We start from the raw sequence: 121,896 nt of genomic DNA, 5'->3' as shown, positions 1-121,896 counted from the left end.
TCTTGGAGAACGTTATCCGTGATGCCGTCACCTACACCGAACACGCCAAGAGGAAGACCGTCACCGCCATGGACGTTGTGTACGCACTGAAGAGGCAAGGCCGCACCCTGTACGGCTTCGGCGGGTAAAAAACTAGTACAGCTTGTACTTTTTCAGCAATCGGTCCTTTTCAGGACCACCATTTAAATTTCCAAAGGAGACACATTTTCCAATAATGCTTTGATTCGAAAGATGATGCTTCATAAATAATATATGTTTATTGAACCAAAATGAAATTTATGAAAGTAGTTCAGGTAGATACACATCTATTTTGTACAGGCTGTGCCGCAGATACAGCATTGACGGAAATTCGCCATTTTGCGATGAACCTCTTAGAATACTTCAGATCTTATTTCTGGCCGACTGCTTAGGACCAACGCTTATACAAAATCGACATCTGTTTCCCACACGTCCTTATACTTATTTTTTTAATAATATGGTATTAGTATTGAAAATTCTTCAATTCTTTGGTAACACCTTGGTCGTCCTGAAAAGGACGGTTGGGTTTGTTTTTTATGTACAAGTACGCAATTAGCTCCGCATCTCAAACGTTTAAGCCTTCTTCTCGGTCTTTTTGGGCAACAGAACAGCCTGTATGTTGGACAACTCTCCACCCTGGGCAATGGTGACGCCGGAGAGCAGCTTGTTCAACTCCTCGTCGTTGCGGATGGCCAGCTGCAGATGACGCGGGATAATCCTAGTCTTCTTGTTGTCACGAGCAGCATTGCCAGCCAACTCGAGAACCTCAGCGGCCAGATATTCCATCACAGCAGCCAGGTAAACTGGAGCGCCGGCACCAACTCGCTCGGCATAGTTGCCCTTGCGGAGCAGACGGTGAATACGGCCCACTGGGAATTGAAGACCGGCACGGTTGGAGCGGGACTTTGCCTTTCCGGAGCAGGACTTTATACTTTTCCGTCTGCCTGCGCGTTTAGTTAGGGTTAGGTGCCCCAGACCTGAAAACATGGCTCGAGAAAAAGTATAAAGTTAAACGCGCTTGGACACCATTATGATCAGTGAGTTGTGTTTGTGAAATCATAAGTGAAGTGAATAATGCCGCCGAAAACTAGTGGAAAGGAAGCCAAGAAGGCTGGCAAAGCCCAGAAGAACATCACCAAGAGCGACAAGAAGAAGAAGCGCAAGAGGAAGGAGAGCTACGCCATCTACATTTACAAGGTCCTGAAGCAGGTCCACCCCGACACGGGCATTTCGTCGAAGGCGATGAGCATCATGAACAGCTTTGTGAATGATATCTTCGAACGCATTGCTGCCGAGGCATCTCGTCTGGCTCACTACAACAAGCGCTCGACTATCACCAGTCGGGAGATCCAAACGGCTGTTCGCCTACTTCTGCCCGGAGAGTTGGCGAAGCACGCCGTCAGTGAGGGAACCAAGGCTGTCACCAAGTACACCAGCTCCAAGTAATTTTCTCCTGCTGCGTATGGGGAGGAAGATCCAAAAAGGCCCTTTTCAGGGCCACAACATATTTAACCAATGAAACTAAATTTTCAGCTTGCCGTTTGCCAATAAAATGCGTGATAAATGTTCAATTTGTGTTTTTTTCTGAAGAACTTACTTTGGAGCCATATATACTTTCCATTTAGATACTCTGGTGAAGCAGCTAAAATTAATGCGGCTACAAGGGTACACTTATAATTATTTGTATTAAGACACAAGTTATGACATATTCTTATTACATATTTCTTTTTTAATCATAAACTAATCGAGTCCAATTAAATGTGGAAAAATGCGAATGGCCATAAAATAATCGGATAAGTGAATTGAAAGTTTCTTTCTCCTGTAAACGAACGTTGTAGCCCTGAAAAGGGCTTGTTTAAATTTCAGATTTCAAAATCTAAAATTACGATTGCGAGCATGTACCAGGTACTGTACTTTTTCACAATTTACTTCTTGGCAGCCGTAGTCTTGGCTTTCGGTTTCTTAGCGGTAGCAGGCGCCGCTGCTTTCTTCACCGCCTTTTTGGGCTTAGCAGAGGCCGCTAGCTTGGCCTTTGCTGCTTTTGCTGCCTTCGGCTTCACTGCGGTCGACTTGGCCTTCGCTGCTGCTGGCTTCGCCTTCACGGTTCCAGTTTTATTTGCATACTTGGCCTTCGCCTTCTCTGTTTTCTTCTTCTCTGCGGTCTTTTTGGTGGCCACAGCCTTCTTAGCCTTGTGCTTCTTGTCGGCAGCTGCGGCGGCAACTTTCTTGACGGTGGCTCCGGTCTTTTTGACGGCTACCTTCTTGCTTTTCACCTTCTTCTCAGCAGACGGTGGCTCCGGTCTTTTTGACGGCTGCCTTCTTGCTTTTCACCTTCTTCTCAGCAGACGCAGGCTTCGGCTTCGGATCCTTCTTGGCGGAGGCCGACAGTTTGAATGAACCAGACGCGCCTTTTCCCTTTGTTTGGATCAACTTTCCATTGACCACGGCAGATTTCAAGTATTTCTTTATGAATGGAGCCAGCTTCTGGGCATCGCATTTGTAGGTGGCGGTAATGTATTTCTTGATTGCCAGAAGGGATGAGCCACCTCGTTCCTTCAAATTCATGATAGAAGCGTCCACCATTTGTTGAGTTGGCGGATGCGATGGCGGGGCAGCGGCCTTCTTTGCTTTTAGGGCAGCGGAACCAGATGCCTTTTTGGTGGCCAGCTTCTTCTCAATTGGCGCTGGGGGAGCAGCCACTGGGGAAGCGGACGTTGCAACTGCAGAATCAGACATTTTTTTTCACTAAACTACACTTTTTTGTATAGAAAACGGAGCGCGCGCTTGTGACCAACCTCCTTCGTTCGAATGAGAATCGAGGAGGAGAGCACTTCAACTGTGAGTCTGGCATCAGTCATTTGCTCTGCTAATTTTTGCTTGAAGTGCAAACTTATTTTCTTATTTTCAGGGCTTAAGATACTAAAACTAAATAATTTTTTTATCGTTTTACATTCAAAAACGATAAATTAAGAAGGTAATGTGCTAGAAATGTTATGTTCTTGTTTTTGTAACCTTTTATAGCCGTATCAACTTCAAGATTGACATTCGTAACATGAATAATTATTTTAAAAAAACATTTTAAAATAAGATTTCTAGAAATATTTTGTAACTTGCTAAGGAAAAATGAAGTTTGAACATTTTACTTTAAGTAATACTACAAGCCTTTATACTTATTATTACTTTAGGTATTTTTTTATTTGTTTCAAGTTGTCCCTTGGCTACATGCAAAATTGGCTGTGAGAACACACTCGGCAATAGTTTTCTGATTGTTAAAAATATAATTAACTTAAAATGTGGTATTTGTTCGATGTTTTCTTATATTTATTATGTCTTTGCTTAGCGCAGTCCAGCTTTTGGGGCATTGTTATTAATAGTTTTCACTACATTTTGCTAATATCCGTCCCATATATAAATTCCATTGAGGCCTGAGACCACACTTAAGTTAATATTAAAGAAAAAATATAAAAAGTACATGTTTTAATATTTTTCTTGTTTTTTATAAGACGTTATGCATTCCTTAGCAGCTATGTCTAATTTATAAATAGCGCTTAAAAGTTTTTATATTTTTTGTTGATGTTTGAATGTCTTATGTTGATCGTGGTTGTTCCATATAACGCTACCCTTTCTCAATACATGCCGACATTCAAAACGAAATTTGTTAAAAAACATTTGATAAAAAAAAAAAATAAAATATATTGTAAAAAACTAATATTATATATTAGCTTTATCTAATATTTCCATATACTATAAACAATTTTCAGAAATAGATACATATAGCTACAAACTGTTTATTTTGCGTCCCTATTAAAAAATATCTTGGAGGTTGCACTGCAGTTAAAATTATAAAGAAAATATATGAAATTTTGTTTATTAAACAACCAACAGATTCATTAGCCCAGTTAATATTTTTTTGTGCTGCATTTAGTATTTTTTTTTATTTTTTCTGTTTGAAAGTCTTGACCATCGGTGCCGCATAGCAGCTGTCACATAAAAAACCCCGGCAACTCAAATCAAAAGACAATTTCCGACTACTATTAAATTTTATCAAGGCAGTACAAATTGCAAAAATGAATTAACAATTATTCAATTCGCTTAAAAAAACGGGTCGGAAAATAATTTTCTTTATTTTTATGTTAAAGCCTCCAGATAAAATTAGTATCCCATTGAATGTAATTTGTGGTCCTGAAAAGGACCGATTTTTACAAATTATGTTAGCGCACTGGCAGCCAGTTGAAGCCGTCTCGACTTAAGCACGCTCGCCGCGAATGCGACGGGCCAACTGGATGTCCTTGGGCATGATGGTGACACGCTTGGCATGAATGGCACACAAGTTGGTATCTGCAAAGAGGCCTACTAGATAGGCCTCGCTAGCTTCCTGAAGAGCCTTCACCGCCGAGCTCTGGAATCGCAGGTCAGTCTTGAAGTCCTGAGCGATTTCACGCACCAGACGCTGGAAAGGCAGCTTGCGGATCAGCAGCTCGGTACTCTTCTGGTATCGACGGATCTCACGCAGGGCAACAGTTCCAGGGCGGTACCGATGAGGCTTCTTCACGCCTCCGGTGGCGGGGGCGCTCTTGCGAGCGGCCTTAGTAGCCAGTTGCTTGCGTGGCGCCTTGCCACCAGTCGATTTGCGAGCGGTTTGCTTGGTACGGGCCATTTTCGAAATCACTGCTGTTCACGTTCACTTCACGTTTCAAAACACAATAAACGATAGCCGCATTTGCTACCTCCTTATATAGCAAAACGGGGAGGGTTGAAAAGAGAGGGAAGCAGAGCCCATCTCAGTTGTCGAGCGGAGAGCGAGACGAACATATCGTTCGGACTCGCTCGTGTTTCTGGGGGTTAGGTATAAATATGAGCTCGTCGAAAATTTGGAAATAGTTCTTCAGTGACTTTCGTTTCGTGCAGTGTGTTAAGTAGAGAAGAGAAGTGAAATATGACTGGTCGTGGTAAAGGAGGCAAAGGCTTGGGAAAAGGAGGCGCCAAGCGTCACCGCAAAGTGCTGCGTGACAACATCCAGGGTATCACGAAGCCGTATCACTATCCGCCGTTTGGCTCGTCGTGGCGGTGTAAAACGCATCTCCGGACTTATATACGAGGAAACACGAGGCGTTCTGAAGGTGTTCTTGGAGAACGTTATCCGTGATGCCGTCACCTACACCGAACACGCCAAGAGGAAGACCGCCATGGACGTTGTGTACGCACTGAAGAGGCAAGGCCGCACCCTGTACGGCTTCGGCGGTTAAAAAACTAGTACAGCTTGTACTTTTTCAGCAATCGGTCCTTTTCAGGACCACCATTTAAATTTCCAAAGGAGACACATTTTCCAATAATGCTTTGATTCGAAAGATGATGCTTCATAAATAATATATGTTTATTGAACCAAAATGAAATTTATGAAAGTAGTTCAGGTAGATACACATCTATTTTGTACAGGCTGTGCCGCAGATACAGCATTGACGGAAATTCGCCATTTTGCGATGAACCTCTTAGAATACTTCAGATTTTATTTCTGGCCGACTGCTTAGGACCAACGCTTATACAAAATCGACATCTGTTTCCCACACGTCCTTATACTTATTTTTTTAATAATATGGTATTAGTATTGAAAATTCTTCAATTCTTTGGTAACACCTTGGTCGTCCTGAAAAGGACGGTTGGGTTTGTTTTTTATGTACAAGTACGCAATTAGCTCCGCATCTCAAACGTTTAAGCCTTCTTCTCGGTCTTTTTGGGCAACAGAACAGCCTGTATGTTGGGCAACACTTCACCCTGGGCAATGGTGACGCCGGAGAGCAGCTTGTTCAACTCCTCGTCGTTGCGGATGGCCAGCTGCAGATGACGCGGGATAATCCTAGTCTTCTTGTTGTCACGAGCAGCATTGCCAGCCAACTCAAGAACCTCAGCGGCCAGATATTCCATCACAGCAGCCAGGTAAACTGGAGCGCCGGCACCAACTCGTCGGCATAGTTGCCCTTGCGGAGCAGACGGTGAATACGGCCCACTGGGAACTGAAGACCGGCACGGTTGGAGCGGGACTTCGCCTTTCCCTTCACTTTGCCACCTTTTCCACGACCAGACATTTTGCTTTACGAGTATTTCACTTAGTTCACTTTACACACTGAAAACGAATGCTCGACGAGCCCCGGGTAGCCACTATTTATACTTTTCCGTCTGCCTGCGCGTTCAGTTAGGGGTGGGTGCCCCAGACCTGAAAACATGGCTCGAGAAAAAGTATAAACTTGAACGCGCTTGGGCACCATTATGATCAGTGAGTTGTGTTTGTGAAATCATAAGTGAAGTGAAAAATGCCGGCGAAAACTAGTGGAAGGCTGCCTTTCCAGAGAAGGCTGGCAAAGCCCAGAAGAACATCACCAAGAGCGACAAGAAGAGGAAGGAGAGCTACGCCATCTACATTTACAAGGTCCTGAAGCAGGTCCACCCCGACACGGGCATTTCGTCGAAGGCGATGAGCATCATGAACAGCTTTGTGAATGATATCTTCGAACGCATTGCTGCCGAGGCTTCTCGTCTGGCTCACTACAACAAGCGCTCGACTATCACCAGTCGGGAGATCCAAACGGCTGTTCGCCTACTTCTGCCCGGAGAGTTGGCGAAGCACGCCGTCAGTGAGGGAACCAAGGCTGTCACCAAGTACACTAGCTCCAAGTAATTTTCTCCTGCTGCGTATGGGGAGGAAGATCCAAAAAGGCCTTTTTCAGGGCCACAACATATTTAACCAAAGAAACTAAATTTTCAGCTTGCCGTTTGCCAATAAAATGCGTGATAAAAGTTCAATTTGTGTTTTTTTCTGAAGAACTTTGGAGCCATATATACTTTCCATTTAGATACTCTGGTGAAGCAGCTAAAATTAATGCGGCTACAAGGGTACACTTATAATTATTTGTATTAAGACACAAGTTATGACATATTCTTATTACATATTTCTTTTTTAATCATAAACTAATCGAGTCCAATTAAATGTGGAAAAATGCGAATGGCCATAAAATTGTATTTCTTGATTGCCAGAAGAGATGAGCCACCTCGTTCCTTCAAATTCTTGATAGAAGCGTCCACCATTTGTTGAGTTGGCGGATGCGATGGCGGGGCAACTGGCGCTGGGGGAGCAGCCACTGGGGAAGCGGACGTTGCAACTGCAGAATCAGACATTTTTTTTCACTAAACTACACTTTTTTGTATAGAAAACGGAGCGCGCGCTTGTGACCAACCTCCTTCGTTCGAATGAGAATCGAGGAGGAGAGCACTTCAACTGTGAGTCTGGCATCAGTCATTTGCTCTGCTAATTTTTGCTTGAAGTGCAAACTTATTTTCTTATTTTCAGGGCTTAAGATACTAAAACTAAATAATTTTTTTATCGTTTTACATTCAAAAACGATAAATTAAGAAGGTAATGTGCTAGAAATGTTATGTTCTTGTTTTTGTAACCTTTTATAGCCGTATCAACTTCAAGATTGACATTCGTAACATGAATAATTATTTTAAAAAAACATTTTAAAATAAGATTTCTAGAAATATTTTGTAACTTGCTAAGGAAAAATGAAGTTTGAACATTTTACTTTAAGTAATACTACAAGTCTTTATACTTATTATTACTTTAGGTATTTTTTTATTTGTTTCAAGTTATCCCTTGGCTACATGCAAAATTGGCTGTGAGAACACACTCGGCAATAGTTTTCTGATTGTTAAAAATATAATTAACTTAACATGTGGTATTTGTTGGATGTTTTCTTATATTTATTATGTCTTTGCTTAGCGCAGTCCAGCTTTTGGGGCATTGTTATTAATAGTTTTCACTACATTTTGCTAATATCCGTCCCATATATAAATTCCATTGAGGCCTGAGACCACACTTAAGTTAATATTAAAGAAAAAATATAAAAAGTACATGTTTTAATATTTTTCTTGTTTTTTATAAGACGTTATGCATTCCTTAGCAGCTATGTCTAATTTATAAATAGCGCTTAAAAGTTTTTATATTTTTTGTTGATGTTTGAATGTCTTATGTTGATCGTGGTTGTTCCATATAACGCTACCCTTTCTCAATACATGCCGACATTCAAAACGAAATTTGTTAAAAAACATTTGATAAAAAAAAAAAATAAAATATATTGTAAAAAACTAATATTATATATTAGCTTTATCTAATATTTCAATATACTATAAACAATTTTCAGAAATATTTACATATAGCTACAAACTGTTTATTTTGCGTCCCTATTAAAAAATATCTTGGAGGTTGCACTGCAGTTAAAATTATAAAGAAAATATATGAAATTTTGTTTATTAAGCAACCAACTGATTCATTAGCCCAGTTAATATTTTTTTATGCTGCATTTAGTATTTTTTTTTATTTTTTCTGTTTGAAAGTCTTGACCATCGGTACCGCACAGCAGCTGTCACATAAAAAACCCCGGGAACTCAAATCAAAAGACAATTTCCGACTACTATTAAATTTTATCAAGGCAGTACAAATTGGAAAAATGAATTAACAATTATTCAATTCGCTTAAAAAAACGGGACGGAAAATAATTTTCTTTAATTTTATGTTAAAGCCTCCAGATAAAATTAGTATCCCATTGAATGTAATTTGTGGTCCTGATAGATAGGCCTCGCTAGCTTCCTGCAGAGCCATCACCGCCGAGCTCTGGAATCGCAGGTCAGTCTTGAAGTCCTGAGCGATTTCACGCACCAGGCGCTGGAAAGGCAGCTTGCGGATCAGCAGCTCGGTACTCTTCTGGTATCGACGGATCTCACGCAGGGCAACAGTTCCAGGGCGGTACCGATGAGGCTTCTTCACGCCTCCGGTGGCGGGAGCGCTCTTGCGAGCGGCCTTAGTAGCCAGTTGCTTACGTGGCGCCTTGCCACCAGTCGATTTGCGAGCGGTTTGCTTGGTACGGGCCATTTTCGAATTCACTGCTGTTCACGTTCACTTCACGTTTCAAAACACAATAAACGATAGCCGCATTTGCTACCTCCTTATATAGCAAAACGGGGAGGGTTGAAAAGAGAGGGAAGCAGAGTCCATCTCAGTTGTCGAGCGGAGAGCGAGACGAACATATCGTTCGGACTCGCTCGTGTTTCTGGGGGTTTAGGTATAAATATGAGCTCGTCGAAAATTTGGAAATAGTTCTTCAGTGACTTTCGTACCGTGCAGTGTGTTAACAGTAGAGAAGAGAAGTGAAATATGACTGGTCGTGGTAAAGGAGGCAAAGGCTTGGGAAAAGGAGGCGCCAAGCGTCACCGCAAAGTGCTGCGTGACAACATCCAGGGTATCACGAAGCTGTATCACTATCCGCCGTTTGGCTCGTCGTGGCGGTGTAAAACGCATCTCCGGACTTATATACGAGGAAACACGAGGCGTTCTGAAGGTGTTCTTGGAGAACGTTATCCGTGATGCCGTCACCTACACCGAACACGCCAAGAGGAAGACCGCCATGGACGTTGTGTACGCACTGAAAAGGCAAGGCCGCACCCTGTACGGCTTCGGCGGTTAAAAAACTAGTACAGCTTGTACTTTTTCAGCAATCGGTCCTTTTCAGGACCACCATTTAAATTTCCAAAGGAGACACATTTTCCAATAATGCTTTGATTCGAAAGATGATGCTTCATAAAAAATATATGTTTATTGAACCAAAATGAAATTTATGAAAGTAGTTCAGGTAGATACACATCTATTTTGTACAGGCTGTGCCGCAGATACAGCATTGACGGAAATTCGCCATTTTGCGATGAACCTCTTAGGTCTTATTTCTGGCCGACTGCTATAGGACCAACGCTTATACAAAATCGACATCTGTTTCCCACACGTCCTTATACTTATTGTTTTAATAATATGGTATTAGTATTGAAAATTCTTCAATTCTTTGGTAACACCTTGGTCGTCCTGAAAAGGACGGTTGGGTTTGTTTATGTTTGTTTATGTACAAGTATGTATCAAACGTTTAAGCCTTCTTCTCGGTCTTTTTGGGCAACAGAACAGCCTGTATGTTGGGCAACACTCCACCCTGGGCAATGGTGACGCCGGAGAGCAGCTTGTTCAACTCCTCGTCGTTGCGGATGGCCAGCTGCAGATGACGCGGGATAATCCTAGTCTTCTTGTTGTCACGAGCAGCATTTCCAGCCAACTCGAGAACCTCAGCGGCCAGATATTCCATCACAGCAGCCAGGTAAACTGGAGCGCCGGCACCAACTCGCTCGGCATAGTTGCCCTTGCGGAGCAGACGGTGAATACGGCCTACTGGGAACTGAAGACCGGCACGGTTGGAGCGGGACTTCGCCTTTCCCTTCACTTTGCCACCTTTTCCACGACCAGACATTTTGCTTTACGAGTATTTCACTTAGTTCACTTTACACACTAAAAACGAATGCTCGACGAGCCCCGGGTAGCCACATATTTATACTTTTCCGTCTGCCTGCGCGTTCAGTTAGGGGTGGGTGCCCCAGACCTGAAAACATGGCTCGAGAAAAAGTATAAAGTTAAACGCGCTTGGGCACCATTATGATCAGTGAGTTGTGTTTGTGAAATCATAAGTGAAGTGAATAATGCCGCCGAAAACTAGTGGAAGGCTGCCTTTCCAGAGAAGGCTGGCAAAGCCCAGAAGAACATCACCAAGAGCGACAAGAAGAAGAAGCGCAAGAGGAAGGAGAGCTACGCCATCTACATTTACAAGGTCCTGAAGCAGGTCCACCCCGACACGGGCATTTCGTCGAAGGCGATGAGCATCATGAACAGCTTTGTGAATGATATCTTCGAACGCATTGCTGCCGAGGCTTCTCGTCTGGCTCACTACAACAAGCGCTCGACTATCACCAGTCGGGAGATCCAAACGGCTGTTCGCCTACTTCTGCCCGGAGAGTTGGCGAAGCACGCCGTCAGTGAGGGAACCAAGGCTGTCACCAAGTACACTAGCTCCAAGTAATTTTCTCCTGCTGCGTATGGGGAGGAAGATCCAAAAAGGCCTTTTTCAGGGCCACAACATATTTAACCAAAGAAACTAAATTTTCAGCTTGCCGTTTGCCAATAAAATGCGTGATAAAAGTTCAATTTGTGTTTTTTTCTGAAGAACTTTGGAGCCATATATACTTTCCATTTAGATACTCTGGTAAAGCAGCTAAAATTAATGCGGCTACAAGGGTACACTTATAATTATTTGTATTAAGACACAATTTATGACATATTCTTATTATATATTTCTTTTTTAATCATAAACTAATCGAGTCCAATCAAATGTGGAAAAATGCGAATGGCCATAAAATAATCGGATAAGTGAATTGAAAGTTTCTTTCTCCTGTAAACGAACGTTGTAGCCCTGAAAAGGGCTTGTTTAAATTTCAGATTTAAAAATCTAAAATTACGATTGCGAGCATGTACCAGGTACTGTACTTTTTCACAATTTACTTCTTGGCAGCCGTAGTCTTGGCTTTCGGTTTCTTAGCGGTAGCAGGCGCCGCTGCTTTCTTCACCGCCTTTTTGGGCTTAGCAGAGGCCGCTAGCTTGGCCTTTGCTGCTTTTGCTGCCTTCGGCTTCACTGCGGTCGACTTGGCCTTCGCTACTGCTGGCTTCGCCTTCACGGTTCCAGTTTTCTTTGCATCTTTGGCCTTCGCCTTCTCTGTTTTCTTCTTCTCTGCGGTCTTTTTGGTGGCCACAGCCTTCTTAGCCTTGTGCTTCTTGTCGGCAGCTGCGGCGGCAACTTTTTTGGCGGTGGCTCCGGTCTTTTTAACGGCTACCTTCTTGCTTTTCACCTTCTTCTCAGCAGACGCAGGCTTCGGCTTCGGATCCTTCTTGGCGGAGGCCGACAGTTTGAATGAACCAGACGCGCCTTTTCCCTTTGTTTGGATCAACTTTCCATTGACCACGGCAGATTTCAAGTATTTCTTTATGAATGGAGCCAGCTTCTGGGCATCGCATTTGTAGGTGGCGGTGATGTATTTCTTGATTGCCAGAAGAGATGAGCCACCTCGTTCCTTCAAATTCTTGATAGAAGCGTCCACCATTTGTTGAGTTGGCGGATGCGATGGCGGGGCAACTGGCGCTGGGGGAGCAGCCACTGGGGAAGCGGACGTTGCAACTGCAGAATCAGACATTTTTTTTCACTAAACTACACTTTTTTGTATAGAAAACGGAGCGCGCGCTTGTGACCAACCTCCTTCGTTCGAATGAGAATCGAGGAGGAGAGCACTTCAATTGTGAGTCTGGCATCAGTCATTTGCTCTGCTAATTTTTGCTTGAAGTGCAAACTTTTTTTCTTATTTTCAGGGCTTAAGATACTAAAACTAAATAATTTTTTTATCGTTTTACATTCAAAAACGATAAATTAAGAAGGTAATGTGCTAGAAATGTTATGTTCTTGTTTTTGTAACCTTTTATAGCCGTATCAACTTCAAGATTGACATTCGTAACATGAATAATTATTTTAAAAAAACATTTTAAAATAAGATTTCTAGAAATATTTTGTAACTTGCTAAGGAAAAATGAAGTTTGAACATTTTACTTTAAGTAATACTACAAGTCTTTATACTTATTATTACTTTAGGTATTTTTTTATTTGTTTCAAGTTATCCCTTGGCTACATGCAAAATTGGCTGTGAGAACACACTCGGCAATAGTTTTCTGATTGTTAAAAATATAATTAACTTAACATGTGGTATTTGTTGGATGTTTTCTTATATTTATTATGTCTTTGCTTAGCGCAGTCCAGCTTTTGGGGCATTGTTATTAATAGTTTTCACTACATTTTGCTCATATCCGTCCCATATATAAATTCCATTGAGGCCTGAGACCACACTTAAGTTAATATTAAAGAAAAAATATAAAAAGTACATGTTTTAATATTTTTCTTGTTTTTTATAAGACGTTATGCATTCCTTAGCAGCTATGTCTAATTTATAAATAGCGTTTAAAAGTTTTTATATTTTTTGTTGATGTTTGAATGTCTTATGTTGATCGTGGTTGTTCCATATAACGCTACCCTTTCTCAATACATGCCGACATTCAAAACGAAATTTGTTAAAAAACATTTGATAAAAAAAAAATAAAATATATTGTAAAAAACTAATATTATATATTAGCTTTATCTAATATTTCAAAATACTCTAAACAATTTTCAGAAATATATACATATAGCTACAAACTGTTTATTTTGCGTCCCTATTAAAAAATATCTTGGAGGTTGCACTGCAGTTAAAATTATAAAGAAAATATATGAAATTTTGTTTATTAAACAACCAACAGATTCATTAGCCCAGTTAATATTTTTTTATGCTGCATTTAGTATTTTTTTTTATTTTTTCTGTTTGAAAGTCTTGACCATCGGTACCGCACAGCAGCTGTCACATAAAAAACCCCGGGAACTCAAATCAAAAGACAATTTCCGACTACTATTAAATTTTATCAAGGCAGTACAAATTGGAAAAATGAATTAACAATTATTCAATTCGCTTAAAAAAACGGGACGGAAAATAATTTTCTTTAATTTTATGTTAAAGCCTCCAGATAAAATTAGTATCCCATTGAATGTAATTTGTGGTCCTGAAAAGGACCGATTTGTACAAATTATGTAAGCGCACTGGCAGCCAGTTGAAGCCGTCTCGACTTAAGCACGCTCGCCGCGAATGCGACGGGCCAACTGGATGTCCTTGGGCATGATGGTGACACGCTTGGCATGAATGGCACACAAGTTGGTATCTTCAAAGAGGCCTACTAGATAGGCCTCGCTAGCTTCCTGCAGAGCCATCACCGCCGAGCTCTGGAATCGCAGGTCAGTCTTGAAGTCCTGAGCGATTTCACGCACCAGACGCTGGAAAGGCAGCTTGCGGATCAGCAGCTCGGTACTCTTCTGGTATCGACGGATCTCACGCAGGGCAACAGTTCCAGGGCGGTACCGATGAGGCTTCTTCACGCCTCCGGTGGCGGGGGCGCTCTTGCGAGCGGCCTTTGTAGCCAGTTGCTTGCGTGGCGCCTTGCCACCAGTCGATTTGCGAGCGGTTTGCTTGGTACGGGCCATTTTCGAATTCACTGCTGTTCACGTTCACTTCACGTTTCAAAACACAATAAACGATAGCCGCATTTGCTACCTCCTTATATAGCAAAACGGGGAGGGTTGAAAAGAGAGGGAAGCAGAGTCCATCTCAGTTGTCGAGCGGAGAGCGAGACGAACATATCTTTCGGACTCGCTCGTGTTTCTGGGGGTTTAGGTATAAATATGAGCTCGTCGAAAATTTGGAAATAGTTCTTCAGTGACTTTCGTACCGTGCAGTGTGTTAACAGTAGAGAAGAGAAGTGAAATATGACTGGTCGTGGTAAAGGAGGCAAAGGCTTGGGAAAAGGAGGCGCCAAGCGTCATCGCAAAGTGCTGCGTGACAACATCCAGGGTATCACGAAGCCAGCTATCCGCCGTTTGGCTCGTCGTGGCGGTGTAAAACGCATCTCCGGACTTATATACGAGGAAACACGAGGCGTTCTGAAGGTGTTCTTGGAGAACGTTATCCGTGATGCCGTCACCTACACCGAACACGCCAAGAGGAAGACCGTCACCGCCATGGACGTTGTGTACGCACTGAAGAGGCAAGGCCGCACCCTGTACGGCTTCGGCGGTTAAAAAACTAGTACAGCTTGTACTTTTTCAGCAATCGGTCCTTTTCAGGACCACCATTTAAATTTCCAAAGGAGACACATTTTCCAAAAATGCTTTGATTCGAAAGTTGATGCTTCATAAATAATATATGTTTATTGAACCAAAATGAAATTTGAAATGAAAGTAGTTCAGGTAGATACACATCTATTTTGTACAGGCTGTGCCGCAGATACAGCATTGACGGAAATTCGCCATTTTGCGATGAACCTCTTAGAATACTTCAGATCTTATTTCTGGCCGTTCTATAGGACCAACGCTTATACAAAATATACATCTGTTTCCCACACGTCCTTATACTTATTGTTTTAATAATATGGTATTAGTGTTGAAAATTCTTCAATTCTTTGGTAACACCTTGGTCGTCCTGAAAAGGACGGTTGGGTTTGTTTTTTAAGTATAAGTATGCAATTGGCTCCGCATCTCAAACGTTTAAGCCTTCTTCTCGGTCTTTTTGGGCAACAGAACAGCCTGTATGTTGGGCAACACTCCACCCTGGGCAATGGTGACGCCGGAGAGCAGCTTGTTCAACTCCTCGTCGTTGCGGATGGCCAGCTGCAGATGACGCGGGATAATCCTAGTCTTCTTGTTGTCACGAGCAGCATTTCCAGCCAACTCGAGAACCTCAGCGGCCAGATATTCCATCACAGCAGCCAGGTAAACTGGAGCGCCGGCACCAACTCGCTCGGCATAGTTGCCCTTGCGGAGCAGACGGTGAATACGGCCCACTGGGAATTGAAGACCGGCACGGTTGGAGCGGGACTTTGCCTTTCCGGAGCAGGACTTTATACTTTTCCGTCTGCCTGCGCGTTTAGTTAGGGTTAGGTGCCCCAGACCTGAAAACATGGCTCGAGAAAAAGTATAAAGTTAAACGCGCTTGGACACCATTATGATCAGTGAGTTGTGTTTGTGAAATCATAAGTGAAGTGAATAATGCCGCCGAAAACTAGTGGAAAGGAAGCCAAGAAGGCTGGCAAAGCCCAGAAGAACATCACCAAGAGCGACAAGAAGAAGAAGCGCAAGAGGAAGGAGAGCTACGCCATCTACATTTACAAGGTCCTGAAGCAGGTCCACCCCGACACGGGCATTTCGTCGAAGGCGATGAGCATCATGAACAGCTTTGTGAATGATATCTTCGAACGCATTGGTGCCGAGGCTTCTCGTCTGGCTCACTACAACAAGCGCTCGACTATCACCAGTCGGGAGATCCAAACGGCTGTTCGCCTACTTCTGCCCGGAGAGTTGGCGAAGCACGCCGTCAGTGAGGGAACCAAGGCTGTCACCAAGTACACTAGCTCCAAGTAATTTTCTCCTGCTGCGTATGGGGAGGAAGATCCAAAAAGGCCTTTTTCAGGGCCACAACATATTTAACCAAAGAAACTAAATTTTCAGCTTGCCGTTTGCCAATAAAATGCGTGATAAAAGTTCAATTTGTGTTTTTTTCTGAAGAACTTTGGAGCCATATATACTTTCCATTTAGATACTCTGGTAAAGCAGCTAAAATTAATGCGGCTACAAGGGTACACTTATAATTATTTGTATTAAGACACAATTTATGACATATTCTTATTATATATTTCTTTTTTAATCATAAACTAATCGAGTCCAATTAAATGTGGAAAAATGCGAATGGCCATAAAATAATCGGATAAGTGAATTGAAAGTTTCTTTCTCCTGTAAACGAACGTTGTAGCCCTGAAAAGGGCTTGTTTAAATTTCAGATTTCAAAATCTAAAATTACGATTGCGAGCATGTACCAGGTACTGTACTTTTTCACAATTTACTTCTTGGCAGCCGTAGTCTTGGCTTTCGGTTTCTTAGCGGTAGCAGGCGCCGCTGCTTTCTTCACCGCCTTTTTGGGCTTAGCAGAGGCCGCTAGCTTGGCCTTTGCTGCTTTTGCTGCCTTCGGCTTCACTGCGGTCGACTTGGCCTTCGCTGCTGCTGGCTTCGCCTTCACGGTTCCAGTTTTCTTTGCATCCTTGGCCTTCGCCTTCTCTGTTTTCTTCTTCTCTGCGGTCTTTTTGGTGGCCACAGCCTTCTTAGCCTTGGGCTTCTTGTCGGCAGCTGCGGCGGCAACTTTCTTGGCGGTGGCTCCGGTCTTTTTGACGGCTACCTTCTTGCTTTTCACCTTCTTCTCAGCAGACGCAGGCTTCGGCTTCGGATCCTTCTTGGCGGAGGCCGACAGTTTGAATGAACCAGACGCGCCTTTTCCCTTTGTTTGGATCAACTTTCCATTGACCACGGCAGATTTCAAGTATTTCTTTATGAATGGAGCCAGCTTCTGGGCATCGCATTTGTAGGTGGCGGTAATGTATTTCTTGATTGCCAGAAGGGATGAGCCACCTCGTTCCTTCAAATTCATGATAGAAGCGTCCACCATTTGTTGAGTTGGCGGATGCGATGGCGGGGCAGCGGCCTTCTTTGCTTTTAAGGCAGCGGAACCAGATGCCTTTTTGGTGGCCAGCTTCTTCTCAACTGGCGCTGGGGGAGCAGCCACTGGGGAAGCGGACGTTGCAACTGCAGAATCAGACATTTTTTTTCACTAAACTACACTTTTTTGTATAGAAAACGGAGCGCGCGCTTGTGACCAACCTCCTTCGTTCGAATGAGAATCGAGGAGGAGAGCACTTCAACTGTGAGTCTGGCATCAGTCATTTGCTCTGCTAATTTTTGCTTGAAGTGCAAACATATTTTCTTATTTTCAGGGCTTAAGATACTAAAACTAAATAATTTTTTTATCGTTTTACATTCAAAAACGATAAATTAAGATGGTAATGTGCTAGAAATGTTATGTTCTTGTTTTTGTAACCTTTTATAGCCGTATCAACTTCAAGATTGACATTCGTAACATGAATAATTACTTTAAAAAAACATTTTAAAATAAGATTTCTAGAAATATTTTGTAACTTGCTAAGGAAAAATGAAATTTGAACATTTTACTTTAAGTAATACTACAAGTCTTTATACTTATTATTACTTTAGGTATTTTTTTATTTGTTTCAAGTTGTCCCTTGGCTACATGCAAAATTGGCTGTGAGAACACACTCGGCAATAGTTTTCTGATTGTTAAAAATATAGTTAACTTAAAATGTGGTATTTGTTCGATGTTTTCTTATATTTATTATGTCTTTGCTTAGCGCAGTCCAGCTTTTGGGGCATTATTATTAATAGTTTTCACTACATTTTGCTAATATCCGTCCCATATATAAATTCCATTGAGGCCTGAGACCACACTTAAGTTAATATTAAAGAAAAAATATAAAAAGTACATGTTTTAATATTTTTCTTGTTTTTTATAAGACGTTATGCATTCCTTAGCAGCTATGTCTAATTTATAAATAGCGCTTAAAAGTTTTTATATTTTTTGTTGATGTTTGAATGTCTTATGTTGATCGTGGTTGTTCCATATAACGCTACCCTTTCTCAATACATGCCGACATTCAAAACGAAATTTGTTAAAAAACATTTGATAAAAAAAAAAAAATAAAATATATTGTAAAAAACTAATATTATATATTAGCTTTATCTAATATTTCAATATACTATAAACAATTTTCAGAAATATTTACATATAGCTACAAACTGTTTATTTTGCGTCCCTATTAAAAAATATCTTGGAGGTTGCACTGCAGTTAAAATTATAAGGAAAATATATGAAATTTTGTTTATTAAGCAACCAACAGATTCATTAGCCCAGTTAATATTTTTTTATGCTGCATTTAGTATTTTTTTTTATTTTTTCTGTTTGAAAGTCTTGACCATCGGTACCGCACAGCAGCTGTCACATAAAAAACCCCGGGAACTCAAATCAAAAGACAATTTCCGACTACTATTAAATTTTATCAAGGCAGTACAAATTGGAAAAATGAATTAACAATTATTCAATTCGCTTAAAAAAACGGGACGGAAAATAATTTTCTTTAATTTTATGTTAAAGCCTCCAGATAAAATTAGTATCCCATTGAATGTAATTTGTGGTCCTGAAAAGGACCGATTTGTACAAATTATGTAAGCGCACTGGCAGCCAGTTGAAGCCGTCTCGACTTAAGCACGCTCGCCGCGAATGCGACGGGCCAACTGGATGTCCTTGGGCATGATGGTGACACGCTTGGCATGAATGGCACACAAGTTGGTATCTTCAAAGAGGCCTACTAGATAGGCCTCGCTAGCTTCCTGCAGAGCCATCACCGCCGAGCTCTGGAATCGCAGGTCAGTCTTGAAGTCCTGAGCGATTTCACGCACCAGACGCTGGAAAGGCAGCTTGCGGATCAGCAGCTCGGTACTCTTCTGGTATCGACGGATCTCACGCAGGGCAACAGTTCCAGGGCGGTACCGATGAGGCTTCTTCACGCCTCCGGTGGCGGGAGCGCTCTTGCGAGCGGCCTTAGTAGCCAGTTGCTTACGTGGCGCCTTGCCACCAGTCGATTTGCGAGCGGTTTGCTTGGTACGGGCCATTTTCGAATTCACTGCTGTTCACGTTCACTTCACGTTTCAAAACACAATAAACGATAGCCGTATTTGCTACCTCCTTATATAGCAAAACGGGGAGGGTTGAAAAGAGAGGGAAGCAGAGTCCATCTCAGTTGTCGAGCGGAGAGCGAGACGAACATATCGTTCGGACTCGCTCGTGTTTCTGGGGGTTTAGGTATAAATATGAGCTCGTCGAAAATTTGGAAATAGTTCTTCAGTGACTTTCGTACCGTGCAGTGTGTTAACAGTAGAGAAGAGAAGTGAAATATGACTGGTCGTGGTAAAGGAGGCAAAGGCTTGGGAAAAGGAGGCGCCAAGCGTCACCGCAAAGTGCTGCGTGACAACATCCAGGGTATCACGAAGCCAGCTATCCGCCGTTTGGCTCGTCGTGGCGGTGTAAAACGCATCTCCGGACTTATATACGAGGAAACACGAGGCGTTCTGAAGGTGTTCTTGGAGAACGTTATCCGTGATGCCGTCACCTACACCGAACACGCCAAGAGGAAGACCGTCACCGCCATGGACGTTGTGTACGCACTGAAGAGGCAAGGCCGCACCCTGTACGGCTTCGGCGGTTAAAAAACTAGTACAGCTTGTACTTTTTCAGCAATCGGTCCTTTTCAGGACCACCATTTAAATTTCCAAAGGAGACACATTTTCCAAAAATGCTTTGATTCGAAAGTTGATGCTTCATAAATAATATATGTTTATTGAACCAAAATGAAATTTGAAATGAAAGTGGTTCAGGTAGATACACATCTATTTTGTACAGGCTGTGCCGCAGATACAGCATTGACGGAAATTCGCCATTTTGCGATGAACCTCTTAGGTCTTATTTCTGGCCGACTGCTATAGGACCAACGCTTATACAAAATCGACATCTGTTTCCCACACGTCCTTATACTTATTGTTTTAATAATATGGTATTAGTATTGAAAATTCTTCAATTCTTTGGTAACACCTTGGTCGTCCTGAAAAGGACGGTTGGGTTTGTTTTTTATGTACAAGTATGTATCAAACGTTTAAGCCTTCTTCTCGGTCTTTTTGGGCAACAGAACAGCCTGTATGTTGGGCAACACTCCACCCTGGGCAATGGTGACGCCGGAGAGCAGCTTGTTCAACTCCTCGTCGTTGCGGATGGCCAGCTGCAGATGACGCGGGATAATCCTAGTCTTCTTGTTGTCACGAGCAGCATTGCCAGCCAACTCGAGAACCTCAGCGGCCAGATATTCCATCACAGCAGCCAGGTAAACTGGAGCGCCGGCACCAACTCGCTCGGCATAGTTGCCCTTGCGGAGCAGACGGTGAATACGGCCTACTGGGAACTGAAGACCGGCACGGTTGGAGCGGGACTTCGCCTTTCCCTTCACTTTGCCACCTTTTCCACGACCAGACATTTTGCTTTACGAGTATTTCACTTAGTTCACTTTACACACTAAAAACGAATGCTCGACGAGCCCCGGGTAGCCACATATTTATACTTTTCCGTCTGCCTGCGCGTTCAGTTAGGGGTGGGTGCCCCAGACCTGAAAACATGGCTCGAGAAAAAGTATAAAGTTGAACGCGCTTGGGCACCATTATGATCAGTGAGTTGTGTTTGTGAAATCATAAGTGAAGTGAATAATGCCGCCGAAAACTAGTGGAAAGGCAGTTAAGAAGGCTGGCAAAGCCCAGAAGAACATCACCAAGAGCGACAAGAAGAAGAAGCGCAAGAGGAAGGAGAGCTACGCCATCTACATTTACAAGGTCCTGAAGCAGGTCCACCCCGACACGGGCATTTCGTCGAAGGCAATGAGCATCATGAACAGCTTTGTGAATGATATCTTCGAACGCATTGCTGCCGAGGCTTCTCGTCTGGCTCACTACAACAAGCGCTCGACTATCACCAGTCGGGAGATCCAAACGGCTGTTCGCCTACTTCTGCCCGGAGAGTTGGCGAAGCACGCCGTCAGTGAGGGAACCAAGGCTGTCACCAAGTACACCAGCTCCAAGTAATTTTCTCCTGCTGCGTATGGGGAGGAAGATCCAAAAAGGCCCTTTTCAGGGCCACAACATATTTAACCAAAGAAACTAAATTTTCAGCTTGCCGTTTGCCAATAAAATGCGTGATAAAAATTCAATTTATGTTTTTTTCTGAAGAACTTTGGAGCCATATATACTTTCCATTTAGATACTCTGGTAAAGCAGCTAAAATTAATGCGGCTACAAGGGTACACTTATAATTATTTGTATTAAGACACAAGTTATGACATATTCTTATTACATATTTCTTTTTTAATCATAAACTAATCGAGTCCAATCAAATGTGGAAAAATGCGAATGGCCATAAAATAATCGGATAAGTGAATTGAAAGTTTCTTTCTCCTGTAAACGAACGTTGTAGCCCTGAAAAGGGCTTGTTTAAATTTCAGATTTCAAAATCTAAAATTACGATTGCGAGCATGTACCAGCTACTGTACTTTTTCACAATTTACTTCTTGGCAGCCGTAGTCTTGGCTTTCGGTTTCTTAGCGGTAGCAGGCGCCGCTGCTTTCTTCACCGCCTTTTTGGGCTTAGCAGAGGCCGCTGGCTTGGCCTTTGCTGCTTTTGCTGCCTTCGGCTTCACTGCGGTCGACTTGGCCTTCGCTGCTGCTGGCTTCGCCTTCACGGTTCCAGTTTTCTTTGCATCCTTGGCCTTCGCCTTCTCTGTTTTCTTCTTCTCTGCGGTCTTTTTGGTGGCCACAGCCTTCTTAGCCTTGGGCTTCTTGTCGGTAGCTGCGGCGGAAACTTTCTTGGCGGTGGCTCCGGTCTTTTTGACGGCTACCTTCTTGCTTTTCACCTTCTTCTCAGCAGACGCAGGCTTCGGCTTCGGATCCTTCTTGGCGGAGGCCGACAGTTTGAATGAACCAGACGCGCCTTTTCCCTTTGTTTGGATCAACTTTCCATTGACCACGGCAGATTTCAAGTATTTCTTTATGAATGGAGCCAGCTTCTGGGCATCGCATTTGTAGGTGGCGGTGATGTATTTCTTGATTGCCAGAAGAGATGAGCCACCTCGTTCCTTCAAATTCTTGATAGAAGCGTCCACCATTTGTTGAGTTGGCGGATGCGATGGCGGGGCAACTGGCGCTGGGGGAGCAGCCACTGGGGAAGCGGACGTTGCAACTGCAGAATCAGACATTTTTTTTCACTAAACTACACTTTTTTGTATAGAAAACGGAGCGCGCGCTTGTGACCAACCTCCTTCGTTCGAATGAGAATCGAGGAGGAGAGCACTTCAATTGTGAGTCTGGCATCAGTCATTTGCTCTGCTAATTTTTGCTTGAAGTGCAAACTTTTTTTCTTATTTTCAGGGCTTAAGATACTAAAACTAAATAATTTTTTTATCGTTTTACATTCAAAAACGATAAATTAAGAAGGTAATGTGCTAGAAATGTTATGTTCTTGTTTTTGTAACCTTTTATAGCCGTATCAACTTCAAGATTGACATTCGTAACATGAATAATTACTTTAAAAAAACATTTTAAAATAAGATTTCTAGAAATATTTTGTAACTTGCTAAGGAAAAATGAAGTTTGAACATTTTACTTTAAGTAATACTACAAGTCTTTATACTTATTATTACTTGAGGTATTTTTTTATTTGTTTCAAGTTGTCCCTTGGCTACATGCAAAATTGGCTGTGAGAACACACTCGGCAATAGTTTTCTGATTGTTAAAAATATAGTTAACTTAAAATGTGGTATTTGTTCGATGTTTTCTTATATTTATTATGTCTTTGCTTAGCGCAGTCCAGCTTTTGGGGCATTATTATTAATAGTTTTCACTACATTTTGCTAATATCCGTCCCATATATAAATTCCATAGAGGCCTGAGACCACACTTAAGTTAATATTAAAGAAAAATATAAAAAGTACATGTTTTAATATTTTTCTTGTTTTTTATAAGACGTTATGCATTCCTTAGTCTAATTTATAAATAGCGCTTAAAAGTTTTTATATTTTTTGTTGATGTTTGAATGTCTTATGTTGATCGTGGTTGTTCCATATAACGCTACCCTTTCTCAATACATGCCGACATTCAAAACGAAATTTGTTAAAAAACATTTGATAAAAAAAAAAATAAAATATATTGTAAAAAACTAATATTATATATTAGCTTTATCTAATATTTCAATATACTATAAACAATTTTCAGAAATATTTACATATAGCTACAAACTGTTTATTTTGCGTCCCTATTAAAAAATATCTTGGAGGTTGCACTGCAGTTAAAATTATAAAGAAAATATATGAAATTTTGTTTATTAAGCAACCAACAGATTCATTAGCCCAGTTAATATTTTTTTATGCTGCATTTAGTATTTTTTTTTATTTTTTCTGTTTGAAAGTCTTGACCATCGGTAACGCACAGCAGCTGTCACATAAAAAACCCCGGGAACTCAAATCAAAAGACAATTTCCGACTACTATTAAATTTTATCAAGGCAGTACAAATTGGAAAAATGAATTAACAATTATTCAATTCGCTTAAAAAAACGGGACGGAAAATAATTTTCTTTAATTTTATGTTAAAGCCTCCAGATAAAATTAGTATCCCATTGAATGTAATTTGTGGTCCTGAAAAGGACCGATTTGTACAAATTATGTAAGCGCACTGGCAGCCAGTTGAAGCCGTCTCGACTTAAGCACGCTCGCCGCGAATGCGACGGGCCAACTGGATGTCCTTGGGCATGATGGTGACACGCTTGGCATGAATGGCACACAAGTTGGTATCTTCAAAGAGGCCTACTAGATAGGCCTCGCTAGCTTCCTGCAGAGCCATCACCGCCGAGCTCTGGAATCGCAGGTCAGTCTTGAAGTCCTGAGCGATTTCACGCACCAGACGCTGGAAAGGCAGCTTGCGGATCAGCAGCTCGGTACTCTTCTGGTATCGACGGATCTCACGCAGGGCAACAGTTCCAGGGCGGTACCGATGAGGCTTCTTCACGCCTCCGGTGGCGGGAGCGCTCTTGCGAGCGGCCTTAGTAGCCAGTTGCTTACGTGGCGCCTTGCCACCAGTCGATTTGCGAGCGGTTTGCTTGGTACGGGCCATTTTCGAATTCACTGCTGTTCACGTTCACTTCACGTTTCAAAACACAATAAACGATAGCCGTATTTGCTACCTCCTTATATAGCAAAACGGGGAGGGTTGAAAAGAGAGGGAAGCAGAGTCCATCTCAGTTGTCGAGCGGAGAGCGAGACGAACATATCTTTCGGACTCGCTCGTGTTTCTGGGGGTTTAGGTATAAATATGAGCTCGTCGAAAATTTGGAAATAGTTCTTCAGTGACTTTCGTACCGTGCAGTGTGTTAACAGTAGAGAAGAGAAGTGAAATATGACTGGTCGTGGTAAAGGAGGCAAAGGCTTGGGAAAAGGAGGCGCCAAGCGTCACCGCAAAGTGCTGCGTGACAACATCCAGGGTATCACGAAGCCAGCTATCCGCCGTTTGGCTCGTCGTGGCGGTGTAAAACGCATCTCCGGACTTATATACGAGGAAACACGAGGCGTTCTGAAGGTGTTCTTGGAGAACGTTATCCGTGATGCCGTCACCTACACCGAACACGCCAAGAGGAAGACCGTCACCGCCATGGACGTTGTGTACGCACTGAAGAGGCAAGGCCGCACCCTGTACGGCTTCGGCGGTTAAAAAACTAGTACAGCTTGTACTTTTTCAGCAATCGGTCCTTTTCAGGACCACCATTTAAATTTCCAAAGAGACACATTTTCCAATAATGCTTTGATTCGAAAGTTGATGCTTCATAAATAATATATGTTTATTGAACCAAAATGAAATTTGAAATGAAAGTGGTTCAGGTAGATACACATCTATTTTGTACAGGCTGTGCCGCAGATACAGCATTGACGGAAATTCGCCATTTTGCGATGAACCTCTTAGGTCTTATTTCTGGCCGACTGCTATAGGACCAACGCTTATACAAAATCGACATCTGTTTCCCACACGTCCTTATACTTATTGTTTTAATAATATGGTATTAGTATTGAAAATTCTTCAATTCTTTGGTAACACCTTGGTCGTCCTGAAAAGGACGGTTGGGTTTGTTTTTTATGTACAAGTATGTATCAAACGTTTAAGCCTTCTTCTCGGTCTTTTTGGGCAACAGAACAGCCTGTATGTTGGGCAACACTCCACCCTGGGCAATGGTGACGCCGGAGAGCAGCTTGTTCAACTCCTCGTCGTTGCGGATGGCCAGCTGCAGATGACGCGGGATAATCCTAGTCTTCTTGTTGTCACGAGCAGCATTGCCAGCCAACTCGAGAACCTCAGCGGCCAGATATTCCATCACAGCAGCCAGGTAAACTGGAGCGCCGGCACCAACTCGCTCGGCATAGTTGCCCTTGCGGAGCAGACGGTGAATACGGCCTACTGGGAACTGAAGACCGGCACGGTTGGAGCGGGACTTCGCCTTTCCCTTCACTTTGCCACCTTTTCCACGACCAGACATTTTGCTTTACGAGTATTTCACTTAGTTCACTTTACACACTAAAAACGAATGCTCGACGAGCCCCGGGTAGCCACATATTTATACTTTTCCGTCTGCCTGCGCGTTCAGTTAGGGGTGGGTGCCCCAGACCTGAAAACATGGCTCGAGAAAAAGTATAAAGTTGAACGTGCTTGGGCACCATTATGATCAGTGAGTTGTGTTTGTGAAATCATAAGTGAAGTGAATAATGCCGCCGAAAACTAGTGGAAAGGCAGTTAAGAAGGCTGGCAAAGCCCAGAAGAACATCACCAAGAGCGACAAGAAGAAGAAGCGCAAGAGGAAGGAGAGCTACGCCATCTACATTTACAAGGTCCTGAAGCAGGTCCACCCCGACACGGGCATTTCGTCGAAGGCAATGAGCATCATGAACAGCTTTGTGAATGATATCTTCGAACGCATTGCTGCCGAGGCTTCTCGTCTGGCTCACTACAACAAGCGCTCGACTATCACCAGTCGGGAGATCCAAACGGCTGTTCGCCTACTTCTGCCCGGAGAGTTGGCGAAGCACGCCGTCAGTGAGGGAACCAAGGCTGTCACCAAGTACACCAGCTCCAAGTAATTTTCTCCTGCTGCGTATGGGGAGGAAGATCCAAAAAGGCCCTTTTCAGGGCCACAACATATTTAACCAAAGAAACTAAATTTTCAGCTTGCCGTTTGCCAATAAAATGCGTGATAAAAATTCAATTTATGTTTTTTTCTGAAGAACTTTGGAGCCATATATACTTTCCATTTAGATACTCTGGTAAAGCAGCTAAAATTAATGCGGCTACAAGGGTACACTTATAATTATTTGTATTAAGACACAAGTTATGACATATTCTTATTACATATTTCTTTTTTAATCATAAACTAATCGAGTCCAATCAAATGTGGAAAAATGCGAATGGCCATAAAATAATCGGATAAGTGAATTGAAAGTTTCTTTCTCCTGTAAACGAACGTTGTAGCCCTGAAAAGGGCTTGTTTAAATTTCAGATTTCAAAATCTAAAATTACGATTGCGAGCATGTACCAGCTACTGTACTTTTTCACAATTTACTTCTTGGCAGCCGTAGTCTTGGCTTTCGGTTTCTTAGCGGTAGCAGGCGCCGCTGCTTTCTTCACCGCCTTTTTGGGCTTAGCAGAGGCCGCTGGCTTGGCCTTTGCTGCTTTTGCTGCCTTCGGCTTCACTGCGGTCGACTTGGCCTTCGCTGCTGCTGGCTTCGCCTTCACGGTTCCAGTTTTCTTTGCATCCTTGGCCTTCGCCTTCTCTGTTTTCTTCTTCTCTGCGGTCTTTTTGGTGGCCACAGCCTTCTTAGCCTTGGGCTTCTTGTCGGTAGCTGCGGCGGCAACTTTCTTGGCGGTGGCTCCGGTCTTTTTGACGGCTACCTTCTTGCTTTTCACCTTCTTCTCAGCAGACGCAGGCTTCGGCTTCGGATCCTTCTTGGCGGAGGCCGACAGTTTGAATGAACCAGACGCGCCTTTTCCCTTTGTTTGGATCAACTTTCCATTGACCACGGCAGATTTCAAGTATTTCTTTATGAATGGAGCCAGCTTCTGGGCATCGCATTTGTAGGTGGCGGTGATGTATTTCTTGATTGCCAGAAGAGATGAGCCACCTCGTTCCTTCAAATTCTTGATAGAAGCGTCCACCATTTGTTGAGTTGGCGGATGCGATGGCGGGGCAACTGGCGCTGGGGGAGCAGCCACTGGGGAAGCGGACGTTGCAACTGCAGAATCAGACATTTTTTTTCACTAAACTACACTTTTTTGTATAGAAAACGGAGCGCGCGCTTGTGACCAACCTCCTTCGTTCGAATGAGAATCGAGGAGGAGAGCACTTCAATTGTGAGTCTGGCATCAGTCATTTGCTCTGCTAATTTTTGCTTGAAGTGCAAACTTTTTTTCTTATTTTCAGGGCTTAAGATACTAAAACTAAATAATTTTTTTATCGTTTTACATTCAAAAACGATAAATTAAGAAGGTAATGTGCTAGAAATGTTATGTTCTTGTTTTTGTAACCTTTTATAGCCGTATCAACTTCAAGATTGACATTCGTAACATGAATAATTACTTTAAAAAAACATTTTAAAATAAGATTTCTAGAAATATTTTGTAACTTGCTAAGGAAAAATGAAGTTTGAACATTTTACTTTAAGTAATACTACAAGTCTTTATACTTATTATTACTTGAGGTATTTTTTTATTTGTTTCAAGTTGTCCCTTGGCTACATGCAAAATTGGCTGTGAGAACACACTCGGCAATAGTTTTCTGATTGTTAAAAATATAGTTAACTTAAAATGTGGTATTTGTTCGATGTTTTCTTATATTTATTATGTCTTTGCTTAGCGCAGTCCAGCTTTTGGGGCATTATTATTAATAGTTTTCACTACATTTTGCTAATATCCGTCCCATATATAAATTCCATAGAGGCCTGAGACCACACTTAAGTTAATATTAAAGAAAAATATAAAAAGTACATGTTTTAATATTTTTCTTGTTTTTTATAAGACGTTATGCATTCCTTAGCAGCTATGTCTAATTTATAAATAGCGCTTAAAAGTTTTTATATTTTTTGTTGATGTTTGAATGTCTTATGTTGATCGTGGTTGTTCCATTAAACGCTACCCTTTCTCAATACATGCCGACATTCAAAACGAAATTTGTTAAAAAACATTTGATAAAAAAAAAAAATAAAATATATTGTAAAAAACTAATATTATATATTAGCTTTATCTAATATTTCAATATACTATAAACAATTTTCAGAAATATTTACATATAGCTACAAACTGTTTATTTTGCGTCCCTATTAAAAAATATCTTGGAGGTTGCACTGCAGTTAAAATTATAAAGAAAATATATGAAATTTTGTTTATTAAGCAACCAACAGATTCATTAGCCCAGTTAATATTTTTTTATGCTGCACTTAGTATTTTTTTTTATTTTTTCTGTTTGAAAGTCTTGACCATCGGTAACGCACAGCAGCTGTCACATAAAAAACCCCGGGAACTCAAATCAAAAGACAATTTCCGACTACTATTAAATTTTATCAAGGCAGTACAAATTGGAAAAATGAATTAACAATTATTCAATTCGCTTAAAAAAACGGGACGGAAAATAATTTTCTTTAATTTTATGTTAAAGCCTCCAGATAAAATTAGTATCCCATTGAATGTAATTTGTGGTCCTGAAAAGGACCGATTTGTACAAATTATGTAAGCGCACTGGCAGCCAGTTGAAGCCGTCTCGACTTAAGCACGCTCGCCGCGAATGCGACGGGCCAACTGGATGTCCTTGGGCATGATGGTGACACGCTTGGCATGAATGGCACACAAGTTGGTATCTTCAAAGAGGCCTACTAGATAGGCCTCGCTAGCTTCCTGCAGAGCCATCACCGCCGAGCTCTGGAATCGCAGGTCAGTCTTGAAGTCCTGAGCGATTTCACGCACCAGACGCTGGAAAGGCAGCTTGCGGATCAGCAGCTCGGTACTCTTCTGGTATCGACGGATCTCACGCAGGGCAACAGTTCCAGGGCGGTACCGATGAGGCTTCTTCACGCCTCCGGTGGCGGGAGCGCTCTTGCGAGCGGCCTTAGTAGCCAGTTGCTTACGTGGCGCCTTGCCACCAGTCGATTTGCGAGCGGTTTGCTTGGTACGGGCCATTTTCGAATTCACTGCTGTTCACGTTCACTTCACGTTTCAAAACACAATAAACGATAGCCGTATTTGCTACCTCCTTATATAGCAAAACGGGGAGGGTTGAAAAGAGAGGGAAGCAGAGTCCATCTCAGTTGTCGAGCGGAGAGCGAGACGAACATATCTTTCGGACTCGCTCGTGTTTCTGGGGGTTTAGGTATAAATATGAGCTCGTCGAAAATTTGGAAATAGTTCTTCAGTGACTTTCGTACCGTGCAGTGTGTTAACAGTAGAGAAGAGAAGTGAAATATGACTGGTCGTGGTAAAGGAGGCAAAGGCTTGGGAAAAGGAGGCGCCAAGCGTCACCGCAAAGTGCTGCGTGACAACATCCAGGGTATCACGAAGCCAGCTATCCGCCGTTTGGCTCGTCGTGGCGGTGTAAAACGCATCTCCGGACTTATATACGAGGAAACACGAGGCGTTCTGAAGGTGTTCTTGGAGAACGTTATCCGTGATGCCGTCACCTACACCGAACACGCCAAGAGGAAGACCGTCACCGCCATGGACGTTGTGTACGCACTGAAGAGGCAAGGCCGCACCCTGTACGGCTTCGGCGGTTAAAAAACTAGTACAGCTTGTACTTTTTCAGCAATCGGTCCTTTTCAGGACCACCATTTAAATTTCCAAAGAGACACATTTTCCAATAATGCTTTGATTCGAAAGTTGATGCTTCATAAATAATATATGTTTATTGAACCAAAATGAAATTTGAAATGAAAGTGGTTCAGGTAGATACACATCTATTTTGTACAGGCTGTGCCGCAGATACAGCATTGACGGAAATTCGCCATTTTGCGATGAACCTCTTAGGTCTTATTTCTGGCCGACTGCTATAGGACCAACGCTTATACAAAATCGACATCTGTTTCCCACACGTCCTTATACTTATTGTTTTAATAATATGGTATTAGTATTGAAAATTCTTCAATTCTTTGGTAACACCTTGGTCGTCCTGAAAAGGACGGTTGGGTTTGTTTTTTATGTACAAGTATGTATCAAACGTTTAAGCCTTCTTCTCGGTCTTTTTGGGCAACAGAACAGCCTGTATGTTGGGCAACACTCCACCCTGGGCAATGGTGACGCCGGAGAGCAGCTTGTTCAACTCCTCGTCGTTGCGGATGGCCAGCTGCAGATGACGCGGGATAATCCTAGTCTTCTTGTTGTCACGAGCAGCATTTCCAGCCAACTCGAGAACCTCAGCGGCCAGATATTCCATCACAGCAGCCAGGTAAACTGGAGCGCCGGCACCAACTCGCTCGGCATAGTTGCCCTTGCGGAGCAGACGGTGAATACGGCCTACTGGGAACTGAAGACCGGCACGGTTGGAGCGGGACTTCGCCTTTCCCTTCACTTTGCCACCTTTTCCACGACCAGACATTTTGCTTTACGAGTATTTCACTTAGTTCACTTTACACACTGAAAACGAATGCTCGACGAGCCCCGGGTAGCCACTATTTATACTTTTCCGTCTGCCTGCGCGTTCAGTTAGGGGTGGGTGCCCCAGACCTGAAAACATGGCTCGAGAAAAAGTATAAAGTTGAACGCGCTTGGGCACCATTATGATCAGTGAGTTGTGTTTGTGAAATCATAAGTGAAGTGAATAATGCCGCCGAAAACTAGTGGAAAGGCAGCCAAGAAGGCTGGCAAAGCCCAGAAGAACATCACCAAGAGCGACAAGAAGAAGAAGCGCAAGAGGAAGGAGAGCTACGCCATCTACATTTACAAGGTCCTGAAGCAGGTCCACCCCGACACGGGCATTTCGTCGAAGGCGATGAGCATCATGAACAGCTTTGTGAATGATATCTTCGAACGCATTGCTGCCGAGGCTTCTCGTCTGGCTCACTACAACAAGCGCTCGACTATCACCAGTCGGGAGATCCAAACGGCTGTTCGCCTACTTCTGCCCGGAGAGTTGGCGAAGCACGCCGTCAGTGAGGGAACCAAGGCTGTCACCAAGTACACCAGCTCCAAGTAATTTTCTCCTGCTGCGTATGGGGAGGAAGATCCAAAAAGGCCCTTTTCAGGGCCACAACATATTTAACCAAAGAAACTAAATTTTCAGCTTGCCGTTTGCCAATAAAATGCGTGATAAAAATTCAATTTATGTTTTTTTCTGAAGAACTTTGGAGCCATATATACTTTCCATTTAGATACTCTGGTAAAGCAGCTAAAATTAATGCGGCTACAAGGGTACACTTATAATTATTTGTATTAAGACACAAGTTATGACATATTCTTATTACATATTTCTTTTTTAATCATAAACTAATCGAGTCCAATCAAATGTGGAAAAATGCGAATGGCCATAAAATAATCGGATAAGTGAATTGAAAGTTTCTTTCTCCTGTAAACGAACGTTGTAGCCCTGAAAAGGGCTTGTTTAAATTTCAGATTTCAAAATCTAAAATTACGATTGCGAGCATGTACCAGCTACTGTACTTTTTCACAATTTACTTCTTGGCAGCCGTAGTCTTGGCTTTCGGTTTCTTAGCGGTAGCAGGCGCCGCTGCTTTCTTCACCGCCTTTTTGGGCTTAGCAGAGGCCGCTGGCTTGGCCTTTGCTGCTTTTGCTGCCTTCGGCTTCACTGCGGTCGACTTGGCCTTCGCTGCTGCTGGCTTCGCCTTCACGGTTCCAGTTTTCTTTGCATCCTTGGCCTTCGCCTTCTCTGTTTTCTTCTTCTCTGCGGTCTTTTTGGTGGCCACAGCCTTCTTAGCCTTGGGCTTCTTGTCGGTAGCTGCGGCGGCAACTTTCTTGGCGGTGGCTCCGGTCTTTTTGACGGCTACCTTCTTGCTTTTCACCTTCTTCTCAGCAGACGCAGGCTTCGGCTTCGGATCCTTCTTGGCGGAGGCCGACAGTTTGAATGAACCAGACGCGCCTTTTCCCTTTGTTTGGATCAACTTTCCATTGACCACGGCAGATTTCAAGTATTTCTTTATGAATGGAGCCAGCTTCTGGGCATCGCATTTGTAGGTGGCGGTGATGTATTTCTTGATTGCCAGAAGAGATGAGCCACCTCGTTCCTTCAAATTCTTAATAGAAGCGTCCACCATTTGTTGAGTTGGCGGATGCGATGGCGGGGCAGCGGCCTTCTTTGCTTTTAAGGCAGCGGAACCAGATGCCTTTTTGGTGGCCAGCTTCTTCTCAACTGGCGCTGGGGGAGCAGCCACTGGGGAAGCGGACGTTGCAACTGCAGAATCAGACATTTTTTTTCACTAAACTACACTTTTTTGTATAGAAAACGGAGCGCGCGCTTGTGACCAACCTCCTTCGTTCGAATGAGAATCGAGGAGGAGAGCACTTCAACTGTGAGTCTGGCATCAGTCATTTGCTCTGCTAATTTTTGCTTGAAGTGCAAACTTATTTTCTTATTTTCAGGGCTTAAGATACTAAAACTAAATAATTTTTTTATCGTTTTACATTCAAAAACGATAAATTAAGAAGGTAATGTGCTAGAAATGTTATGTTCTTGTTTTTGTAACCTTTTATAGCCGTATCAACTTCAAGATTGACATTCGTAACATGAATAATTACTTTAAAAAAACATTTTAAAATAAGATTTCTAGAAATATTTTGTAACTTGCTAAGGAAAAATGAAGTTTGAACATTTTACTTTAAGTAATACTACAAGTCTTTATACTTATTATTACTTGAGGTATTTTTTTATTTGTTTCAAGTTGTCCCTTGGCTACATGCAAAATTGGCTGTGAGAACACACTCGGCAATAGTTTTCTGATTGTTAAAAATATAGTTAACTTAAAATGTGGTATTTGTTCGATGTTTTCTTATATTTATTATGTCTTTGCTTAGCGCAGTCCAGCTTTTGGGGCATTATTATTAATAGTTTTCACTACATTTTGCTAATATCCGTCCCATATATAAATTCCATTGAGGCCTGAGACCACACTTAAGTTAATATTAAAGAAAAAATATAAAAAGTACATGTTTTAATATTTTTCTTGTTTTTTATAAGACGTTATGCATTCCTTAGCAGCTATGTCTAATTTATAAATAGCGCTCAAAAGTTTTTATATTATTTGTTGATGTTTGAATGTCTTATGTTGATCGTGGTTGTTCCATATAACGCTACCCTTTCTCAATACATGCCGACATTCAAAACGAAATTTGTTAAAAAACATTTGATAAAAAAAAAATAAAATATATTGTAAAAAACTAATATTATATATTAGCTTTATCTAATATTTCAAAATACTCTAAACAATTTTCAGAAATATATACATATAGCTACAAACTGTTTATTTTGCGTCCCTATTAAAAAATATCTTGGAGGTTGCACTGCAGTTAAAATTATAAAGAAAATATATGAAATTTTGTTTATTAAGCAACCAACAGATTCATTAGCCCAGTTAATATTTTTTTATGCTGCATTTAGTATTTTTTTTTATTTTTTCTGTTTGAAAGTCTTGACCATCGGTACCGCACAGCAGCTGTCACATAAAAAACCCCGGGAACTCAAATCAAAAGACAATTTCCGACTACTATTAAATTTTATCAAGGCAGTACAAATTGGAAAAATGAATTAACAATTATTCAATTCGCTTAAAAAAACGGGACGGAAAATAATTTTCTTTAATTTTATGTTAAAGCCTCCAGATAAAATTAGTATCCCATTGAATGTAATTTGTGGTCCTGAAAAGGACCGATTTGTACAAATTATGTAAGCGCACTGGCAGCCAGTTGAAGCCGTCTCGACTTAAGCACGCTCGCCGCGAATGCGACGGGCCAACTGGATGTCCTTGGGCATGATGGTGACACGCTTGGCATGAATGGCACACAAGTTGGTATCTTCAAAGAGGCCTACTAGATATGCCTCGCTAGCTTCCTGCAGAGCCATCACCGCCGAGCTCTGGAATCGCAGGTCAGTCTTGAAGTCCTGAGCGATTTCACGCACCAGACGCTGGAAAGGCAGCTTGCGGATCAGCAGCTCGGTACTCTTCTGGTATCGACGGATCTCACGCAGGGCAACAGTTCCAGGGCGGTACCGATGAGGCTTCTTCACGCCTCCGGTGGCGGGAGCGCTCTTGCGAGCGGCCTTAGTAGCCAGTTGCTTACGTGGCGCCTTGCCACCAGTCGATTTGCGAGCGGTTTGCTTGGTACGGGCCATTTTCGAATTCACTGCTGTTCACGTTCACTTCACGTTTCAAAACACAATAAACGATAGCCGCATTTGCTACCTCCTTATATAGCAAAACGGGGAGGGTTGAAAAGAGAGGGAAGCAGAGTCCATCTCAGTTGTCGAGCGGAGAGCGAGACGAACATATCTTTCGGACTCGCTCGTGTTTCTGGGGGTTTAGGTATAAATATGAGCTCGTCGAAAATTTGGAAATAGTTCTTCAGTGACTTTCGTACCGTGCAGTGTGTTAACAGTAGAGAAGAGAAGTGAAATATGACTGGTCGTGGTAAAGGAGGCAAAGGCTTGGGAAAAGGAGGCGCCAAGCGTCACCGCAAAGTGCTGCGTGACAACATCCAGGGTATCACGAAGCCAGCTATCCGCCGTTTGGCTCGTCGTGGCGGTGTAAAACGCATCTCCGGACTTATATACGAGGAAACACGAGGCGTTCTGAAGGTGTTCTTGGAGAACGTTATCCGTGATGCCGTCACCTACACCGAACACGCCAAGAGGAAGACCGTCACCGCCATGGACGTTGTGTACGCACTGAAGAGGCAAGGCCGCACCCTGTACGGCTTCGGCGGTTAAAAAACTAGTACAGCTTGTACTTTTTCAGCAATCGGTCCTTTTCAGGACCACCATTTAAATTTCCAAAGAGACACATTTTCCAATAATGCTTTGATTCGAAAGTTGATGCTTCATAAATAATATATGTTTATTGAACCAAAATGAAATTTGAAATGAAAGTGGTTCAGGTAGATACACATCTATTTTGTACAGGCTGTGCCGCAGATACAGCATTGACGGAAATTCGCCATTTTGCGATGAACCTCTTAGGTCTTATTTCTGGCCGACTGCTATAGGACCAACGCTTATACAAAATCGACATCAGTTTCCCACACGTCCTTATACTTATTGTTTTAATAATATGGTATTAGTATTGAAAATTCTTCAATTCTTTGGTAACACCTTGGTCGTCCTGAAAAGGACGGTTGGGTTTGTTTTTTATGTACAAGTATGTATCAAACGTTTAAGCCTTCTTCTCGGTCTTTTTGGGCAACAGAACAGCCTGTATGTTGGGCAACACTCCACCCTGGGCAATGGTGACGCCGGAGAGCAGCTTGTTCAACTCCTCGTCGTTGCGGATGGCCAGCTGCAGATGACGCGGGATAATCCTAGTCTTCTTGTTGTCACGAGCAGCATTTCCAGCCAACTCGAGAACCTCAGCGGCCAGATATTCCATCACAGCAGCCAGGTAAACTGGAGCGCCGGCACCAACTCGCTCGGCATAGTTGCCCTTGCGGAGCAGACGGTGAATACGGCCTACTGGGAACTGAAGACCGGCACGGTTGGAGCGGGACTTCGCCTTTCCCTTCACTTTGCCACCTTTTCCACGACCAGACATTTTGCTTTACGAGTATTTCAATTAGTTCACTTTACACACTAAAAACGAATGCTCGACGAGCCCCGGGTAGCCACATATTTATACTTTTCCGTCTGCCTGCGCGTTCAGTTAGGGGTGGGTGCCCCAGACCTGAAAACATGGCTCGAGAAAAAGTATAAAGTTGAACGCGCTTGGGCACCATTATGATCAGTGAGTTGTGTTTGTGAAATCATAAGTGAAGTGAATAATGCCGCCGAAAACTAGTGGAAAGGCAGCCAAGAAGGCTGGCAAAGCCCAGAAGAACATCACCAAGAGCGACAAGAAGAAGAAGCGCAAGAGGAAGGAGAGCTACGCCATCTACATTTACAAGGTCCTGAAGCAGGTCCACCCCGACACGGGCATTTCGTCGAAGGCGATGAGCATCATGAACAGCTTTGTGAATGATATCTTCGAACGCATTGCTGCCGAGGCTTCTCGTCTGGCTCACTACAACAAGCGCTCGACTATCACCAGTCGGGAGATCCAAACGGCTGTTCGCCTACTTCTGCCCGGAGAGTTGGCGAAGCACGCCGTCAGTGAGGGAACCAAGGCTGTCACCAAGTACACCAGCTCCAAGTAATTTTCTCCTGCTGCGTATGGGGAGGAAGATCCAAAAAGGCCCTTTTCAGGGCCACAACATATTTAACCAAAGAAACTAAATTTTCAGCTTGCCGTTTGCCAATAAAATGCGTGATAAAAATTCAATTTATGTTTTTTTCTGAAGAACTTTGGAGCCATATATACTTTCCATTTAGATACTCTGGTAAAGCAGCTAAAATTAATGCGGCTACAAGGGTACACTTATAATTATTTGTATTAAGACACAAGTTATGACATATTCTTATTACATATTTCTTTTTTAATCATAAACTAATCGAGTCCAATTAAATGTGGAAAAATGCGAATGGCCATAAAATAATCGGATAAGTGAATTGAAAGTTTCTTTCTCCTGTAAACGAACGTTGTAGCCCTGAAAAGGGCTTGTTTAAATTTCAGATTTCAAAATCTAAAATTACGATTGCGAGCATGTACCAGGTACTGTACTTTTTCACAATTTACTTCTTGGCAGCCGTAGTCTTGGCTTTCGGTTTCTTAGCGGTAGCAGGCGCCGCTGCTTTCTTCACCGCCTTTTTGGGCTTAGCAGAGGCCGCTGGCTTGGCCTTTGCTGCTTTTGCTGCCTTCGGCTTCACTGCGGTCGACTTGGCCTTCGCTGCTGCTGGCTTCGCCTTCACGGTTCCAGTTTTCTTTGCATCCTTGGCCTTCGCCTTCTCTGTTTTCTTCTTCTCTGCGGTCTTTTTGGTGGCCACAGCCTTCTTAGCCTTGGGCTTCTTGTCGGTAGCTGCGGCGGCAACTTTCTTGGCGGTGGCTCCGGTCTTTTTGACGGCTACCTTCTTGCTTTTCACCTTCTTCTCAGCAGACGCAGGCTTCGGCTTCGGATCCTTCTTGGCGGAGGCCGACAGTTTGAATGAACCAGACGCGCCTTTTCCCTTTGTTTGGATCAACTTTCCATTGACCACGGCAGATTTCAAGTATTTCTTTATGAATGGAGCCAGCTTCTGGGCATCGCATTTGTAGGTGGCGGTGATGTATTTCTTGATTGCCAGAAGAGATGAGCCACCTCGTTCCTTCAAATTCTTGATAGAAGCGTCCACCATTTGTTGAGTTGGCGGATGCGATGGCGGGGCAGCGGCCTTCTTTGCTTTTAAGGCAGCGGAACCAGATGCCTTTTTGGTGGCCAGCTTCTTCTCAACTGGCGCTGGGGGAGCAGCCACTGGGGAAGCGGACGTTGCAACTGCAGAATCAGACATTTTTTTTCACTAAACTACACTTTTTTGTATAGAAAACGGAGCGCGCGCTTGTGACCAACCTCCTTCGTTCGAATGAGAATCGAGGAGGAGAGCACTTCAACTGTGAGTCTGGCATCAGTCATTTGCTCTGCTAATTTTTGCTTGAAGTGCAAACTTATTTTCTTATTTTCAGGGCTTAAGATACTAAAACTAAATAATTTTTTTATCGTTTTACATTCAAAAACGATAAATTAAGAAGGTAATGTGCTAGAAATGTTATGTTCTTGTTTTTGTAACCTTTTATAGCCGTATCAACTTCAAGATTGACATTCGTAACATGAATAATTACTTTAAAAAAACATTTTAAAATAAGATTTCTAGAAATATTTTGTAACTTGCTAAGGAAAAATGAAGTTTGAACATTTTACTTTAAGTAATACTACAAGTCTTTATACTTATTATTACTTTAGGTATTTTTTTATTTGTTTCAAGTTGTCCCTTGGCTACATGCAAAATTGGCTGTGAGAACACACTCGGCAATAGTTTTCTGATTGTTAAAAATATAGTTAACTTAAAATGTGGTATTTGTTCGATGTTTTCTTATATTTATTATGTCTTTGCTTAGCGCAGTCCAGCTTTTGGGGCATTGTTATTAATAGTTTTCACTACATTTTGCTAATATCCGTCCCATATATAAATTCCATTGAGGCCTGAGACCACACTTAAGTTAATATTAAAGAAAAAATATATAAAGGACATGTTTTAATATTTTTCTTGTTTTTTATAAGACGTTATGCATTCCTTAGCAGCTATGTCTAATTTATAAATAGCGCTCAAAAGTTTTTATATTTTTTGTTGATGTTTGAATGTCTTATGTTGATCGTGGTTGTTCCATATAACGCTACCCTTTCTCAATACATGCCGACATTCAAAACGAAATTTGTTAAAAAACATTTGATAAAAAAAAAATAAAATATATTGTAAAAAACTAATATTATATATTAGCTTTATCTAATATTTCAAAATACTCTAAACAATTTTCAGAAATATATACATATAGCTACAAACTGTTTATTTTGCGTCCCTATTAAAAAATATCTTGGAGGTTGCACTGCAGTTAAAATTATAAAGAAAATATATGAAATTTTGTTTATTAAGCAACCAACAGATTCATTAGCCCAGTTAATATTTTTTTATGCTGCATTTAGTATTTTTTTTTATTTTTTCTGTTTGAAAGTCTTGACCATCGGTACCGCACAGCAGCTGTCACATAAAAAACCCCGGGAACTCAAATCAAAAGACAATTTCCGACTACTATTAAATTTTATCAAGGCAGTACAAATTGGAAAAATGAATTAACAATTATTCAATTCGCTTAAAAAAACGGGACGGAAAATAATTTTCTTTAATTTTATGTTAAAGCCTCCAGATAAAATTAGTATCTCATTGAATTAATTTGTGGTCCTGAAAAGGACCGATTTGTACAAATTATGTTAGCGCACTGGCAGCCAGTTGAAGCCGTCTCGACCTAAGCACGCTCGCCGCGAATGCGACGGGCCAACTGGATGTCCTTGGGCATGATGGTGACACGCTTGGCATGAATGGCACACAAGTTGGTATCTTCAAAGAGGCCTACTAGATAGGCCTCGCTAGCTTCCTGCAGAGCCATCACCGCCGAGCTCTGGAATCGCAGGTCAGTCTTGAAGTCCTGAGCGATTTCACGCACCAGACGCTGGAAAGGCAGCTTGCGGATCAGCAGCTCGGTACTCTTCTGGTATCGACGGATCTCACGCAGGGCAACAGTTCCAGGGCGGTACCGATGAGGCTTCTTCACGCCTCCGGTGGCGGGAGCGCTCTTGCGAGCGGCCTTAGTAGCCAGTTGCTTACGTGGCGCCTTGCCACCAGTCGATTTGCGAGCGGTTTGCTTGGTACGGGCCATTTTCGAATTCACTGCTGTTCACGTTCACTTCACGTTTCAAAACACAATAAACGATAGCCGCATTTGCTACCTCCTTATATACCAAAACGGGGAGGGTTGAAAAGAGAGGGAAGCAGAGTCCATCTCAGTTGTCGAGCGGAGAGCGAGACGAACATATCTTTCGGACTCGCTCGTGTTTCTGGGGGTTTAGGTATAAATATGAGCTCGTCGAAAATTTGGAAATAGTTCTTCAGTGACTTTCGTACCGTGCAGTGTGTTAACAGTAGAGAAGAGAAGTGAAATATGACTGGTCGTGGTAAAGGAGGCAAAGGCTTGGGAAAAGGAGGCGCCAAGCGTCACCGCAAAGTGCTGCGTGACAACATCCAGGGTATCACGAAGCCAGCTATCCGCCGTTTGGCTCGTCGTGGCGGTGTAAAACGCATCTCCGGACTTATATACGAGGAAACACGAGGCGTTCTGAAGGTGTTCTTGGAGAACGTTATCCGTGATGCCGTCACCTACACCGAACACGCCAAGAGGAAGACCGTCACCGCCATGGACGTTGTGTACGCACTGAAGAGGCAAGGCCGCACCCTGTACGGCTTCGGCGGTTAAAAAACTAGTACAGCTTGTACTTTTTCAGCAATCGGTCCTTTTCAGGACCACCATTTAAATTTCCAAAGAGACACATTTTCCAATAATGCTTTGATTCGAAAGTTGATGCTTCATAAATAATATATGTTTATTGAACCAAAATGAAATTTGAAATGAAAGTGGTTCAGGTAGATACACATCTATTTTGTACAGGCTGTGCCGCAGATACAGCATTGACGGAAATTCGCCATTTTGCGATGAACCTCTTAGGTCTTATTTCTGGCCGACTGCTATAGGACCAACGCTTATACAAAATCGACATCTGTTTCCCACACGTCCTTATACTTATTGTTTTAATAATATGGTATTAGTATTGAAAATTCTTCAATTCTTTGGTAACACCTTGGTCGTCCTGAAAAGGACGGTTGGGTTTGTTTTTTATGTACAAGTATGTATCAAACGTTTAAGCCTTCTTCTCGGTCTTTTTGGGCAACAGAACAGCCTGTATGTTGGGCAACACTCCACCCTGGGCAATGGTGACGCCGGAGAGCAGCTTGTTCAACTCCTCGTCGTTGCGGATGGCCAGCTGCAGATGACGCGGGATAATCCTAGTCTTCTTGTTGTCACGAGCAGCATTTCCAGCCAACTCGAGAACCTCAGCGGCCAGATATTCCATCACAGCAGCCAGGTAAACTGGAGCGCCGGCACCAACTCGCTCGGCATAGTTGCCCTTGCGGAGCAGACGGTGAATACGGCCTACTGGGAACTGAAGACCGGCACGGTTGGAGCGGGACTTCGCCTTTCCCTTCACTTTGCCACCTTTTCCACGACCAGACATTTTGCTTTACGAGTATTTCACTTAGTTCACTTTACACACTAAAAACGAATGCTCGACGAGCCCCGGGTAGCCACATATTTATACTTTTCCGTCTGCCTGCGCGTTCAGTTAGGGGTGGGTGCCCCAGACCTGAAAACATGGCTCGAGAAAAAGTATAAAGTTGAACGCGCTTGGGCACCATTATGATCAGTGAGTTGTGTTTGTGAAATCATAAGTGAAGTGAATAATGCCGCCGAAAACTAGTGGAAAGGCAGCCAAGAAGGCTGGCAAAGCCCAGAAGAACATCACCAAGAGCGACAAGAAGAAGAAGCGCAAGAGGAAGGAGAGCTACGCCATCTACATTTACAAGGTCCTGAAGCAGGTCCACCCCGACACGGGCATTTCGTCGAAGGCGATGAGCATCATGAACAGCTTTGTGAATGATATCTTCGAACGCATTGCTGCCGAGGCTTCTCGTCTGGCTCACTACAACAAGCGCTCGACTATCACCAGTCGGGAGATCCAAACGGCTGTTCGCCTACTTCTGCCCGGAGAGTTGGCGAAGCACGCCGTCAGTGAGGGAACCAAGGCTGTCACCAAGTACACCAGCTCCAAGTAATTTTCTCCTGCTGCGTATGGGGAGGAAGATCCAAAAAGGCCCTTTTCAGGGCCACAACATATTTAACCAAAGAAACTAAATTTTCAGCTTGCCGTTTGCCAATAAAATGCGTGATAAAAATTCAATTTATGTTTTTTTCTGAAGAACTTTGGAGCCATATATACTTTCCATTTAGATACTCTGGTAAAGCAGCTAAAATTAATGCGGCTACAAGGGTACACTTATAATTATTTGTATTAAGACACAAGTTATGACATATTCTTATTACATATTTCTTTTTTAATCATAAACTAATCGAGTCCAATCAAATGTGGAAAAATGCGAATGGCCATAAAATAATCGGATAAGTGAATTGAAAGTTTCTTTCTCCTATAAACGAACGTTGTAGCCCTGAAAAGGGCTTGTTTAAATTTCAGATTTCAAAATCTAAAATTACGATTGCGAGCATGTACCAGCTACTGTACTTTTTCACAATTTACTTCTTGGCAGCCGTAGTCTTGGCTTTCGGTTTCTTAGCGGTAGCAGGCGCCGCTGCTTTCTTCACCGCCTTTTTGGGCTTAGCAGAGGCCGCTGGCTTGGCCTTTGCTGCTTTTGCTGCCTTCGGCTTCACTGCGGTCGACTTGGCCTTCGCTGCTGCTGGCTTCGCCTTCACGGTTCCAGTTTTCTTTGCATCCTTGGCCTTCGCCTTCTCTGTTTTCTTCTTCTCTGCGGTCTTTTTGGTGGCCACAGCCTTCTTAGCCTTGGGCTTCTTGTCGGTAGCTGCGGCGGCAACTTTCTTGGCGGTGGCTCCGGTCTTTTTGACGGCTACCTTCTTGCTTTTCACCTTCTTCTCAGCAGACGCAGGCTTCGGCTTCGGATCCTTCTTGGCGGAGGCCGACAGTTTGAATGAACCAGACGCGCCTTTTCCCTTTGTTTGGATCAACTTTCCATTGACCACGGCAGATTTCAAGTATTTCTTTATGAATGGAGCCAGCTTCTGGGCATCGCATTTGTAGGTGGCGGTGATGTATTTCTTGATTGCCAGAAGAGATGAGCCACCTCGTTCCTTCAAATTCTTAATAGAAGCGTCCACCATTTGTTGAGTTGGCGGATGCGATGGCGGGGCAGCGGCCTTCTTTGCTTTTAAGGCAGCGGAACCAGATGCCTTTTTGGTGGCCAGCTTCTTCTCAACTGGCGCTGGGGGAGCAGCCACTGGGGAAGCGGACGTTGCAACTGCAGAATCAGACATTTTTTTTCACTAAACTACACTTTTTTGTATAGAAAACGGAGCGCGCGCTTGTGACCAACCTCCTTCGTTCGAATGAGAATCGAGGAGGAGAGCACTTCAACTGTGAGTCTGGCATCAGTCATTTGCTCTGCTAATTTTTGCTTGAAGTGCAAACTTATTTTCTTATTTTCAGGGCTTAAGATACTAAAACTAAATAATTTTTTTATCGTTTTACATTCAAAAACGATAAATTAAGAAGGTAATGTGCTAGAAATGTTATGTTCTTGTTTTTGTAACCTTTTATAGCCGTATCAACTTCAAGATTGACATTCGTAACATGAATAATTACTTTAAAAAAACATTTTAAAATAAGATTTCTAGAAATATTTTGTAACTTGCTAAGGAAAAATGAAGTTTGAACATTTTACTTTAAGTAATACTACAAGTCTTTATACTTATTATTACTTTAGGTATTTTTTTATTTGTTTCAAGTTGTCCCTTGGCTACATGCAAAATTGGCTGTGAGAACACACTCGGCAATAGTTTTCTGATTGTTAAAAATATAGTTAACTTAAAATGTGGTATTTGTTCGATGTTTTCTTATATTTATTATGTCTTTGCTTAGCGCAGTCCAGCTTTTGGGGCATTATTATTAATAGTTTTCACTACATTTTGCTAATATCCGTCCCATATATAAATTCCATAGAGGCCTGAGACCACACTTAAGTTAATATTAAAGAAAAATATAAAAAGTACATGTTTTAATATTTTTCTTGTTTTTTATAAGACGTTATGCATTCCTTAGCAGCTATGTCTAATTTATAAATAGCGCTTAAAAGTTTTTATATTTTTTGTTGATGTTTGAATGTCTTATGTTGATCGTGGTTGTTCCATTAAACGCTACCCTTTCTCAATACATGCCGACATTCAAAACGAAATTTGTTAAAAAACATTTGATAAAAAAAAAAAATAAAATATATTGTAAAAAACTAATATTATATATTAGCTTTATCTAATATTTCAGTATACTATAAACAATTTTCAGAAATATTTACATATAGCTACAAACTGTTTATTTTGCGTCCCTATTAAAAAATATCTTGGAGGTTGCACTGCAGTTAAAATTATAAAGAAAATATATGAAATTTTGTTTATTAAGCAACCAACAGATTCATTAGCCCAGTTAATATTTTTTTATGCTGCACTTAGTATTTTTTTTTATTTTTTCTGTTTGAAAGTCTTGACCATCGGTAACGCACAGCAGCTGTCACATAAAAAACCCCGGGAACTCAAATCAAAAGACAATTTCCGACTACTATTAAATTTTATCAAGGCAGTACAAATTGGAAAAATGAATTAACAATTATTCAATTCGCTTAAAAAAACGGGACGGAAAATAATTTTCTTTAATTTTATGTTAAAGCCTCCAGATAAAATTAGTATCCCATTGAATGTAATTTGTGGTCCTGAAAAGGACCGATTTGTACAAATTATGTAAGCGCACTGGCAGCCAGTTGAAGCCGTCTCGACTTAAGCACGCTCGCCGCGAATGCGACGGGCCAACTGGATGTCCTTGGGCATGATGGTGACACGCTTGGCATGAATGGCACACAAGTTGGTATCTTCAAAGAGGCCTACTAGATAGGCCTCGCTAGCTTCCTGCAGAGCCATCACCGCCGAGCTCTGGAATCGCAGGTCAGTCTTGAAGTCCTGAGCGATTTCACGCACCAGACGCTGGAAAGGCAGCTTGCGGATCAGCAGCTCGGTACTCTTCTGGTATCGACGGATCTCACGCAGGGCAACAGTTCCAGGGCGGTACCGATGAGGCTTCTTCACGCCTCCGGTGGCGGGAGCGCTCTTGCGAGCGGCCTTAGTAGCCAGTTGCTTACGTGGCGCCTTGCCACCAGTCGATTTGCGAGCGGTTTGCTTGGTACGGGCCATTTTCGAATTCACTGCTGTTCACGTTCACTTCACGTTTCAAAACACAATAAACGATAGCCGTATTTGCTACCTCCTTATATAGCAAAACGGGGAGGGTTGAAAAGAGAGGGAAGCAGAGTCCATCTCAGTTGTCGAGCGGAGAGCGAGACGAACATATCTTTCGGACTCGCTCGTGTTTCTGGGGGTTTAGGTATAAATATGAGCTCGTCGAAAATTTGGAAATAGTTCTTCAGTGACTTTCGTACCGTGCAGTGTGTTAACAGTAGAGAAGAGAAGTGAAATATGACTGGTCGTGGTAAAGGAGGCAAAGGCTTGGGAAAAGGAGGCGCCAAGCGTCACCGCAAAGTGCTGCGTGACAACATCCAGGGTATCACGAAGCCAGCTATCCGCCGTTTGGCTCGTCGTGACGGTGTAAAACGCATCTCCGGACTTATATACGAGGAAACACGAGGCGTTCTGAAGGTGTTCTTGGAGAACGTTATCCGTGATGCCGTCACCTACACCGAACACGCCAAGAGGAAGACCGTCACCGCCATGGACGTTGTGTACGCACTGAAGAGGCAAGGCCGCACCCTGTACGGCTTCGGCGGTTAAAAAACTAGTACAGCTTGTACTTTTTCAGCAATCGGTCCTTTTCAGGACCACCATTTAAATTTCCAAAGAGACACATTTTCCAATAATGCTTTGATTCGAAAGTTGATGCTTCATAAATAATATATGTTTATTGAACCAAAATGAAATTTGAAATGAAAGTGGTTCAGGTAGATACACATCTATTTTGTACAGGCTGTGCCGCAGATACAGCATTGACGGAAATTCGCCATTTTGCGATGAACCTCTTAGGTCTTATTTCTGGCCGACTGCTATAGGACCAACGCTTATACAAAATCGACATCTGTTTCCCACACGTCCTTATACTTATTGTTTTAATAATATGGTATTAGTATTGAAAATTCTTCAATTCTTTGGTAACACCTTGGTCGTCCTGAAAAGGACGGTTGGGTTTGTTTTTTATGTACAAGTATGTATCAAACGTTTAAGCCTTCTTCTCGGTCTTTTTGGGCAACAGAACAGCCTGTATGTTGGGCAACACTCCACCCTGGGCAATGGTGACGCCGGAGAGCAGCTTGTTCAACTCCTCGTCGTTGCGGATGGCCAGCTGCAGATGACGCGGGATAATCCTAGTCTTCTTGTTGTCACGAGCAGCATTTCCAGCCAACTCGAGAACCTCAGCGGCCAGATATTCCATCACAGCAGCCAGGTAAACTGGAGCGCCGGCACCAACTCGCTCGGCATAGTTGCCCTTGCGGAGCAGACGGTGAATACGGCCTACTGGGAACTGAAGACCGGCACGGTTGGAGCGGGACTTCGCCTTTCCCTTCACTTTGCCACCTTTTCCACGACCAGACATTTTGCTTTACGAGTATTTCACTTAGTTCACTTTACACACTAAAAACGAATGCTCGACGAGCCCCGGGTAGCCACATATTTATACTTTTCCGTCTGCCTGCGCGTTCAGTTAGGGGTGGGTGCCCCAGACCTGAAAACATGGCTCGAGAAAAAGTATAAAGTTGAACGCGCTTGGGCACCATTATGATCAGTGAGTTGTGTTTGTGAAATCATAAGTGAAGTGAATAATGCCGCCGAAAACTAGTGGAAAGGCAGCCAAGAAGGCTGGCAAAGCCCAGAAGAACATCACCAAGAGCGACAAGAAGAAGAAGCGCAAGAGGAAGGAGAGCTACGCCATCTACATTTACAAGGTCCTGAAGCAGGTCCACCCCGACACGGGCATTTCGTCGAAGGCGATGAGCATCATGAACAGCTTTGTGAATGATATCTTCGAACGCATTGCTGCCGAGGCTTCTCGTCTGGCTCACTACAACAAGCGCTCGACTATCACCAGTCGGGAGATCCAAACGGCTGTTCGCCTACTTCTGCCCGGAGAGTTGGCGAAGCACGCCGTCAGTGAGGGAACCAAGGCTGTCACCAAGTACACCAGCTCCAAGTAATTTTCTCCTGCTGCGTATGGGGAGGAAGATCCAAAAAGGCCCTTTTCAGGGCCACAACATATTTAACCAAAGAAACTAAATTTTCAGCTTGCCGTTTGCCAATAAAATGCGTGATAAAAATTCAATTTATGTTTTTTTCTGAAGAACTTTGGAGCCATATATACTTTCCATTTAGATACTCTGGTAAAGCAGCTAAAATTAATGCGGCTACAAGGGTACACTTATAATTATTTGTATTAAGACACAAGTTATGACATATTCTTATTACATATTTCTTTTTTAATCATAAACTAATCGAGTCCAATCAAATGTGGAAAAATGCGAATGGCCATAAAATAATCGGATAAGTGAATTGAAAGTTTCTTTCTCCTGTAAACGAACGTTGTAGCCCTGAAAAGGGCTTGTTTAAATTTCAGATTTCAAAATCTAAAATTACGATTGCGAGCATGTACCAGGTACTGTACTTTTTCACAATTTACTTCTTGGCAGCCGTAGTCTTGGCTTTCGGTTTCTTAGCGGTAGCAGGCGCCGCTGCTTTCTTCACCGCCTTTTTGGGCTTAGCAGAGGCCGCTGGCTTGGCCTTTGCTGCTTTTGCTGCCTTCGGCTCACTGCGGTCGACTTGGCCTTCGCTGCTGCTGGCTTCGCCTTCACGGTTCCAGTTTTCTTTGCATCCTTGGCCTTCGCCTTCTCTGTTTTCTTCTTCTCTGCGGTCTTTTTGGTGGCCACAGCCTTCTTAGCCTTGGGCTTCTTGGTAGCTGCGGCGGCAACTTTCTTGGCGGTGGCTCCGGTCTTTTTGACGGCTACCTTCTTGCTTTTCACCTTCTTCTCAGCAGACGCAGGCTTCGGCTTCGGATCCTTCTTGGCGGAGGCCGACAGTTTGAATGAACCAGACGCGCCTTTTCCCTTTGTTTGGATCAACTTTCCATTGACCACGGCAGATTTCAAGTATTTCTTTATGAATGGAGCCAGCTTCTGGGCATCGCATTTGTAGGTGGCGGTGATGTATTTCTTGATTGCCAGAAGAGATGAGCCACCTCGTTCCTTCAAATTCTTGATAGAAGCGTCCACCATTTGTTGAGTTGGCAGATGCGATGGCGGGGCAGCGGCCTTCTTTGCTTTTAAGGCAGCGGAACTAGATGCCTTTTTGGTGGCCAGCTTCTTCTCAACTGGCGCTGGGGGAGCAGCCACTGGGGAAGCGGACGTTGCAACTGCAGAATCAGACATTTTTTTTCACTAAACTACACTTTTTTGTATAGAAAACGGAGCGCGCGCTTGTGACCAACCTCCTTCGTTCGAATGAGAATCGAGGAGGAGAGCACTTTAACTGTGAGTCTGGCTCAGTCATTTGCTCTGCTAATTTTTGCTTGAAGTGCAAACTTATTTTCTTATTTTCAGGGCTTAAGATACTAAAACTAAATAATTTTTTTATCGTTTTACATTCAAAAACGATAAATTAAGAAGGTAATGTGCTAGAAATGTTATGTTCTTGTTTTTGTAACCTTTTATAGCCGTATCAACTTCAAGATTGACATTCGTAACATGAATAATTACTTTAAAAAAACATTTTAAAATAAGATTTCTAGAAATATTTTGTAACTTGCTAAGGAAAAATGAAGTTTGAACATTTTACTTTAAGTAATACTACAAGTCTTTATACTTATTATTACTTGAGGTATTTTTTTATTTGTTTCAAGTTGTCCCTTGGCTACATGCAAAATTGGCTGTGAGAACACACTCGGCAATAGTTTTCTGATTGTTAAAAATATAGTTAACTTAAAATGTGGTATTTGTTCGATGTTTTCTTATATTTATTATGTCTTTGCTTAGCGCAGTCCAGCTTTTGGGGCATTATTATTAATAGTTTTCACTACATTTTGCTAATATCCGTCCCATATATAAATTCCATAGAGGCCTGAGACCACACTTAAGTTAATATTAAAGAAAAAATATAAAAAGTACATGTTTTAATATTTTTCTTGTTTTTTATAAGACGTTATGCATTCCTTAGCAGCTATGTCTAATTTATAAATAGCGCTTAAAAGTTTTTATATTTTTTGTTGATGTTTGAATGTCTTATGTTGATCGTGGTTGTTCCATATAACGCTACCCTTTCTCAATACATGCCGACATTCAAAACGAAATTTGTTAAAAAACATTTGATAAAAAAAAAAATAAAATATATTGTAAAAAACTAATATTATATATTAGCTTTATCTAATATTTCAATATACTATAAACAATTTTCAGAAATATTTACATATAGCTACAAACTGTTTATTTTGCGTCCCTATTAAAAAATATCTTGGAGGTTGCACTGCAGTTAAAATTATAAAGAAAATATATGAAATTTTGTTTATTAAGCAACCAACAGATTCATTAGCCCAGTTAATATTTTTTTATGCTGCACTTAGTATTTTTTTTTATTTTTTCTGTTTGAAAGTCTTGACCATCGGTACCGCACAGCAGCTGTCACATAAAAAACCCCGGGAACTCAAATCAAAAGACAATTTCCGACTACTATTAAATTTTATCAAGGCAGTACAAATTGGAAAAATGGCACACAAGTTGGTATCTTCAAAGAGGCCTACTAGATAGGCCTCGCTAGCTTCCTGCAGAGCCATCACCGCCGAGCTCTGGAATCGCAGGTCAGTCTTGAAGTCCTGAGCGATTTCACGCACCAGACGCTGGAAAGGCAGCTTGCGGATCAGCAGCTCGGTACTCTTCTGGTATCGACGGATCTCACGCAGGGCAACAGTTCCAGGGCGGTACCGATGAGGCTTCTTCACGCCTCCGGTGGCGGGAGCGCTCTTGCGAGCGGCCTTAGTAGCCAGTTGCTTACGTGGCGCCTTGCCACCAGTCGATTTGCGAGCGGTTTGCTTGGTACGGGCCATTTTCGAATTCACTGCTGTTCACGTTCACTTCACGTTTCAAAACACAATAAACGATAGCCGCATTTGCTACCTCCTTATATAGCAAAACGGGGAGGGTTGAAAAGAGAGGGAAGCAGAGTCCATCTCAGTTGTCGAGCGGAGAGCGAGACGAACATATCTTTCGGACTCGCTCGTGTTTCTGGGGGTTTAGGTATAAATATGAGCTCGTCGAAAATTTGGAAATAGTTCTTCAGTGACTTTCGTACCGTGCAGTGTGTTAACAGTAGAGAAGAGAAGTGAAATATGACTGGTCGTGGTAAAGGAGGCAAAGGCTTGGGAAAAGGAGGCGCCAAGCGTCACCGCAAAGTGCTGCGTGACAACATCCAGGGTATCACGAAGCCAGCTATCCGCCGTTTGGCTCGTCGTGGCGGTGTAAAACGCATCTCCGGACTTATATACGAGGAAACACGAGGCGTTCTGAAGGTGTTCTTGGAGAACGTTATCCGTGATGCCGTCACCTACACCGAACACGCCAAGAGGAAGACCGTCACCGCCATGGACGTTGTGTACGCACTGAAGAGGCAAGGCCGCACCCTGTACGGCTTCGGCGGTTAAAAAACTAGTACAGCTTGTACTTTTTCAGCAATCGGTCCTTTTCAGGACCACCATTTAAATTTCCAAAGAGACACATTTTCCAATAATGCTTTGATTCGAAAGTTGATGCTTCATAAATAATATATGTTTATTGAACCAAAATGAAATTTGAAATGAAAGTGGTTCAGGTAGATACACATCTATTTTGTACAGGCTGTGCCGCAGATACAGCATTGACGGAAATTCGCCATTTTGCGATGAACCTCTTAGGTCTTATTTCTGGCCGACTGCTATAGGACCAACGCTTATACAAAATCGACATCTGTTTCCCACACGTCCTTATACTTATTGTTTTAATAATATGGTATTAGTATTGAAAATTCTTCAATTCTTTGGTAACACCTTGGTCGTCCTGAAAAGGACGGTTGGGTTTGTTTTTTATGTACAAGTATGTATTAAACGTTTAAGCCTTCTTCTCGGTCTTTTTGGGCAACAGAACAGCCTGTATGTTGGGCAACACTCCACCCTGGGCAATGGTGACGCCGGAGAGCAGCTTGTTCAACTCCTCGTCGTTGCGGATGGCCAGCTGCAGATGACGCGGGATAATCCTAGTCTTCTTGTTGTCACGAGCAGCATTTCCAGCCAACTCGAGAACCTCAGCGGCCAGATATTCCATCACAGCAGCCAGGTAAACTGGAGCGCCGGCACCAACTCGCTCGGCATAGTTGCCCTTGCGGAGCAGACGGTGAATACGGCCTACTGGGAACTGAAGACCGGCACGGTTGGAGCGGGACTTCGCCTTTCCCTTCACTTTGCCACCTTTTCCACGACCAGACATTTTGCTTTACGAGTATTTCACTTAGTTCACTTTACACACTAAAAACGAATGCTCGACGAGCCCCGGGTAGCCACATATTTATACTTTTCCGTCTGCCTGCGCGTTCAGTTAGGGGTGGGTGCCCCAGACCTGAAAACATGGCTCGAGAAAAAGTATAAAGTTGAACGCGCTTGGGCACCATTATGATCAGTGAGTTGTGTTTGTGAAATCATAAGTGAAGTGAATAATGCCGCCGAAAACTAGTGGAAAGGCAGCCAAGAAGGCTGGCAAAGCCCAGAAGAACATCACCAAGAGCGACAAGAAGAAGAAGCGCAAGAGGAAGGAGAGCTACGCCATCTACATTTACAAGGTCCTGAAGCAGGTCCACCCCGACACGGGCATTTCGTCGAAGGCGATGAGCATCATGAACAGCTTTGTGAATGATATCTTCGAACGCATTGCTGCCGAGGCTTCTCGTCTGGCTCACTACAACAAGCGCTCGACTATCACCAGTCGGGAGATCCAAACGGCTGTTCGCCTACTTCTGCCCGGAGAGTTGGCGAAGCACGCCGTCAGTGAGGGAACCAAGGCTGTCACCAAGTACACCAGCTCCAAGTAATTTTCTCCTGCTGCGTATGGGGAGGAAGATCCAAAAAGGCCCTTTTCAGGGCCACAACATATTTAACCAAAGAAACTAAATTTTCAGCTTGCCGTTTGCCAATAAAATGCGTGATAAAAATTCAATTTATGTTTTTTTCTGAAGAACTTTGGAGCCATATATACTTTCCATTTAGATACTCTGGTAAAGCAGCTAAAATTAATGCGGCTACAAGGGTACACTTATAATTATTTGTATTAAGACACAAGTTATGACATATTCTTATTACATATTTCTTTTTTAATCATAAACTAATCGAGTCCAATTAAATGTGGAAAAATGCGAATGGCCATAAAATAATCGGATAAGTGAATTGAAAGTTTCTTTCTCCTGTAAACGAACGTTGTAGCCCTGAAAAGGGCTTGTTTAAATTTCAGATTTCAAAATCTAAAATTACGATTGCGAGCATGTACCAGGTACTGTACTTTTTCACAATTTACTTCTTGGCAGCCGTAGTCTTGGCTTTCGGTTTCTTAGCGGTAGCAGGCGCCGCTGCTTTCTTCACCGCCTTTTTGGGCTTAGCAGAGGCCGCTGGCTTGGCCTTTGCTGCTTTTGCTGCCTTCGGCTTCACTGCGGTCGACTTGGCCTTCGCTGCTGCTGGCTTCGCCTTCACGGTTCCAGTTTTCTTTGCATCCTTGGCCTTCGCCTTCTCTGTTTTCTTCTTCTCTGCGGTCTTTTTGGTGGCCACAGCCTTCTTAGCCTTGGGCTTCTTGTCGGCAGCTGCGGCGGCAACTTTCTTGGCGGTGGCTCCGGTCTTTTTGACGGCTACCTTCTTGCTTTTCACCTTCTTCTCAGCAGACGCAGGCTTCGGCTTCGGATCCTTCTTGGCGGAGGCCGACAGTTTGAATGAACCAGACGCGCCTTTTCCCTTTGTTTGGATCAACTTTCCATTGACCACGGCAGATTTCAAGTATTTCTTTATGAATGGAGCCAGCTTCTGGGCATCGCATTTGTAGGTGGCGGTGATGTATTTCTTGATTGCCAGAAGAGATGAGCCACCTCGTTCCTTCAAATTCTTGATAGAAGCGTCCACCATTTGTTGAGTTGGCGGATGCGATGGCGGGGCAGCGGCCTTCTTTGCTTTTAAGGCAGCGGAACCAGATGCCTTTTTGGTGGCCAGCTTCTTCTCAACTGGCGCTGGGGGAGCAGCCACTGGGGAAGCGGACGTTGCAACTGCAGAATCAGACATTTTTTTTCACTAAACTACACTTTTTTGTATAGAAAACGGAGCGCGCGCTTGTGACCAACCTCCTTCGTTCGAATGAGAATCGAGGAGGAGAGCACTTCAACTGTGAGTCTGGCATCAGTCATTTGCTCTGCTAATTTTTGCTTGAAGTGCAAACTTATTTTCTTATTTTCAGGGCTTAAGATACTAAAACTAAATAATTTTTTTATCGTTTTACATTCAAAAACGATAAATTAAGAAGGTAATGTGCTAGAAATGTTATGTTCTTGTTTTTGTAACCTTTTATAGCCGTATCAACTTCAAGATTGACATTCGTAACATGAATAATTACTTTAAAAAAACATTTTAAAATAAGATTTCTAGAAATATTTTGTAACTTGCTAAGGAAAAATGAAGTTTGAACATTTTACTTTAAGTAATACTACAAGTCTTTATACTTATTATTACTTTAGGTATTTTTTTATTTGTTTCAAGTTGTCCCTTGGCTACATGCAAAATTGGCTGTGAGAACACACTCGGCAATAGTTTTCTGATTGTTAAAAATATAGTTAACTTAAAATGTGGTATTTGTTCGATGTTTTCTTATATTTATTATGTCTTTGCTTAGCGCAGTCCAGCTTTTGGGGCATTATTATTAATAGTTTTCACTACATTTTGCTAATATCCGTCCCATATATAAATTCCATTGAGGCCTGAGACCACACTTAAGTTAATATTAAAGAAAAAATATAAAAAGTACATGTTTTAATATTTTTCTTGTTTTTTATAAGACGTTATGCATTCCTTAGTCTAATTTATAAATAGCGCTTAAAAGTTTTTATATTTTTTGTTGATGTTTGAATGTCTTATGTTGATCGTGGTTGTTCCATATAACGCTACCCTTTCTCAATACATGCCGACATTCAAAACGAAATTTGTTAAAAAACATTTGATAAAAAAAAAAATAAAATATATTGTAAAAAACTAATATTATATATTAGCTTTATCTAATATTTCAATATACTATAAACAATTTTCAGAAATATTTACATATAGCTACAAACTGTTTATTTTGCGTCCCTATTAAAAAATATCTTGGAGGTTGCACTGCAGTTAAAATTATAAAGAAAATATATGAAATTTTGTTTATTAAGCAACCAACAGATTCATTAGCCCAGTTAATATTTTTTTATGCTGCATTTAGTATTTTTTTTTATTTTTTCTGTTTGAAAGTCTTGACCATCGGTACCGCACAGCAGCTGTCACATAAAAAACCCCGGGAACTCAAATCAAAAGACAATTTCCGACTACTATTAAATTTTATCAAGGCAGTACAAATTGCAAAAATGAATTAACAATTATTCAATTCGCTTAAAAAAACGGGTCGGAAAATAATTTTCTTTATTTTTATGTTAAAGCCTCCAGATAAAATTAGTATCCCATTGAATGTAATTTGTGGTCCTGAAAAGGACCGATTTGTACAAATTATGTAAGCGCACTGGCAGCCAGTTGAAGCCGTCTCGACTTAAGCACGCTCGCCGCGAATGCGACGGGCCAACTGGATGTCCTTGGGCATGATGGTGACACGCTTGGCATGAATGGCACACAAGTTGGTATCTTCAAAGAGGCCTACTAGATAGGCCTCGCTAGCTTCCTGCAGAGCCATCACCGCCGAGCTCTGGAATCGCAGGTCAGTCTTGAAGTCCTGAGCGATTTCACGCACCAGACGCTGGAAAGGCAGCTTGCGGATCAGCAGCTCGGTACTCTTCTGGTATCGACGGATCTCACGCAGGGCAACAGTTCCAGGGCGGTACCGATGAGGCTTCTTCACGCCTCCGGTGGCGGGGGCGCTCTTGCGAGCGGCCTTTGTAGCCAGTTGCTTGCGTGGCGCCTTGCCACCAGTCGATTTGCGAGCGGTTTGCTTGGTACGGGCCATTTTCGAATTCACTGCTGTTCACGTTCACTTCACGTTTCAAAACACAATAAACGATAGCCGCATTTGCTACCTCCTTATATAGCAAAACGGGGAGGGTTGAAAAGAGAGGGAAGCAGAGTCCATCTCAGTTGTCGAGCGGAGAGCGAGACGAACATATCTTTCGGACTCGCTCGTGTTTCTGGGGGTTTAGGTATAAATATGAGCTCGTCGAAAATTTGGAAATAGTTCTTCAGTGACTTTCGTACCGTGCAGTGTGTTAACAGTAGAGAAGAGAAGTGAAATATGACTGGTCGTGGTAAAGGAGGCAAAGGCTTGGGAAAAGGAGGCGCCAAGCGTCACCGCAAAGTGCTGCGTGACAACATCCAGGGTATCACGAAGCCAGCTATCCGCCGTTTGGCTCGTCGTGGCGGTGTAAAACGCATCTCCGGACTTATATACGAGGAAACACGAGGCGTTCTGAAGGTGTTCTTGGAGAACGTTATCCGTGATGCCGTCACCTACACCGAACACGCCAAGAGGAAGACCGTCACCGCCATGGACGTTGTGTACGCACTGAAGAGGCAAGGCCGCACCCTGTACGGCTTCGGCGGTTAAAAAACTAGTACAGCTTGTACTTTTTCAGCAATCGGTCCTTTTCAGGACCACCATTTAAATTTCCAAAGAGACACATTTTCCAATAATGCTTTGATTCGAAAGTTGATGCTTCATAAATAATATATGTTTATTGAACCAAAATGAAATTTGAAATGAAAGTAGTTCAGGTAGATACACATCTATTTTGTACAGGCTGTGCCGCAGATACAGCATTGACGGAAATTCGCCATTTTGCGATGAACCTCTTAGGTCTTATTCTGTCCGACTGCTATAGGACCAACGCTTATACAAAATCGACATCAGTTTCCCACACGTCCTTATACTTATTGTTTTAATAATATGGTATTAGTATTGAAAATTCTTCAATTCTTTGGTAACACCTTGGTCGTCCTGAAAAGGACGGTTGGGTTTGTTTTTTATGTACAAGTATGTATCAAACGTTTAAGCCTTCTTCTCGGTCTTTTTGGGCAACAGAACAGCCTGTATGTTGGGCAACACTCCACCCTGGGCAATGGTGACGCCGGAGAGCAGCTTGTTCAACTCCTCGTCGTTGCGGATGGCCAGCTGCAGATGACGCGGGATAATCCTAGTCTTCTTGTTGTCACGAGCAGCATTTCCAGCCAACTCGAGAACCTCAGCGGCCAGATATTCCATCACAGCAGCCAGGTAAACTGGAGCGCCGGCACCAACTCGCTCGGCATAGTTGCCCTTGCGGAGCAGACGGTGAATACGGCCTACTGGGAACTGAAGACCGGCACGGTTGGAGCGGGACTTCGCCTTTCCCTTCACTTTGCCACCTTTTCCACGACCAGACATTTTGCTTTACGAGTATTTCACTTTACACACTAAAAACGAATGCTCGACGAGCCCCGGGTAGCCACATATTTATACTTTTCCGTCTGCCTGCGCGTTCAGTTAGGGGTGGGTGCCCCAGACCTGAAAACATGGCTCGAGAAAAAGTATAAAGTTGAACGCGCTTGGGCACCATTATGATCAGTGAGTTGTGTTTGTGAAATCATAAGTGAAGTGAATAATGCCGCCGAAAACTAGTGGAAAGGCAGCCAAGAAGGCTGGCAAAGCCCAGAAGAACATCACCAAGAGCGACAAGAAGAAGAAGCGCAAGAGGAAGGAGAGCTACGCCATCTACATTTACAAGGTCCTGAAGCAGGTCCACCCCGACACGGGCATTTCGTCGAAGGCGATGAGCATCATGAACAGCTTTGTGAATGATATCTTCGAACGCATTGCTGCCGAGGCTTCTCGTCTGGCTCACTACAACAAGCGCTCGACTATCACCAGTCGGGAGATCCAAACGGCTGTTCGCCTACTTCTGCCCGGAGAGTTGGCGAAGCACGCCGTCAGTGAGGGAACCAAGGCTGTCACCAAGTACACCAGCTCCAAGTAATTTTCTCCTGCTGCGTATGGGGAGGAAGATCCAAAAAGGCCCTTTTCAGGGCCACAACATATTTAACCAAAGAAACTAAATTTTCAGCTTGCCGTTTGCCAATAAAATGCGTGATAAAAGTTCAATTTGTGTTTTTTTCTGAAGAACTTTGGAGCCATATATACTTTCCATTTAGATACTCTGGTAAAGCAGCTAAAATTAATGCGGCTACAAGGGTACACTTATAATTATTTGTATTAAGACACAAGTTATGACATATTCTTATTACATATTTCTTTTTTAATCATAAACTAATCGAGTCCAATTAAATGTGGAAAAATGCGAATGGCCATAAAATAATCGGATAAGTGAATTGAAAGTTTCTTTCTCCTGTAAACGAACGTTGTAGCCCTGAAAAGGGCTTGTTTAAATTTCATATTTCAAAATCTAAAATTACGATTGCGAGCATGTACCAGGTACTGTACTTTTTCACAATTTACTTCTTGGCAGCCGTAGTCTTGACTTTCGGTTTCTTAGCGGTAGCAGGCGCCGCTGCTTTCTTCACCGCCTTTTTGGGCTTAGCAGAGGCCGCTGGCTTGGCCTTTGCTGCTTTTGCTGCCTTCGGCTTCACTGCGGTCGACTTGGCCTTCGCTGCTGCTGGCTTCGCCTTCACGGTTCCAGTTTTCTTTGCATCCTTGGCCTTCGCCTTCTCTGTTTTCTTCTTCTCTGCGGTCTTTTTGGTGGCCACAGCCTTCTTAGCCTTGGGCTTCTTGTCGGCAGCTGCGGCGGCAACTTTCTTGGCGGTGGCTCCGGTCTTTTTGACGGCTACCTTCTTGCTTTTCACCTTCTTCTCAGCAGACGCAGGCTTCGGCTTCGGATCCTTCTTGGCGGAGGCCGACAGTTTGAATGAACCAGACGCGCCTTTTCCCTTTGTTTGGATCAACTTTCCATTGACCACGGCAGATTTCAAGTATTTCTTTATGAATGGAGCCAGCTTCTGGGCATCGCATTTGTAGGTGGCGGTGATGTATTTCTTGATTGCCAGAAGAGATGAGCCACCTCGTTCCTTCAAATTCTTGATAGAAGCGTCCACCATTTGTTGAGTTGGCGGATGCGATGGCGGGGCAGCGGCCTTCTTTGCTTTTAAGGCAGCGGAACCAGATGCCTTTTTGGTGGCCAGCTTCTTCTCAACTGGCGCTGGGGGAGCAGCCACTGGGGAAGCGGACGTTGCAACTGCAACAGACATTTTTTTTCACTAAACTACACTTTTTTGTATAGAAAACGGAGCGCGCGCTTGTGACCAACCTCCTTCGTTCGAATGAGAATCGAGGAGGAGAGCACTTCAACTGTGAGTCTGGCATCAGTCATTTGCTCTGCTAATTTTTGCTTGAAGTGCAAACTTATTTTCTTATTTTCAGGGCTTAAGATACTAAAACTAAATAATTTTTTTATCGTTTTACATTCAAAAACGATAAATTAAGAAGGTAATGTGCTAGAAATGTTATGTTCTTGTTTTTGTAACCTTTTATAGCCGTATCAACTTCAAGATTGACATTCGTAACATGAATAATTACTTTAAAAAAACATTTTAAAATAAGATTTCTAGAAATATTTTGTAACTTGCTAAGGAAAAATGAAGTTTGAACATTTTACTTTAAGTAATACTACAAGTCTTTATACTTATTATTACTTTAGGTATTTTTTTATTTGTTTCAAGTTGTCCCTTGGCTACATGCAAAATTGGCTGTGAGAACACACTCGGCAATAGTTTTCTGATTGTTAAAAATATAATTAACTTAAAATGTGGTATTTGTTCGATGTTTTCTTATATTTATTATGTCTTTGCTTAGCGCAGTCCAGCTTTTGGGGCATTGTTATTAATAGTTTTCACTACATTTTGCTAATATCCGTCCCATATATAAATTCCATTGAGGCCTGAGACCACACTTAAGTTAATATTAAAGAAAAAATATAAAAAGTACATGTTTTAATATTTTTCTTGTTTTTTATAAGACGTTATGCATTCCTTAGCAGCTATGTCTAATTTATAAATAGCGCTCAAAAGTTTTTATATTATTTGTTGATGTTTGAATGTCTTATGTTGATCGTGGTTGTTCCATATAACGCTACCCTTTCTCAATACATGCCGACATTCAAAACGAAATTTGTTAAAAAACATTTGATAAAAAAAAAATAAAATATATTGTAAAAAACTAATATTATATATTAGCTTTATCTAATATTTCAAAATACTCTAAACAATTTTCAGAAATATATACATATAGCTACAAACTGTTTATTTTGCGTCCCTATTAAAAAATATCTTGGAGGTTGCACTGCAGTTAAAATTATAAAGAAAATATATGAAATTTTGTTTATTAAACAACCAACAGATTCATTAGCCCAGTTAATATTTTTTTATGCTGCATTTAGTATTTTTTTTTATTTTTTCTGTTTGAAAGTCTTGACCATCGGTACCGCACAGCAGCTGTCACATAAAAAACCCCGGGAACTCAAATCAAAAGACAATTTCCGACTACTATTAAATTTATCAAGGCAGTACAAATTGGAAAAAATGAATTAACAATTATTCAATTCACTTAAAAAAACGGGACGGAAAATAATTTTTCTTTATTTTTATGTTAAAGCCTCCAGATAAAATTAGTATCTCATTGAATTAATTTGTGGTCCTGAAAAGGACCGATTTGTACAAATTATGTTAGCGCACTGGCAGCCAGTTGAAGCCGTCTCGACCTAAGCACGCTCGCCGCGAATGCGACGGGCCAACTGGATGTCCTTGGGCATGATGGTGACACGCTTGGCATGAATGGCACACAAGTTGGTATCTTCAAAGAGGCCTACTAGATAGGCCTCGCTAGCTTCCTGCAGAGCCATCACCGCCGAGCTCTGGAATCGCAGGTCAGTCTTGAAGTCCTGAGCGATTTCACGCACCAGACGCTGGAAAGGCAGCTTGCGGATCAGCAGCTCGGTACTCTTCTGGTATCGACGGATCTCACGCAGGGCAACAGTTCCAGGGCGGTACCGATGAGGCTTCTTCACGCCTCCGGTGGCGGGGGCGCTCTTGCGAGCGGCCTTAGTAGCCAGTTGCTTGCGTGGCGCCTTGCCACCAGTCGATTTGCGAGCGGTTTGCTTGGTACGGGCCATTTTCGAATTCACTGCTGTTCACGTTCACTTCACGTTTCAAAACACAATAAACGATAGCCGCATTTGCTACCTCCTTATATAGCAAAACGGGGAGGGTTGAAAAGAGAGGGAAGCAGAGTCCATCTCAGTTGTCGAGCGGAGAGCGAGACGAACATATCGTTCGGACTCGCTCGTGTTTCTGGGGGTTTAGGTATAAATATGAGCTCGTCGAAAATTTGGAAATAGTTCTTCAGTGACTCGTATCGTGCAGTGTGTTAACAGTAGAGAAGAGAAGTGAAATATGACTGGTCGTGGTAAAGGAGGCAAAGGCTTGGGAAAAGGAGGCGCCAAGCGTCATCGCAAAGTGCTGCGTGACAACATCCAGGGTATCACGAAGCCAGCTATCCGCCGTTTGGCTCGTCGTGGCGGTGTAAAACGCATCTCCGGACTTATATACGAGGAAACACGAGGCGTTCTGAAGGTGTTCTTGGAGAACGTTATCCGTGATGCCGTCACCTACACCGAACACGCCAAGAGGAAGACCGTCACCGCCATGGACGTTGTGTACGCACTGAAGAGGCAAGGCCGCACCCTGTACGGCTTCGGCGGTTAAAAAACTAGTACAGCTTGTACTTTTTCAGCAATCGGTCCTTTTCAGGACCACCATTTAAATTTCCAAAGGAGACACATTTTCCAATAATGCTTTGATTTGAAAGTTGATGCTTCATAAATAATATATGTTTATTGAACCAAAATGAAATTTGAAATGAAAGTAGTTCAGGTAGATACACATCTATTTTGTACAGGCTGTGCCGCAGATACAGCATTGACAGAAATTCGCCATTTTGCGATGAACCTCTTAGGTCTTATTCTGTCCGACTGCTATAGGACCAACGCTTATACAAAATCGACATCAGTTTCCCACACGTCCTTATACTTATTGTTTTAATAATATGGTATTAGTATTGAAAATTCTTCAATTCTTTGGTAACACCTTGGTCGTCCTGAAAAGGACGGTTGGGTTTGTTTTTTATGTACAAGTATGTATCAAACGTTTAAGCCTTCTTCTCGGTCTTTTTGGGCAACAGAACAGCCTGTATGTTGGGCAACACTCCACCCTGGGCAATGGTGACGCCGGAGAGCAGCTTGTTCAACTCCTCGTCGTTGCGGATGGCCAGCTGCAGATGACGCGGGATTATCCTAGTCTTCTTGTTGTCACGAGCAGCATTTCCAGCCAACTCGAGAACCTCAGCGGCCAGATATTCCATCACAGCAGCCAGGTAAACTGGAGCGCCGGCACCAACTCGCTCGGCATAGTTGCCCTTGCGGAGCAGACGGTGAATACGGCCTACTGGGAACTGAAGACCGGCACGGTTGGAGCGGGACTTCGCCTTTCCCTTCACTTTGCCACCTTTTCCACGACCAGACATTTTGCTTTACGAGTATTTCACTTTACACACTAAAAACGAATGCTCGACGAGCCCCGGGTAGCCACATATTTATACTTTTCCGTCTGCCTGCGCGTTCAGTTAGGGGTGGGTGCCCCAGACCTGAAAACATGGCTCGAGAAAAAGTATAAAGTTGAACGCGCTTGGGCACCATTATGATCAGTGAGTTGTGTTTGTGAAATCATAAGTGAAGTGAATAATGCCGCCGAAAACTAGTGGAAAGGCAGCCAAGAAGGCTGGCAAAGCCCAGAAGAACATCACCAAGAGCGACAAGAAGAAGAAGCGCAAGAGGAAGGAGAGCTACGCCATCTACATTTACAAGGTCCTGAAGCAGGTCCACCCCGACACGGGCATTTCGTCGAAGGCGATGAGCATCATGAACAGCTTTGTGAATGATATCTTCGAACGCATTGCTGCCGAGGCTTCTCGTCTGGCTCACTACAACAAGCGCTCGACTATCACCAGTCGGGAGATCCAAACGGCTGTTCGCCTACTTCTGCCCGGAGAGTTGGCGAAGCACGCCGTCAGTGAGGGAACCAAGGCTGTCACCAAGTACACCAGCTCCAAGTAATTTTCTCCTGCTGCGTATGGGGAGGAAGATCCAAAAAGGCCCTTTTCAGGGCCACAACATATTTAACCAAAGAAACTAAATTTTCAGCTTGCCGTTTGCCAATAAAATGCGTGATAAAAGTTCAATTTGTGTTTTTTTCTGAAGAACTTTGGAGCCATATATACTTTCCATTTAGATACTCTGGTAAAGCAGCTAAAATTAATGCGGCTACAAGGGTACACTTATAATTATTTGTATTAAGACACAAGTTATGACATATTCTTATTACATATTTCTTTTTTAATCATAAACTAATCGAGTCCAATTAAATGTGGAAAAATGCGAATGGCCATAAAATAATCGGATAAGTGAATTGAAAGTTTCTTTCTCCTGTAAACGAACGTTGTAGCCCTGAAAAGGGCTTGTTTAAATTTCATATTTCAAAATCTAAAATTACGATTGCGAGCATGTACCAGGTACTGTACTTTTTCACAATTTACTTCTTGGCAGCCGTAGTCTTGACTTTCGGTTTCTTAGCGGTAGCAGGCGCCGCTGCTTTCTTCACCGCCTTTTTGGGCTTAGCAGAGGCCGCTGGCTTGGCCTTTGCTGCTTTTGCTGCCTTCGGCTTCACTGCGGTCGACTTGGCCTTCGCTGCTGCTGGCTTCGCCTTCACGGTTCCAGTTTTCTTTGCATCCTTGGCCTTCGCCTTCTCTGTTTTCTTCTTCTCTGCGGTCTTTTTGGTGGCCACAGCCTTCTTAGCCTTGGGCTTCTTGTCGGCAGCTGCGGCGGCAACTTTCTTGGCGGTGGCTCCGGTCTTTTTGACGGCTTTTCACCTTCTTCTCAGCAGACGCAGGCTTCGGCTTCGGATCCTTCTTGGCGGAGGCCGACAGTTTGAATGAACCAGACGCGCCTTTTCCCTTTGTTTGGATCAACTTTCCATTGACCACGGCAGATTTCAAGTATTTCTTTATGAATGGAGCCAGCTTCTGGGCATCGCATTTGTAGGTGGCGGTGATGTATTTCTTGATTGCCAGAAGAGATGAGCCACCTCGTTCCTTCAAATTCTTGATAGAAGCGTCCACCATTTGTTGAGTTGGCGGATGCGATGGCGGGGCAGCGGCCTTCTTTGCTTTTAAGGCAGCGGAACCAGATGCCTTTTTGGTGGCCAGCTTCTTCTCAACTGACGCTGGGGGAGCAGCCACTGGGGAAGCGGACGTTGCAACTGCAGAATCAGACATTTTTTTTCACTAAACTACACTTTTTTGTATAGAAAACGGAGCGCGCGCTTGTGACCAACCTCCTTCGTTCGAATGAGAATCGAGGAGGAGAGCACTTCAACTGTGAGTCTGGCATCAGTCATTTGCTCTGCTAATTTTTGCTTGAAGTGCAAACTTATTTTCTTATTTTCAGGGCTTAAGATACTAAAACTAAATAATTTTTTTATCGTTTTACATTCAAAAACGATAAATTAAGAAGGTAATGTGCTAGAAATGTTATGTTCTTGTTTTTGTAACCTTTTATAGCCGTATCAACTTCAAGATTGACATTCGTAACATGAATAATTACTTTAAAAAAACATTTTAAAATAAGATTTCTAGAAATATTTTGTAACTTGCTAAGGAAAAATGAAGTTTGAACATTTTACTTTAAGTAATACTACAAGTCTTTATACTTATTATTACTTTAGGTATTTTTTTATTTGTTTCAAGTTGTCCCTTGGCTACATGCAAAATTGGCTGTGAGAACACACTCGGCAATAGTTTTCTGATTGTTAAAAATATAATTAACTTAAAATGTGGTATTTGTTCGATGTTTTCTTATATTTATTATGTCTTTGCTTAGCGCAGTCCAGCTTTTGGGGCATTGTTATTAATAGTTTTCACTACATTTTGCTAATATCCGTCCCATATATAAATTCCATTGAGGCCTGAGACCACACTTAAGTTAATATTAAAGAAAAAATATAAAAAGTACATGTTTTAATATTTTTCTTGTTTTTTATAAGACGTTATGCATTCCTTAGCAGCTATGTCTAATTTATAAATAGCGCTCAAAAGTTTTTATATTATTTGTTGATGTTTGAATGTCTTATGTTGATCGTGGTTGTTCCATATAACGCTACCCTTTCTCAATACATGCCGACATTCAAAACGAAATTTGTTAAAAAACATTTGATAAAAAAAAAATAAAATATATTGTAAAAAACTAATATTATATATTAGCTTTATCTAATATTTCAAAATACTCTAAACAATTTTCAGAAATATATACATATAGCTACAAACTGTTTATTTTGCGTCCCTATTAAAAAATATCTTGGAGGTTGCACTGCAGTTAAAATTATAAAGAAAATATATGAAATTTTGTTTATTAAACAACCAACAGATTCATTAGCCCAGTTAATATTTTTTTATGCTGCATTTAGTATTTTTTTTTATTTTTTCTGTTTGAAAGTCTTGACCATCGGTACCGCACAGCAGCTGTCACATAAAAAACCCCGGGAACTCAAATCAAAAGACAATTTCCGACTACTATTAAATTTATCAAGGCAGTACAAATTGGAAAAAATGAATTAACAATTATTCAATTCACTTAAAAAAACGGGACGGAAAATAATTTTTCTTTATTTTTATGTTAAAGCCTCCAGATAAAATTAGTATCTCATTGAATTAATTTGTGGTCCTGAAAAGGACCGATTTGTACAAATTATGTTAGCGCACTGGCAGCCAGTTGAAGCCGTCTCGACCTAAGCACGCTCGCCGCGAATGCGACGGGCCAACTGGATGTCCTTGGGCATGATGGTGACACGCTTGGCATGAATGGCACACAAGTTGGTATCTTCAAAGAGGCCTACTAGATAGGCCTCGCTAGCTTCCTGCAGAGCCATCACCGCCGAGCTCTGGAATCGCAGGTCAGTCTTGAAGTCCTGAGCGATTTCACGCACCAGACGCTGGAAAGGCAGCTTGCGGATCAGCAGCTCGGTACTCTTCTGGTATCGACGGATCTCACGCAGGGCAACAGTTCCAGGGCGGTACCGATGAGGCTTCTTCACGCCTCCGGTGGCGGGGGCGCTCTTGCGAGCGGCCTTAGTAGCCAGTTGCTTGCGTGGCGCCTTGCCACCAGTCGATTTGCGAGCGGTTTGCTTGGTACGGGCCATTTTCGAATTCACTGCTGTTCACGTTCACTTCACGTTTCAAAACACAATAAACGATAGCCGCATTTGCTACCTCCTTATATAGCAAAACGGGGAGGGTTGAAAAGAGAGGGAAGCAGAGTCCATCTCAGTTGTCGAGCGGAGAGCGAGACGAACATATCGTTCGGACTCGCTCGTGTTTCTGGGGGTTTAGGTATAAATATGAGCTCGTCGAAAATTTGGAAATAGTTCTTCAGTGACTCGTATCGTGCAGTGTGTTAACAGTAGAGAAGAGAAGTGAAATATGACTGGTCGTGGTAAAGGAGGCAAAGGCTTGGGAAAAGGAGGCGCCAAGCGTCATCGCAAAGTGCTGCGTGACAACATCCAGGGTATCACGAAGCCAGCTATCCGCCGTTTGGCTCGTCGTGGCGGTGTAAAACGCATCTCCGGACTTATATACGAGGAAACACGAGGCGTTCTGAAGGTGTTCTTGGAGAACGTTATCCGTGATGCCGTCACCTACACCGAACACGCCAAGAGGAAGACCGTCACCGCCATGGACGTTGTGTACGCACTGAAGAGGCAAGGCCGCACCCTGTACGGCTTCGGCGGTTAAAAAACTAGTACAGCTTGTACTTTTTCAGCAATCGGTCCTTTTCAGGACCACCATTTAAATTTCCAAAGGAGACACATTTTCCAATAATGCTTTGATTTGAAAGTTGATGCTTCATAAATAATATATGTTTATTGAACCAAAATGAAATTTGAAATGAAAGTAGTTCAGGTAGATACACATCTATTTTGTACAGGCTGTGCCGCAGATACAGCATTGACAGAAATTCGCCATTTTGCGATGAACCTCTTAGGTCTTATTTCTGTCCGACTGCTATAGGACCAACGCTTATACAAAATCGACATCAGTTTCCCACACGTCCTTATACTTATTGTTTTAATAATATGGTATTAGTATTGAAAATTCTTCAATTCTTTGGTAACACCTTGGTCGTCCTGAAAAGGACGGTTGGGTTTGTTTTTTATGTACAAGTATGTATCAAACGTTTAAGCCTTCTTCTCGGTCTTTTTGGGCAACAGAACAGCCTGTATGTTGGGCAACACTCCACCCTGGGCAATGGTGACGCCGGAGAGCAGCTTGTTCAACTCCTCGTCGTTGCGGATGGCCAGCTGCAGATGACGCGGGATAATCCTAGTCTTCTTGTTGTCACGAGCAGCATTTCCAGCCAACTCGAGAACCTCAGCGGCCAGATATTCCATCACAGCAGCCAGGTAAACTGGAGCGCCGGCACCAACTCGCTCGGCATAGTTGCCCTTGCGGAGCAGACGGTGAATACGGCCTACTGGGAACTGAAGACCGGCACGGTTGGAGCGGGACTTCGCCTTTCCCTTCACTTTGCCACCTTTTCCACGACCAGACATTTTGCTTTACGAGTATTTCACTTAGTTCACTTTACACACTAAAAACGAATGCTCGACGAGCCCCTGGTAGCCACATATTTATACTTTTCCGTCTGCCTGCGCGTTCAGTTAGGGGTGGGTGCCCCAGACCTGAAAACATGGCTCGAGAAAAAGTATAAAGTTGAACGCGCTTGGGCACCATTATGATCAGTGAGTTGTGTTTGTGAAATCATAAGTGAAGTGAATAATGCCGCCGAAAACTAGTGGAAAGGCAGCCAAGAAGGCTGGCAAAGCCCAGAAGAACATCACCAAGAGCGACAAGAAGAAGAAGCGCAAGAGGAAGGAGAGCTACGCCATCTACATTTACAAGGTCCTGAAGCAGGTCCACCCCGACACGGGCATTTCGTCGAAGGCGATGAGCATCATGAACAGCTTTGTGAATGATATCTTCGAACGCATTGCTGCCGAGGCTTCTCGTCTGGCTCACTACAACAAGCGCTCGACTATCACCAGTCGGGAGATCCAAACGGCTGTTCGCCTACTTCTGCCCGGAGAGTTGGCGAAGCACGCCGTCAGTGAGGGAACCAAGGCTGTCACCAAGTACACCAGCTCCAAGTAATTTTCTCCTGCTGCGTATGGGGAGGAAGATCCAAAAAGGCCCTTTTCAGGGCCACAACATATTTAACCAAAGAAACTAAATTTTCAGCTTGCCGTTTGCCAATAAAATGCGTGATAAAAATTCAATTTATGTTTTTTTCTGAAGAACTTTGGAGCCATATATACTTTCCATTTAGATACTCTGGTAAAGCAGCTAAAATTAATGCGGCTACAAGGGTACACTTATAATTATTTGTATTAAGACACAAGTTATGACATATTCTTATTACATATTTCTTTTTTAATCATAAACTAATCGAGTCCAATCAAATGTGGAAAAATGCGAATGGCCATAAAATAATCGGATAAGTGAATTGAAAGTTTCTTTCTCCTGTAAACGAACGTTGTAGCCCTGAAAAGGGCTTGTTTAAATTTCAGATTTCAAAATCTAAAATTACGATTGCGAGCATGTACCAGGTACTGTACTTTTTCACAATTTACTTCTTGGCAGCCGTAGTCTTGGCTTTCGGTTTCTTAGCGGTAGCAGGCGCCGCTGCTTTCTTCACCGCCTTTTTGGGCTTAGCAGAGGCCGCTGGCTTGGCCTTTGCTGCTTTTGCTGCCTTCGGCTTCACTGCGGTCGACTTGGCCTTCGCTGCTGCTGGCTTCGCCTTCACGGTTCCAGTTTTCTTTGCATCCTTGGCCTTCGCCTTCTCTGTTTTCTTCTTCTCTGCGGTCTTTTTGGTGGCCACAGCCTTCTTAGCCTTGGGCTTCTTGTCGGCAGCTGCGGCGGCAACTTTCTTGGCGGTGGCTCCGGTCTTTTTGACGGCTACCTTCTTGCTTTTCACCTTCTTCTCAGCAGACGCAGGCTTCGGCTTCGGATTCTTCTTGGCGGAGGCCGACAGTTTGAATGAACCAGACGCGCCTTTTCCCTTTGTTTGGATCAACTTTCCATTGACCACGGCAGATTTCAAGTATTTCTTTATGAATGGAGCCAGCTTCTGGGCATCGCATTTGTAGGTGGCGGTGATGTATTTCTTGATTGCCAGAAGAGATGAGCCACCTCGTTCCTTCAAATTCTTGATAGAAGCGTCCACCATTTGTTGAGTTGGCGGATGCGATGGCGGGGCAGCGGCCTTCTTTGCTTTTAAGGCAGCGGAACCAGATGCCTTTTTGGTGGCCAGCTTCTTCTCAACTGGCGCTGGGGGAGCAGCCACTGGGGAAGCGGACGTTGCAACTGCAGAATCAGACATTTTTTTTCACTAAACTACACTTTTTTGTATAGAAAACGGAGCGCGCGCTTGTGACCAACCTCCTTCGTTCGAATGAGAATCGAGGAGGAGAGCACTTCAACTGTGAGTCTGGCATCAGTCATTTGCTCTGCTAATTTTTGCTTGAAGTGCAAACTTATTTTCTTATTTTCAGGGCTTAAGATACTAAAACTAAATAATTTTTTTATCGTTTTACATTCAAAAACGATAAATTAAGAAGGTAATGTGCTAGAAATGTTATGTTCTTGTTTTTGTAACCTTTTATAGCCGTATCAACTTCAAGATTGACATTCGTAACATGAATAATTACTTTAAAAAAACATTTTAAAATAAGATTTCTAGAAATATTTTGTAACTTGCTAAGGAAAAATGAAGTTTGAACATTTTACTTTAAGTAATACTACAAGTCTTTATACTTATTATTACTTTAGGTATTTTTTTATTTGTTTCAAGTTGTCCCTTGGCTACATGCAAAATTGGCTGTGAGAACACACTCGGCAATAGTTTTCTGATTGTTAAAAATATAGTTAACTTAAAATGTGGTATTTGTTCGATGTTTTCTTATATTTATTATGTCTTTGCTTAGCGCAGTCCAGCTTTTGGGGCATTATTATTAATAGTTTTCACTACATTTTGCTAATATCCGTCCCATATATAAATTCCATTGAGGCCTGAGACCACACTTAAGTTAATATTAAAGAAAAAATATAAAAAGTACATGTTTTAATATTTTTCTTGTTTTTTATAAGACGTTATGCATTCCTTAGCAGCTATGTCTAATTTATAAATAGCGCTTAAAAGTTTTTATATTTTTTGTTGATGTTTGAATGTCTTATGTTGATCGTGGTTGTTCCATATAACGCTACCCTTTCTCAATACATGCCGACATTCAAAACGAAATTTGTTAAAAAACATTTGATAAAAAAAAAAAATAAAATATATTGTAAAAAACTAATATTATATATTAGCTTTATCTAATATTTCAATATACTATAAACAATTTTCAGAAATATTTACATATAGCTACAAACTGTTTATTTTGCGTCCCTATTAAAAAATATCTTGGAGGTTGCACTGCAGTTAAAATTATAAAGAAAATATATGAAATTTTGTTTATTAAGCAACCAACAGATTCATTAGCCCAGTTAATATTTTTTTATGCTGCATTTAGTATTTTTTTTTATTTTTTCTGTTTGAAAGTCTTGACCATCGGTACCGCACAGCAGCTGTCACATAAAAAACCCCGGGAACTCAAATCAAAAGACAATTTCCGACTACTATTAAATTTTATCAAGGCAGTACAAATTGGAAAAATGAATTAACAATTATTCAATTCGCTTATAAAAACGGGACGGAAAATAATTTTCTTTAATTTTATGTTAAAGCCTCCAGATAAAATTAGTATCCCATTGAATGTAATTTGTGGTCCTGAAAAGGACCGATTTGTACAAATTATGTAAGCGCACTGGCAGCCAGTTGAAGCCGTCTCGACTTAAGCACGCTCGCCGCGAATGCGACGGGCCAACTGGATGTCCTTGGGCATGATGGTGACACGCTTGGCATGAATGGCACACAAGTTGGTATCTTCAAAGAGGCCTACTAGATAGGCCTCGCTAGCTTCCTGCAGAGCCATCACCGCCGAGCTCTGGAATCGCAGGTCAGTCTTGAAGTCCTGAGCGATTTCACGCACCAGACGCTGGAAAGGCAGCTTGCGGATCAGCAGCTCGGTACTCTTCTGGTATCGACGGATCTCACGCAGGGCAACAGTTCCAGGGCGGTACCGATGAGGCTTCTTCACGCCTCCGGTGGCGGGGGCGCTCTTGCGAGCGGCCTTTGTAGCCAGTTGCTTGCGTGGCGCCTTGCCACCAGTCGATTTGCGAGCGGTTTGCTTGGTACGGGCCATTTTCGAATTCACTGCTGTTCACGTTCACTTCACGTTTCAAAACACAATAAACGATAGCCGCATTTGCTACCTCCTTATATAGCAAAACGGGGAGGGTTGAAAAGAGAGGGAAGCAGAGTCCATCTCAGTTGTCGAGCGGAGAGCGAGACGAACATATCTTTCGGACTCGCTCGTGTTTCTGGGGGTTTAGGTATAAATATGAGCTCGTCGAAAATTTGGAAATAGTTCTTCAGTGACTTTCGTACCGTGCAGTGTGTTAACAGTAGAGAAGAGAAGTGAAATATGACTGGTCGTGGTAAAGGAGGCAAAGGCTTGGGAAAAGGAGGCGCCAAGCGTCACCGCAAAGTGCTGCGTGACAACATCCAGGGTATCACGAAGCCAGCTATCCGCCGTTTGGCTCGTCGTGGCGGTGTAAAACGCATCTCCGGACTTATAAACGAGGAAACAGGAGGCGTTCTGAAGGTGTTCTTGGAGAACGTTATCCGTGATGCCGTCACCTACACCGAACACGCCAAGAGGAAGACCGTCACCGCCATGGACGTTGTGTACGCACTGAAGAGGCAAGGCCGCACCCTGTACGGCTTCGGCGGTTAAAAAACTAGTACAGCTTGTACTTTTTCAGCAATCGGTCCTTTTCAGGACCACCATTTAAATTTCCAAAGAGACACATTTTCCAATAATGCTTTGATTCGAAAGTTGATGCTTCATAAATAATATATGTTTATTGAACCAAAATGAAATTTGAAATGAAAGTGGTTCAGGTAGATACACATCTATTTTGTACAGGCTGTGCCGCAGATACAGCATTGACGGAAATTCGCCATTTTGCGATGAACCTCTTAGGTCTTATTTCTGGCCGACTGCTATAGGACCAACGCTTATACAAAATCGACATCTGTTTCCCACACGTCCTTATACTTATTGTTTTAATAATATGGTATTAGTATTGAAAATTCTTCAATTCTTTGGTAACACCTTGGTCGTCCTGAAAAGGACGGTTGGGTTTGTTTATGTTTGTTTATGTACAAGTATGTATCAAACGTTTAAGCCTTCTTCTCGGTCTTTTTGGGCAACAGAACAGCCTGTATGTTGGGCAACACTCCACCCTGGGCAATGGTGACGCCGGAGAGCAGCTTGTTCAACTCCTCGTCGTTGCGGATGGCCAGCTGCAGATGACGCGGGATAATCCTAGTCTTCTTGTTGTCACGAGCAGCATTGCCAGCCAACTCGAGAACCTCAGCGGCCAGATATTCCATCACAGCAGCCAGGTAAACTGGAGCGCCGGCACCAACTCGCTCGGCATAGTTGCCCTTGCGGAGCAGACGGTGAATACGGCCTACTGGGAACTGAAGACCGGCACGGTTGGAGCGGGACTTCGCCTTTCCCTTCACTTTGCCACCTTTTCCACGACCAGACATTTTGCTTTACGAGTATTTCACTTAGTTCACTTTACACACTAAAAACGAATGCTCGACGAGCCCCGGGTAGCCACATATTTATACTTTTCCGTCTGCCTGCGCGTTCAGTTAGGGGTGGGTGCCCCAGACCTGAAAACATGGCTCGAGAAAAAGTATAAAGTTGAACGCGCTTGGGCACCATTATGATCAGTGAGTTGTGTTTGTGAAATCATAAGTGAAGTGAATAATGCCGCCGAAAACTAGTGGAAAGGCAGCCAAGAAGGCTGGCAAAGCCCAGAAGAACATCACCAAGAGCGACAAGAAGAAGAAGCGCAAGAGGAAGGAGAGCTACGCCATCTACATTTACAAGGTCCTGAAGCAGGTCCACCCCGACACGGGCATTTCGTCGAAGGCGATGAGCATCATGAACAGCTTTGTGAATGATATCTTCGAACGCATTGCTGCCGAGGCTTCTCGTCTGGCTCACTACAACAAGCGCTCGACTATCACCAGTCGGGAGATCCAAACGGCTGTTCGCCTACTTCTGCCCGGAGAGTTGGCGAAGCACGCCGTCAGTGAGGGAACCAAGGCTGTCACCAAGTACACCAGCTCCAAGTAATTTTCTCCTGCTGCGTATGGGGAGGAAGATCCAAAAAGGCCCTTTTCAGGGCCACAACATATTTAACCAAAGAAACTAAATTTTCAGCTTGCCGTTTGCCAATAAAATGCGTGATAAAAGTTCAATTTGTGTTTTTTTCTGAAGAACTTTGGAGCCATATATACTTTCCATTTAGATACTCTGGTAAAGCAGCTAAAATTAATGCGGCTACAAGGGTACACTTATAATTATTTGTATTAAGACACAAGTTATGACATATTCTTATTACATATTTCTTTTTTAATCATAAACTAATCGAGTCCAATTAAATGTGGAAAAATACGAATGGCCATAAAATAATCGGATAAGTGAATTGAAAGTTTCTTTCTCCTGTAAACGAACGTTGTAGCCCTGAAAAGGGCTTGTTTAAATTTCAGATTTCAAAATCTAAAATTACGATTGCGAGCATGTACCAGGTACTGTACTTTACTTCTTGGCAGCCGTAGTCTTGGCTTTCGGTTTCTTAGCGGTAGCAGGCGCCGCTGCTTTCTTCACCGCCTTTTTGGGCTTAGCAGAGGCCGCTGGCTTGGCCTTTGCTGCTTTTGCTGCCTTCGGCTTCACTGCGGTCGACTTGGCCTTCGCTGCTGCTGGCTTCGCCTTCACGGTTCCAGTTTTCTTTGCATCCTTGGCCTTCGCCTTCTCTGTTTTCTTCTTCTCTGCGGTCTTTTTGGTGGCCACAGCCTTCTTAGCCTTGGGCTTCTTGTCGGCAGCTGCGGCGGCAACTTTCTTGGCGGTGGCTCCGGTCTTTTTGACGGCTACCTTCTTGCTTTTCACCTTCTTCTCAGCAGACGCAGGCTTCGGCTTCGGATCCTTCTTGGCGGAGGCCGACAGTTTGAATGAACCAGACGCGCCTTTTCCCTTTGTTTGGATCAACTTTCCATTGACCACGGCAGATTTCAAGTATTTCTTTATGAATGGAGCCAGCTTCTGGGCATCGCATTTGTAGGTGGCGGTGATGTATTTCTTGATTGCCAGAAGAGATGAGCCACCTCGTTCCTTCAAATTCTTGATAGAAGCGTCCACCATTTGTTGAGTTGGCGGATGCGATGGCGGGGCAGCGGCCTTCTTTGCTTTTAAGGCAGCGGAACCAGATGCCTTTTTGGTGGCCAGCTTCTTCTCAACTGGCGCTGGGGGAGCAGCCACTGGGGAAGCGGACGTTGCAACTGCAGAATCAGACATTTTTTTTCACTAAACTACACTTTTTTGTATAGAAAACGGAGCGCGCGCTTGTGACCAACCTCCTTTGTTCGAATGAGAATCGAGGAGGAGAGCACTTCAACTGTGAGTCTGGCATCAGTCATTTGCTCTGCTAATTTTTGCTTGAAGTGCAAACTTATTTTCTTATTTTCAGGGCTTAAGATACTAAAACTAAATAATTTTTTTATCGTTTTACATTCAAAAACGATAAATTAAGAAGGTAATGTGCTAGAAATGTTATGTTCTTGTTTTTGTAACCTTTTATAGCCGTATCAACTTCAAGATTGACATTCGTAACATGAATAATTACTTTAAAAAAACATTTTAAAATAAGATTTCTAGAAATATTTTGTAACTTGCTAAGGAAAAATGAAGTTTGAACATTTTACTTTAAGTAATACTACAAGTCTTTATACTTATTATTACTTTAGGTATTTTTTTATTTGTTTCAAGTTGTCCCTTGGCTACATGCAAAATTGGCTGTGAGAACACACTCGGCAATAGTTTTCTGATTGTTAAAAATATAATTAACTTAAAATGTGGTATTTGTTCGATGTTTTCTTATATTTATTATGTCTTTGCTTAGCGCAGTCCAGCTTTTGGGGCATTGTTATTAATAGTTTTCACTACATTTTGCTAATATCCGTCCCATATATAAATTCCATTGAGGCCTGAGACCACACTTAAGTTAATATTAAAGAAAAAATATAAAAAGTACATGTTTTAATATTTTTCTTGTTTTTTATAAGACGTTATGCATTCCTTAGCAGCTATGTCTAATTTATAAATAGCGCTCAAAAGTTTTTATATTTTTTGTTGATGTTTGAATGTCTTATGTTGATCGTGGTTGTTCCATATAACGCTACCCTTTCTCAATACATGCCGACATTCAAAACGAAATTTGTTAAAAAACATTTGATAAAAAAAAAATAAAATATATTGTAAAAAACTAATATTATATATTAGCTTTATCTAATATTTCAATATACTATAAACAATTTTCAGAAATATTTACATATAGCTACAAACTGTTTATTTTGCGTCCCTATTAAAAAATATCTTGGAGGTTGCACTGCAGTTAAAATTATAAAGAAAATATATGAAATTTTGTTTATTAAACAACCAACAGATTCATTAGCCCTGTTAATATTTTTTTATGCTGCATTTAGTATTTTTTTTTATTTTTTCTGTTTGAAAGTCTTGACCATCGGTACCGCACAGCAGCTGTCACATAAAAAACCCCGGGAACTCAAATCAAAAGACAATTTCCGACTACTATTAAATTTATCAAGGCAGTACAAATTGGAAAAAATGAATTAACAATTATTCAATTCACTTAAAAAAACGGGACGGAAAATAATTTTTCTTTATTTTTATGTTAAAGCCTCCAGATAAAATTAGTATCTCATTGAATTAATTTGTGGTCCTGAAAAGGACCGATTTGTACAAATTATGTTAGCGCACTGGCAGCCAGTTGAAGCCGTCTCGACCTAAGCACGCTCGCCGCGAATGCGACGGGCCAACTGGATGTCCTTGGGCATGATGGTGACACGCTTGGCATGAATGGCACACAAGTTGGTATCTTCAAAGAGGCCTACTAGATAGGCCTCGCTAGCTTCCTGCAGAGCCATCACCGCCGAGCTCTGGAATCGCAGGTCAGTCTTGAAGTCCTGAGCGATTTCACGCACCAGACGCTGGAAAGGCAGCTTGCGGATCAGCAGCTCGGTACTCTTCTGGTATCGACGGATCTCACGCAGGGCAACAGTTCCAGGGCGGTACCGATGAGGCTTCTTCACGCCTCCGGTGGCGGGGGCGCTCTTGCGAGCGGCCTTAGTAGCCAGTTGCTTGCGTGGCGCCTTGCCACCAGTCGATTTGCGAGCGGTTTGCTTGGTACGGGCCATTTTCGAATTCACTGCTGTTCACGTTCACTTCACGTTTCAAAACACAATAAACGATAGCCGCATTTGCTACCTCCTTATATAGCAAAACGGGGAGGGTTGAAAAGAGAGGGAAGCAGAGTCCATCTCAGTTGTCGAGCGGAGAGCGAGACGAACATATCGTTCGGACTCGCTCGTGTTTCTGGGGGTTTAGGTATAAATATGAGCTCGTCGAAAATTTGGAAATAGTTCTTCAGTGACTTTCGTACCGTGCAGTGTGTTAACAGTAGAGAAGAGAAGTGAAATATGACTGGTCGTGGTAAAGGAGGCAAAGGCTTGGGAAAAGGAGGCGCCAAGCGTCACCGCAAAGTGCTGCGTGACAACATCCAGGGTATCACGAAGCCAGCTATCCGCCGTTTGGCTCGTCGTGGCGGTGTAAAACGCATCTCCGGACTTATATACGAGGAAACACGAGGCGTTCTGAAGGTGTTCTTGGAGAACGTTATCCGTGATGCCGTCACCTACACCGAACACGCCAAGAGGAAGACCGTCACCGCCATGGACGTTGTGTACGCACTGAAGAGGCAAGGCCGCACCCTGTACGGCTTCGGCGGTTAAAAAACTAGTACAGCTTGTACTTTTTCAGCAATCGGTCCTTTTCAGGACCACCATTTAAATTTCCAAAGAGACACATTTTCCAATAATGCTTTGATTCGAAAGTTGATGCTTCATAAATAATATATGTTTATTGAACCAAAATGAAATTTGAAATGAAAGTAGTTCAGGTAGATACACATCTATTTTGTACAGGCTGTGCCGCAGATACAGCATTGACAGAAATTCGCCATTTTGCGATGAACCTCTTAGGTCTTATTTCTGTCCGACTGCTATAGGACCAACGCTTATACAAAATCGACATCAGTTTCCCACACGTCCTTATACTTATTGTTTTAATAATATGGTATTAGTATTGAAAATTCTTCAATTCTTTGGTAACACCTTGGTCGTCCTGAAAAGGACGGTTGGGTTTGTTTATGTTTGTTTATGTACAAGTATGTATCAAACGTTTAAGCCTTCTTCTCGGTCTTTTTGGGCAACAGAACAGCCTGTATGTTGGGCAACACTCCACCCTGGGCAATGGTGACGCCGGAGAGCAGCTTGTTCAACTCCTCGTCGTTGCGGATGGCCAGCTGCAGATGACGCGGGATAATCCTAGTCTTCTTGTTGTCACGAGCAGCATTGCCAGCCAACTCGAGAACCTCAGCGGCCAGATATTCCATCACAGCAGCCAGGTAAACTGGAGCGCCGGCACCAACTCGCTCGGCATAGTTGCCCTTGCGGAGCAGACGGTGAATACGGCCTACTGGGAACTGAAGACCGGCACGGTTGGAGCGGGACTTCGCCTTTCCCTTCACTTTGCCACCTTTTCCACGACCAGACATTTTGCTTTACGAGTATTTCACTTAGTTCACTTTACACACTAAAAACGAATGCTCGACGAGCCCCGGGTAGCCACATATTTATACTTTTCCGTCTGCCTGCGCGTTCAGTTAGGGGTGGGTGCCCCAGACCTGAAAACATGGCTCGAGAAAAAGTATAAAGTTGAACGCGCTTGGGCACCATTATGATCAGTGAGTTGTGTTTGTGAAATCATAAGTGAAGTGAATAATGCCGCCGAAAACTAGTGGAAAGGCAGCCAAGAAGGCTGGCAAAGCCCAGAAGAACATCACCAAGAGCGACAAGAAGAAGAAGCGCAAGAGGAAGGAGAGCTACGCCATCTACATTTACAAGGTCCTGAAGCAGGTCCACCCCGACACGGGCATTTCGTCGAAGGCGATGAGCATCATGAACAGCTTTGTGAATGATATCTTCGAACGCATTGCTGCCGAGGCTTCTCGTCTGGCTCACTACAACAAGCGCTCGACTATCACCAGTCGGGAGATCCAAACGGCTGTTCGCCTACTTCTGCCCGGAGAGTTGGCGAAGCACGCCGTCAGTGAGGGAACCAAGGCTGTCACCAAGTACACCAGCTCCAAGTAATTTTCTCCTGCTGCGTATGGGGAGGAAGATCCAAAAAGGCCCTTTTCAGGGCCACAACATATTTAACCAAAGAAACTAAATTTTCAGCTTGCCGTTTGCCAATAAAATGCGTGATAAAAGTTCAATTTGTGTTTTTTTCTGAAGAACTTTGGAGCCATATATACTTTCCATTTAGATACTCTGGTAAAGCAGCTAAAATTAATGCGGCTACAAGGGTACACTTATAATTATTTGTATTAAGACACAAGTTATGACATATTCTTATTACATATTTCTTTTTTAATCATAAACTAATCGAGTCCAATTAAATGTGGAAAAATACGAATGGCCATAAAATAATCGGATAAGTGAATTGAAAGTTTCTTTCTCCTGTAAACGAACGTTGTAGCCCTGAAAAGGGCTTGTTTAAATTTCAGATTTCAAAATCTAAAATTACGATTGCGAGCATGTACCAGGTACTGTACTTTACTTCTTGGCAGCCGTAGTCTTGGCTTTCGGTTTCTTAGCGGTAGCAGGCGCCGCTGCTTTCTTCACCGCCTTTTTGGGCTTAGCAGAGGCCGCTGGCTTGGCCTTTGCTGCTTTTGCTGCCTTCGGCTTCACTGCGGTCGACTTGGCCTTCGCTGCTGCTGGCTTCGCCTTCACGGTTCCAGTTTTCTTTGCATCCTTGGCCTTCGCCTTCTCTGTTTTCTTCTTCTCTGCGGTCTTTTTGGTGGCCACAGCCTTCTTAGCCTTGGGCTTCTTGTCGGCAGCTGCGGCGGCAACTTTCTTGGCGGTGGCTCCGGTCTTTTTGACGGCTACCTTCTTGCTTTTCACCTTCTTCTCAGCAGACGCAGGCTTCGGCTTCGGATCCTTCTTGGCGGAGGCCGACAGTTTGAATGAACCAGACGCGCCTTTTCCCTTTGTTTGGATCAACTTTCCATTGACCACGGCAGATTTCAAGTATTTCTTTATGAATGGAGCCAGCTTCTGGGCATCGCATTTGTAGGTGGCGGTGATGTATTTCTTGATTGCCAGAAGAGATGAGCCACCTCGTTCCTTCAAATTCTTGATAGAAGCGTCCACCATTTGTTGAGTTGGCGGATGCGATGGCGGGGCAGCGGCCTTCTTTGCTTTTAAGGCAGCGGAACCAGATGCCTTTTTGGTGGCCAGCTTCTTCTCAACTGGCGCTGGGGGAGCAGCCACTGGGGAAGCGGACGTTGCAACTGCAGAATCAGACATTTTTTTTCACTAAACTACACTTTTTTGTATAGAAAACGGAGCGCGCGCTTGTGACCAACCTCCTTTGTTCGAATGAGAATCGAGGAGGAGAGCACTTCAACTGTGAGTCTGGCATCAGTCATTTGCTCTGCTAATTTTTGCTTGAAGTGCAAACTTATTTTCTTATTTTCAGGGCTTAAGATACTAAAACTAAATAATTTTTTTATCGTTTTACATTCAAAAACGATAAATTAAGAAGGTAATGTGCTAGAAATGTTATGTTCTTGTTTTTGTAACCTTTTATAGCCGTATCAACTTCAAGATTGACATTCGTAACATGAATAATTACTTTAAAAAAACATTTTAAAATAAGATTTCTAGAAATATTTTGTAACTTGCTAAGGAAAAATGAAGTTTGAACATTTTACTTTAAGTAATACTACAAGTCTTTATACTTATTATTACTTTAGGTATTTTTTTATTTGTTTCAAGTTGTCCCTTGGCTACATGCAAAATTGGCTGTGAGAACACACTCGGCAATAGTTTTCTGATTGTTAAAAATATAATTAACTTAAAATGTGGTATTTGTTCGATGTTTTCTTATATTTATTATGTCTTTGCTTAGCGCAGTCCAGCTTTTGGGGCATTGTTATTAATAGTTTTCACTACATTTTGCTAATATCCGTCCCATATATAAATTCCATTGAGGCCTGAGACCACACTTAAGTTAATATTAAAGAAAAAATATAAAAAGTACATGTTTTAATATTTTTCTTGTTTTTTATAAGACGTTATGCATTCCTTAGCAGCTATGTCTAATTTATAAATAGCGCTCAAAAGTTTTTATATTTTTTGTTGATGTTTGAATGTCTTATGTTGATCGTGGTTGTTCCATATAACGCTACCCTTTCTCAATACATGCCGACATTCAAAACGAAATTTGTTAAAAAACATTTGATAAAAAAAAAATAAAATATATTGTAAAAAACTAATATTATATATTAGCTTTATCTAATATTTCAATATACTATAAACAATTTTCAGAAATATTTACATATAGCTACAAACTGTTTATTTTGCGTCCCTATTAAAAAATATCTTGGAGGTTGCACTGCAGTTAAAATTATAAAGAAAATATATGAAATTTTGTTTATTAAACAACCAACAGATTCATTAGCCCTGTTAATATTTTTTTATGCTGCATTTAGTATTTTTTTTTATTTTTTCTGTTTGAAAGTCTTGACCATCGGTACCGCACAGCAGCTGTCACATAAAAAACCCCGGGAACTCAAATCAAAAGACAATTTCCGACTACTATTAAATTTATCAAGGCAGTACAAATTGGAAAAAATGAATTAACAATTATTCAATTCACTTAAAAAAACGGGACGGAAAATAATTTTTCTTTATTTTTATGTTAAAGCCTCCAGATAAAATTAGTATCTCATTGAATTAATTTGTGGTCCTGAAAAGGACCGATTTGTACAAATTATGTTAGCGCACTGGCAGCCAGTTGAAGCCGTCTCGACCTAAGCACGCTCGCCGCGAATGCGACGGGCCAACTGGATGTCCTTGGGCATGATGGTGACACGCTTGGCATGAATGGCACACAAGTTGGTATCTTCAAAGAGGCCTACTAGATAGGCCTCGCTAGCTTCCTGCAGAGCCATCACCGCCGAGCTCTGGAATCGCAGGTCAGTCTTGAAGTCCTGAGCGATTTCACGCACCAGACGCTGGAAAGGCAGCTTGCGGATCAGCAGCTCGGTACTCTTCTGGTATCGACGGATCTCACGCAGGGCAACAGTTCCAGGGCGGTACCGATGAGGCTTCTTCACGCCTCCGGTGGCGGGGGCGCTCTTGCGAGCGGCCTTAGTAGCCAGTTGCTTGCGTGGCGCCTTGCCACCAGTCGATTTGCGAGCGGTTTGCTTGGTACGGGCCATTTTCGAATTCACTGCTGTTCACGTTCACTTCACGTTTCAAAACACAATAAACGATAGCCGCATTTGCTACCTCCTTATATAGCAAAACGGGGAGGGTTGAAAAGAGAGGGAAGCAGAGTCCATCTCAGTTGTCGAGCGGAGAGCGAGACGAACATATCGTTCGGACTCGCTCGTGTTTCTGGGGGTTTAGGTATAAATATGAGCTCGTCGAAAATTTGGAAATAGTTCTTCAGTGACTTTCGTACCGTGCAGTGTGTTAACAGTAGAGAAGAGAAGTGAAATATGACTGGTCGTGGTAAAGGAGGCAAAGGCTTGGGAAAAGGAGGCGCCAAGCGTCATCGCAAAGTGCTGCGTGACAACATCCAGGGTATCACGAAGCCAGCTATCCGCCGTTTGGCTCGTCGTGGCGGTGTAAAACGCATCTCCGGACTTATATACGAGGAAACACGAGGCGTTCTGAAGGTGTTCTTGGAGAACGTTATCCGTGATGCCGTCACCTACACCGAACACGCCAAGAGGAAGACCGTCACCGCCATGGACGTTGTGTACGCACTGAAGAGGCAAGGCCGCACCCTGTACGGCTTCGGCGGTTAAAAAACTAGTACAGCTTGTACTTTTTCAGCAATCGGTCCTTTTCAGGACCACCATTTAAATTTCCAAAGAGACACATTTTCCAATAATGCTTTGATTCGAAAGTTGATGCTTCATAAATAATATATGTTTATTGAACCAAAATGAGATTTGAAATGAAAGTAGTTCAGGTAGATACACATCTATTTTGTACAGGCTGTGCCGCAGATACAGCATTGACGGAAATTCGCCATTTTGCGATGAACCTCTTAGGTCTTATTCTGTCCGACTGCTATAGGACCAACGCTTATACAAAATCGACATCAGTTTCCCACACGTCCTTATACTTGTTTTAATAATATGGTATTAGTATTGAAAATTCTTCAATTCTTTGGTAACACCTTGGTCGTCCTGAAAAGGACGGTTGGGTTTGTTTATGTTTGTTTATGTACAAGTATGTATCAAACGTTTAAGCCTTCTTCTCGGTCTTTTTGGGCAACAGAACAGCCTGTATGTTGGGCAACACTCCACCCTGGGCAATGGTGACGCCGGAGAGCAGCGGCCAGGTAAACTGGAGCGCCGGCACCAACTCGTCGGCATAGTTGCCCTTGCGGAGCAGACGGTGAATACGGCCCACTGGGAACTGAAGACCGGCACGGTTGGAGCGGGACTTCGCCTTTCCCTTCACTTTGCCACCTTTTCCACGACCAGACATTTTGCTTTACGAGTATTTCACTTAGTTCACTTTACACACTGAAAACGAATGCTCGACGAGCCCCGGGTAGCCACTATTTATACTTTTCCGTCTGCCTGCGCGTTCAGTTAGGGGTGGGTGCCCCAGACCTGAAAACATGGCTCGAGAAAAAGTATAAACTTGAACGCGCTTGGGCACCATTATGATCAGTGAGTTGTGTTTGTGAAATCATAAGTGAAGTGAAAAATGCCGGCGAAAACTAGTGGAAGGCTGCCTTTCCAGAGAAGGCTGGCAAAGCCCAGAAGAACATCACCAAGAGCGACAAGAAGAGGAAGGAGAGCTACGCCATCTACATTTACAAGGTCCTGAAGCAGGTCCACCCCGACACGGGCATTTCGTCGAAGGCGATGAGCATCATGAACAGCTTTGTGAATGATATCTTCGAACGCATTGCTGCCGAGGCTTCTCGTCTGGCTCACTACAACAAGCGCTCGACTATCACCAGTCGGGAGATCCAAACGGCTGTTCGCCTACTTCTGCCCGGAGAGTTGGCGAAGCACGCCGTCAGTGAGGGAACCAAGGCTGTCACCAAGTACACCAGCTCCAAGTAATTTTCTCCTGCTGCGTATGGGGAGGAAGATCCAAAAAGGCCCTTTTCAGGGCCACAACATATTTAACCAAAGAAACTAAATTTTCAGCTTGCCGTTTGCCAATAAAATGCGTGATAAAAATTCAATTTATGTTTTTTTCTGAAGAACTTTGGAGCCATATATACTTTCCATTTAGATACTCTGGTAAAGCAGCTAAAATTAATGCGGCTACAAGGGTACACTTATAATTATTTGTATTAAGACACAAGTTATGACATATTCTTATTACATATTTCTTTTTTAATCATAAACTAATCGAGTCCAATCAAATGTGGAAAAATGCGAATGGCCATAAAATAATCGGATAAGTGAATTGAAAGTTTCTTTCTCCTGTAAACGAACGTTGTAGCCCTGAAAAGGGCTTGTTTAAATTTCAGATTTCAAAATCTAAAATTACGATTGCGAGCATGTACCAGGTACTGTACTTTTTCACAATTTACTTCTTGGCAGCCGTAGTGTTGGCTTTCGGTTTCTTAGCGGTAGCAGGCGCCGCTGCTTTCTTCACCGCCTTTTTGGGCTTAGCAGAGGCCGCTGGCTTGGCCTTTGCTGCTTTTGCTGCCTTCGGCTTCACTGCGGTCGACTTGGCCTTCGCTGCTGCTGGCTTCGCCTTCACGGTTCCAGTTTTCTTTGCATCCTTGGCCTTCGCCTTCTCTGTTTTCTTCTTCTCTGCGGTCTTTTTGGTGGCCACAGCCTTCTTAGCCTTGGGCTTCTTGTCGGTAGCTGCGGCGGCAACTTTCTTGGCGGTGGCTCCGGTCTTTTTGACGGCTACCTTCTTGCTTTTCACCTTCTTCTCAGCAGACGCAGGCTTCGGCTTCGGATCCTTCTTGGCGGAGGCCGACAGTTTGAATGAACCAGACGCGCCTTTTCCCTTTGTTTGGATCAACTTTCCATTGACCACGGCAGATTTCAAGTATTTCTTTATGAATGGAGCCAGCTTCTGGGCATCGCATTTGTAGGTGGCGGTGATGTATTTCTTGATTGCCAGAAGAGATGAGCCACCTCGTTCCTTCAAATTCTTAATAGAAGCGTCCACCATTTGTTGAGTTGGCGGATGCGATGGCGGGGCAGCGGCCTTCTTTGCTTTTAAGGAACCAGATGCCTTTTTGGTGGCCAGCTTCTTCTCAACTGGCGCTGGGGGAGCAGCCACTGGGGAAGCGGACGTTGCAACTGCAGAATCAGACATTTTTTTTCACTAAACTACACTTTTTTGTATAGAAAACGGAGCGCGCGCTTGTGACCAACCTCCTTCGTTCGAATGAGAATCGAGGAGGAGAGCACTTCAACTGTGAGTCTGGCATCAGTCATTTGCTCTGCTAATTTTTGCTTGAAGTGCAAACTTATTTTCTTATTTTCAGGGCTTAAGATACTAAAACTAAATAATTTTTTTATCGTTTTACATTCAAAAACGATAAATTAAGAAGGTAATGTGCTAGAAATGTTATGTTCTTGTTTTTGTAACCTTTTATAGCCGTATCAACTTCAAGATTGACATTCGTAACATGAATAATTACTTTAAAAAAACATTTTAAAATAAGATTTCTAGAAATATTTTGTAACTTGCTAAGGAAAAATGAAGTTTGAACATTTTACTTTAAGTAATACTACAAGTCTTTATACTTATTATTACTTGAGGTATTTTTTTATTTGTTTCAAGTTGTCCCTTGGCTACATGCAAAATTGGCTGTGAGAACACACTCGGCAATAGTTTTCTGATTGTTAAAAATATAGTTAACTTAAAATGTGGTATTTGTTCGATGTTTTCTTATATTTATTATGTCTTTGCTTAGCGCAGTCCAGCTTTTGGGGCATTATTATTAATAGTTTTCACTACATTTTGCTAATATCCGTCCCATATATAAATTCCATTGAGGCCTGAGACCACACTTAAGTTAATATTAAAGAAAAAATATAAAAAGTACATGTTTTAATATTTTTCTTGTTTTTTATAAGACATATGCATTCCTTAGCAGCTATGTCTAATTTATAAATAGCGCTCAAAAGTTTTTATATTTTTTGTTGATGTTTGAATGTCTTATGTTGATCGTGGTTGTTCCATATAACGCTACCCTTTCTCAATACATGCCGACATTCAAAACGAAATTTGTTAAAAAACATTTGATAAAAAAAAAAAATAAAATATATTGTAAAAAACTAATATTATATATAAGCTTTATCTAATATTTCAATATACTATAAACAATTTTCAGAAATATTTACATATAGCTACAAACTGTTTATTTTGCGTCCCTATTAAAAAATATCTTGGAGGTTGCACTGCAGTTAAAATTATAAAGAAAATATATGAAATTTTGTTTATTAAGCAACCAACAGATTCATTAGCCCAGTTAATATTTTTTTATGCTGCATTTAGTATTTTTTTTTATTTTTTCTGTTTGAAAGTCTTGACCATCGGTACCGCACAGCAGCTGTCACATAAAAAACCCCGGGAACTCAAATCAAAAGACAATTTCCGACTACTATTAAATTTTATCAAGGCAGTACAAATTGGAAAAATGAATTAACAATTATTCAATTCGCTTAAAAAAACGGGACGGAAAATAATTTTCTTTAATTTTATGTTAAAGCCTCCAAATTAGTATCCCATTGAATGTAATTTGTGGTCCTGAAAAGGACCGATTTGTACAAATTATGTAAGCGCACTGGCAGCCAGTTGAAGCCGTCTCGACTTAAGCACGCTCGCCGCGAATGCGACGGGCCAACTGGATGTCCTTGGGCATGATGGTGACACGCTTGGCATGAATGGCACACAAGTTGGTATCTTCAAAGAGGCCTACTAGATAGGCCTCGCTAGCTTCCTGCAGAGCCATCACCGCCGAGCTCTGGAATCGCAGGTCAGTCTTGAAGTCCTGAGCGATTTCACGCACCAGACGCTGGAAAGGCAGCTTGCGGATCAGCAGCTCGGTACTCTTCTGGTATCGACGGATCTCACGCAGGGCAACAGTTCCAGGGCGGTACCGATGAGGCTTCTTCACGCCTCCGGTGGCGGGAGCGCTCTTGCGAGCGGCCTTAGTAGCCAGTTGCTTACGTGGCGCCTTGCCACCAGTCGATTTGCGAGCGGTTTGCTTGGTACGGGCCATTTTCGAATTCACTGCTGTTCACGTTCACTTCACGTTTCAAAACACAATAAACGATAGCCGCATTTGCTACCTCCTTATATAGCAAAACGGGGAGGGTTGAAAAGAGAGGGAAGCAGAGTCCATCTCAGTTGTCGAGCGGAGAGCGAGACGAACATATCTTTCGGACTCGCTCGTGTTTCTGGGGGTTTAGGTATAAATATGAGCTCGTCGAAAATTTGGAAATAGTTCTTCAGTGACTTTCGTACCGTGCAGTGTGTTAACAGTAGAGAAGAGAAGTGAAATATGACTGGTCGTGGTAAAGGAGGCAAAGGCTTGGGAAAAGGAGGCGCCAAGCGTCACCGCAAAGTGCTGCGTGACAACATCCAGGGTATCACGAAGCCAGCTATCCGCCGTTTGGCTCGTCGTGGCGGTGTAAAACGCATCTCCGGACTTATATACGAGGAAACACGAGGCGTTCTGAAGGTGTTCTTGGAGAACGTTATCCGTGATGCCGTCACCTACACCGAACACGCCAAGAGGAAGACCGTCACCGCCATGGACGTTGTGTACGCACTGAAGAGGCAAGGCCGCACCCTGTACGGCTTCGGCGGTTAAAAAACTAGTACAGCTTGTACTTTTTCAGCAATCGGTCCTTTTCAGGACCACCATTTAAATTTCCAAAGAGACACATTTTCCAATAATGCTTTGATTCGAAAGTTGATGCTTCATAAATAATATATGTTTATTGAACCAAAATGAAATTTGAAATGAAAGTGGTTCAGGTAGATACACATCTATTTTGTACAGGCTGTGCCGCAGATACAGCATTGACGGAAATTCGCCATTTTGCGATGGACCTCTTAGGTCTTATTTCTGGCCGACTGCTATAGGACCAACGCTTATACAAAATCGACATCTGTTTCCCACACGTCCTTATACTTATTGTTTTAATAATATGGTATTAGTATTGAAAATTCTTCAATTCTTTGGTAACACCTTGGTCGTCCTGAAAAGGACGGTTGGGTTTGTTTATGTTTGTTTATGTACAAGTATGTATCAAACGTTTAAGCCTTCTTCTCGGTCTTTTTGGGCAACAGAACAGCCTGTATGTTGGGCAACACTCCACCCTGGGCAATGGTGACGCCGGAGAGCAGCTTGTTCAACTCCTCGTCGTTGCGGATGGCCAGCTGCAGATGACGCGGGATAATCCTAGTCTTCTTGTTGTCACGAGCAGCATTTCCAGCCAACTCGAGAACCTCAGCGGCCAGATATTCCATCACAGCAGCCAGGTAAACTGGAGCGCCGGCACCAACTCGCTCGGCATAGTTGCCCTTGCGGAGCAGACGGTGAATACGGCCTACTGGGAACTGAAGACCGGCACGGTTGGAGCGGGACTTCGCCTTTCCCTTCACTTTGCCACCTTTTCCACGACCAGACATTTTGCTTTACGAGTATTTCACTTAGTTCACTTTACACACTGAAAACGAATGCTCGACGAGCCCCGGGTAGCCACTATTTATACTTTTCCGTCTGCCTGCGCGTTCAGTTAGGGGTGGGTGCCCCAGACCTGAAAACATGGCTCGAGAAAAAGTATAAAGTTGAACGCGCTTGGGCACCATTATGATCAGTGAGTTGTGTTTGTGAAATCATAAGTGAAGTGAATAATGCCGCCGAAAACTAGTGGAAAGGCAGCCAAGAAGGCTGGCAAAGCCCAGAAGAACATCACCAAGAGCGACAAGAAGAAGAAGCGCAAGAGGAAGGAGAGCTACGCCATCTACATTTACAAGGTCCTGAAGCAGGTCCACCCCGACACGGGCATTTCGTCGAAGGCGATGAGCATCATGAACAGCTTTGTGAATGATATCTTCGAACGCATTGCTGCCGAGGCTTCTCGTCTGGCTCACTACAACAAGCGCTCGACTATCACCAGTCGGGAGATCCAAACGGCTGTTCGCCTACTTCTGCCCGGAGAGTTGGCGAAGCACGCCGTCAGTGAGGGAACCAAGGCTGTCACCAAGTACACCAGCTCCAAGTAATTTTCTCCTGCTGCGTATGGGGAGGAAGATCCAAAAAGGCCCTTTTCAGGGCCACAACATATTTAACCAAAGAAACTAAATTTTCAGCTTGCCGTTTGCCAATAAAATGCGTGATAAAAATTCAATTTATGTTTTTTTCTGAAGAACTTTGGAGCCATATATACTTTCCATTTAGATACTCTGGTAAAGCAGCTAAAATTAATGCGGCTACAAGGGTACACTTATAATTATTTGTATTAAGACACAAGTTATGACATATTCTTATTACATATTTCTTTTTTAATCATAAACTAATCGAGTCCAATCAAATGTGGAAAAATGCGAATGGCCATAAAATAATCGGATAAGTGAATTGAAAGTTTCTTTCTCCTGTAAACGAACGTTGTAGCCCTGAAAAGGGCTTGTTTAAATTTCAGATTTCAAAATCTAAAATTACGATTGCGAGCATGTACCAGGTACTGTACTTTTTCACAATTTACTTCTTGGCAGCCGTAGTCTTGGCTTTCGGTTTCTTAGCGGTAGCAGGCGCCGCTGCTTTCTTCACCGCCTTTTTGGGCTTAGCAGAGGCCGCTGGCTTGGCCTTTGCTGCTTTTGCTGCCTTCGGCTTCACTGCGGTCGACTTGGCCTTCGCTGCTGCTGGCTTCGCCTTCACGGTTCCAGTTTTCTTTGCATCCTTGGCCTTCGCCTTCTCTGTTTTCTTCTTCTCTGCGGTCTTTTTGGTGGCCACAGCCTTCTTAGCCTTGGGCTTCTTGGTAGCTGCGGCGGCAACTTTCTTGGCGGTGGCTCCGGTCTTTTTGACGGCTACCTTCTTGCTTTTCACCTTCTTCTCAGCAGACGCAGGCTTCGGCTTCGGATCCTTCTTGGCGGAGGCCGACAGTTTGAATGAACCAGACGCGCCTTTTCCCTTTGTTTGGATCAACTTTCCATTGACCACGGCAGATTTCAAGTATTTCTTTATGAATGGAGCCAGCTTCTGGGCATCGCATTTGTAGGTGGCGGTGATGTATTTCTTGATTGCCAGAAGAGATGAGCCACCTCGTTCCTTCAAATTCTTGATAGAAGCGTCCACCATTTGTTGAGTTGGCGGATGCGATGGCGGGGCAGCGGCCTTCTTTGCTTTTAAGGCAGCGGAACTAGATGCCTTTTTGGTGGCCAGCTTCTTCTCAACTGGCGCTGGGGGAGCAGCCACTGGGGAAGCGGACGTTGCAACTGCAACAGACATTTTTTTTCACTAAACTACACTTTTTTGTATAGAAAACGGAGCGCGCGCTTGTGACCAACCTCCTTCGTTCGAATGAGAATCGAGGAGGAGAGCACTTCAACTGTGAGTCTGGCATCAGTCATTTGCTCTGCTAATTTTTGCTTGAAGTGCAAACTTATTTTCTTATTTTCAGGGCTTAAGATACTAAAACTAAATAATTTTTTTATCGTTTTACATTCAAAAACGATAAATTAAGAAGGTAATGTGCTAGAAATGTTATGTTCTTGTTTTTGTAACCTTTTATAGCCGTATCAACTTCAAGATTGACATTCGTAACATGAATAATTACTTTAAAAAAACATTTTAAAATAAGATTTCTAGAAATATTTTGTAACTTGCTAAGGAAAAATGAAGTTTGAACATTTTACTTTAAGTAATACTACAAGTCTTTATACTTATTATTACTTGAGGTATTTTTTTATTTGTTTCAAGTTGTCCCTTGGCTACATGCAAAATTGGCTGTGAGAACACACTCGGCAATAGTTTTCTGATTGTTAAAAATATAGTTAACTTAAAATGTGGTATTTGTTCGATGTTTTCTTATATTTATTATGTCTTTGCTTAGCGCAGTCCAGCTTTTGGGGCATTATTATTAATAGTTTTCACTACATTTTGCTAATATCCGTCCCATATATAAATTCCATTGAGGCCTGAGACCACACTTAAGTTAATATTAAAGAAAAAATATAAAAAGTACATGTTTTAATATTTTTCTTGTTTTTTATAAGACGTTATGCATTCCTTAGCAGCTATGTCTAATTTATAAATAGCGCTTAAAAGTTTTTATATTTTTTGTTGATGTTTGAATGTCTTATGTTGATCGTGGTTGTTCCATATAACGCTACCCTTTCTCAATACATGCCGACATTCAAAACGAAATTTGTTAAAAAACATTTGATAAAAAAAAAAAAATAAAATATATTGTAAAAAACTAATATTATATATTAGCTTTATCTAATATTTCAATATACTATAAACAATTTTCAGAAATATTTACATATAGCTACAAACTGTTTATTTTGCGTCCCTATTAAAAAATATCTTGCAGGTTGCACTGCAGTTAAAATTATAAAGAAAATATATGAAATTTTGTTTATTAAGCAACCAACAGATTCATTAGCCCAGTTAATATTTTTTTATGCTGCATTTAGTATTTTTTTTTATTTTTTCTGTTTGAAAGTCTTGACCATCGGTACCGCACAGCAGCTGTCACATAAAAAACCCCGGGAACTCAAATCAAAAGACAATTTCCGACTACTATTAAATTTTATCAAGGCAGTACAAATTGGAAAAATGAATTAACAATTATTCAATTCGCTTAAAAAAACGGGACGGAAAATAATTTTCTTTAATTTTATGTTAAAGCCTCCAAATTAGTATCCCATTGAATGTAATTTGTGGTCCTGAAAAGGACCGATTTGTACAAATTAAGTAAGCGCACTGGCAGCCAGTTGAAGCCGTCTCGACCTAAGCACGCTCGCCGCGAATGCGACGGGCCAACTGGATGTCCTTGGGCATGATGGTGACACGCTTGGCATGAATGGCACACAAGTTGGTATCTTCAAAGAGGCCTACTAGATAGGCCTCGCTAGCTTCCTGCAGAGCCATCACCGCCGAGCTCTGGAATCGCAGGTCAGTCTTGAAGTCCTGAGCGATTTCACGCACCAGACGCTGGAAAGGCAGCTTGCGGATCAGCAGCTCGGTACTCTTCTGGTATCGACGGATCTCACGCAGGGCAACAGTTCCAGGGCGGTACCGATGAGGCTTCTTCACGCCTCCGGTGGCGGGAGCGCTCTTGCGAGCGGCCTTAGTAGCCAGTTGCTTACGTGGCGCCTTGCCACCAGTCGATTTGCGAGCGGTTTGCTTGGTACGGGCCATTTTCGAATTCACTGCTGTTCACGTTCACTTCACGTTTCAAAACACAATAAACGATAGCCGCATTTGCTACCTCCTTATATAGCAAAACGGGGAGGGTTGAAAAGAGAGGGAAGCAGAGTCCATCTCAGTTGTCGAGCGGAGAGCGAGACGAACATATCTTTCGGACTCGCTCGTGTTTCTGGGGGTTTAGGTATAAATATGAGCTCGTCGAAAATTTGGAAATAGTTCTTCAGTGACTTTCGTACCGTGCAGTGTGTTAACAGTAGAGAAGAGAAGTGAAATATGACTGGTCGTGGTAAAGGAGGCAAAGGCTTGGGAAAAGGAGGCGCCAAGCGTCACCGCAAAGTGCTGCGTGACAACATCCAGGGTATCACGAAGCCAGCTATCCGCCGTTTGGCTCGTCGTGGCGGTGTAAAACGCATCTCCGGACTTATATACGAGGAAACACGAGGCGTTCTGAAGGTGTTCTTGGAGAACGTTATCCGTGATGCCGTCACCTACACCGAACACGCCAAGAGGAAGACCGTCACCGCCATGGACGTTGTGTACGCACTGAAGAGGCAAGGCCGCACCCTGTACGGCTTCGGCGGTTAAAAAACTAGTACAGCTTGTACTTTTTCAGCAATCGGTCCTTTTCAGGACCACCATTTAAATTTCCAAAGAGACACATTTTCCAATAATGCTTTGATTCGAAAGTTGATGCTTCATAAATAATATATGTTTATTGAACCAAAATGAAATTTGAAATGAAAGTGGTTCAGGTAGATACACATCTATTTTGTACAGGCTGTGCCGCAGATACAGCATTGACGGAAATTCGCCATTTTGCGATGGACCTCTTAGGTCTTATTTCTGGCCGACTGCTATAGGACCAACGCTTATACAAAATCGACATCTGTTTCCCACACGTCCTTATACTTGTTTTAATAATATGGTATTAGTATTGAAAATTCTTCAATTCTTTGGTAACACCTTGGTCGTCCTGAAAAGGACGGTTGGGTTTGTTTATGTTTGTTTATGTACAAGTATGTATCAAACGTTTAAGCCTTCTTCTCGGTCTTTTTGGGCAACAGAACAGCCTGTATGTTGGGCAACACTCCACCCTGGGCAATGGTGACGCCGGAGAGCAGCGGCCAGGTAAACTGGAGCGCCGGCACCAACTCGTCGGCATAGTTGCCCTTGCGGAGCAGACGGTGAATACGGCCCACTGGGAACTGAAGACCGGCACGGTTGGAGCGGGACTTCGCCTTTCCCTTCACTTTGCCACCTTTTCCACGACCAGACATTTTGCTTTACGAGTATTTCACTTAGTTCACTTTACACACTGAAAACGAATGCTCGACGAGCCCCGGGTAGCCACTATTTATACTTTTCCGTCTGCCTGCGCGTTCAGTTAGGGGTGGGTGCCCCAGACCTGAAAACATGGCTCGAGAAAAAGTATAAACTTGAACGCGCTTGGGCACCATTATGATCAGTGAGTTGTGTTTGTGAAATCATAAGTGAAGTGAAAAATGCCGGCGAAAACTAGTGGAAGGCTGCCTTTCCAGAGAAGGCTGGCAAAGCCCAGAAGAACATCACCAAGAGCGACAAGAAGAGGAAGGAGAGCTACGCCATCTACATTTACAAGGTCCTGAAGCAGGTCCACCCCGACACGGGCATTTCGTCGAAGGCGATGAGCATCATGAACAGCTTTGTGAATGATATCTTCGAACGCATTGCTGCCGAGGCTTCTCGTCTGGCTCACTACAACAAGCGCTCGACTATCACCAGTCGGGAGATCCAAACGGCTGTTCGCCTACTTCTGCCCGGAGAGTTGGCGAAGCACGCCGTCAGTGAGGGAACCAAGGCTGTCACCAAGTACACCAGCTCCAAGTAATTTTCTCCTGCTGCGTATGGGGAGGAAGATCCAAAAAGGCCCTTTTCAGGGCCACAACATATTTAACCAAAGAAACTAAATTTTCAGCTTGCCGTTTGCCAATAAAATGCGTGATAAAAATTCAATTTATGTTTTTTTCTGAAGAACTTTGGAGCCATATATACTTTCCATTTAGATACTCTGGTAAAGCAGCTAAAATTAATGCGGCTACAAGGGTACACTTATAATTATTTGTATTAAGACACAAGTTATGACATATTCTTATTACATATTTCTTTTTTAATCATAAACTAATCGAGTCCAATCAAATGTGGAAAAATGCGAATGGCCATAAAATAATCGGATAAGTGAATTGAAAGTTTCTTTCTCCTGTAAACGAACGTTGTAGCCCTGAAAAGGGCTTGTTTAAATTTCAGATTTCAAAATCTAAAATTACGATTGCGAGCATGTACCAGGTACTGTACTTTTTCACAATTTACTTCTTGGCAGCCGTAGTGTTGGCTTTCGGTTTCTTAGCGGTAGCAGGCGCCGCTGCTTTCTTCACCGCCTTTTTGGGCTTAGCAGAGGCCGCTGGCTTGGCCTTTGCTGCTTTTGCTGCCTTCGGCTTCACTGCGGTCGACTTGGCCTTCGCTGCTGCTGGCTTCGCCTTCACGGTTCCAGTTTTCTTTGCATCCTTGGCCTTCGCCTTCTCTGTTTTCTTCTTCTCTGCGGTCTTTTTGGTGGCCACAGCCTTCTTAGCCTTGGGCTTCTTGTCGGTAGCTGCGGCGGCAACTTTCTTGGCGGTGGCTCCGGTCTTTTTGACGGCTACCTTCTTGCTTTTCACCTTCTTCTCAGCAGACGCAGGCTTCGGCTTCGGATCCTTCTTGGCGGAGGCCGACAGTTTGAATGAACCAGACGCGCCTTTTCCCTTTGTTTGGATCAACTTTCCATTGACCACGGCAGATTTCAAGTATTTCTTTATGAATGGAGCCAGCTTCTGGGCATCGCATTTGTAGGTGGCGGTGATGTATTTCTTGATTGCCAGAAGAGATGAGCCACCTCGTTCCTTCAAATTCTTAATAGAAGCGTCCACCATTTGTTGAGTTGGCGGATGCGATGGCGGGGCAGCGGCCTTCTTTGCTTTTAAGGAACCAGATGCCTTTTTGGTGGCCAGCTTCTTCTCAACTGGCGCTGGGGGAGCAGCCACTGGGGAAGCGGACGTTGCAACTGCAGAATCAGACATTTTTTTTCACTAAACTACACTTTTTTGTATAGAAAACGGAGCGCGCGCTTGTGACCAACCTCCTTCGTTCGAATGAGAATCGAGGAGGAGAGCACTTCAACTGTGAGTCTGGCATCAGTCATTTGCTCTGCTAATTTTTGCTTGAAGTGCAAACTTATTTTCTTATTTTCAGGGCTTAAGATACTAAAACTAAATAATTTTTTTATCGTTTTACATTCAAAAACGATAAATTAAGAAGGTAATGTGCTAGAAATGTTATGTTCTTGTTTTTGTAACCTTTTATAGCCGTATCAACTTCAAGATTGACATTCGTAACATGAATAATTACTTTAAAAAAACATTTTAAAATAAGATTTCTAGAAATATTTTGTAACTTGCTAAGGAAAAATGAAGTTTGAACATTTTACTTTAAGTAATACTACAAGTCTTTATACTTATTATTACTTGAGGTATTTTTTTATTTGTTTCAAGTTGTCCCTTGGCTACATGCAAAATTGGCTGTGAGAACACACTCGGCAATAGTTTTCTGATTGTTAAAAATATAGTTAACTTAAAATGTGGTATTTGTTCGATGTTTTCTTATATTTATTATGTCTTTGCTTAGCGCAGTCCAGCTTTTGGGGCATTATTATTAATAGTTTTCACTACATTTTGCTAATATCCGTCCCATATATAAATTCCATTGAGGCCTGAGACCACACTTAAGTTAATATTAAAGAAAAAATATAAAAAGTACATGTTTTAATATTTTTCTTGTTTTTTATAAGACATATGCATTCCTTAGCAGCTATGTCTAATTTATAAATAGCGCTCAAAAGTTTTTATATTTTTTGTTGATGTTTGAATGTCTTATGTTGATCGTGGTTGTTCCATATAACGCTACCCTTTCTCAATACATGCCGACATTCAAAACGAAATTTGTTAAAAAACATTTGATAAAAAAAAAAAATAAAATATATTGTAAAAAACTAATATTATATATAAGCTTTATCTAATATTTCAATATACTATAAACAATTTTCAGAAATATTTACATATAGCTACAAACTGTTTATTTTGCGTCCCTATTAAAAAATATCTTGGAGGTTGCACTGCAGTTAAAATTATAAAGAAAATATATGAAATTTTGTTTATTAAGCAACCAACAGATTCATTAGCCCAGTTAATATTTTTTTATGCTGCATTTAGTATTTTTTTTTATTTTTTCTGTTTGAAAGTCTTGACCATCGGTACCGCACAGCAGCTGTCACATAAAAAACCCCGGGAACTCAAATCAAAAGACAATTTCCGACTACTATTAAATTTTATCAAGGCAGTACAAATTGGAAAAATGAATTAACAATTATTCAATTCGCTTAAAAAAACGGGACGGAAAATAATTTTCTTTAATTTTATGTTAAAGCCTCCAAATTAGTATCCCATTGAATGTAATTTGTGGTCCTGAAAAGGACCGATTTGTACAAATTATGTAAGCGCACTGGCAGCCAGTTGAAGCCGTCTCGACTTAAGCACGCTCGCCGCGAATGCGACGGGCCAACTGGATGTCCTTGGGCATGATGGTGACACGCTTGGCATGAATGGCACACAAGTTGGTATCTTCAAAGAGGCCTACTAGATAGGCCTCGCTAGCTTCCTGCAGAGCCATCACCGCCGAGCTCTGGAATCGCAGGTCAGTCTTGAAGTCCTGAGCGATTTCACGCACCAGACGCTGGAAAGGCAGCTTGCGGATCAGCAGCTCGGTACTCTTCTGGTATCGACGGATCTCACGCAGGGCAACAGTTCCAGGGCGGTACCGATGAGGCTTCTTCACGCCTCCGGTGGCGGGAGCGCTCTTGCGAGCGGCCTTAGTAGCCAGTTGCTTACGTGGCGCCTTGCCACCAGTCGATTTGCGAGCGGTTTGCTTGGTACGGGCCATTTTCGAATTCACTGCTGTTCACGTTCACTTCACGTTTCAAAACACAATAAACGATAGCCGCATTTGCTACCTCCTTATATAGCAAAACGGGGAGGGTTGAAAAGAGAGGGAAGCAGAGTCCATCTCAGTTGTCGAGCGGAGAGCGAGACGAACATATCTTTCGGACTCGCTCGTGTTTCTGGGGGTTTAGGTATAAATATGAGCTCGTCGAAAATTTGGAAATAGTTCTTCAGTGACTTTCGTACCGTGCAGTGTGTTAACAGTAGAGAAGAGAAGTGAAATATGACTGGTCGTGGTAAAGGAGGCAAAGGCTTGGGAAAAGGAGGCGCCAAGCGTCACCGCAAAGTGCTGCGTGACAACATCCAGGGTATCACGAAGCCAGCTATCCGCCGTTTGGCTCGTCGTGGCGGTGTAAAACGCATCTCCGGACTTATATACGAGGAAACACGAGGCGTTCTGAAGGTGTTCTTGGAGAACGTTATCCGTGATGCCGTCACCTACACCGAACACGCCAAGAGGAAGACCGTCACCGCCATGGACGTTGTGTACGCACTGAAGAGGCAAGGCCGCACCCTGTACGGCTTCGGCGGTTAAAAAACTAGTACAGCTTGTACTTTTTCAGCAATCGGTCCTTTTCAGGACCACCATTTAAATTTCCAAAGAGACACATTTTCCAATAATGCTTTGATTCGAAAGTTGATGCTTCATAAATAATATATGTTTATTGAACCAAAATGAAATTTGAAATGAAAGTGGTTCAGGTAGATACACATCTATTTTGTACAGGCTGTGCCGCAGATACAGCATTGACGGAAATTCGCCATTTTGCGATGGACCTCTTAGGTCTTATTTCTGGCCGACTGCTATAGGACCAACGCTTATACAAAATCGACATCTGTTTCCCACACGTCCTTATACTTATTGTTTTAATAATATGGTATTAGTATTGAAAATTCTTCAATTCTTTGGTAACACCTTGGTCGTCCTGAAAAGGACGGTTGGGTTTGTTTATGTTTGTTTATGTACAAGTATGTATCAAACGTTTAAGCCTTCTTCTCGGTCTTTTTGGGCAACAGAACAGCCTGTATGTTGGGCAACACTCCACCCTGGGCAATGGTGACGCCGGAGAGCAGCTTGTTCAACTCCTCGTCGTTGCGGATGGCCAGCTGCAGATGACGCGGGATAATCCTAGTCTTCTTGTTGTCACGAGCAGCATTTCCAGCCAACTCGAGAACCTCAGCGGCCAGATATTCCATCACAGCAGCCAGGTAAACTGGAGCGCCGGCACCAACTCGCTCGGCATAGTTGCCCTTGCGGAGCAGACGGTGAATACGGCCTACTGGGAACTGAAGACCGGCACGGTTGGAGCGGGACTTCGCCTTTCCCTTCACTTTGCCACCTTTTCCACGACCAGACATTTTGCTTTACGAGTATTTCACTTAGTTCACTTTACACACTGAAAACGAATGCTCGACGAGCCCCGGGTAGCCACTATTTATACTTTTCCGTCTGCCTGCGCGTTCAGTTAGGGGTGGGTGCCCCAGACCTGAAAACATGGCTCGAGAAAAAGTATAAAGTTGAACGCGCTTGGGCACCATTATGATCAGTGAGTTGTGTTTGTGAAATCATAAGTGAAGTGAATAATGCCGCCGAAAACTAGTGGAAAGGCAGCCAAGAAGGCTGGCAAAGCCCAGAAGAACATCACCAAGAGCGACAAGAAGAAGAAGCGCAAGAGGAAGGAGAGCTACGCCATCTACATTTACAAGGTCCTGAAGCAGGTCCACCCCGACACGGGCATTTCGTCGAAGGCGATGAGCATCATGAACAGCTTTGTGAATGATATCTTCGAACGCATTGCTGCCGAGGCTTCTCGTCTGGCTCACTACAACAAGCGCTCGACTATCACCAGTCGGGAGATCCAAACGGCTGTTCGCCTACTTCTGCCCGGAGAGTTGGCGAAGCACGCCGTCAGTGAGGGAACCAAGGCTGTCACCAAGTACACCAGCTCCAAGTAATTTTCTCCTGCTGCGTATGGGGAGGAAGATCCAAAAAGGCCCTTTTCAGGGCCACAACATATTTAACCAAAGAAACTAAATTTTCAGCTTGCCGTTTGCCAATAAAATGCGTGATAAAAATTCAATTTATGTTTTTTTCTGAAGAACTTTGGAGCCATATATACTTTCCATTTAGATACTCTGGTAAAGCAGCTAAAATTAATGCGGCTACAAGGGTACACTTATAATTATTTGTATTAAGACACAAGTTATGACATATTCTTATTACATATTTCTTTTTTAATCATAAACTAATCGAGTCCAATCAAATGTGGAAAAATGCGAATGGCCATAAAATAATCGGATAAGTGAATTGAAAGTTTCTTTCTCCTGTAAACGAACGTTGTAGCCCTGAAAAGGGCTTGTTTAAATTTCAGATTTCAAAATCTAAAATTACGATTGCGAGCATGTACCAGGTACTGTACTTTTTCACAATTTACTTCTTGGCAGCCGTAGTCTTGGCTTTCGGTTTCTTAGCGGTAGCAGGCGCCGCTGCTTTCTTCACCGCCTTTTTGGGCTTAGCAGAGGCCGCTGGCTTGGCCTTTGCTGCTTTTGCTGCCTTCGGCTTCACTGCGGTCGACTTGGCCTTCGCTGCTGCTGGCTTCGCCTTCACGGTTCCAGTTTTCTTTGCATCCTTGGCCTTCGCCTTCTCTGTTTTCTTCTTCTCTGCGGTCTTTTTGGTGGCCACAGCCTTCTTAGCCTTGGGCTTCTTGGTAGCTGCGGCGGCAACTTTCTTGGCGGTGGCTCCGGTCTTTTTGACGGCTACCTTCTTGCTTTTCACCTTCTTCTCAGCAGACGCAGGCTTCGGCTTCGGATCCTTCTTGGCGGAGGCCGACAGTTTGAATGAACCAGACGCGCCTTTTCCCTTTGTTTGGATCAACTTTCCATTGACCACGGCAGATTTCAAGTATTTCTTTATGAATGGAGCCAGCTTCTGGGCATCGCATTTGTAGGTGGCGGTGATGTATTTCTTGATTGCCAGAAGAGATGAGCCACCTCGTTCCTTCAAATTCTTGATAGAAGCGTCCACCATTTGTTGAGTTGGCGGATGCGATGGCGGGGCAGCGGCCTTCTTTGCTTTTAAGGCAGCGGAACTAGATGCCTTTTTGGTGGCCAGCTTCTTCTCAACTGGCGCTGGGGGAGCAGCCACTGGGGAAGCGGACGTTGCAACTGCAACAGACATTTTTTTTCACTAAACTACACTTTTTTGTATAGAAAACGGAGCGCGCGCTTGTGACCAACCTCCTTCGTTCGAATGAGAATCGAGGAGGAGAGCACTTCAACTGTGAGTCTGGCATCAGTCATTTGCTCTGCTAATTTTTGCTTGAAGTGCAAACTTATTTTCTTATTTTCAGGGCTTAAGATACTAAAACTAAATAATTTTTTTATCGTTTTACATTCAAAAACGATAAATTAAGAAGGTAATGTGCTAGAAATGTTATGTTCTTGTTTTTGTAACCTTTTATAGCCGTATCAACTTCAAGATTGACATTCGTAACATGAATAATTACTTTAAAAAAACATTTTAAAATAAGATTTCTAGAAATATTTTGTAACTTGCTAAGGAAAAATGAAGTTTGAACATTTTACTTTAAGTAATACTACAAGTCTTTATACTTATTATTACTTGAGGTATTTTTTTATTTGTTTCAAGTTGTCCCTTGGCTACATGCAAAATTGGCTGTGAGAACACACTCGGCAATAGTTTTCTGATTGTTAAAAATATAGTTAACTTAAAATGTGGTATTTGTTCGATGTTTTCTTATATTTATTATGTCTTTGCTTAGCGCAGTCCAGCTTTTGGGGCATTATTATTAATAGTTTTCACTACATTTTGCTAATATCCGTCCCATATATAAATTCCATTGAGGCCTGAGACCACACTTAAGTTAATATTAAAGAAAAAATATAAAAAGTACATGTTTTAATATTTTTCTTGTTTTTTATAAGACGTTATGCATTCCTTAGCAGCTATGTCTAATTTATAAATAGCGCTTAAAAGTTTTTATATTTTTTGTTGATGTTTGAATGTCTTATGTTGATCGTGGTTGTTCCATATAACGCTACCCTTTCTCAATACATGCCGACATTCAAAACGAAATTTGTTAAAAAACATTTGATAAAAAAAAAAAAATAAAATATATTGTAAAAAACTAATATTATATATTAGCTTTATCTAATATTTCAATATACTATAAACAATTTTCAGAAATATTTACATATAGCTACAAACTGTTTATTTTGCGTCCCTATTAAAAAATATCTTGCAGGTTGCACTGCAGTTAAAATTATAAAGAAAATATATGAAATTTTGTTTATTAAGCAACCAACAGATTCATTAGCCCAGTTAATATTTTTTTATGCTGCATTTAGTATTTTTTTTTATTTTTTCTGTTTGAAAGTCTTGACCATCGGTACCGCACAGCAGCTGTCACATAAAAAACCCCGGGAACTCAAATCAAAAGACAATTTCCGACTACTATTAAATTTTATCAAGGCAGTACAAATTGGAAAAATGAATTAACAATTATTCAATTCGCTTAAAAAAACGGGACGGAAAATAATTTTCTTTAATTTTATGTTAAAGCCTCCAAATTAGTATCCCATTGAATGTAATTTGTGGTCCTGAAAAGGACCGATTTGTACAAATTAAGTAAGCGCACTGGCAGCCAGTTGAAGCCGTCTCGACCTAAGCACGCTCGCCGCGAATGCGACGGGCCAACTGGATGTCCTTGGGCATGATGGTGACACGCTTGGCATGAATGGCACACAAGTTGGTATCTTCAAAGAGGCCTACTAGATAGGCCTCGCTAGCTTCCTGCAGAGCCATCACCGCCGAGCTCTGGAATCGCAGGTCAGTCTTGAAGTCCTGAGCGATTTCACGCACCAGACGCTGGAAAGGCAGCTTGCGGATCAGCAGCTCGGTACTCTTCTGGTATCGACGGATCTCACGCAGGGCAACAGTTCCAGGGCGGTACCGATGAGGCTTCTTCACGCCTCCGGTGGCGGGAGCGCTCTTGCGAGCGGCCTTAGTAGCCAGTTGCTTACGTGGCGCCTTGCCACCAGTCGATTTGCGAGCGGTTTGCTTGGTACGGGCCATTTTCGAATTCACTGCTGTTCACGTTCACTTCACGTTTCAAAACACAATAAACGATAGCCGCATTTGCTACCTCCTTATATAGCAAAACGGGGAGGGTTGAAAAGAGAGGGAAGCAGAGTCCATCTCAGTTGTCGAGCGGAGAGCGAGACGAACATATCTTTCGGACTCGCTCGTGTTTCTGGGGGTTTAGGTATAAATATGAGCTCGTCGAAAATTTGGAAATAGTTCTTCAGTGACTTTCGTACCGTGCAGTGTGTTAACAGTAGAGAAGAGAAGTGAAATATGACTGGTCGTGGTAAAGGAGGCAAAGGCTTGGGAAAAGGAGGCGCCAAGCGTCACCGCAAAGTGCTGCGTGACAACATCCAGGGTATCACGAAGCCAGCTATCCGCCGTTTGGCTCGTCGTGGCGGTGTAAAACGCATCTCCGGACTTATATACGAGGAAACACGAGGCGTTCTGAAGGTGTTCTTGGAGAACGTTATCCGTGATGCCGTCACCTACACCTACACGCCAAGAGGAAGACCGTCACCGCCATGGACGTTGTGTACGCACTGAAGAGGCAAGGCCGCACCCTGTACGGCTTCGGCGGTTAAAAAACTAGTACAGCTTGTACTTTTTCAGCAATCGGTCCTTTTCAGGACCACCATTTAAATTTCCAAAGAGACACATTTTCCAATAATGCTTTGATTCGAAAGTTGATGCTTCATAAATAATATATGTTTATTGAACCAAAATGAAATTTGAAATGAAAGTAGTTCAGGTAGATACACATCTATTTTGTACAGGCTGTGCCGCAGATACAGCATTGACAGAAATTCGCCATTTTGCGATGAACCTCTTAGGTCTTATTTCTGTCCGACTGCTATAGGACCAACGCTTATACAAAATCGACATCAGTTTCCCACACGTCCTTATACTTATTGTTTTAATAATATGGTATTAGTATTGAAAATTCTTCAATTCTTTGGTAACACCTTGGTCGTCCTGAAAAGGACGGTTGGGTTTGTTTTTTATGTACAAGTATGTATCAAACGTTTAAGCCTTCTTCTCGGTCTTTTTGGGCAACAGAACAGCCTGTATGTTGGGCAACACTCCACCCTGGGCAATGGTGACGCCGGAGAGCAGCTTGTTCAACTCCTCGTCGTTGCGGATGGCCAGCTGCAGATGACGCGGGATAATCCTAGTCTTCTTGTTGTCACGAGCAGCATTGCCAGCCAACTCGAGAACCTCAGCGGCCAGATATTCCATCACAGCAGCCAGGTAAACTGGAGCGCCGGCACCAACTCGCTCGGCATAGTTGCCCTTGCGGAGCAGACGGTGAATACGGCCTACTGGGAACTGAAGACCGGCACGGTTGGAGCGGGACTTCGCCTTTCCCTTCACTTTGCCACCTTTTCCACGACCAGACATTTTGCTTTACGAGTATTTCACTTAGTTCACTTTACACACTAAAAACGAATGCTCGACGAGCCCCGGGTAGCCACATATTTATACTTTTCCGTCTGCCTGCGCGTTCAGTTAGGGGTGGGTGCCCCAGACCTGAAAACATGGCTCGAGAAAAAGTATAAAGTTGAACGCGCTTGGGCACCATTATGATCAGTGAGTTGTGTTTGTGAAATCATAAGTGAAGTGAATAATGCCGCCGAAAACTAGTGGAAAGGCAGCCAAGAAGGCTGGCAAAGCCCAGAAGAACATCACCAAGAGCGACAAGAAGAAGAAGCGCAAGAGGAAGGAGAGCTACGCCATCTACATTTACAAGGTCCTGAAGCAGGTCCACCCCGACACGGGCATTTCGTCGAAGGCGATGAGCATCATGAACAGCTTTGTGAATGATATCTTCGAACGCATTGCTGCCGAGGCTTCTCGTCTGGCTCACTACAACAAGCGCTCGACTATCACCAGTCGGGAGATCCAAACGGCTGTTCGCCTACTTCTGCCCGGAGAGTTGGCGAAGCACGCCGTCAGTGAGGGAACCAAGGCTGTCACCAAGTACACCAGCTCCAAGTAATTTTCTCCTGCTGCGTATGGGGAGGAAGATCCAAAAAGGCCCTTTTCAGGGCCACAACATATTTAACCAAAGAAACTAAATTTTCAGCTTGCCGTTTGCCAATAAAATGCGTGATAAAAATTCAATTTATGTTTTTTTCTGAAGAACTTTGGAGCCATATATACTTTCCATTTAGATACTCTGGTAAAGCAGCTAAAATTAATGCGGCTACAAGGGTACACTTATAATTATTTTTATTAAGACACAAGTTATGACATATTCTTATTACATATTTCTTTTTTAATCATAAACTAATCGAGTCCAATTAAATGTGGAAAAATGCGAATGGCCATAAAATAATCGGATAAGTGAATTGAAAGTTTCTTTCTCCTGTAAACGAACGTTGTAGCCCTGAAAAGGGCTTGTTTAAATTTCAGATTTCAAAATCTAAAATTACGATTGCGAGCATGTACCAGGTACTGTACTTTTTCACAATTTACTTCTTGGCAGCCGTAGTCTTGGCTTTCGGTTTCTTAGCGGTAGCAGGCGCCGCTGCTTTCTTCACCGCCTTTTTGGGCTTAGCAGAGGCCGCTGGCTTGGCCTTTGCTGCTTTTGCTGCCTTCGGCTTCACTGCGGTCGACTTGGCCTTCGCTGCTGCTGGCTTCGCCTTCACGGTTCCAGTTTTCTTTGCATCCTTGGCCTTCGCCTTCTCTGTTTTCTTCTTCTCTGCGGTCTTTTTGGTGGCCACAGCCTTCTTAGCCTTGGGCTTCTTGTCGGCAGCTGCGGCGGCAACTTTTTTTGGCGGTGGCTCCGGTCTTTTTGACGGCTACCTTCTTGCTTTTCACCTTCTTCTCAGCAGACGCAGGCTTCGGCTTCGGATCCTTCTTGGCGGAGGCCGACAGTTTGAATGAGCCAGACGCGCCTTTTCCCTTTGTTTGGATCAACTTTCCATTGACCACGGCAGATTTCAAGTATTTCTTTATGAATGGAGCCAGCTTCTGGGCATCGCATTTGTAGGTGGCGGTGATGTATTTCTTGATTGCCAGAAGAGATGAGCCACCTCGTTCCTTCAAATTCTTGATAGAAGCGTCCACCATTTGTTGAGTTGGCGGATGCGATGGCGGGGCAGCGGCCTTCTTTGCTTTTAAGGCAGCGGAACCAGATGCCTTTTTGGTGGCCAGCTTCTTCTCAACTGACGCTGGGGGAGCAGCCACTGGGGAAGCGGACGTTGCAACTGCAGAATCAGACATTTTTTTTCACTAAACTACACTTTTTTGTATAGAAAACGGAGCGCGCGCTTGTGACCAACCTCCTTCGTTCGAATGAGAATCGAGGAGGAGAGCACTTCAACTGTGAGTCTGGCATCAGTCATTTGCTCTGCTAATTTTTGCTTGAAGTGCAAACTTATTTTCTTATTTTCAGGGCTTAAGATACTAAAACTAAATAATTTTTTTATCGTTTTACATTCAAAAACGATAAATTAAGAAGGTAATGTGCTAGAAATGTTATGTTCTTGTTTTTGTAACCTTTTATAGCCGTATCAACTTCAAGATTGACATTCGTAACATGAATAATTACTTTAAAAAAACATTTTAAAATAAGATTTCTAGAAATATTTTGTAACTTGCTAAGGAAAAATGAAGTTTGAACATTTTACTTTAAGTAATACTACAAGTCTTTATACTTATTATTACTTTAGGTATTTTTTTATTTGTTTCAAGTTGTCCCTTGGCTACATGCAAAATTGGCTGTGAGAACACACTCGGCAATAGTTTTCTGATTGTTAAAAATATAGTTAACTTAAAATGTGGTATTTGTTCGATGTTTTCTTATATTTATTATGTCTTTGCTTAGCGCAGTCCAGCTTTTGGGGCATTATTATTAATAGTTTTCACTACATTTTGCTAATATCCGTCCCATATATAAATTCCATTGAGGCCTGAGACCACACTTAAGTTAATATTAAAGAAAAAATATAAAAAGTACATGTTTTAATATTTTTCTTGTTTTTTATAAGACGTTATGCATTCCTTAGCAGCTATGTCTAATTTATAAATAGCGCTTAAAAGTTTTTATATTTTTTGTTGATGTTTGAATGTCTTATGTTGATCGTGGTTGTTCCATATAACGGTACCCTTTCTCAATACATGCCGACATTCAAAACGAAATTTGTTAAAAAACATTTGATAAAAAAAAAAATAAAATATATTGTAAAAAACTAATATTATATATTAGCTTTATCTAATATTTCAATATACTATAAACAATTTTCAGAAATATTTACATATAGCTACAAACTGTTTATTTTGCGTCCCTATTAAAAAATATCTTGGAGGTTGCACTGCAGTTAAAATTATAAAGAAAATATATGAAATTTTGTTTATTAAGCAACCAACAGATTCATTAGCCCAGTTAATATTTTTTTATGCTGCATTTAGTATTTTTTTTTATTTTTTCTGTTTGAAAGTCTTGACCATCGGTACCGCACAGCAGCTGTCACATAAAAAACACCGGGAACTCAAATCAAAAGACAATTTCCGACTACTATTAAATTTATCAAGGCAGTACAAATTGGAAAAAATGAATTAACAATTATTCAATTCACTTAAAAAAACGGGACGGAAAATAATTTTTCTTTATTTTTATGTTAAAGCCTCCAGGTAAAATTAGTATCTCATTGAATTAATTTGTGGTCCTGAAAAGGACCGATTTGTACAAATTATGTTAGCGCACTGGCAGCCAGTTGAAGCCGTCTCGACCTAAGCACGCTCGCCGCGAATGCGACGGGCCAACTGGATGTCCTTGGGCATGATGGTGACACGCTTGGCATGAATGGCACACAAGTTGGTATCTTCAAAGAGGCCTACTAGATAGGCCTCGCTAGCTTCCTGCAGAGCCATCACCGCCGAGCTCTGGAATCGCAGGTCAGTCTTGAAGTCCTGAGCGATTTCACGCACCAGACGCTGGAAAGGCAGCTTGCGGATCAGCAGCTCGGTACTCTTCTGGTATCGACGGATCTCACGCAGGGCAACAGTTCCAGGGCGGTACCGATGAGGCTTCTTCACGCCTCCGGTGGCGGGGGCGCTCTTGCGAGCGGCCTTAGTAGCCAGTTGCTTGCGTGGCGCCTTGCCACCAGTCGATTTGCGAGCGGTTTGCTTGGTACGGGCCATTTTCGAATTCACTGCTGTTCACGTTCACTTCACGTTTCAAAACACAATAAACGATAGCCGCATTTGCTACCTCCTTATATAGCAAAACGGGGAGGGTTGAAAAGAGAGGGAAGCAGAGTCCATCTCAGTTGTCGAGCGGAGAGCGAGACGAACATATCTTTCGGACTCGCTCGTGTTTCTGGGGGTTTAGGTATAAATATGAGCTCGTCGAAAATTTGGAAATAGTTCTTCAGTGACTTTCGTACCGTGCAGTGTGTTAACAGTAGAGAAGAGAAGTGAAATATGACTGGTCGTGGTAAAGGAGGCAAAGGCTTGGGAAAAGGAGGCGCCAAGCGTCACCGCTTATTATTTACATCCAGGGTATCACGAAGCCAGCTATCCGCCGTTTGGCTCGTCGTGGCGGTGTAAAACGCATCTCCGGACTTATATACGAGGAAACACGAGGCGTTCTGAAGGTGTTCTTGGAGAACGTTATCCGTGATGCCGTCACCTACACCGAACACGCCAAGAGGAAGACCGTCACCGCCATGGACGTTGTGTACGCACTGAAGAGGCAAGGCCGCACCCTGTACGGCTTCGGCGGTTAAAAAACTAGTACAGCTTGTACTTTTTCAGCAATCGGTCCTTTTCAGGACCACCATTTAAATTTCCAAAGGAGACACATTTTCCAATAATGCTTTGATTTGAAAGTTGATGCTTCATAAATAATATATGTTTATTGAACCAAAATGAAATTTGAAATGAAAGTAGTTCAGGTAGATACACATCTATTTTGTACAGGCTGTGCCGCAGATACAGCATTGACAGAAATTCGCCATTTTGCGATGAACCTCTTAGGTCTTATTTCTGTCCGACTGCTATAGGACCAACGCTTATACAAAATCGACATCAGTTTCCCACACGTCCTTATACTTATTGTTTTAATAATATGGTATTAGTATTGAAAATTCTTCAATTCTTTGGTAACACCTTGGTCGTCCTGAAAAGGACGGTTGGGTTTGTTTTTTATGTACAAGTATGTATCAAACGTTTAAGCCTTCTTCTCGGTCTTTTTGGGCAACAGAACAGCCTGTATGTTGGGCAACACTCCACCCTGGGCAATGGTGACGCCGGAGAGCAGCTTGTTCAACTCCTCGTCGTTGCGGATGGCCAGCTGCAGATGACGCGGGATAATCCTAGTCTTCTTGTTGTCACGAGCAGCATTTCCAGCCAACTCGAGAACCTCAGCGGCCAGATATTCCATCACAGCAGCCAGGTAAACTGGAGCGCCGGCACCAACTCGCTCGGCATAGTTGCCCTTGCGGAGCAGACGGTGAATACGGCCTACTGGGAACTGAAGACCGGCACGGTTGGAGCGGGACTTCGCCTTTCCCTTCACTTTGCCACCTTTTCCACGACCAGACATTTTGCTTTACGAGTATTTCACTTAGTTCACTTTACACACTAAAAACGAATGCTCGACGAGCCCCGGGTAGCCACATATTTATACTTTTCCGTCTGCCTGCGCGTTCAGTTAGGGGTGGGTGCCCCAGACCTGAAAACATGGCTCGAGAAAAAGTATAAAGTTGAACGCGCTTGGGCACCATTATGATCAGTGAGTTGTGTTTGTGAAATCATAAGTGAAGTGAATAATGCCGCCGAAAACTAGTGGAAAGGCAGCCAAGAAGGCTGGCAAAGCCCAGAAGAACATCACCAAGAGCGACAAGAAGAAGAAGCGCAAGAGGAAGGAGAGCTACGCCATCTACATTTACAAGGTCCTGAAGCAGGTCCACCCCGACACGGGCATTTCGTCGAAGGCGATGAGCATCATGAACAGCTTTGTGAATGATATCTTCGAACGCATTGCTGCCGAGGCTTCTCGTCTGGCTCACTACAACAAGCGCTCGACTATCACCAGTCGGGAGATCCAAACGGCTGTTCGCCTACTTCTGCCCGGAGAGTTGGCGAAGCACGCCGTCAGTGAGGGAACCAAGGCTGTCACCAAGTACACCAGCTCCAAGTAATTTTCTCCTGCTGCGTATGGGGAGGAAGATCCAAAAAGGCCCTTTTCAGGGCCACAACATATTTAACCAAAGAAACTAAATTTTCAGCTTGCCGTTTGCCAATAAAATGCGTGATAAAAATTCAATTTATGTTTTTTTCTGAAGAACTTTGGAGCCATATATACTTTCCATTTAGATACTCTGGTAAAGCAGCTAAAATTAATGCGGCTACAAGGGTACACTTATAATTATTTGTATTAAGACACAAGTTATGACATATTCTTATTACATATTTCTTTTTTAATCATAAACTAATCGAGTCCAATTAAATGTGGAAAAATGCGAATGGCCATAAAATAATCGGATAAGTGAATTGAAAGTTTCTTTCTCCTGTAAACGAACGTTGTAGCCCTGAAAAGGGCTTGTTTAAATTTCAGATTTCAAAATCTAAAATTACGAGTGCGAGCATGTACCAGGTACTGTACTTTTTCACAATTTACTTCTTGGCAGCCGTAGTCTTGGCTTTCGGTTTCTTAGCGGTAGCAGGCGCCGCTGCTTTCTTCACCGCCTTTTTGGGCTTAGCAGAGGCCGCTGGCTTGGCCTTTGCTGCTTTTGCTGCCTTCGGCTTCACTGCGGTCGACTTGGCCTTCGCTGCTGCTGGCTTCGCCTTCACGGTTCCAGTTTTCTTTGCATCCTTGGCCTTCGCCTTCTCTGTTTTCTTCTTCTCTGCGGTCTTTTTGGTGGCCACAGCCTTCTTAGCCTTGGGCTTCTTGTCGGCAGCTGCGGCGGCAACTTTCTTGGCGGTGGCTCCGGTCTTTTTGACGGCTACCTTCTTGCTTTTCACCTTCTTCTCAGCAGACGCAGGCTTCGGCTTCGGATCCTTCTTGGCGGAGGCCGACAGTTTGAATGAGCCAGACGCGCCTTTTCCCTTTGTTTGGATCAACTTTCCATTGACCACGGCAGATTTCAAGTATTTCTTTATGAATGGAGCCAGCTTCTGGGCATCGCATTTGTAGGTGGCGGTGATGTATTTCTTGATTGCCAGAAGAGATGAGCCACCTCGTTCCTTCAAATTCTTGATAGAAGCGTCCACCATTTGTTGAGTTGGCGGATGCGATGGCGGGGCAGCGGCCTTCTTTGCTTTTAAGGCAGCGGAACCAGATGCCTTTTTGGTGGCCAGCTTCTTCTCAACTGACGCTGGGGGAGCAGCCACTGGGGAAGCGGACGTTGCAACTGCAGAATCAGACATTTTTTTTCACTAAACTACACTTTTTTGTATAGAAAACGGAGCGCGCGCTTGTGACCAACCTCCTTCGTTCGAATGAGAATCGAGGAGGAGAGCACTTCAACTGTGAGTCTGGCATCAGTCATTTGCTCTGCTAATTTTTGCTTGAAGTGCAAACTTATTTTCTTATTTTCAGGGCTTAAGATACTAAAACTAAATAATTTTTTTATCGTTTTACATTCAAAAACGATAAATTAAGAAGGTAATGTGCTAGAAATGTTATGTTCTTGTTTTTGTAACCTTTTATAGCCGTATCAACTTCAAGATTGACATTCGTAACATGAATAATTACTTTAAAAAAACATTTTAAAATAAGATTTCTAGAAATATTTTGTAACTTGCTAAGGAAAAATGAAGTTTGAACATTTTACTTTAAGTAATACTACAAGTCTTTATACTTATTATTACTTTAGGTATTTTTTTATTTGTTTCAAGTTGTCCCTTGGCTACATGCAAAATTGGCTGTGAGAACACACTCGGCAATAGTTTTCTGATTGTTAAAAATATAGTTAACTTAAAATGTGGTATTTGTTCGATGTTTTCTTATATTTATTATGTCTTTGCTTAGCGCAGTCCAGCTTTTGGGGCATTATTATTAATAGTTTTCACTACATTTTGCTAATATCCGTCCCATATATAAATTCCATTGAGGCCTGAGACCACACTTAAGTTAATATTAAAGAAAAAATATAAAATGTACATGTTTTAATATTTTTCTTGTTTTTTATAAGACGTTATGCATTCCTTAGCAGCTATGTCTAATTTATAAATAGCGCTTAAAAGTTTTTATATTTTTTGTTGATGTTTGAATGTCTTATGTTGATCGTGGTTGTTCCATATAACGGTACCCTTTCTCAATACATGCCGACATTCAAAACGAAATTTGTTAAAAAACATTTGATAAGAAAAAAAAATAAAATATATTGTAAAAAACTAATATTATATATTAGCTTTATCTAATATTTCAATATACTATAAACAATTTTCAGAAATATTTACATATAGCTACAAACTGTTTATTTTGCGTCCCTATTAAAAAATATCTTGGAGGTTGCACTGCAGTTAAAATTATAAAGAAAATATATGAAATTTTGTTTATTAAGCAACCAACAGATTCATTAGCCCAGTTAATATTTTTTTATGCTGCATTTAGTATTTTTTTTTATTTTTTCTGTTTGAAAGTCTTGACCATCGGTACCGCACAGCAGCTGTCACATAAAAAACACCGGGAACTCAAATCAAAAGACAATTTCCGACTACTATTAAATTTATCAAGGCAGTACAAATTGGAAAAAATGAATTAACAATTATTCAATTCACTTAAAAAAACGGGACGGAAAATAATTTTTCTTTATTTTTATGTTAAAGCCTCCAGGTAAAATTAGTATCTCATTGAATTAATTTGTGGTCCTGAAAAGGACCGATTTGTACAAATTATGTTAGCGCACTGGCAGCCAGTTGAAGCCGTCTCGACCTAAGCACGCTCGCCGCGAATGCGACGGGCCAACTGGATGTCCTTGGGCATGATGGTGACACGCTTGGCATGAATGGCACACAAGTTGGTATCTTCAAAGAGGCCTACTAGATAGGCCTCGCTAGCTTCCTGCAGAGCCATCACCGCCGAGCTCTGGAATCGCAGGTCAGTCTTGAAGTCCTGAGCGATTTCACGCACCAGACGCTGGAAAGGCAGCTTGCGGATCAGCAGCTCGGTACTCTTCTGGTATCGACGGATCTCACGCAGGGCAACAGTTCCAGGGCGGTACCGATGAGGCTTCTTCACGCCTCCGGTGGCGGGGGCGCTCTTGCGAGCGGCCTTAGTAGCCAGTTGCTTGCGTGGCGCCTTGCCACCAGTCGATTTGCGAGCGGTTTGCTTGGTACGGGCCATTTTCGAATTCACTGCTGTTCACGTTCACTTCACGTTTCAAAACACAATAAACGATAGCCGCATTTGCTACCTCCTTATATAGCAAAACGGGGAGGGTTGAAAAGAGAGGGAAGCAGAGTCCATCTCAGTTGTCGAGCGGAGAGCGAGACGAACATATCTTTCGGACTCGCTCGTGTTTCTGGGGGTTTAGGTATAAATATGAGCTCGTCGAAAATTTGGAAATAGTTCTTCAGTGACTTTCGTACCGTGCAGTGTGTTAACAGTAGAGAAGAGAAGTGAAATATGACTGGTCGTGGTAAAGGAGGCAAAGGCTTGGGAAAAGGAGGCGCCAAGCGTCACCGCAAAGTGCTGCGTGACAACATCCAGGGTATCACGAAGCCAGCTATCCGCCGTTTGGCTCGTCGTGGCGGTGTAAAACGCATCTCCGGACTTATATACGAGGAAACACGAGGCGTTCTGAAGGTGTTCTTGGAGAACGTTATCCGTGATGCCGTCACCTACACCGAACACGCCAAGAGGAAGACCGTCACCGCCATGGACGTTGTGTACGCACTGAAGAGGCAAGGCCGCACCCTGTACGGCTTCGGCGGTTAAAAAACTAGTACAGCTTGTACTTTTTCAGCAATCGGTCCTTTTCAGGACCACCATTTAAATTTCCAAAGGAGACACATTTTCCAATAATGCTTTGATTTGAAAGTTGATGCTTCATAAATAATATATGTTTATTGAACCAAAATGAAATTTGAAATGAAAGTAGTTCATACACATCTATTTTGTACAGGCTGTGCCGCAGATACAGCATTGACAGAAATTCGCCATTTTGCGATGAACCTCTTAGGTCTTATTTCTGTCCGACTGCTATAGGACCAACGCTTATACAAAATCGACATCAGTTTCCCACACGTCCTTATACTTATTGTTTTAATAATATGGTATTAGTATTGAAAATTCTTCAATTCTTTGGTAACACCTTGGTCGTCCTGAAAAGGACGGTTGGGTTTGCTTTTTAAGGTACAAGTATGTATCAAACGTTTAAGCCTTCTTCTCGGTCTTTTTGGGCAACAGAACAGCCTGTATGTTGGGCAACACTCCACCCTGGGCAATGGTGACGCCGGAGAGCAGCTTGTTCAACTCCTCGTCGTTGCGGATGGCCAGCTGCAGATGACGCGGGATAATCCTAGTCTTCTTGTTGTCACGAGCAGCATTTCCAGCCAACTCGAGAACCTCAGCGGCCAGATATTCCATCACAGCAGCCAGGTAAACTGGAGCGCCGGCACCAACTCGCTCGGCATAGTTGCCCTTGCGGAGCAGACGGTGAATACGGCCTACTGGGAACTGAAGACCGGCACGGTTGGAGCGGGACTTCGCCTTTCCCTTCACTTTGCCACCTTTTCCACGACCAGACATTTTGCTTTACGAGTATTTCACTTAGTTCACTTTACACACTAAAAACGAATGCTCGACGAGCCCCGGGTAGCCACATATTTATACTTTTCCGTCTGCCTGCGCGTTCAGTTAGGGGTGGGTGCCCCAGACCTGAAAACATGGCTCGAGAAAAAGTATAAAGTTGAACGCGCTTGGGCACCATTATGATCAGTGAGTTGTGTTTGTGAAATCATAAGTGAAGTGAATAATGCCGCCGAAAACTAGTGGAAAGGCAGCCAAGAAGGCTGGCAAAGCCCAGAAGAACATCACCAAGAGCGACAAGAAGAAGAAGCGCAAGAGGAAGGAGAGCTACGCCATCTACATTTACAAGGTCCTGAAGCAGGTCCACCCCGACACGGGCATTTCGTCGAAGGCGATGAGCATCATGAACAGCTTTGTGAATGATATCTTCGAACGCATTGCTGCCGAGGCTTCTCGTCTGGCTCACTACAACAAGCGCTCGACTATCACCAGTCGGGAGATCCAAACGGCTGTTCGCCTACTTCTGCCCGGAGAGTTGGCGAAGCACGCCGTCAGTGAGGGAACCAAGGCTGTCACCAAGTACACCAGCTCCAAGTAATTTTCTCCTGCTGCGTATGGGGAGGAAGATCCAAAAAGGCCCTTTTCAGGGCCACAACATATTTAACCAAAGAAACTAAATTTTCAGCTTGCCGTTTGCCAATAAAATGCGTGATAAAAATTCAATTTATGTTTTTTTCTGAAGAACTTTGGAGCCATATATACTTTCCATTTAGATACTCTGGTAAAGCAGCTAAAATTAATGCGGCTACAAGGGTACACTTATAATTATTTGTATTAAGACACAAGTTATGACATATTCTTATTACATATTTCTTTTTTAATCATAAACTAATCGAGTCCAATTAAATGTGGAAAAATGCGAATGGCCATAAAATAATCGGATAAGTGAATTGAAAGTTTCTTTCTCCTGTAAACGAACGTTGTAGCCCTGAAAAGGGCTTGTTTAAATTTCAGATTTCAAAATCTAAAATTACGATTGCGAGCATGTACCAGGTACTGTACTTTTTCACAATTTACTTCTTGGCAGCCGTAGTCTTGGCTTTCGGTTTCTTAGCGGTAGCAGGCGCCGCTGCTTTCTTCACCGCCTTTTTGGGCTTAGCAGAGGCCGCTGGCTTGGCCTTTGCTGCTTTTGCTGCCTTCGGCTTCACTGCGGTCGACTTGGCCTTCGCTGCTGCTGGCTTCGCCTTCACGGTTCCAGTTTTCTTTGCATCCTTGGCCTTCGCCTTCTCTGTTTTCTTCTTCTCTGCGGTCTTTTTGGTGGCCACAGCCTTCTTAGCCTTGGGCTTCTTGTCGGCAGCTGCGGCGGCAACTTTCTTGGCGGTGGCTCCGGTCTTTTTGACGGCTACCTTCTTGCTTTTCACCTTCTTCTCAGCAGACGCAGGCTTCGGCTTCGGATCCTTCTTGGCGGAGGCCGACAGTTTGAATGAGCCAGACGCGCCTTTTCCCTTTGTTTGGATCAACTTTCCATTGACCACGGCAGATTTCAAGTATTTCTTTATGAATGGAGCCAGCTTCTGGGCATCGCATTTGTAGGTGGCGGTGATGTATTTCTAGATTGCCAGAAGAGATGAGCCACCTCGTTCCTTCAAATTCTTGATAGAAGCGTCCACCATTTGTTGAGTTGGCGGATGCGATGGCGGGGCAGCGGCCTTCTTTGCTTTTAAGGCAGCGGAACTAGATGCCTTTTTGGTGGCCAGCTTCTTCTCAACTGGCGCTGGGGGAGCAGCCACTGGGGAAGCGGACGTTGCAACTGCAGAATCAGACATTTTTTTTCACTAAACTACACTTTTTTGTATAGAAAACGGAGCGCGCGCTTGTGACCAACCTCCTTCGTTCGAATGAGAATCGAGGAGGAGAGCACTTCAACTGTGAGTCTGGCATCAGTCATTTGCTCTGCTAATTTTTGCTTGAAGTGCAAACTTATTTTCTTATTTTCAGGGCTTAAGATACTAAAACTAAATAATTTTTTTATCGTTTTACATTCAAAAACGATAAATTAAGAAGGTAATGTGCTAGAAATGTTATGTTCTTGTTTTTGTAACCTTTTATAGCCGTATCAACTTCAAGATTGACATTCGTAACATGAATAATTACTTTAAAAAAACATTTTAAAATAAGATTTCTAGAAATATTTTGTAACTTGCTAAGGAAAAATGAAGTTTGAACATTTTACTTTAAGTAATACTACAAGTCTTTATACTTATTATTACTTGAGGTATTTTTTTATTTGTTTCAAGTTGTCCCTTGGCTACATGCAAAATTGGCTGTGAGAACACACTCGGCAATAGTTTTCTGATTGTTAAAAATATAGTTAACTTAAAATGTGGTATTTGTTCGATGTTTTCTTATATTTATTATGTCTTTGCTTAGCGCAGTCCAGCTTTTGGGGCATTATTATTAATAGTTTTCACTACATTTTGCTAATATCCGTCCCATATATAAATTCCATTGAGGCCTGAGACCACACTTAAGTTAATATTAAAGAAAAAATATAAAATGTACATGTTTTAATATTTTTCTTGTTTTTTATAAGACGTTATGCATTCCTTAGCAGCTATGTCTAATTTATAAATAGCGCTTAAAAGTTTTTATATTTTTTGTTGATGTTTGAATGTCTTATGTTGATCGTGGTTGTTCCATATAACGCTACCCTTTCTCAATACATGCCGACATTCAAAACGAAATTTGTTAAAAAACATTTGATAAAAAAAAAAAATAAAATATATTGTAAAAAACTAATATTATATATAAGCTTTATCTAATATTTCAATATACTATAAACAATTTTCAGAAATATTTACATATAGCTACAAACTGTTTATTTTGCGTCCCTATTAAAAAATATCTTGGAGGTTGCACTGCAGTTAAAATTATAAAGAAAATATATGAAATTTTGTTTATTAAGCAACCAACAGATTCATTAGCCCAGTTAATATTTTTTTATGCTGCATTTAGTATTTTTTTTTATTTTTTCTGTTTGAAAGTCTTGACCATCGGTACCGCACAGCAGCTGTCACATAAAAAACCCCGGGAACTCAAATCAAAAGACAATTTCCGACTACTATTAAATTTTATCAAGGCAGTACAAATTGGAAAAATGAATTAACAATTATTCAATTCGCTTAAAAAAACGGGACGGAAAATAATTTTCTTTAATTTTATGTTAAAGCCTCCAAATTAGTATCCCATTGAATGTAATTTGTGGTCCTGAAAAGGACCGATTTGTACAAATTATGTAAGCGCACTGGCAGCCAGTTGAAGCCGTCTCGACTTAAGCACGCTCGCCGCGAATGCGACGGGCCAACTGGATGTCCTTGGGCATGATGGTGACACGCTTGGCATGAATGGCACACAAGTTGGTATCTTCAAAGAGGCCTACTAGATAGGCCTCGCTAGCTTCCTGCAGAGCCATCACCGCCGAGCTCTGGAATCGCAGGTCAGTCTTGAAGTCCTGAGCGATTTCACGCACCAGACGCTGGAAAGGCAGCTTGCGGATCAGCAGCTCGGTACTCTTCTGGTATCGACGGATCTCACGCAGGGCAACAGTTCCAGGGCGGTACCGATGAGGCTTCTTCACGCCTCCGGTGGCGGGAGCGCTCTTGCGAGCGGCCTTAGTAGCCAGTTGCTTACGTGGCGCCTTGCCACCAGTCGATTTGCGAGCGGTTTGCTTGGTACGGGCCATTTTCGAATTCACTGCTGTTCACGTTCACTTCACGTTTCAAAACACAATAAACGATAGCCGCATTTGCTACCTCCTTATATAGCAAAACGGGGAGGGTTGAAAAGAGAGGGAAGCAGAGTCCATCTCAGTTGTCGAGCGGAGAGCGAGACGAACATATCTTTCGGACTCGCTCGTGTTTCTGGGGGTTTAGGTATAAATATGAGCTCGTCGAAAATTTGGAAATAGTTCTTCAGTGACTTTCGTACCGTGCAGTGTGTTAACAGTAGAGAAGAGAAGTGAAATATGACTGGTCGTGGTAAAGGAGGCAAAGGCTTGGGAAAAGGAGGCGCCAAGCGTCACCGCAAAGTGCTGCGTGACAACATCCAGGGTATCACGAAGCCAGCTATCCGCCGTTTGGCTCGTCGTGGCGGTGTAAAACGCATCTCCGGACTTATATACGAGGAAACACGAGGCGTTCTGAAGGTGTTCTTGGAGAACGTTATCCGTGATGCCGTCACCTACACCGAACACGCCAAGAGGAAGACCGTCACCGCCATGGACGTTGTGTACGCACTGAAGAGGCAAGGCCGCACCCTGTACGGCTTCGGCGGTTAAAAAACTAGTACAGCTTGTACTTTTTCAGCAATCGGTCCTTTTCAGGACCACCATTTAAATTTCCAAAGAGACACATTTTCCAATAATGCTTTGATTCGAAAGTTGATGCTTCATAAATAATATATGTTTATTGAACCAAAATGAAATTTGAAATGAAAGTGGTTCAGGTAGATACACATCTATTTTGTACAGGCTGTGCCGCAGATACAGCATTGACGGAAATTCGCCATTTTGCGATGGACCTCTTAGGTCTTATTTCTGGCCGACTGCTATAGGACCAACGCTTATACAAAATCGACATCTGTTTCCCACACGTCCTTATACTTATTGTTTTAATAATATGGTATTAGTATTGAAAATTCTTCAATTCTTTGGTAACACCTTGGTCGTCCTGAAAAGGACGGTTGGGTTTGTTTATGTTTGTTTATGTACAAGTATGTATCAAACGTTTAAGCCTTCTTCTCGGTCTTTTTGGGCAACAGAACAGCCTGTATGTTGGGCAACACTCCACCCTGGGCAATGGTGACGCCGGAGAGCAGCTTGTTCAACTCCTCGTCGTTGCGGATGGCCAGCTGCAGATGACGCGGGATAATCCTAGTCTTCTTGTTGTCACGAGCAGCATTTCCAGCCAACTCGAGAACCTCAGCGGCCAGATATTCCATCACAGCAGCCAGGTAAACTGGAGCGCCGGCACCAACTCGCTCGGCATAGTTGCCCTTGCGGAGCAGACGGTGAATACGGCCTACTGGGAACTGAAGACCGGCACGGTTGGAGCGGGACTTCGCCTTTCCCTTCACTTTGCCACCTTTTCCACGACCAGACATTTTGCTTTACGAGTATTTCACTTAGTTCACTTTACACACTGAAAACGAATGCTCGACGAGCCCCGGGTAGCCACTATTTATACTTTTCCGTCTGCCTGCGCGTTCAGTTAGGGGTGGGTGCCCCAGACCTGAAAACATGGCTCGAGAAAAAGTATAAAGTTGAACGCGCTTGGGCACCATTATGATCAGTGAGTTGTGTTTGTGAAATCATAAGTGAAGTGAATAATGCCGCCGAAAACTAGTGGAAAGGCAGCCAAGAAGGCTGGCAAAGCCCAGAAGAACATCACCAAGAGCGACAAGAAGAAGAAGCGCAAGAGGAAGGAGAGCTACGCCATCTACATTTACAAGGTCCTGAAGCAGGTCCACCCCGACACGGGCATTTCGTCGAAGGCGATGAGCATCATGAACAGCTTTGTGAATGATATCTTCGAACGCATTGCTGCCGAGGCTTCTCGTCTGGCTCACTACAACAAGCGCTCGACTATCACCAGTCGGGAGATCCAAACGGCTGTTCGCCTACTTCTGCCCGGAGAGTTGGCGAAGCACGCCGTCAGTGAGGGAACCAAGGCTGTCACCAAGTACACCAGCTCCAAGTAATTTTCTCCTGCTGCGTATGGGGAGGAAGATCCAAAAAGGCCCTTTTCAGGGCCACAACATATTTAACCAAAGAAACTAAATTTTCAGCTTGCCGTTTGCCAATAAAATGCGTGATAAAAATTCAATTTATGTTTTTTTCTGAAGAACTTTGGAGCCATATATACTTTCCATTTAGATACTCTGGTAAAGCAGCTAAAATTAATGCGGCTACAAGGGTACACTTATAATTATTTGTATTAAGACACAAGTTATGACATATTCTTATTACATATTTCTTTTTTAATCATAAACTAATCGAGTCCAATCAAATGTGGAAAAATGCGAATGGCCATAAAATAATCGGATAAGTGAATTGAAAGTTTCTTTCTCCTGTAAACGAACGTTGTAGCCCTGAAAAGGGCTTGTTTAAATTTCAGATTTCAAAATCTAAAATTACGATTGCGAGCATGTACCAGGTACTGTACTTTTTCACAATTTACTTCTTGGCAGCCGTAGTCTTGGCTTTCGGTTTCTTAGCGGTAGCAGGCGCCGCTGCTTTCTTCACCGCCTTTTTGGGCTTAGCAGAGGCCGCTGGCTTGGCCTTTGCTGCTTTTGCTGCCTTCGGCTTCACTGCGGTCGACTTGGCCTTCGCTGCTGCTGGCTTCGCCTTCACGGTTCCAGTTTTCTTTGCATCCTTGGCCTTCGCCTTCTCTGTTTTCTTCTTCTCTGCGGTCTTTTTGGTGGCCACAGCCTTCTTAGCCTTGGGCTTCTTGGTAGCTGCGGCGGCAACTTTCTTGGCGGTGGCTCCGGTCTTTTTGACGGCTACCTTCTTGCTTTTCACCTTCTTCTCAGCAGACGCAGGCTTCGGCTTCGGATCCTTCTTGGCGGAGGCCGACAGTTTGAATGAACCAGACGCGCCTTTTCCCTTTGTTTGGATCAACTTTCCATTGACCACGGCAGATTTCAAGTATTTCTTTATGAATGGAGCCAGCTTCTGGGCATCGCATTTGTAGGTGGCGGTGATGTATTTCTTGATTGCCAGAAGAGATGAGCCACCTCGTTCCTTCAAATTCTTGATAGAAGCGTCCACCATTTGTTGAGTTGGCGGATGCGATGGCGGGGCAGCGGCCTTCTTTGCTTTTAAGGCAGCGGAACTAGATGCCTTTTTGGTGGCCAGCTTCTTCTCAACTGGCGCTGGGGGAGCAGCCACTGGGGAAGCGGACGTTGCAACTGCAACAGACATTTTTTTTCACTAAACTACACTTTTTTGTATAGAAAACGGAGCGCGCGCTTGTGACCAACCTCCTTCGTTCGAATGAGAATCGAGGAGGAGAGCACTTCAACTGTGAGTCTGGCATCAGTCATTTGCTCTGCTAATTTTTGCTTGAAGTGCAAACTTATTTTCTTATTTTCAGGGCTTAAGATACTAAAACTAAATAATTTTTTTATCGTTTTACATTCAAAAACGATAAATTAAGAAGGTAATGTGCTAGAAATGTTATGTTCTTGTTTTTGTAACCTTTTATAGCCGTATCAACTTCAAGATTGACATTCGTAACATGAATAATTACTTTAAAAAAACATTTTAAAATAAGATTTCTAGAAATATTTTGTAACTTGCTAAGGAAAAATGAAGTTTGAACATTTTACTTTAAGTAATACTACAAGTCTTTATACTTATTATTACTTGAGGTATTTTTTTATTTGTTTCAAGTTGTCCCTTGGCTACATGCAAAATTGGCTGTGAGAACACACTCGGCAATAGTTTTCTGATTGTTAAAAATATAGTTAACTTAAAATGTGGTATTTGTTCGATGTTTTCTTATATTTATTATGTCTTTGCTTAGCGCAGTCCAGCTTTTGGGGCATTATTATTAATAGTTTTCACTACATTTTGCTAATATCCGTCCCATATATAAATTCCATTGAGGCCTGAGACCACACTTAAGTTAATATTAAAGAAAAAATATAAAAAGTACATGTTTTAATATTTTTCTTGTTTTTTATAAGACGTTATGCATTCCTTAGCAGCTATGTCTAATTTATAAATAGCGCTTAAAAGTTTTTATATTTTTTGTTGATGTTTGAATGTCTTATGTTGATCGTGGTTGTTCCATATAACGCTACCCTTTCTCAATACATGCCGACATTCAAAACGAAATTTGTTAAAAAACATTTGATAAAAAAAAAAAAATAAAATATATTGTAAAAAACTAATATTATATATTAGCTTTATCTAATATTTCAATATACTATAAACAATTTTCAGAAATATTTACATATAGCTACAAACTGTTTATTTTGCGTCCCTATTAAAAAATATCTTGCAGGTTGCACTGCAGTTAAAATTATAAAGAAAATATATGAAATTTTGTTTATTAAGCAACCAACAGATTCATTAGCCCAGTTAATATTTTTTTATGCTGCATTTAGTATTTTTTTTTATTTTTTCTGTTTGAAAGTCTTGACCATCGGTACCGCACAGCAGCTGTCACATAAAAAACCCCGGGAACTCAAATCAAAAGACAATTTCCGACTACTATTAAATTTTATCAAGGCAGTACAAATTGGAAAAATGAATTAACAATTATTCAATTCGCTTAAAAAAACGGGACGGAAAATAATTTTCTTTAATTTTATGTTAAAGCCTCCAAATTAGTATCCCATTGAATGTAATTTGTGGTCCTGAAAAGGACCGATTTGTACAAATTAAGTAAGCGCACTGGCAGCCAGTTGAAGCCGTCTCGACCTAAGCACGCTCGCCGCGAATGCGACGGGCCAACTGGATGTCCTTGGGCATGATGGTGACACGCTTGGCATGAATGGCACACAAGTTGGTATCTTCAAAGAGGCCTACTAGATAGGCCTCGCTAGCTTCCTGCAGAGCCATCACCGCCGAGCTCTGGAATCGCAGGTCAGTCTTGAAGTCCTGAGCGATTTCACGCACCAGACGCTGGAAAGGCAGCTTGCGGATCAGCAGCTCGGTACTCTTCTGGTATCGACGGATCTCACGCAGGGCAACAGTTCCAGGGCGGTACCGATGAGGCTTCTTCACGCCTCCGGTGGCGGGAGCGCTCTTGCGAGCGGCCTTAGTAGCCAGTTGCTTACGTGGCGCCTTGCCACCAGTCGATTTGCGAGCGGTTTGCTTGGTACGGGCCATTTTCGAATTCACTGCTGTTCACGTTCACTTCACGTTTCAAAACACAATAAACGATAGCCGCATTTGCTACCTCCTTATATAGCAAAACGGGGAGGGTTGAAAAGAGAGGGAAGCAGAGTCCATCTCAGTTGTCGAGCGGAGAGCGAGACGAACATATCTTTCGGACTCGCTCGTGTTTCTGGGGGTTTAGGTATAAATATGAGCTCGTCGAAAATTTGGAAATAGTTCTTCAGTGACTTTCGTACCGTGCAGTGTGTTAACAGTAGAGAAGAGAAGTGAAATATGACTGGTCGTGGTAAAGGAGGCAAAGGCTTGGGAAAAGGAGGCGCCAAGCGTCACCGCAAAGTGCTGCGTGACAACATCCAGGGTATCACGAAGCCAGCTATCCGCC

General features: G+C 42.6%; 9 protein-coding genes across 10 annotated transcripts; all 9 read right to left on the bottom strand.

Annotated features, from left to right (window-relative positions):
• Positions 1 to 1,730: 1,730 nt before the first annotated feature.
• Positions 1,731 to 2,763, bottom strand: LOC122818041 (histone H1-like). Its single transcript, XM_050885116.1, has 2 exons — positions 2,350 to 2,763; positions 1,731 to 2,291 (listed from the first exon to the last, which is right to left on the bottom strand). Exons 1-2 carry the CDS (start codon positions 2,752 to 2,754, stop codon positions 1,944 to 1,946), a joined length of 753 nt encoding a protein of 250 aa, XP_050741073.1. The 5' UTR covers positions 2,755 to 2,763; the 3' UTR covers positions 1,731 to 1,943.
• An 8,586-nt stretch (positions 2,764 to 11,349) lies between these two features.
• LOC122817892 (histone H1-like) lies at positions 11,350 to 12,131 on the bottom strand. The gene has a single exon (XM_044091330.2). The coding sequence runs from the start codon at positions 12,121 to 12,123 to the stop codon at positions 11,434 to 11,436; it is 690 nt and encodes a 229-aa protein (XP_043947265.2). The 5' UTR covers positions 12,124 to 12,131; the 3' UTR covers positions 11,350 to 11,433.
• Positions 12,132 to 16,253: 4,122 nt separating this feature from the next.
• Positions 16,254 to 17,214, bottom strand: LOC122818044 (histone H1-like). Its single transcript, XM_044091505.2, has one exon. The coding sequence runs from the start codon at positions 17,200 to 17,202 to the stop codon at positions 16,450 to 16,452; it is 753 nt and encodes a 250-aa protein (XP_043947440.2). The 5' UTR covers positions 17,203 to 17,214; the 3' UTR covers positions 16,254 to 16,449.
• Positions 17,215 to 21,525: 4,311 nt separating this feature from the next.
• Positions 21,526 to 22,307, bottom strand: LOC127010784 (histone H1-like). Its single transcript, XM_050885703.1, has one exon. The coding sequence runs from the start codon at positions 22,297 to 22,299 to the stop codon at positions 21,610 to 21,612; it is 690 nt and encodes a 229-aa protein (XP_050741660.1). The 5' UTR covers positions 22,300 to 22,307; the 3' UTR covers positions 21,526 to 21,609.
• Positions 22,308 to 26,610: 4,303 nt separating this feature from the next.
• Positions 26,611 to 27,392, bottom strand: LOC127010783 (histone H1-like). The gene has a single exon (XM_050885702.1). The coding sequence runs from the start codon at positions 27,382 to 27,384 to the stop codon at positions 26,695 to 26,697; it is 690 nt and encodes a 229-aa protein (XP_050741659.1). The 5' UTR covers positions 27,385 to 27,392; the 3' UTR covers positions 26,611 to 26,694.
• Positions 27,393 to 31,703: 4,311 nt separating this feature from the next.
• LOC122818033 (histone H1-like) lies at positions 31,704 to 32,552 on the bottom strand. Its single transcript, XM_044091493.2, has one exon. The coding sequence runs from the start codon at positions 32,538 to 32,540 to the stop codon at positions 31,788 to 31,790; it is 753 nt and encodes a 250-aa protein (XP_043947428.2). The 5' UTR covers positions 32,541 to 32,552; the 3' UTR covers positions 31,704 to 31,787.
• A 4,198-nt stretch (positions 32,553 to 36,750) lies between these two features.
• LOC122818043 (histone H1-like) lies at positions 36,751 to 37,708 on the bottom strand. Its single transcript, XM_044091504.2, has one exon. It carries the CDS (start codon positions 37,694 to 37,696, stop codon positions 36,944 to 36,946), a length of 753 nt encoding a protein of 250 aa, XP_043947439.2. The 5' UTR covers positions 37,697 to 37,708; the 3' UTR covers positions 36,751 to 36,943.
• Positions 37,709 to 44,294: 6,586 nt separating this feature from the next.
• LOC127010785 (histone H3) lies at positions 44,295 to 60,142 on the bottom strand. Its single transcript, XM_050885704.1, has 2 exons — positions 60,034 to 60,142; positions 44,295 to 44,841 (listed from the first exon to the last, which is right to left on the bottom strand). Exon 2 carries the CDS (start codon positions 44,769 to 44,771, stop codon positions 44,361 to 44,363), a length of 411 nt encoding a protein of 136 aa, XP_050741661.1. The 5' UTR covers positions 44,772 to 44,841; positions 60,034 to 60,142; the 3' UTR covers positions 44,295 to 44,360.
• A 14,830-nt stretch (positions 60,143 to 74,972) lies between these two features.
• LOC108021904 (histone H3) lies at positions 74,973 to 80,907 on the bottom strand. 2 transcript variants are annotated; one of them, XM_050885705.1, is made up of 2 exons: positions 80,806 to 80,907; positions 74,973 to 75,585 (listed from the first exon to the last, which is right to left on the bottom strand). In XM_050885705.1, the coding sequence occupies exon 2, from the start codon at positions 75,405 to 75,407 to the stop codon at positions 74,997 to 74,999; it is 411 nt and encodes a 136-aa protein (XP_050741662.1). In that variant the 5' UTR covers positions 75,408 to 75,585; positions 80,806 to 80,907; the 3' UTR covers positions 74,973 to 74,996. The 2 variants fall into 2 exon arrangements, with proteins under 2 accessions (XP_050741662.1, XP_016946215.2); XM_017090726.3 differs by lacking the exon at positions 74,973 to 75,585 and adding an exon at positions 80,126 to 80,738.
• Between the last annotated feature and the right edge of the window lie 40,989 nt (positions 80,908 to 121,896).

Source organism: Drosophila biarmipes, chromosome 2L (assembly GCF_025231255.1).
Source record: "Drosophila biarmipes strain raj3 chromosome 2L, RU_DBia_V1.1, whole genome shotgun sequence".
Classification (NCBI taxonomy): domain Eukaryota; kingdom Metazoa; phylum Arthropoda; class Insecta; order Diptera; family Drosophilidae; genus Drosophila; species Drosophila biarmipes.
This window is presented reverse-complemented; position numbering and strand designations above follow the sequence as displayed.

Bases quoted from the DNA above. Each gene is read 5' to 3' on its own strand.
- LOC122817892 (XM_044091330.2), bottom strand. From the start codon at position 12,123: ATGTCTGATTCTGCAGTTGCAACGTCCGCTTCCCCAGTGGCTGCTCCC.
- LOC122818033 (XM_044091493.2), bottom strand. From the start codon at position 32,540: ATGTCTGATTCTGCAGTTGCAACGTCCGCTTCCCCAGTGGCTGCTCCC.
- LOC127010783 (XM_050885702.1), bottom strand. From the start codon at position 27,384: ATGTCTGATTCTGCAGTTGCAACGTCCGCTTCCCCAGTGGCTGCTCCC.
- LOC122818044 (XM_044091505.2), bottom strand. From the start codon at position 17,202: ATGTCTGATTCTGCAGTTGCAACGTCCGCTTCCCCAGTGGCTGCTCCC.
- LOC127010785 (XM_050885704.1), bottom strand. From the start codon at position 44,771: ATGGCCCGTACCAAGCAAACCGCTCGCAAATCGACTGGTGGCAAGGCG.
- LOC108021904 (XM_050885705.1), bottom strand. From the start codon at position 75,407: ATGGCCCGTACCAAGCAAACCGCTCGCAAATCGACTGGTGGCAAGGCG.
- LOC122818043 (XM_044091504.2), bottom strand. From the start codon at position 37,696: ATGTCTGATTCTGCAGTTGCAACGTCCGCTTCCCCAGTGGCTGCTCCC.
- LOC127010784 (XM_050885703.1), bottom strand. From the start codon at position 22,299: ATGTCTGATTCTGCAGTTGCAACGTCCGCTTCCCCAGTGGCTGCTCCC.
- LOC122818041 (XM_050885116.1), bottom strand. From the start codon at position 2,754: ATGTCTGATTCTGCAGTTGCAACGTCCGCTTCCCCAGTGGCTGCTCCC. The intron at 2,292-2,349 runs GTGAAAAGCAAG...GCTGAGAAGAAG, and splicing joins CTGCGTCTGCTGAGAAGAAG to GTGAAAAGCAAGAAGGTAGC.